This window comes from Crinia signifera, chromosome 2 (assembly GCF_055691185.1).
Source record: "Crinia signifera chromosome 2, ASM5569118v1, whole genome shotgun sequence".
Lineage (NCBI taxonomy): Eukaryota > Metazoa > Chordata > Amphibia > Anura > Myobatrachidae > Crinia > Crinia signifera.
In genome coordinates, this window is record NC_139218.1 from 259,056,631 (window position 1) to 259,200,809 (window position 144,179).

Sequence of the window (144,179 nt, forward strand, 5' to 3'; positions counted from 1 at the left end):
CTATAATCCCGCACAAAAAAAAACAAGTACCCACCGATACCATGGATGAGGAGAAGCGGCAATGTACCAAAAACTCAGGGTAAGCCTGGAAAACTAGCTACATTATTAAGTGTGCCTTGTGTGATAAAAAAAGCTCCCTGAAAATCAGTACCTTTGATGCTTGCAAGGTGCCTCAACATTTGCCCCTTACTCAAATTACAGGACTAGTGGATATGTTAAAAACTGCTTTGGCAGAAACATTTGTGACCAAGGAGGACTTGGTAAAATTAACCACAAAAAGGAGGCATGCGGTGCTATCAGAATCTGAGGCATCAGAAGAAGGGCCCGCGGAAGGGCCATCCATGGGGTTCCAAGATATGGAATTTGATGATGAGCCAATTCAGGACAAATCTGATGCAGATTATAATCCGGTAATGGTGGAAAATTTGCTGGAGCTGATCAATAGATCACAAAAAATTGAACACCAGCAGGAGGCTCTGAACCTGCAGCAGCTTTTGTTCAAGGATAAAAAGAAAAAGGGAAAAAAAATTCCACCGTCTGTGTCCCTAAAAGAGATTATAGACGAAAAATGGAAACACCCTGACAAAAGGGTTACAGTGCCAGTAAGAATAGGCAAGATGTATTCTTTCAACAGAGCTCAGGTATCCACATGGGAGGAAGTGGATGCAGCCATAGCATGCATTTCCAGGAAAACATTGTTGCCTCTCGAGGAGGCGAATGTGTTTAAAGACCCGATGGAGAGACGCATAGAACTGGGCCTCAGAAAGCAACATTTGACAACTGGGGTGGTGTTAAAACCTGCAGCAGCAATGGCAGTGACGTCTAAAGTACTAAGTGGTAGATTTAATATAGCAGCGCCTATCGCGCCGCTATAACAGTTCCTGCTTCGCCTCATTAGCAAGGCGAAGCAGGAGGGGACACCGACAAGATCTATTAAGATCTTGCCGCCGGAGTGGGGAAGCGCTAACTCCCCCCTCCGGCGATGTCCCTCCTGGAGACAGCGCATCAGTTAATACTGATGCGCCATCTCCTTTCCCCCCGGCCGGCTCACTGCGCATGCGCGGGATCTCGCTAGTCTTGCGAGATCCCAGCGCAGCTCAGCGCCAGCAGCAGGGACAGAGCTGTCCCTGCTGTTAGGTATAGGGCATCGCCGCCTGCAGCTGGCGAAGTCGACAGCTGCAGGCGGCGGAACGGTCAGCGATGCTGACCGTTCATAAATCTGGCAGGAGGCAGGGGCACAGGGCAAAATATCACCCCTGCGCTATGCCTCCTGCCCCACACTGCCGGCATTAGAGTAAACGCTCGGCAGGTGTGATAGATCAGGGGATGCGCTATCCCCTGCTATAACGCACGGGGATAGCGCAGATTCACCTGATCGCCTAATCATAAATCTACCCCTCAGAAACTGGTGCCAACAACTGGAAGGAGATATGCTGGATGGCATACGGAGGTCGAACCTGATTAAGTCGGTTCAGGATATAGAATTGGCGGTTGAGTTCCTATGCTAAGTATCGGTAGATGCCGTTAGACTGGCAGCCAGGTATATGGCCACAGCAGCAGTAATAAGAAGGGCCTTATGGTCAAAACCCTGAGCGGCAGACGTACAGTCTAAAAATAAGTTCATGTCTTTACCATTTCACTTATGCAGTAAACAACTGGATGTAATAATATCTAAAATCTCAGGAGGCAAGTCAGTCTGGTTACCGCAGGAAAAGAACACTAAAAAAATACCTCGACAAGGGCTTTCAGATATCAGTCCCAGGAGTTTAAAGAGGCCAGATCATATAGGCCAGGAAGAGGATATAGAAGAGGTCCATACCAATCGCAAGGGAATATTCGTGCACAAAGAGGCAGAGAAGGGAGGTTCCCCTTGCGAAAGAAACAGCAATGACGCCAGGATAGTGTGCGTGGGAGCCAGGCTTTTGCATTATTACCATGCCTGGGAACAAACTGCCACAGACAAATGGGTATTAGAGGTAATACTTTCAGGATACAAGATAGAGTTTATAAAGAGACCAGGGGTTTTCTTCACAGAATCCCCAATCCCAAGCAACAAGGAAGAAAGGTTGGCTGTTCTCAAGTCTAGAAGAGATGAAAAGTCCAGAGAGTCGTGGAGAGGGTTCCAGAGAGTCAAAAAGGAGTAGGAAGGTACTCAAGATTCTTCGTGGTCAGAAAAGCGTCAGGAGGGTTCAGGACCATCCTGGACCTCAGGAAATTAAGAGCTAGAAAGAGAAAGAATTGCACTGTGGACGCACACCAGAAAGATTATTATTGGAGAAGGGTGATTTACCCCCAAAAAAGAAAAAAAAAAATATTTTAAAATATAACTTTTATTAGTATTTATGTTTAAGAAGAAGAGAGACAGACATCCTGTGTCGATTTTTTTAATATATAGAATCACACAGGGTGGTCTCCTTCTAAAACTTGTGAAAATTTCAAGAGATTAAAATGGACTTTAGACGTACATACATGTAACATACATAGGTGACGTGCATTCGCACGAAAGATAGAAAGGGTGATGTTTATAGGGATAAAAAGTTTCCCTTGAGCCGGCTACAAATTATGCTGTGAATTAGTTTTGTAGTATTTTTTATGGGTTAAATTCCCAGTTGAAGCAGTGTTTTGACTCTCTGGGGGAAATTTACTAAAGGAAATTTGTAAAAAATAGGTGTATTTGTATCTAGAAATGCACTTATTTTTGACATTTACTATCCCGAAAATACGGCATTTCGTATACGTATTGATAGCACATCAATACGAATACGAATTGCCGTATTTTTGGGATAGTAAATGTCAAAAATAAGTGTATTTCTGGATACAAATACACCTATTTTTTTACAAATTTCCTTTAGTAAATTTCCCCCTCAGTGTCTTTTTGGGTTTTAATTCCCACTCTGGAGGGATTTATGGTGTATATACCAATATCTGGGTTTAATTCCCAGTCAGAGAGGTGTTTTATCTCTGTGTCCTTTATGGGGTTTTAATTCCCACCTTAAAGGGATTTGTTGTGTCCTTTTGGGTTTTAATTCCCACTCTGGAGGGATTTATGGTGTATACACCAATATCTGGGTTCAATTCCCAGTCAGAGAGATGTTTAATCTCTGTGTCTTTTATGGGGTTTTAATTCACACATTTTATAAGGATTTGTTGTATACCAATATCAGCACTTTATATCATCTTATTTTGAATGGTAAAAAAAAGGGCTGTATAGTCGTGTGCACCTTCTTGGTTAGGTGGCTTCTGGGTATCTGCCTATATCCTTGTATGATAGCTTCCCTGTGTTAGCAATTGTTTGAATACAGATTGCTGGGTATCTTAACCTCTTTCTCATAGTGCTATCTGCACTACTAAGGTTATAGTTTGCAGTTTAAATCCCAGATTTCAATTTACGCAGTCATTTTTCCTGCGTGCCACTTGTGTGTTTAAAATGGTGGATCTCTTGGCTCTCTCACAGAGCTGCAAATGCTGCTTATAAAATATTTTTGCAGTATTTTGATCCTAAGCAGCATTTGCAGCTCTGTGAGAGAGAGCCAAGAGATCCACCATTTTAAACACACAAGTGGCACGCAGGAAAAATGACTGCGTAAATTGAAATCTGGGATATAAACTGCAAACTATAACCAAAGAGGTAAAGATACCCAGCAATCTGTATTCAAACAATTGCTAACACATGGAAGCTATCATACAAGGATATAGGCAGATACCCAGAAGCCACCTAACCAAGAAGGTGCACACAACTATACAGCCCTTTTTTTACCATTCAAAATAAGATGATATAAAGTGCTGATATTGGTATACAACAAATCCTTTTAAAGTGTGAATTAAAACCCCATAAAAGACACAGAGATTAAACATCTCTCTGACTGGGAATTGAACCCAGATATTGGTATATACACCATAAATCCCTCCAGAGTGGGAATTAAAACCCAAAAAGACACTGAGAGTCAAAACACTGCTTCAACTGGGAATTTAACCCATAAAAAATACTACAAAACTAATTCACAGCATAATTTGTAGCCGGCTCAAGGGAAACTTTTTATCCCTATAAACATCACCCTTTCTATCTTTCGTGCGAATGCACGTCACCTATGTATGTTACATGTATGTACATCCAAAGTCCATTTTAATCTCTTGAAATTTTCACAAGTTTTAGAAGGAGACCACCCTGTGTGATTCTATATATTAAAAAAATCGACACAGGATGTCTGTCTGAAGGAAGCCGCTGACGAAAGAGAGGCGGGGAAACGCGTCATCAGCATCAGCCCGTGCTTGTTGTTCACGAGAGACACCGCAGCGTGGGGAGACTCGGAAGCCGGAGAAGTTCCAGATAAAGCTGAAAACTGCATCTACCAGCTGGGAACCCTTACAAGGCGGAAACCAGTCCTTATCCCCCAAGAGTGGATTACAAATAAACCACGCAAGTCGCAGATTATAAGTATACACAACTGCTTTACTTCTGCTTATTCTAACCCATGTGCTAAATATGATACTAAACGTATGGCTGTGTGACTGAATCAATTCTAAAGCTGCTGAAAGCGGAGTATGTGCAGATAGCACAGCACAATAACCTGTCTACTAACAGCCTTTTGGCAAACAGCTTAAACTCATATCTAATCCTGCGTATGAACCAGCAAATTAACCCTGCTTACAAACCAGCAAATTAACCCTGCATATGCTGACCCAGGCTGAGAGAAAGTATTGCTGTTTTTTGCCTTTATTATTGTTATTTTATATATGCTTTTGATTTTTTAAGCGATTGTGTGTATTATATCGTATTCATGGTACCATATTTGTAATGTATGAAACCCCACCGGCCGGTGAATTGTTTTAAAGCTTGATATATCTTTAAAATAAATAAGAGATACATTTTAAATGTATTGAGTGGCTAATTTTGTCCAATCTGCGCTGTCTAAATTGTGTGTGATTTTTGGCCTTTTTTGGTGTAGGAAGGGCTGAGTATACCTTCCAAGACAGCAGCAAGGACAACTATTAGCTGTTTTTCCTGCGCTTGGTTTATAGTCTTTAAACTGGTGGACAGCCTGAGCAGAAAGAAGTGCGGGCCAAGAGAATGGTGTCTCAGCAGGCCACCGCAGAGAACAAGCAGGTGCCAGTGTTTTTTTCCAGGTTCAAGGATCCGCAAGCAGCACAAATAGATGCGCTGATGGCCAGATGGGACATGGAGCTGGCCTATGTTTTTCCACCCTTCCTGGTAATTCCAAAAATTCTGAGGAACATACAAAAGGAAAGAGCATCGGTTATAGCGGTACTTCTATTTTGGCCGCGGAAGGCCTGGGTTTGTGAAACTGCTACAAACACAGTGGATGGGCAGGTTCCCAGAAATACCAGATCTCCTTTCACAAGGCAAAGTAAGTCAACCACAACCACCATGGCATTTTACGGCGTGGCTGCTGAATCCGAATCCCTAAGGTGTAAATTTTTTTCTGAAGCAGTTATAAACAGGCTACTGAAAGCTAGAAAATGATCAATGTCCAATACGTATTACAAAATATGTAAAAAGTTCAGGTTCTGGTGCGAGGAACAGGCCAGTCACCTGCTATGTGCAAAACCAAGTAATCTGAAAAAGGAGAAGTTAAATAAACTGGACTTGGTGAGGGCACTAAAAATGTATGTGCAGTTCTCCAGATGACATGGACAGGAACCCTAAAAAGGGTCACACTCCCATGCTGCAACCACCCAGAGTGACCTCCTGTATCTAAAGTTGAGCCCAAAATGAAGTAACCTACCTGCCTCTAACTAGACAAGGAGACAGGAACAAAAAAAAAAAAAAAAGACACCAGGGAATGGGAGGAGCAGGGATTTATACTAGAGGGGAGGTCCCTGGGAAAAAAGTAATCTAACTACAAGGAATGGGATGAAATCCCAATGTGAAGGCTGCCATGGGATCGTAGAAGAAACAAAGAGTTTGTGCTTACTGAAGGAAAGAAAGCAGGACAGAAGGCCTCCAAGGATACTATTGTGAGGTAGATTAAAAAGGGAATTTTGTAAGAACTTACCGTTAGAACCCCTTTCTCTGAGTCCAGTCCAGAGACACAGCTAACCTTGGGATGTAGGAGGGGTCCGCAGGAGCCAGGCACCTATGCTGAAAGTCTTTGGGAGCTGCATCCCACAATGCGAGCGAAAGGACGGCTTAAAAACTCCAAACTTAGATCCTGTAGATTTAGCTGCAGTTGGCAGAAATGTACTCTTTCCACCCGTAGCCTGTTTTATAATGACTTCCAGTTCTGTCCCAAATAGTAACTCGCACTTAAACGGCAAAGTTTCAAGGGACTTTTTTGATTCGCTATCTGCCTCCCATGCCTTTAACCAAAGTGCACTACTAGCTGTAACTGAGGTAGCGGAAACCCTAGATGCCATCTTAGTGCCGTCCTCACCAGCCTCACAAATGTACTCTGCAGCACATCTCAACTTTTCAGTCAATGTAAAAGCTTCCGAATCATGGTGGAGCTGACTGCTCACGGGGTGGGGGGGTCCATCCCCCAAAATCCCCGTCTAAGCAAGGAGCCGGTTAAGACACCCCCAGAGCCCAGGAAAACCTCTTTTAGGCAGAGGTTAAGCGCTGTGCAGAGGGCGCAGCAGCTTCCCTCTGCACACAGAGAGCTGTCAGGATGCGCTTCTGTCAGCCTCTGCTGCGCTCTCAGTGTGTGTGTGAACTTCAGTATGAAGTAACACACTGGAAAACCTGCTATAACTATTTAGATAAAATAAAGGTGCCCATACACGGTCCGTTAAACGGATCCGTTTGGGTCTTAATTAGCATGCATCGTATCGGATCGCATGCCTAGTGCATGCAATGCGATCCGATACGATACGATGTTTAGCTAGTACAAAAAGTGTACTATGTGATGCGCGGGAGCGCGCATCGCATAGTACAAAACGGACGGTCCGGGAACGGACCGTCTATGGGTACCTTTATAAAAAATCTAGCTAAGCTAGCAAAAAATTCCAAAGAAAAAGTGCAGCTGCAGCACAGCTGCTCAGCATTTCACCCACTCCTGTGGGCACCTAAAACAAACTGAAGCATTGTGGGATGCAGCAGGGAGGAGCCTACTCCCAAAGACTTTCAGCATAGGTGCCTGGCTCTTGCGGACCCCTCCTACATCCCAAGGTCAGCTGTGTCACCATACTGGACGAAAGAGAAAAATTGAATACAGAAAGCTTGTGAGCTGAAAAGGACAAGAGCCCCCAAAGGGGTTAAAAACTCACATAACAAGAGCCATGGCAACATCGTGGGCAGAGAAGGGATCTGCCTCGATGCAAGAGCTATGTAAAGCATCGGCACATACCTTCTTCAAGCATTACAGAGTGGATGTCTGGTCCTCAGCGGATGCGAAATTTGAAAAAAAAAAAAAAAAACAGTAATACTTCACCTAATTTTACTACCTAGAAGTGCATTTCAATGTGCATCACCCCACAGTTTTCTTTCGGGTCTTTGATATTTGGAAAGTTTATTACTATGTCAATGTTTTGTAAGTATTAAAACTATGTAATTCATTTCCTGTACTTTTTTTTTTTTTTTTTTTTTTAAAGTACTGCAGGGCATGTTGACAATCAATAAATCAATACGAATAAATGTTTAACATTTCTTAATTCACAGAATATAAGCTTTGCACACAAGCTTCCTGCTTTTAAAAAGAGCAAGACTAATTGTAAAGGCCCATACACACTAGTTGATTTTCAGCAGAAAATCACTCCAAACCGCTGTTTGGAGCGATTTTCAACTGAAATTCGGCTAGAGTGTATGCCCCACCGACGGCCGACTAGCAATGATGCACAATCCCAAATCATTGCTGGCGAAATGGGTCGTCGGCTGGTTTTACCAGCACATCTAGCGACGATGGCTGTTTTTTCAGCTAGGTGTGTAAGGCTGCCGGGCTGAAAGACGAGAGACTGACTGCCCTGCTCCCTTCCTTGTCTGCCATACTCACCATTTCCACCCATCTGCCCGGTGCCTCCATCCCCACTGGTCTGCCCACCCCTCCAGCCCTGCATCATACGGAGCATTACACTGGTCACCAATGTTTTATTGTTTAAGCCAGAAATATATACATTGCTGGCACGGCCAGCAATGTATATATTACTGTCACCACTGGCCACCAGGTGTTAAAGTGAGCCCAAACGGAGTGGAGCTGCATTCACATGTGTGCATTACACACAAAGCCATAAACCAAACTACACCAACATATATATCTTCTCTTATCTCAAAATATCATCCAACACGACCTCTACGCTCCTCCCAAGATCTGCGTCTCTCACCCACACTCATTACTCGCTCCCATTCCCGACTGCAGGACTTTATACGGGCTGCACCCACTCTGTGGAATGCCCTCCCAAGCACAATAAGACTCTCCTCCAGTCTCCAAACCCATAAGCGTTCCCTAAAAACTCATCTCTTCAGGCAAGCTTATCAAATTCCAGAACCAGTCATAGAACCTTGCGTTCTGGTGGAATCGATACTATAAAGAATACAGTATCTATCATTATGTATCAATGCCTATTTCCCTATAGATTGTAAGCTTGCGAGCAGGGCCCTCCTACATTTTGACTGTCTGTAAATACCCTGTTTTGACTGTCTGTAAATACCCTGTTTTGTTTTATCACTGTCCCCTTTGTAAAGCGCAACGGAATATGCTGCGCTTTATATGAAACTGTTAATAAATAAATAAATAAATAAAAATTAATTCAGTCAGTTCCATTTTGAAGGCAGAACGGTTCCACCTCCTTGTCTCGCTGTCCCTGCATCACTAAAGGAGGGAAACCTGGCCATCAGAGCAGGTCCATCCATCCATGGCACGGCTATTTCAAATGACATGCTGGCTTGTGACAGGGAAAACCAGTTGGAGCTTGTGGCCTGGCAGCCAACCAGGAGCTCACGAGTCTGTGCGTCATTTGAAATAGACGCGCCGCGGACAGAGGACTTGCACAGAGACAGCTGGTTTCCCACCTCTCTGCCTGGTTGTCTCCTTTACCGTAGTGCACATAGTAACTTCCCTTAGCACTGTGCATGTAACCACTGGCAAAGAGCAAGAAAACCATAGCAATAAGCATGGTAAGCAGCAATTATGTGGTATAATATGTAATGGGCATTACTGTGTGTGGCATTATGTATAATAGGCCACAAAGCCATGCGCAGATTGTTCTGTTTTTATTAGGTGTTGGGCTGTCTGTGGGGCATAATTTTAATTAATGGTGGTATTGTGGCCTGCATTATTCTTTTGATGGGTGTGTGGGATAGGCCATAAATTTAAAGCTTGCAGGGGGACACCAAACACACTAGTACCCACCCTGGCTGTGACATATTTGGGGGGGGGGATTTTTTATCGTGGTAATGTAAACATTGCTGGCGCAGGTGAATGGATTGCTCCCTACTTGCATGGCTGCAAATAATAGCTTTGCACATGGGCAGAATTTCCCCGGGTGGGGCGGCGTTTACCTGATTGCTGGGCTCAGAATATACGCAGCTCAACAATCAGTTCTGAATCAGGCCCCAAGAACAGAAATGCATTAAATAAAATAGTCCCTGCTCCCACACTTGGAATTCTAACACCACCCATTATGTATATATCCTTTTATAATGAAAGAGCAAAGTCTTTCACCTCCTGAAAATCTCGTGTGTATGGGCCTTATATCCACTCAGACAGCAGGAAAAATGGGACCTTTTCACCAATAATATGAAATATTTATTTAACCACTTATTTGTGTACAAATCTAAATAGCTCTTAGACCAGGGCTGGGCAACACCGGCCCTCCAGATGTTGATGAACTACACATCCCAGCATGCCTTGCATCAGTTTCAGCATGGCCACATAGCAAAATTAATGCAAAGCATCCTGGGATGTGTAGTTCAACAACATCTGGAGGGCCGGTGTTGCCCAGCCCTGTCTTAGGCATACAGTTCTAATTACAAACTATTTCAATACAGGTTGAGTCTCCCATATCCAATATACGTTTTTTTTGGGTTTTTTTAGTGAAACGGAGATAGTGACAACTTTGGTTTCTGGTGATTTCAATATACACAGATTTTGCTTCATGCACAAATTAAAATATTGTATAAAATTACCTTCAGGCTATGTGTATAGGAAACAAAGGCTTTAAATGTGTAGACCATATCTGGTCAACAGATCTACGAAGTCTAGATTGACCATGTTGTTATGGTCAATCACACTTAGTCAAACCAGTCTAGTTAGATGCCTAAAGATAGTTGACTGCGTCTAGACAGACCGTAACGGAAGTTAGACTCTAACATTAGAGCGACAGGAACATGGTCGACATGAGTTTTTCACGTTGTTTCAGTGCGGAGTGTCACAGGAAGACTTTGTATGCAGAGTGCAGCGAGCCATGCTAGGGGACATACAGTGTCTACGGGGAGAAGTCTCATTATTGTATTCCAAAATATGGAAAATTACAAACGGTCATTTATGGACCATTCCCCAGTTTAATATTGTGCATTTTTCATACTGGGAACAAATGCTCTTCACAGCTATAACCTAAAGCAGGGGTGTCCAAAGTTTTTGCGATGAGGGCCAGATTTGGTGAAGTGTAAATGTGTGGGGGCCGACCATTCAGCCTGACATTCTTTGAATCATTAATCACATCAGAATGGTCCCCCACTCTGCCCCCATTCACTGTATGTCCCCCAGCCTGCCCCTTCACTGTATTTCCCGCAGCCTGTCCCCATTCACTGTATGTCCCCCAGCCTGCTCCTCCTTCAATGTATGTCCCTCATTCACTGTATGTTCCCCACTCTGCACCCATTCACTCTGTCCCCCAGCCTGCCCCCCTTCTCTTAATGTCCATCAGTGCCTCCATTCATTGTATGTCCCCAAGCCTGACCCTAATTTACTGTTTGACTTCCCATTCACTATGTACCCCACGCTGCCCCCACTCACTGTATGTCCCCCAGCCTGCCCCTGCTTCCCCTTCTCTGAATGGCCATCACTGCCTCCATTCACTGTATGTCCCCCAGTATGACCATCCTTCACTGTATATCCCCCACTCTGCCCCCTCCCTTCTTTGTATGTTTCCCAGCCCCTTGTGTGAGCCAGAGGAAGGAGAGGCAAAGCAGGCACTGCAAGGACAGGAGATGCTTGGGCTCCCGCTGCTGCCGTCCTCGGCTCTGCATGTTACGGGAGCAAGCTTCCCCCTTGCTGCCCCCCTCCCCAAACACAGCTGTCACTGTGATTGTGGAGTAGGGTGATATACGATTGCAGCAGCAGGGGTAGGACGCCACACACATCTGACTGTGGCGGCCGGCACCTCCTCACTGCAGCAGACAGCAAGGTAAAGGCGCGTGTCCTGTGCTGTGCTTCCCACATCTGATGCTCTGCCCGCTTGAAATTACAGCACGGGCCGCAATTGGCCCCCGGGCATGACTTTGGACATGCTTGACCTAAAATAATCTGCAATACGGTTTGTAAGGAACCTTGCAATGGAGTATGTGCAAATAAATGGAACACTTGACTTTAGGCCACTAATAGGCACAAACATGAAACACAGTGTGCACAATGCCAGTCTTGCATGTATATAAAAACATTTATAAATAGCTACATAAAAAAAAAAAAAAACACACAACACGTTTCCAAACAAACCAGCTTATTACAACCAATAAAAATGCTTTAATTCCTCTTTTTATATGTTCAGCACAGTACATAATGTTGTAATGATGTTATTTGCTTTACGACTAACTGTAAACAGGAGAAAAAAAAATTCAGCAGTCTTTGGTCAAACTATGTAATAAGTAAACCTATAGTAAGTAGAGTCAGTGAGTTATGAGCATATCCACATAAAAAGGTGTGTAATCTAGGTTATCATTCTCCATCCACAACAATAGAACCTGTTCATCACTGCAATTGCACACATTCCTGAGCTGGATCATAAACAGAACGTAGTCATCACCGGATAACTGAGCTGATCCAACACCACACAACTTCTTCATTACTCTAGGTGTCCGGATTCCTGAGGTGGATCATAAACAGAACGTAGTCATCACTGCAGGTGTCCGGATAACTGAGCTGATCCAACACCACACAACTTCTTCATTACTCTAGGTGTCCGGATTCCTGAGGTGGATCATAAACAGAACTTAGTCATCACTGCAGGTGTCCGGATAACTGAGCTGATCCAACACCACACAACTTCTTCATTACTATAGGTGTCCAGATTCCTGAGGTGGACGTTTTAGACTGTAGTTGTTCCTCACAGGTCTATACAGAATACCTGAGCCAGAGTTCCAGATTCATCTCCACTTGTAAAGTTAGATCTTGCATGGGTAAAAAGTTAGGGTTAAAGTACCAGACCTGAACACAAATGTCTTTTCCTCTCATAAGTGCTTTCTTTGTTGTTTTTCCTCGGAGTCCAGAATACAGGTGAAGAGGAAACTAGTACGTAAACAAAACTAACTGCTATGCTGCACATTTACAGTCTAGCACAACATTTTTTTTTTTAAGTTTTTTTTGCCCAAAGTCTATTTTCACATCCCTCCATCAGTGGACTGAACGCCATTTTTGGTTATCACTTGTGTGTGACACCATGTGTTTTCAACGCTAGTCCTCTATATTACTACTACACCAGACCTTAGGGAAATATGTAACCAGTACCATATGTATGTCCTATCAAAACAGGGCTTCTGTGTTAAAAAATAAAGGATCCAACAGTTTTATAGGCCTGTTATACATGTCTCTTTAAACCAAATGTAACTTCATGGCTTTTATTTATTTTAAAACCCGTACAATTAAAAAAAGTTCTAGCACAGTCCAAAAGTGCCTCAAAGAGCAAAGTTAGTGAGAAATAGTATTTCCAGAATTCTGTGTTTGCTCCCCTGGTATATCCTCACTGCCAGGATCGTCTGTAGAGAAAAAGACAATGTTACAGGATCACCAAAGGTCCACAAGCCTTCTACATAACATCAGAATATGGAACTACAACATGTGTGGTGCTTACAAATAAAGGTGTGTACACATGGTGTGATTCTGGCTCTTGGCAGATTTTGACTATACAATCTTCATTTACAATTTTGGCTATGTGCTTTTTAACCTATGGCCAAATAAAATGTACACGTAGACAGTCAATGTCTTGCCTGCACTCACTCTCTACTTGCGATACCAACCTTGCGGGGCCACGCATCTATATATCATGCAGGGTTAACAGCCAATGTTGGCTAACTTACTATATGATTTTGACTATCACACAACCAAAATCATACCATGTGTACACAGCTTAACTTTAGGCAGGCATTTTTGGAATCACTTAACTGTCGAGTGTGAAGCATCTAAATAGCTTTATTTAGCATATTAGAAACTAAAATTATATGTTTAAGAAATCAATGTTAAACTCTATTATTTTAAAAATAATTATATTTAAATATTGCTGATAACTGCAGTCCAATTTAACAAAAACATAAATTCTATTATAAGAGTTGCTTTGCAAATACAAAATAAAAAATAAAATAAAATAAAAAACAACCTCTCTCCAGAATTGCAATGCATGAAATGGTTATTTATATGGCACCACACGGGTTCCTCAGCGCCAGACAAAACATAGATCAGCAAAAAAACAAGTAAATCGTGATTTACAGGACAAACGCAAATTAGGACAAGTACATGATAAATCAAAAACACAGTTGCAGCAGTGGACACTGACGTAATTATAGAAGTAGCCAAGGTATATTCTTAGAAAACCACAAGAGGAGAGGGCCCTGCTCCTGAGAGCTTACATTCTAAAGGTAAGGGGCAGACAGGAGTGACACAGAAGGGGTAGAAGTGAGCATAAACAGACAGCATGGATGGTGTATTGGTTAGAATTACTGCCTCACAGCACTTAGGTCATTGGTTCGATCCCTACCATGGCTCTAACGGTGCAGAGTTTGTATATTCTCCCGGTGTTTGCGTGGGTTTCCTCCGGGTACTCTGGTTTCCTCCCACAATCCAAAAAATATACAGGTAGGTTAATTGGCTCCCAATAAAATTAACCCTAGACTGTCTGTGTGTGCGTGTACATGTGGTAGGGAATATAGATTGTAAGCTCCACTGGGGCAGGGACCGATGTGAATGTTCAAATATTCTCAGTAAAGTGCTGCAGAATGTGTGCGCTATATAAGAAACTGTTAATAAATAACAAACAGAAGGTTAGGATGAGAAACAGAAAGATTCTTTGTAGCATCCTGGGTGATCTGGTGTCTGGAAATATTTTATGTGGTAACAGGACTGAGAGGGGCTGAATGAGTGGTTTTAAGGATAGAAAAGACTAAAGAATAATGCCATGGCAGCATACTGGTTGGCTAGAGGAGATAGATGTGAAGCCCGCCCGACTTCCCGATTCAAAGCACACGGGACCGCCCATCGGGTCAGACATGATGTCTACATGTGTGATTTGCGCCAATATTACGGCCCGAATCATCAGAATTGGGTGAAATTGTGCCCAAATCGCATAGTGTATGGGGGCCTTTAGACATGTTTAGTTTAAAAAAGCACTGGGACATCCAAGAAGAGATCGTGGAGAGAGTATCATCAGCATAAAGGTGATATTGGAACCCGAATGAGCTCACCTAGAGAGGACATATAGAGAGAAAAGGAGAGGACCAAGAACAGAGCTTTGGGGGACACCTACTGTCCGTTAAGGTGCAGAAGGTGGAGTCAATAGAGGAGACAGGGAAGCAGCATACTTTCCTACTTTTGAAAACAAGTTTCAGGGAGATTATAGTTGGTAGTAGAATTTTGCACAGCACCCCATTGAGGGGGCGTGTCATGCTCCATCCAAAGGGTGTGTCTAGTTCCATATATGGAGAGTATACAACAAATGGTGTCTGTAAATGGCGCTGCAGTCCCTCCTTCAAGAGATGATAAGTTTCTATCACCAAAAGGAAACAATCCACCAATCTTCCGTCCAGTCGTATAATAAGGATATAGGACTGACCTGGGAAAAGTTCCCTATGTGCATGTAGCAGTTTCTTTATACTTCTCCCGATCTATGAATATGAAATGGGCATAATACTAAAACTGTTTTTTTATCTATTTGTTTGTACGTCTTGTATTATACATATGCACGATGAAAATTGAGCGGAACCAAGTTGGCAGTAAAATATGCTTCAGAGATGAGCACAAAGGAAGCTCTCACTTCCGACCTGAAAGCCCTGTGCGTTCCACGAAGCCCACCAATCATCCCCATCCAGCGTGAGATACGTATTATCAACCAGGAAGCATCTTACAACAGCGCGATGCGTTCCAAACGTCACCGGAAGTGACGCATTATGACGCGATATGCGTCTCACACACCCGGAAGCGCGGGTAACAGCGTACTAGTAAACGAGTCAGCTGTGACCCTTTGAGCTAGCGGTAAAACCGCAAATGGACTGTGATCATATTACATATGTAATATCAGTATTTGGGGAACCTGTAAGTCTGTGTTTTATCTGTTTTTCCGCTGGATGTATAACCTTATTATATGTATATGTAATGTATATGTTTTTGGATTGGATTGTTAAATGATTTTAACTTTGTCAAATTTTATTGTTTTTCCATGTTTTGGTAACAGCCCTGTACATGTGATACTTGTAACCGGTATATATACCGGCTAGGTGGTTGTGTCCTCCACACCTTGAAAAAGGGCTTATTCAAAAGAGCCCGAAACGCGTTGGTGGTTGGAGGAGTAAGTGAATATCCCAAAGGTTTGTTGGTAGGTGCTGTGTGTGATCTTCAGCAACTGGGTAGCCTTCTATCCGTATTGGAAGGTACCCAGACCACCACTTACCCTGGGATTCCCTTCCCACTTTTTTACCTGTTTTTATCTATTGTTTTTGGAAATAAATTTGGATTTTTACAAGCACTTTGGAAGTCAGCTGTCCCCCTGTGTCCCGTGAGAGGAAGGGTCGCCCATAAAGAAACCTTTCAGTGCACATAGGGCACTTGATCCTGGTGAGTGCACATCTCTAAGGGTTTCCTGTTGGTGGGATTTTGTCTGAATATTGTGTATGCAGAGATCGGGAGAAGTATAAAGAAACTGCTACATGCACATAGGGAACTTTTCCCAGGTCAGTCCTATATCCTTATTATACGACTGGACGGAAGATTGGTGGATTGTTTCCTTTTGGTGATAGAAACTTATCATCTCTTGAAGGAGGGACTGCAGCGCCATTTACAGACACCATTTGTTGTATATTGTTGTATGGTAGAGATTCAGGAATCTCTAGGTGTTTGGTTAGGCTGCAGCAGTTTAGGCGCTATCAATACTTTCTTTTTGTATCCATATATGGAGAGATCGAGACATTTAAAAAAAAAAAAAATAGAAAACTACTGTAATGGAAAAAAAAAAATATTTATTTCATTCAAACCTGCTACCAAAACAAAGCCTATAATGAAAAGACAGGGCCATGAAATGAGTACAGCACTTGCACAATACTTGGCAGTTCTAGTGAAGTATTATATATACTGTATAGTGACAGAGCCAGACACACTAAGTTTTACTGCTGCCCATTATTAGATGAACAAGATCCATTGTATTAACAGGATTTAGCCTAACAATATACAGTAATAAATGCAAGCACCAACGATGACTTCAAAAGTTACCTGCAAACTAGTAAACAGGAAGACAATGGCACCAAGCAATACACTCACCCAGTAATGCTGTGGTTTCCCCTGCATCTTCCTTGGTACTGTTACACTGATGTAAAGTCTCTCCTGCTGAAGAAGTAGGCAGGTTGTTCATTTCACTTCTGTTTTCCTCTTGGGCAAAACTTAAGGTCCCAACAGATAGGCTGCTGCCAGCGATGGATTCTGGAACAGGAACCTCTAGCGTTTCATCAGGTTCCACCTAAAGATAAGAGAGCTAATGAGGCTGCTTCAGAAATAAGACAACACATTTATACCTAGTGTGTGTGTGTATATCTATCTATCTATATCTATCACATACAAATGCTAAATCTGAAGCTTCAGTTGTACATTAGTGTAAGCCAGAGATCACATTTTAATTGTAAATCTTGCTCACACACACCACAGCTTATTGGAATACTGCATCTCCCCCCTGTACACAGGGGGGAATGGAATCTGGTTTCAATGCACTCTGCATGGATTCACCTTAACTTATCAGAGGCCAAACTGCTCCACAAACACTTCTGCCAGCTTATCTAATATGAAATGGGTGGAGACACTCTGGCACATTCCATGCAGATAAAGTGAACCAGGTACGTGCAGGCAGACAGGGGAGGCAAAGCCTTATGGCTCCAGAGTTTATAGATCAATACGATTCAAATAATACAATGATGCAAATTGTTCGTGTTGACTCTAGAACTCTGCACCACAACCAGTGCAGTTCTTCTTTCCTGCCTGGGGTGCTGATCTCTGATCTGGTGCTGGCCAGTATCTCAGTGTTGAGATGTGTTAATTCTAGCACCCTGCGCCTATTTTAAAACTGGTTCTTGATTATAACATTTATAGCTAAAACTCCAAATCTGCCGAGCCCTCTGGAATTGCAGTAAGAGATGACAGGTGAGGCATCCAGCCTCACCACTGATAGACACTTCTTGCAGAGCTGGGGGTGGGTCCACACCACAGCCAGTAATACTGCACAGAAAGACAAACAAGGCATATGCCTCATTGAGCACTGATGGGACACCTTGGATGCATCATGACCAGGATATGCACTGCTCACAGACTGAGGCACAGTCACTGTCAGCAGCAACAGGGGATAGATGATAAGAAACAGGGATGCAGGTAGGAGACTCCATGGACACTCAGACCCACCCCCATGTCTGCCTCCCCCGTCATAGCTGATGACAAGTAAAAGAAGATTTGGCAAAGCTTTCTATTCATGATTTAGGTGTACCCATTCACACATCTGTTCTATGCAGTTTGAGAAAACTATGTCAAGTGTATTAAGCAGGAAAAAAATAAACATGTAAGACCAACAAATGCTGAAGGGTGTAGCAAATGACTCCTGTTCAGTTCCGGACTTCATACTCTCAGTAATAACATGAGTGAGCAGAATAGGTTTTGAATTGCTGTCTGTGTGCGCCAAGGCAAGGAGCACTCTCATGAACACTAGACAGACACTCTTTGGATAAGAGAGATGAATTTCCTATGCAAGAATTTCCTCATTGCATCTATTTGTGCTTCAAACAGGATGCTTGAACCATAGCAATTTAACCTTATTCAGCAGTGCAGATGGCAGCAACCTGGAAGCACGTTTATCAGGGAGCTTATGGGGAGAAGTACTTTTTTTTTATACTCTCACAAGTTCTGTAAAATGGAACACAGACTGTGCTTTGCTAGAACACGATGATCCAAACATCCCACTGCCGAAGAAGAACTAGATGCCAACGTCTACAGAGACACAAAATGTCTGTGCAATCACTTCATCTATGGACTGCTAGAAATCAGACTTCGCTATGATCTAGAAGTGCAAAGGGACCACACAGAAATGAAACGGTTACCTTGTAAACTTCTATATTGTTCACATGGGTATGTCCTACACTAATTGGGGGGTCCATGAGGATATTGACACCAAAAAGTTGCTTGTGACTACCTCCTCCAGGTCATCCTTTTTGACCTTGTGGGATCAACCGACTGACTGTTGACCTAGACACTGTCCACCGTTTGATCCACACAAATGTGATCCTGACACTCTAGGACCAAAGATTAAAAGACCTACGGTCAAAGAAAGCCTATTTACCATAGATACTTGTGGTACAAGCGTCGGAGCTGCCTGTCACTATTGCAGGATGATGATAGTCAGAGGCCTATAAAAGTAGTGGGGAGATGTGAGGCCTTAGAACATACTTACTACCACTTCACATACGCAAACACACCACAATGCCAGGTCTTTCAGGACACGTTTTGTCCAATCATGGCCCATAACAGAGGTAAGGGAGGAGACTATTTCCCAGCTCCCACCATCAGATATCTGGTTCGATGTACCATGTGACTTCACTGTTAGGTAGCCGACGGGATGATACTGTATACTAGGGGAAAGTTGTGGTGCACTGCCTGTGGAAGCAGGAGAATATACAGCAGGGTACTTAGCGTTACTTTTTGTCCAACCACAAAGCGCTGAATGTCTCTTCTGACACACTAGTGTAGCCAGGGCAGCAACACAGAATCCTGCAACTGCTGTTTCAAACTCCTCCTGTGTGAGAGATGCGCTAGGGATGGCTATCGATGGTCAATTTTTGTTAACCATGTATGTTTTTCTTTTGAGTTTAGTGGTTTTACCATTCTATGGTGTCATTTTGATGCTTGTCATCACTGAATGGTACAGATCCAATGGTTTAGTTTCCCTAATTCCTGAAAGCTGCACTGCCCCTGGCTCCTTTATGTCTGTATGAGTGGCATTTTAGGTTGGTTGGAGGCTGTGTCACAGTCTGCTTCAGACATGACTGCTCTGATACCTCTCTTTACTAGGCTGCTGCAACAGGGTATAAAGTTAGCTCTGATTGAATCTTTGAGCTAGGTTGAACCAAATCAGAGTGCAGCCCTCTGATCTGCAGCAATAGCAAGCTAGCTACACCGCTCACAAGGATTTTATCATTGCGTACTGTTAAGCAACTAGTAAGCACCAGGAATCGGTATTTAAAGACAGTCCTCCTGACTCCTACTAGAATGTAACCAGCCTGTGTACATTGTTGTTGTCCAGTCCAATTCCAGCAGTATTGAGTGAGTGACTTGATTGGATCATTCAGATCAGTGCTGGATGAATGCCGGGGCAGTGGCTGAACCCTCGCTACAGTTTTAAATGAAAGGTCACTCTCTGGACCAGAGGGAAGGGGACAGTGGCAGGGGAACAGCATGTGGCTGTGCAGGGGCAAGGAGGGGGATGTTTTTGTGTTATTGAGGCGGTGTCTGTATTTATGTCTTGTGTACCGGACCCGCCGACGCCACTAAATGGGGAGGGCCTGGGCTGCGGTGCCACTAAATGGGGCGGGCCCGGGCCGCGGCGAAGTCCCTGAGCTGCCGGGTAAGCGCTGGGCATCGCCATCTACGGCGGCACCGGGGGAAAAACCACGGGATAGGCAGCAGGCTCTTTTAGCGGGGCGCATTTTGCCCATGGGTACTAGTGTGTCCTGAAGATGGACATAGTGCCCAAAACACCGTAGACAATTTTTTTTAAAGTGAGACCCGAAGTGACGCCTACTATTGGAGAATATTTGTGGAGGATTTGCATCATCCAGGGGGAAGGCCCACGGGCAGGACCATTTATACCCCTGGAGACTGCTGGACGCAGCATAGAAAAAAAAATAAAAGTGCTGAGAGGTTGCAGTGATACAATGTAGCATTGTAGATAAAGCCTGCATTGAAGCAGACAGTGACACAGCCCACTGGAGTCACACTTGCTGTATTACAACTCATCCATATTCCAGGCCAGGAGGCACTGTAGAACAACTCACTGCAGCCACACTGGTTACAGCTTATCCAGTGGAAGCTAAACAACATTTAAAGACACTATTGCAGCTCATCTAGAGCAGGCATTCCCAACCACGGTAATCAAGGCACACCAACAGTGCAGGTTTTAGTGATATCCTGGCTTCAGCACAGGTGACTTAAATAGTACCTGAGTGATTATTATTAAACTATCTGTGCTGAAGCCTGGATATCACTAAAACCTGCACTGTTGGTGTGCCTTGAGGACCGTGGTTGGGAATGCCTGATCTAGAGGATACTATACTTCTCGTCTGCCTAAATATGTGGAACCAGAAGAAAGGTGGTCTAGGGGTTTCTGGCTGGCTGCTAGACAATGAAAAAAAAAATGAAGGCACATGTCAAACTTTTCCATGTCGTCCCTTTGCATCTGACCTATTGACTATCGACCTAGACATTGTCTGCGAGCTATGAGACAGATGAGGGGACAAGAATATAAAGCCATGGCCTAGGGAAAAATACAGTTAGGAAAATAAGAGTGGCTGACTGATGGAGATGAGCAATAAAGAGTGAGAGGACCAAGAAGTGAGGTGTTACGGCTGAGTGACAGAAGCAGAGAGCGAGTACTGCAGTGAGTAAGAGGAAAGCAGACCCTCAGAAGGTAGCAGGGAGTGATGGGTGAAAGACTGGCCATAGCCCTTACAGTGAAGATTCCCAGCAGGCCAGCACAAGTGACTTACTCTTTGTAAGATGTGGCCCTGCCCAAAGTAGTCACAGAGCAGAGCAAATAGTAATCTAATGCTGCCCATACACTTATGCGATGCGCCATCGCCCAGTGCAGCACCCAATGTTGCATGCCATATGCGATGTACATCGGGTGCTGCGGGGTACTGCCTGGCTGGGGAGCGGCAGCATATGACTTTAAAATACTGGACGACCCTCTGATTAGCCGAGGCCGCAGAGAATGAGGGCTCGCTCAGCCAATCAGCGGCCTCACATTCAGGCGGCCACTGATTGGCTGAGAGAGCTCTCTCTCAGCGGCCTCAGCCAATCAGAGGGCCGTCCAGTTTTTCAAGTCATCTGCTGCCGCCGAGTCCCGCCGCCTTAAAGCTCCACCGCTCCGGTCCCTAGCTCCCGCTAAGGTACCGGCTCCTGCTCCTCGTCCGCTGCCGCCGGCTCCAGTCCCCATCCCTGCCCCGCAGCTGATTGCATTGGAGCAATCGCATGTGGTTAAACAACCACATGCGATTGCTCATGCAATTCGATAAATATTATGTGCAGCTCATAATATTTATCGATGCGACATTCGACGGCATGCCTAAGCATCGCGTTGAATGTCAGCTTAGAAATGCATGCAATCATTCGATTTATCGGCCAGATGTGGCCAAAATCGAATGATTGCATGCAATATCTGACATATGTATGGGCAGCATAAGGTGGTCGACCATCTATATCCATTGTGAAATCTGTTAAAGGGACAAGAGTGGGTGTAACAACCTATTGGGTGTTTTTGGGCTACACTGCGGGAGTATCTGTGGTACTCAGGGGATTATGGTAATAAGGGGTTTGTCTGCTTGATTGAGGTTTTGGGGGTTTTGTTTAGTCTCAGTGGGGGAGATGGGGTATTGTGGCAGATGTATTAAGCCTGGAGAAGAGATAAACTGGAGATAAAGTCGAGATAAGGTAAAAAGGAGATTTAGCACCAGCCAATCAACTCCCAACTGTTATTTTCAAACAGTTCATTGGCTGGTGGTTATCTTCTTTACCTTATCTCCACTCTATCTCCGGTTAATCTCTTCTCCAGGCTTAACACATCTGCCCCATTGTTTGAAATGTGGAGGTTTGTGGCAGTAAGTTAAAGGTCTGGGGGCCACTAAAATGACAAGAATATTGAAACCAATGGCTTCATCTAAAATTAATCTCTGATTTTTAAAATACGTAAAGCTTTTGGGGGCCTGAGGTACCCCCTAAACCAGGGCTGGGCAACACCGGCCCTCCAGATGTTGATGAACTACACATCCCAGCATGCCTTGCATCAGTTTCAGCATGGCCACATAGCAAAACTAATGAAAAGCATCCTGGGATGTGTAGTTCATTAACATCTGGAGGGCCGGTGTTGCCCAACCCTGCTTTATATTCAAATTTTCATACCCAACCTCAATCATAGCTTTTAATATAGATAGCAACAAAGCTCCTTTTATGGCTATTAGCCAATCAGCTGTCTCACCAAGATTTTCTGAATAAATAGGTGTAATAGAAAATATAGGTCATCACTGGGAAATCGTAAATAGGCATTAAGCTGCCCATACACGTACCAATTACCCGGTACTTTTTGTGCTAAAATAGCATCGTTGTGCATATGTTGTGCATGGGATGCGATGCTATTTTAGCACAAAAAGTACCGGATAATTGGTACGTGTATGGGCAGCTTTAGTCTAATACAGTGATTGTCAAACTTGGTTCTCAGGACCTCACACAGTCCACGTTTTCAAGGTCGCCCTACAGGTGCACTCATTACTGACTGACACATTTTAAAAGATCCACAGGTGGAGCTAATTTTTTTTACTTGACTCTCTGAGGAGACCTGCAAAACATGCACTGTGAGGGGTCCAGAGTACAGACTGTGGGAACCTGTGGTCTAATAGAAGACTGCCCCACACACAAAATTTCTCTGTTCACAGTTCCCTGTTCATTTCCAAACTTTCATAACACCTTGTGACACTATAGCACAGCTCTAGAAATTGATCTGAACTGTGAGAAAACAAAACCTGAAGATATTATCAATGCATTCAAAATACATTAACTAAAATTATTATTTATAAAATGTCCTCCACTGCAAGCCGACAGAAAACAGAGGCAACCTTGTCTGCATCACTGGCAGGACCTCAGTTCTGAAAGCAACTAGAAAACCTGGTCTGGGGAGAATTTGAACAAGGAAGTAGTCAAATCTCATACAGCCAAAACAGCAACCCTAATGGGGCGAGTTCAGTGCATTTTCCAAGCAATCTGACCAGATTAGAAATGCCCCTACATCGCTCTGTGTATAGGAGTGATAGGGCCGCGCATCGCTATTGCCCAGCAATTAATATCCAGTATTCTAGTTAAATCGCTGGGCAGGGCCAGAGTTCTCACCGGAGAACACTGGCCCTGACAGATCACACAGCACTGACGCTCAGCAAATCTCCCCAGTGTGTAGACCCTTTAAATGTAGACAGGCATAATGCAGACACTAAAACAAAAAGGAGACACTTATAATACTGATTGCAACAATCTTAAACCAATTAGCAATGAAACAACTTTGTTTTACACATGCTAATATATTACAAATAGCATATGAATGCATTGATAACAACAATGCCAGTACAATTAGAATCAGAAAAGTATCACATCAAGATAATGTTCAACTGATAATTCTGCTGTAGACCTGCACAACCCAGCTTGCCCATGCACAGGTGGCAGGGCAATAGGAGACTGTAGCCGCAGCGCTGTCCCAGAGTCTAGTGCAGGAAAATGGCCACAGCACCATTTTCCTTAGCGTCTGCAATATTGAAAAGATAGGTGCAGGGCGAGCGGTGTGGGCTGCTCTGGACTCTGGGGGAACGTAGGAACCACACACAATGCACAATGTACTACAGACCCTACTTACTTTGGAGCTGCCACTGCCCCTCACTCACCAATAGAGTGACAGTATAGAATTTGAATCTTACATTAAAAGGAGGTGGGACCCACTGGGATTCCCCCTAGATCTCTGTTGGCTAGACTGAACTTGCTTGGTATTCCCTGTCATTTCTGCGCCCCTCCCTCGTAATGCTGCAGCTCCCATTTAGTTTTAGGAAGAGAGTGCACCATACAGCAATGAGGTCACTACTTATCACCGAGTGCTACTGCATCCCTGTGGAAGGCAGTAGGTGGTAACGAGTGCAGGATGGGTACGCGGGTCAAGGGGACGCCACATACCAAATTCTCCTTTTTTTTTAACCAAACTCAAGGCCTGTTAATAAAGATGATCCACTAAATAGTGACTTAACAATATAATATAATCAGAAAAGAAAATGCAGTTGCTAGTGCCAAATCAGATATCCATAAATCAGGTCCACACTAAACTATTTCCACACGAAGGCTGCAGAAGTTTTACATGAATGGAATGAGGCCACAAAAAAAAAAGCAATGCCATAGAACAGCAGGTTTGAGAGAATACAATCTTCTTTCATTTGTTACACAATATATGCAACAATTTAATATACCATTATTATTTTGTTTTGTATATGGCTAAAGCTCTACAGTTATTTTCCCTTCCTCCTTGCAGTTGTTAAGCAAGAGCCATTTACCAATGTTGTAATAAGGTTCTTCCTGCCGCATACCAGTTCCTGTTTCCAAGAGACTGTTTTCTTGAGTATAGCTAGCCATACATCAGGATGACCTACGTATGACCAGGACATAGACAGGTCATGGAGCGGTTGAACAATCGATTGTACGTGCTGAAACAGCACCTACCATGTGCTCACTCCTGCAATGAGAGCACGCCTCATCTGAGGGTTGACCTCACAACCCGTGGGATCGCACAATCGTGTGCACATAATCCGTCGCCTGAGCAGTCGGCATTGGACGTTTGGGTGGTTTCATATTTCAAACTGAATAAAAGTCCTTGTTTGTAAATTCTTGGAATAGCTTCAAGATGTTTTTCTGCTAATCTTATTCAAGCTATATATAACAGATCAGAAAATTCTAGATAACCTTATCAGTTTTTATATGAGACCAGTCAGCTGTTTCCATGCATCTGTACTTTTTTTTTTTTTAAATGGATCTGACCATTCAAGCTGTAAGGCTCCCATATACCAGACCAACATTGGCAGAGTTGGACTGGGACATGAAAGTCCCACCAGGGGAATACAGTGGCAAAGGCCTATGTTTGGGGTTGTGGTCAGTCCCCACATTTGTTTGCCTAAATACTAGAGGGTGCATGCATTGCATTGTAGAGAATACACCCTAGTCCTGTGCAGTAAAAAGGGAGCATATTTATAAATGTATAATTCAAGTACACAGTCTGATACTGGGAGGAGGGACCCCCTGGGAATTCCAAGGGAATCATCTGACCTGAACCTTTGTTTTCATATCCAGCTGTAGAGTGGAATACAGTAACAGACTGAACGTCTGCATCCAAATAAGAAATCACTAATGGTTGAGCTACCTTTAAAGTACTTGTTAATCTGAGTGTTACAGTTTTTGATTACAAGGGGACCTCATTAACATTATGCAGGGCCTAATGCGATTTGTTCTGTATGTTTAGGCCCATTTTATTAAATGTACAACCTTTAATACATAGAACATCTTACTCTAATGCTATGCTGCACATAAATTATGCTGAGTTATGAGACAAAGCCTAATTTACTATTTGGTTAAATTAATAACAAACTCATATTCCTCTCCAGCTAGTAATACCAAACCCTCCAACTGTACCTTTTTGGCAGGTACAGTACAGTTTTTATATGGCCTGTACCTTTTTTTGTTTCTCCAACTGCCCATTGTATGTATAGGAAAGGGGGCGTGGCCACCTCCTTTACCCATGTCACTCCCCTTTCCAAAATTGTACCTTTTTTTCTCTTCAGATGTTGGAGGGTATGGTAATACCATAAAAAAAAAAAAAAAAAAACCATTTAAGCCTGCAGCATAAACACAGCGTTGTATTCAATAGTGACACGGTCTCTTCAGCATTACCTGTAACGTGATCCATACCCTATAGCATAAATTGTAATAAATCTCATTGAGCCTTTTTCAGCCAGGTGGTACTGCTCTTGCAAGAACAGGTCCATGATGGGGCCTAACTCAGACCTGATCAAATTTGTTCCCAAAATGGGCAAAACCATGTGCACTGCAGGTGGGGAAATATGTGACATGTTCCGATAGTTTAGGCGAGTTTTGTTTCTGTGCAGGATATATACTGACTGCTTTACTGTTAAACTGCAATTTATATTTCAGTTTGTACACACCTCACTTGCAGTGCACATGGTTTTGCCCATTTTGATAAATTTGCCCTGTGATCAAGTCTGAATTAGGCCCATGAATTATCCATTGCAAGGTGTAACAGGAACAATTATTGCTGCAAAACCTTAGATACGGCTATAAAATTTATTTGTAGACTAAGATGGGTATTCAATCCTTGCCACTATTCGGTTGAATTTACATTCGACCTATTCAATCTAAGTGCCAATTTTTCCAATTTGGAATAAACCTGGATCAGCGAATTACTCGGCAATCCATGTGTTTTATTGAAAATTGTGTCCATTCTAGACTATTTTCTATCGATTCAGATTCGAGTTTATAATGCTGCTTTCATACCACAAAACCTGCTTAGACCAGGTATTTAAAACATTTTTTTAAAACGGGCCAGAGCAAGTTTAACCCCTTTCACATCGCATGTAAATACCTGGTCTAAAGCAGGTTTGCGGTGTGAAAGCAGCTTTACAGTCCCCCACTGGGGTGGAGAATTGTCACTGTTGCCATACATCTGTCCCAATAAAGTACAAAGCCCTCTGTGCAGCACTACCTATTGGTGCCCACCTGAGAAGCCATACCCACAGAACTGCCACCCCCTTTGCCCCCGGTACCTGGCAGCAGACCCAATGACACCAGGGAGAAGAGTCCCAGCACAGCGAAGATTTTTTCCAGCATCTCGGCAGCTTCAGGGCCCCCGGGCAGCAGGAACGGAGCTGACGTCACGGCAGCTCCGCATTCATACAGCCCCCGGCGCAGTATAGTAGTGTAGCTGCTGTGCCTGACGTCACGCTGAGGCAGAGTTCCCGGTGGTGGTGACGACACGATGCACAGACACAGACACCATGCTCCGGAGAAGAAGCGGAGCTGTGTGTGTGGTTCCCGGGACCAGAAGTCAGCGGGAGCAGGAGCGTGAGGCGCGCCGTGCAGAGAGTGGCGGCGAGCACCTGAACACAGAGCACCGGCAACAGGAGAGAGAGGTCCGCGATGGAAACTGCGGCGGTGAGTGACAGATGAAGAGGACCACGCTCCCAGACCCGCAGCACCCCCCCCCCTGGGAAGCAGCCTTTCCTACCCCCACGGACAGCCCCCACCAGACCAGAGGCGCATTCCCTTCGCTGCGCTGCCCGGGGGGATACCATTTCAGACCCGTTCTAGACACACACAAAAAACGGGTCTGAAACGGGTAGGACCCTCCTTTTTAACCGTTTCCAAAAACCGTTTTTTTTTTGGGAAACGGTAAAACCCCTCTGCACCTTTCAGACCGCACATATTACCGTTTTGAAACTGTAAAAAAAAAAAAATGTATGCGCGGTCTGAAAGGGGCATTACAAAGCTGAACCTGCATCGGCGGAAAAACCGTACAAAATTGTCCGTATTGAATAGGTATGTCTGTAACTATTAAAACCCAAAATTATTATGTGTCAATGGAATTGCACAAACAATAATTGTCATATAATTTGCAAACATACAATATAAATAACCAAACAGGTATTGTGCACATTGTAATTGCCATCTAGTTGGTTGTGTAGGTCATACACAGATTGCCACACTTTAGTTAATTCAAATGGCTTGCACAATGATCAGGCAATAAGTGGCCCTCCAGCTGTTGATGAACTACACATCCCAGCATGCCTTGCATCAGTTTTGCTATTTGGCCATGCTGAAATGGATGCAAAGCATGCTGGGATGTGTAGTTCATCAACAGTTGGAGGACCACTTATTGCCCACCCCTGCGTTAGCCAGAACTGGTGGCTGCCTAGCAGTGGAAGCAAATAAATAATAATACAAACAGGCTGCCTTGTCCTGCTACACACCATCACTCTTACTGACCTACCCAAAATCCAAGAGCTTTAATGACATCCAATTTACACATCGGACATGTTCTGTGTTCAAGCAGCCATGGGTCTATACACTGCCGATGGAAAATATGTCTGAGTAAAAAAAAAAAAAAGGAAAATATATATATATATATATAAAATGTTGTTATTAACATCCTATGTCATAGTGTATTAAAAATAATTCAATAACTTGGTTTGTTCCAAATCCCAATTGGTCACAAATATCAGTGCTGTACCCCAATGTCATTCATTAACATTAATACCTCTGTGTTCAAACAACTCCTGTTTACATTACGATTGGTCAGAGAAATGCACAAGAGAGGAAAGATTTTTTTTTTATGACTCGATCCAGTCAAGGGCTAGCCAACTCTAGTCCTCGAGAGCTACCAACAGTTAACGTTTTCCATGTCTCCTCACAGAAGTGAAGTATTTAGCTCCACCTGTGGTTTTTTTAAAATGTATTAGTAATGAGTGCACCTGCGAGGTAAGCAGGAAAACGTGAACTGTTGGAAGCTCTTGAGGACTGGAGTTGGTTACCCCTGTATTAGAGTATATGGGGCAACTTTAAACACCGATTTGGAATCTTAAGACGCCATGTTGCGGGATTCTGGGTCTAATTCTGGTCTATAATCACACCTAAAGTTATTTTTAACCAGCCAACCCTCCCCCAGACCGGGTGGCAAAGTAATCCAATCCAATCATACTATATTTTAGGTAATTAGTGTAATTATTTCAATACGGTCACTTGCGGGGAAAAATACAACACCAGGGGAAAAATACCCATTGGATACATAGAAGTTACGCACTCTCATCTTCCCATTCTTGACAAAACAAATATATATTAAAGACAAAAAGGAGAACAACTTTTTTTGTTATACCCATATGCAACAAAAAATATCATTTTAAATGTGATACAGAAAATAGACATGGTGTAAGTCAAAAGAAGAAGAAAAACTGATGACGATGCAGATATTGATGGTAGGCTGAAGAGTCAACAAAAGAACCTACTAGCAGTCAATGGAAAACATATGGTCTTCCTGGAGTTCTTAGCAGTGTCTTTAACTGTTCTCTAAATGTATTGTGATATCACCGCATGGATATTCTGCATAAGACATCTGTCATTTCCCATGTGCTAGATGTGACACATGCTCAGTGTGTCACATGCATCATCATGCTGATGATGTGCCTCCCATAGCCCAGCGACCTTGTTGAACCTTCTCACTACCATTTCTGCAAATGCAAAAAGATTTACAGAATCTTTCTGGATGTATGCATCCATTTATCTAGTACACGGAACACATTCTAACCTGGAGTATTTTTTGTCCACAAAATTTGGAACTTTCCACTTACTGCATTTACAGGCAATGCAGGACTAGTTCTTCCAGTTCCCTACTAACCAGGCATTTGAAGCCTCTTTTACTTTCATTTGGTAGCAGGATTAATGCATATACCCAAGTGATTCGATCTGCTTTGTGGTAGTGACTTTTTTGGGCATGAACAGACAAAGATATTAATATAGGAAAGGTAGGTACATACTTGCATGGGAGAATGCGAACCACATCTTTAGGCTTGTAGTTTTCTATGCACACCGCACAATTTTCAGCCTCTATGTCAATTCCCTAGGATGACATGAATATGTTTTTAGCAGGTTTGATAATTACAGGTCAGGTTACTACATACATGGCAGTATCTGAAAGCACCTAATAAGCAGCAGCGAGTCACATCCTGGCAAAATCATATTGCAAATATTTATGAGGACAAGCCCTAAATGACGAAAGCGGAAAGTGGAAACGACTACAGCACTGTCTAATATGTACCAGACAGAGAGGTCTGGACAATAAATGCACAAATACCACAAACCTTATTCTAGGAAAAACAACAATTCTTTCCATTTAAAGTAGTGAGGGTTCTCCTTGGGGAATTGGTGACTCACTGGCTATTGTTTAAAGGTTCTTGTACGTAGTTATACTAATTGCGTTACATTAGATTTTTTATTGTGTAATAAAGAAGCCATTATTTCTATTAACGCTACCTTTGCAATCTTCAAAACCAGGTATTGAGGGTATGTAGTGCAACCCCAGGCTCTAGTTCCCTATTGTTCTGTCTCAACATTACTATAAAATAAAGGGGATTAGATTATCTTCTGTCCTTCCATATGCAGCTAAAAGGTTAAGATCCCTACACACGGAGAGATTTGTGCCAGAGATTCATAATAGGAGATTCAGCATGAGAGATTTCAAATCTCTCACAGAATGTGTTTGGCGACTTCAGGGGAAAAAGAAAAAAATTACATACCACCCCCCCTCCCCCCCTATATTCAAGAAACCAGCACCAGGCTCTTGAGCTTGCCCTGGTTCCCAAAATATGGGGGACAAAACGAATAGGGGTCCCCCATATTTTGGGGACAAGCACCAGGCTCCACTAGCACGGTGTGTAATGCCATAGCCAGGGGACACACTTGACGGGGTCCCGTGGCCAAAGCATTACTCTCCCTAACTTGTTAGCCCAGGACGGGTGTTTTTGGGGAGGTGAGGACCATCCAAATAAAGGGGTCCCCCTCTCCAGGGCACCCCTGGCCTGAAGCTATCCCCTGCACCTCTAGGCGGTGGGTGCAGGGTTGATAGCTGCTTTCAAAAGTAATATTGTCCTTTACAGTGGGACTATAGGTCCAGCGAGCATGCCCAACATGCTGGTACTTGGGAGAACCACAGGTACCAGCATGTGGGGCATTAAAGTCCCGCCAGTACCTATAGCCCCCATGTAAAGAAAATATTAAAATAAATACAAACAATAGTTTTAAAATAATTGTATTAAACAGATTCTTCTTTCTTCACCCAGGGGGTCCCAGTCCCCCCAAGGCTTCTGCGGTGTCTTCACCTGGGGGTGGCGGCCCTCTAAGCTCTTTTGCATGGCCGCTGCCTCCCAGGGCTTCAGCATCTTCATCTGTGTTCTTCACCTGGGGGCAGCAGCCTTTTCAGTTTTTTTTTGCATGGCCACCGCCTCCCAGTACTTTTTCTTCAGGAGCTCAGGTGTGCAGTGAGTGTGGATCAGAAGTGCAGAGAGTGGGGGAGGGCAGGGGTCGGGGAGGGGATCTGGGGTGCCGCATCACCCGATCAAAAGGCCATGCTCATCTGCCTGCGCCACACATGTGGGAGATGAGCAGGAGCTCCTGAGCGACTGCTCTTAATTATCTAACCAGGCCATTCTGAATCTTGGGCAGCTTCAGAATGGTGGGGCCGCGCATTTAAATCGCTTTGTGGCCATGCAGCGTTTTCCGGCATTTTCTGAAAAACGCATTTAGAAAATGCCTGAATGTCGCAGTGTGTGGGGCCCATTAGCTTTAGTTTACAGCTAGCATTTACCTATTCCTTTACAAATAACAAAATGGACTGGTTAAACCAAGCTGACTGTCCTATTTATAGTGTGTTATTTTCCTTAGAATTTGCCTATTTTATATGTGGTGTAAGCATTATACAGAATGCCTGGAGTCCACATGTGTGTGAATATATGTGCACAAAACCAATAACAAGTACAAGTGCAATAACATTAGGCTATCTAAATTGGTGTTTCCCAACTTCAGACCTAAGTATATCTTTTACAGGACTCCTCGCAGAATCACTAGTGAAATCATAAGTCGCATATTTAATAGTAATTAAGTAATTAAAATGTGTAATTTCATAATGAATACATGTGCCACAGCAAGTAGCAAAAACATGCACGTTTTGTGTTCCATGATGACTGGAGTCGGGATACACAATTCATACAAATGGTTTCAGGAATGTGCTGGTACAGGTGAATGCCAGAAGCAGTGCTACTGATTTAAGATGAACCATTTCACCTAGGAATTATCCAGTAGTTTGATATGAGCATATTTTCATCTACTTGATGACAGATGATGCTTTATAAAAGTTAGGTGCAAGGAAAATGCTTAACAATGTACACAGGAGACACCTTTGAGAGGAATGCAGCGTCCGAAAAGGAGGATGTGAAGAAATGGGAGTGTAATTAAGCAGGTGCAGTTGAGTGTGACTCAAGAGGAGAATTAGGCCATTTTGCATTATACTTTATGGGGAAGTATATTTCTGTCTGCAATATGTCTAAAAAGTCCAATTTCCACAGTATTTCCCTTAATTTGGGCGTTAGGCTGGTTCATTGCGGTGGATGGGATGTGTACAAATATACACCAGTGTGAATTACCTCTATATTCATCAATCTTTTTGGAAGTGGTCCCTAAATGTTAAAGGGGTCTTCTAACTATTGTAGCAGTGCTAATGCCATTGGCGTCACTAGGGGGTGTGGCCCACACCTGGGTGTCACTCGTGGGGTGAAACCATACAAAGCTGCACTCACCCCTACTTATACGTATATTCATATAGTGGCATTATCCCGGTTTCGATTTCAATGGGACACAGCAGCCTTTTTTTAAAGGAGTTTTTGTCTCCAATTCTGAGGGGGGACATTTTTCTGATATACAGATGAATATTAAGTTTAAATAGAAACTGGACAGTACTATTAAGCAAAAGCATGTGCACTGATTAGCGCTTGGTGTGCCCAGGCACAATGAAATGTCCAGCACCCCCATCACCAAGACTGGCGCTCTCCCTGCTGCTGTCCTGTTGCTGCCAGCGCAGCGCAGTGAAAGACAGACAGCAGTGCCGGCAGCTAGAGGTTCCTCATACTCTCCTGTGACAGCGGATGTTGAAAAGGGGGTGGATCTACACAGGTCCAGGCTAGGGCAGCTGTACAGTATATCAGAAGGAGATCTGCAGAAGCAGAGGTGGTGAGTACTTCCTTGGACATTATGTATGTGGCACTGATGGGAGGGGGGCACAGGTTATTAGTTATATGGCACTCAGGGGGGGGGGGGGGTGGCGGGCATTGTGTATAGGGCACTGAGAAGGGGGGCATTACGTATAGGGCGGTACATATAGAACAAAGCATGGGGCAGTACGTAAGTGGCACTATGGGTGGGCATTCTGTATATGGCACTGGGAATTCTATATTGCACTATGCGGCTAGGCATTATGTATAATGTATGGCACTACTGGGGGTATTATGTGTAAGCATCACTAAAATGCATTTATTTGAAGAGAAAAGAGTGTCTTTTTATGGTGCACCTGGAGAGAGAAATGTGTTTGTAAAACGTCACTTTTATTTAATTCATTAAAAATGGTTGCGAAATATAAAAGAAAATAAGACAAGACATGAGACAACATATAGTGGTATAAAAAAGGATAAAAATCCTTCACCTAGTGGAAACCCCACTGTCTAGTCTCCCAAATGACTTTAATTATATTGCTGTTCGGCTGTGTTATTGTTAACATAAGGTTGTAACGTGGATCAGGGTTGCTACAATAATCTACAATGTTCTAGTAAACCCTGGGCTCTCTCTAGCAGCCGCTAGCAAACGCCTGAGCACGGACACAGTTCCGTCTCAGCGTTGCTGCTGGCTTGCTGGAGCCAGTGGTGCCACGTCCTGTGTTCTCCCACCGAGCTGTGTCTAAGGGGTGCCTACGTGCACTCCCTTGCTCAGGTAACCCCGAACGCAGCCAACAGTTCAAAAATTACAATTGATAAGTGGGGAGGGGAGAGTGGGGTATTAGACACACTAGGTGTGTAGTTAAGTCACTAGGTGCGCCAGAACCGGTAGTGTCCCTGTTTGTTCTAAACCCACCTGAGCAAGGGAGTGCACGTAGGCACCCCTTAGACACAGCTCGGTGGGAGAACACAGGACGTGGCACCACTGGCTCCAGCAAGCCAGCAGCAACGCTGAGACTGAACTGTGTCCGTGCTCAGGCGTTTGCTAGCGGCTGCTAGAGAGAGCCCAGGGTTTACTAGAACATTGTAGATTATTGTAGCAACCCTGATCCACGTTACAACCTTATGTTAACAATAACACAGCCGAACAGCAATATAATTAAAGTCATTTGGGAGACTAGACAGTGGGGTTTCCACTAGGTGAAGGATTTTTATCCTTTTTTTATACCACTATATGTTGTCTCATGTCTTGTCTTATTTTCTTTTATATTTCGCAACCATTTTTAATGAATTAAATAAAAGTGACGTTTTACAAACACATTTCTCTCTCCAGGTGCACCATAAAAAGACACTCTTTTCTCTTCAAATAAATTTGTCCCTTTCGTGTCTATGGTAGCACACCTTCATACCTACTAATAAATTGATTGTTGACAATACACAATGAGGGTCCATTTTCGAATGCAAATCAATTTAAATCTGTGCGACTGATTACACCTCTTTCAAGCTCCCCATCACTAAAATGCCATGTGGAGGGGGCAGGCGAACACAAAATTTATAGTTACCCCACTGTGTGTATAGTATTACCTGGAAGTGCTAGACACGCTGGCACACCCAGGACAGAAAGCATATTTGATCATGAAACCCTTGACAAGCCGGTCATTGAAAAGTAATTAAAAGCCTAACTGTGGGCCAGAAGTTGTAAGGGGCAATATTGTGTGCAGAACATAAAATTATGTCTGGGGCATACCTGCATGTGGCATAATATGTAATGGGCATTATAGTGTGTGGCATATTGTATAAGGAGCATTACGGTGTGTGGCATATATATGGGGGATTAAGGTGTGTGGCATATTTGTAAGGGGCATTACAGTGTAATCTGTTTGGTGCATTACTGTAAGGAGGAAAATTACAAATAATGGGCCTGATTCAGACCTGATCTCTGCTGTGCAAAGTCACACAGTGTTGGATTATTGAAGGACTGGGTATGCGTACAGTTTGTAGCATTTTCTGGGAGCGTCAGAAAAACTGCAGGCATGCCCAATCGTTTTCAGGAAGGGTCTGTGACATCAGCGACAGCCCTATAAGCCCTTCTGTGTCGCAGAGCTGTGGAATGGCCGAGTTACGTAAACTTGCACAGACTGGGAACATCATTCACTGGAAGCGAGTTGTGTATGGATTTGCAGCTGTACGTTGATCAGAAAATTTTTCGCAAGCTATTTGTAGACTTGTAGGCCGGTATTTCACTCACACAAAATTGCAGTAATTAGGTTTGAATCAGGCCCAATGTATGGTGCATGAATTAGCAATGTTTTTGTTTTATCCTGTGGAGGCCAATGTCTGGGAATGTAGGGTGTAAAACAGGTATAGAGTAGTCTCTCTACAAAGCACAGCCCTTGCATTGAGGCCACACCCCATTTTGGAGCGTGTTCTTTTTTTTTTTTTTTTTACCGGCGGTGCACACCCCAATGTAATGTGCTGTGCAAACCTGTGTATCTATTTAGGAATGTAGCAAGAACAGTACACCTGCCACCCAATGTGCCGATACTAATATATGTACCTACATACGCAATAAGTAATGCAAAGGGCAGCTATCCCTATAACAGCGGCCCTCTGCATGACAGGAGGAGACCCAATGTGGGGTGGGGACACAGTGAGTCACTACTTCGGGTGACACTACCCCTAAAGACGCTTCTTGCCAATGCCTTTCTCCAGCATCTTTTTACTACGGTAGTTTCATTCTGTGCTTTTTTTGACCAAGGAAATGTGTTTCTTTTGATGACTTCTCTGCATTGGTTACAGTTATTTCCAAAAAGCAGCACTGTGTAATATCCAAAAGCAACAGAAATATCTAACAGAGTGATCATCTAAAATATAACCCAATATATTGCATAGAAAAGCAGAAGAAAATAAAGGAAATGCAGTTCTTTAGATAGGAATGATGGTATATACTAGCTGGAATCACCTGAGGCTGGAATACTAGTATTATTTTAAGAACTTACCTTTTCCCCCTTCTTCACCCTGTGCAGCTGAAGTTGGCTGATTGCTTTTTTGGTTTCTTTACGGTTACCCTTTAATGACAAGGATACACACAATATATGGCTTCAGATGAAAAATAGTATCACATGCAGAATGAATAGTCCTTAACACAGTACTGACCACAGCAGTGGGTTATATTTAGGTTAAAGAACTACTACTACTGGGATTTATTGTGCTGTAATTACTGTTTGTAACACTATTAAAAGCATGCATATGGGTACAGCACCTTTCCCATTACTCCCATCCCTCTCAGACTTCTGGACACTGCCTGTTCTATTCACTATGTCTATGTAGGGTCACCCACTGCCATAAGGCGCAAGTTTTATTGCCTGTGCCTTGAATGGCACCATTGGTTGCACCAGCCCTGTGGCATGTGCAATATCTCTATCTGACCCTGTTCTATGCTTGCGGCTGCAGATTATGCCCACTGAATGGTCAATTTGTGCATGCCATGTACTAGTAGCCACCTCCCTCTCACCACCATCTTCCGCTACAGTCTCGCCCGATTGCAACAGCACCTCTGTGGGTACACTAAGTACTGCACTCGACGTAGATTTCTACATTTTTGGTGCATGCACAGTTGCAGTTATCTTTCAACTATGTGAGCATCAGCATTGGGTGTGGATTGTGTGCTACTCAGAATGAGGCCCCAAACGCCATCTTCACATCATTACTAGCTTATCTCAGACATTCTCTTGGACTAGGCTCAGCATGTGCCAGCACAACACAGTTTGCCTATACTGGCTGAGTATCCCTTATCCAAATTATTCCAAAAACTATAGTTTCCAGAATGTACTATTTTTTTTTCAAAAAGACTACTGGATACATCTGTAACTGGCACTACTGGGAACATGATGAAGCCGCTGACCAGAAGGCGGGGAAACGCGTCATCGAGCGTCACTTCCGCAAACAAACCAACACCACGTGAGCTGGGGAGATATCTGCCGGAGCTGTGAGTCCTAGAAAGAAGCTGCAGAATCGGGAAGACCAGCAGCTGGGGACCCGCTTCAGGCTAGCAAACCCTCACCCATCTGTGGGCAACAAAGCGCCGCATTCGCTGAAAAGCCTAAGTATCACATTATCCTTTACTCAAATATGCTGCTTTGCCTGAATGAATGAGCACCCGCAGTTTTTATATGGAGCAATTTTAAAGGCCGTTCTGCATTTGAGCCTTACTGTGTGACTGACTAACACGCTTGCAGTTAACATCTATGCTTATCAAAGTGTTTCAAAAAGTTCTCTGGGACTGTCTAAATATTGAGAGGATTCAAAGTTACCAAGCCTCAAATTCATTATATGCTGCAGCCTAATTGGGCAAACCTAGTTCTAATGGTAATGGAACACTGAGTCTAAGGCATACATCATAGCCTAATGAAAGAAACCTTTTTTTCTTGTCTTTTTTATGGCCAGAAATTACTGTGCACATTTTAATAGCTCTACCGGTCGGTGGTATTGTTTGTATTGTTGTGTATATTTTATTTAATTTTTTTATAAATTTATAAATTTTTCTTGATTACTAATTAGTGTGGTCCATTAGCGCCGTTTACTTGTTGTGAACATGATACATAACTGGCACTACTAGGGGACATCTGTAACTTGTACTAATGGGGGCATAATATGTACCTGGCACTAAAAGAAAATTATTGCTTGGCATTCAAATTCAGTGCCTGAGAGGTTTTAAATTTTTATAACCTTGTTTCATGCACAAATAAAATACATTTGTGTGTATTTCATAAGTTTGATGTGTTTATACAACAATGCAAAATACCTTATTCAAAAAAAATAAAAAATTCCAATATCCATAATAATCTATTATCCGAAATAGTTTTGGTCCCGAGTATTTTAGATAAGGGATACTCAACCTGTATAACCATTTGCTGAAGTACGGGGGAAATCAGTATGTTGGTTTTAGCTAAACTGTTACATTGGGATTGATTTCATTACCAGTCTATAATAAATTTGGATTTTAGGTCCTACCCAGCTTGGGGTGTGGTATAGGGGATCCCGACAGTCATTATGCCGACTGGCCGGACCCAGACAGCATGGCCCCTTGCGGGTTTGCTGCGCTTGCCACACTGTGGTCACGGTGGCTCGCTATGCTACGTGAGCCACCTATTCTATTCTCCCTCTATGGGGGTCGTGGACCCCCACGAGGGAAAATAGCCGGCGGCCGTCGGGAACCCAGCTGTCTGTTTTGACAGTTGGTATCCCGACTTCGGGTGAATGACTGTCAGGACCCCGTCCGGCACCCCCCGGCTTGGCATAAATGATACCAGATAATATAGATCTGAAAGATCATCTACAAAATCTATATTCATACACAGTGTTACACACCTAAAACTATATGTGATGTAAATTAGGGAAAACATACAATAAAAGCAATGACTATTATTGATCAGTTTAGTGGCACTTAAGATTAATGAATAAATTGGTTGCAACATGATTGTATTTGTAAATCAGCCCCAAATTCTTGTACAGCTTTGTATATATGCACATACAAAGCTGTACAAGAATTTGGGGCTGATTTACAAATACAATCCTAAAGCGCACAAACATGTTGCAACCAATTTATGAGCATAAGCTACATACAGTGCAACAAAAAATAACCACATATAGTCTGAGCTAAAAACTAATATAAGTCAATGGCCATATTTACCTGATTGCCATACTTGGCTCCAGTGTACAGGAAGCGCTGCACATAGTAGAATATTAGCCAGGCCAGGGAGATGATCATCATGGTAATAAATGCAATGGCGACAAACACCACCGACTGTCCACTGATGACTTCCTGTACAAGGCGGGTACCTACAGTGATTACCATTTTTACTGGTATGTTTCTTCTTAGAAGCTCCATGATGTCCATTCCTTTTGGATAACTCACCATTATTACCACTGTATTACCAGTTCCTGCAAATGATAAAACAGCCATGATTGGCTTGAATACAGCAATACTATTATGTAGCAACCAAAACGGAATAGCCTCTAAGATGCCACACATGTGCGGGATATTGTGCAAGTCTGTCCATTTTATGAAAAAAGAAATTAACAAGGCAAAAAACAACCCTCCCTGTGTAACACCCCCCCCCCCCCCCCATCCCCTCACCTGACTTTGTACAGGTTAGGCTCATAGATAATACTGTAAATCATATTGTTACACTGATTTTTTTTACATTTCTTTGCACATATTGATAAGTTCATAAAACGCTAATCTTTATTGAGAGCAAATAAAATAAAAACAAACACAAGACTGACTGGATTCAAACAGGTACTTAAAGTGAATAGAGATATTTTCAGTTAGCAGATAAACCACACAGACTTGTTATCTCTGTATTTCAGGCCAAACTACATTCGATGGATCTAACAGACAATGGGAAGCCTGTGAAGATGAGCAACGCAAGAAATAGGAGCTCTGTGTAGTTTTCAGGAAGAGCCATATGAGAAGTTATAAACAGTTCGAACTGTACATATACTGTACTAAAATCTTAGAAATGAAAGAAATATAATTAACTCCTGAAAAGAAAAACAAAATGACTTGATAAACTTCTAAATAAACAGAAACATTTGGGAAGGAACGGTATCTGAAATCTGGTGCACAATGCATAAACCTTGGACAAGTGCTAGAGTAGAGCGCTCCATAAACAGTCACTCCCTTGGCAAAACTATGCCACCTTGGGAAGTATGTTATGCGTAAGAGAAGTGTCCCAAAGCATAGCTTAATCACCACAGAATGTTTACACTATTAAATGCACTAGGAGTATATATTTAGTGTAGTCAAGTGTATGCAAAAAACAACCGCAAAACATCTAAGCATTAAACTAGGATTCCAAGATACCTTTGTACACTCGGTTAGGCAAATGAAAGAGCGAGATTGCACACGATAGATATATAGAGAATATTGATATAATTATATATATATGCAAAAAGTAGACTTCTTTCGTGGATTAAAACTTAGTGAGAGCTCTCAGCCAATCAGAGAATGGCCAGTCATTTGACAGGTATTTTAAAAATCTAGCTATTTAAAGCGTTAGGACCCGCTGCGTCCTACTGATGAGTATCACTGCAGCACCCCGTTACATGTGATAAATCGCAAGCGATTTATCACATGTGAATTGGCTCATCAAGTGCCAAATTGGATGTGGAGCTGGCGGGCGGGTCACAGGAGAATTAGTTCCGACTTGCTCTAAGGACAAGTCGGCCTAATGTATGGGGGCCTTTTTTCTTCACGTGCCGGCAATCTGCTATTTGAATGTTTGTTTAGATTGGAGTTTTATTGCCTGCCTTGTAATTGGGGAGGGGGGGATTGCGCAGCCTTTGATTAGTGGTATTGAGTTCACATGAACAGTATCCATCATTCATAAGGGAACTTCTCTAGGCTGTTGAAGCCTGGGCTTTTGGGTTATATTCAAAGGGTGTTATTTAAAAGGGTGATATAATGAAACAACATATTCAAGACTTAAACAGGATGAAAACAGATGAAACCATCACCAAAACATCTTCACCCTTTTGCAATAACCTCTAAAATTTTACGTATGTACCCAACTTACATTCCAATATACTCACACGGTCACTATGCTGCCTGTTTGTGTATGTGATACAGCAATTATAATAACAATCTGCTTCTATATTGTACTACCTGTGTTTGAAAATGTAGACATTGATGCCTTGCTAATTGGAGCAATATTAGGCTGGTGTCTGCTTCACCAAATACAGGGTAACTCGACAACTTAAAACATTTACTTCACTGCAAACCATAGCATTGTGTGCAATCTATGGTCAGCTAACTAGTCAGAGTGTACATATATGTAGGGTTTAGAAATGACTATCTGAGCAACACCAGTAAGCTGGTATTAACTATCGCAGGGCTCGACAAATTTCTTTAAAATCTATGAGCCAGGATTAAAATGTAGGAGCCAGATAAAAAATAACAGGGACAGTGCTCGCCGAAGGTGTGCCCCAAAAATGTACACACACCATAATGTCCATTACATATACCACACGCCGTAATATTCATTACATAGAATAGCACATGCCAGCATTACATATGCCACATAAGTTTTGCTTACCTACATTCTCGTTGCTTTGGGTTTTATGCTTGGTACCATGGGTTAACATGCTCTTCCAGGGGTAAATGCTTGTTGCTATGTGGTTACCATGCTCTGCCACTGTGGGGTTAACTTGGTGTGCCACTGTGGTGTTAACTAGGTCTTTCTCCTGCAGGCAGGAGATTAGTGTTCCCGCTAGGCTGTTTTAGCGGGGCGCTGCGCCCTGCCCCATTTTTAAAGGGCAAAATGCACCCTGCCCCTCTGGCAGCGCCCCACTAAAACAGCCTCACAGGGAAGTCCCCGGTAGCACAGTGGCTTCGGAGGGTCCGGGCACGCCTCTTTGAGGACGCGGCGGCGGCCCGGGCACGCCTCTTTGTGGACGCGGCGGCCCGGGCACGCCCCCAGCTGTGACCTCGGCGTGCCCGGTCCACCCCCCGGCGCCCTGCCCGCTGTCACTCCTAGAGTGAACACTAGGAGATGCGGGTTGGGCTGAGTGGGGTGATCATGCTGCTGCGCCAGCGGCACTGCCAGGTGGGGGGTGGCCGCAACGGCTTTCAGCGTGGTGACAGCGTAAGCTCCTACACAGAGGCGGCTCCAGCAACCGCAGTGCTGAACATAGACCGCGGCTACTAGTATGACGAGCCCTGTGCAGGGAGCAAGGAGTCGGCACCAGAGTAGTGCACAATGAGGAGCATCAGAGCTGGAGACCAGGGCAGGTGAAGGCCCCCGTATCACAGAAGGCACGGCGCAGCTATGTTAAACCTTGCGCCACATCAGATCCAATCAGGAGCCGAGCTACCACTGCCACTCCTGATTGGCTCCTGAAACGCTCACCGCGACGGACCTGCTTCTTGCCCCTCTCGACCGCACCACAGAGCACAAGCCCACCCGGCCAAGACCAGATTCTGCTTCCTCCCGCAAAAAATCTGGTCACCAGGGAGCAGAATCTGGTCGCCCTGGCGACCGGGGTTTGTCGAGCCGTGAACTATTGCAAGTCTAATATAACTCTCTATGCCTATATAACGCTGTTCAAATACATTATGTACAAACTATTGCTCTGTATTGCTCTCCATGGTCTTCTCTCAAAATCAGCCTCTTCTCTCCCTCTCCCTGAAACTCAGCCCTCTATACACATTTCTGCCTCATGACCCTCTTAGTAACACTCATGAGATTTTTACATCTCTCTACATTAACAATAACATCCACAAACTGTCGCCATAAATAACATTCACAAACCACCTGCAGCTGCACCTATCTTTCTCTACGGCTTCTATTAGCTGGTGAAATTTTACTTAATCCAGGCCCCAGCTGCTTGCCCTGCTCGCAGGCACCTAACTCTCAGGAACGTAGTAATCCAGCTAACCTCATAAACATCAAATGCCTCCCTTCAGCCCCCAAATCACTAAAATGTGCGTTATAGAATGCACGCTCTGTTGGTAACAAATTAACATCCATCCACGGCCTCTTTTTAAACAATTTCAACCTGCTGGCTATAACAGAAACATGGCTCTCAAAATCAGACACAGCCTCCCCTGCAGCCCTGTCACATGGTGGTCTCCACTTCACACACACCCCACAGGCCTGGTGACAATCCCAATCCTTCACATAGACAGTTCTTCCACAGGTTCCATCACTCACATTACCATCATATGAAGTACATTCCATCAGAACTTATACTCCATTCTCACTCCGTGTTGCAGCTATCGCCCACCTGGGCAGCCAACACAATTTCTGGAAGATTTTTCTGCCTGGCTCCCTCATTTACTTATTTTCCTCTGACATCTCAACCATCATCATGGGTGACTTTATTGATAGCCCAATATCTGCTGCTCATGCCTCCAAACTACTCTCTCTAACCTCCTCTCTCGGCCTCTCCCAAAGAGGACCGACTCCTCTACTCATTGGGAGGGCCACTGCCTTGATCTTGTATTCACTAAGCTGTGCTCAGTGTCTGAATTCACCAACATTACTTTCCCTCTCTCAGATCACAACCTTATCACCTGCATGCTGTCCTCTAGTACTTCAAACTCAAAAACACTGAAATCCTTTAATTCACCTCAAGCCCGCAGAAATATTAATGATATTTAGTGTTCCTTCTAGGAACCAAACAGGGCAGGGCGCTGGAGGGGCGGACCGGGCACGCCAACGTCACAATTGGAGGCGTGCCCGGGCCGCCGCGTCACTGAAGGGGGCGTGCCCGGGCTGCCGCATCACTGAAGGGGGTGCGCCCGGGCCGCCGCGTCACTAAAGGGGGCGCGCCGCGTCACTGAAGGGGGCGCGCCCGGGCCGCCGCGTCACTGAAGTGGGCGAGCCCGGGGCGCCGCGACACTGAAGGGGGTGTGCCCGGCCGTAACTAAGTCCCCGAGCTGCCGGGAAAGCACCGTGCACCACAATCTATGGCGGCGCTGGGCTTCACCGGTGCACTCCGGCGGGCAGGCAGCAGGCTGTTTTAGCAGGGCGCTTCTAGAGGGGCAGGGCGCATTCTGCCCTTTAAAAATCGGGCAGGGCGCAGAGCCCCGCTAAAACAGCCTAGCGGGAACACTAATATTAATTTTCAAGTACACTCCTCCTCACTGCAACAACAGCTTGCACCTATTTCTGCATTTACTACTCCTGAGATGGCGGTATCACACCTAAACCTAACTCTTAAAACAGCCCTGGATGAAGTGGCTCCAGTTACCCACCACACTCCACGTAGGCCTAGACGCCGACCATGGCACTCTAAATTAACAAGGCACCTACAAAATCTTGCACGCAAAGTTGAGTGTAAATCTTACAGTCCAATGGATTTCTTTACAGAAAAAATACTTTCAGTCCTATAGTTATGCCCTGGAAACTGACAAACAAACAAACATACATATTTCCAAACTCTCATTTCTGCTCAAGCTTCTAACCCAAAACATCTTTTTAATACATTTAAATACCTTCTCATCCCTCCCTCACCCAAGCCACCAGCCACTATCCATGCATAAGATCTTGCTTCCTACTTCAGCGATAAGATTGACAAGATCAGAGATGAATTGGTATACTCCCAACTCAGTTGGTGATCTGCTCAATTCCATACCTGAGCCCTCTGATGCATTTACTTCATTTGATCCCACGAATGAAGATGAAGTATCTGCACGTTTCTCTTCCTCCAACTCTACTACCTCTCCTTTTGACCCTATACCCTCACAAATAAGTAAATATTGGTCTCCTGTGCTCATCCCAATCTTAACTAAAATCTGTAACCTCTTTCTCTACTGGTGTCTTTCCTTCATTGTTCAAACATGCTATTACTCAGATTCTGAAAAAACAGAATTCTGACCCAAGCGTTCTCTCAAACTACCGTCCCATCTCTCAACTTCCATGCACCTCCAAACTTCTTGAAAGACTTGCCTACACTCTCCTCACACACTTTCTTAACTCGCACAACTTACTGGACCTGCTTCAGTCAGGCTTTCATGCCCAACACTCCACAAAGACAGCACTGACTAAAGTTGTGAATGATCTGGTCACTGCTAAGTCTAAAGGCCACTATTCACTGCTAATTCTTCTAGATCAGTGGTTCCCAACCCTGGTCCTCAAGTACCCCCAACAGTGCACATTTTCCAGGTGCACTCATTCAGGCACATTTGAAAAGATCCGCTAGTGGAGCTAATTATAGCACTTGTGATTCTGTGTGGAGACCTGCAAAACATGTACTCTTGGGGGTACTTGAGGACCAGGGTTGGGAACCACTGTTCTAGATCTCTCTGCTGCTTTTGATACTGTTGACCATACACTTCTCATACAAACACTACAATCCCTAGGTCTTAAAAGAAACAGCCCTCTCTTGATTCTCATCCTACCTATCTAACCACTCCTTTAGTGTTCGTTTCTCTGATTCTACCTCCTCTTTGCTATTTCTTTCAGTTGAGAGTACCTCAGGGTTCAGTTTTAGGTCCTCTGCTTTTCTCAATCTATACATCATCTCTTGGCAAACTAATCAGCTCCTTTGGATTTCAGTATCATCTGTATGAGGATGATACTGCGCTCTACCTATCCTCCCCGCACCTGCCCCATCTGTATTGAGCCACGTGTCTGAATGCCTTGCTGCCGTTTCATCCTGGATGTCATCTCGCCACCTCAAACTTAATATTTCAAAAACAGAATTTGTTATATTTCCGCCAATAAATAGTAGTTGCCAACCTGATATCTCTGTTGCTGTTGAGAATATGATAAATCACTCCTACCTGTCAAGCTCGCTGCCTATGTTATCCTTAACTATGAACTTTGCTTTGTACCTCACATTCAATCAGTCTCAAAATCATGCCACATGCACCTAAAAAAAACATTCAAAATTCACCCTTACTTTACACAAGACACTGCAAAAACTCTAATCCATGCTCTCATCATCTCACGCGTTGATTATTGCAATAGTCTCCTGATTAGCCTTCCCCAATACAGACTCTTACCACTACAGTCCATCATGAATGCAGCTGCGAGACTAATCTTCCTAGCCAGACATTCATTGTCTGCAAAGCTACTCTGTCAGTCACTTCATTGGTAACCTGTATTCTACCGTATCCAATCCAAAATTATTTTACTTACACACAAATCCATAAACCAGATTACACCAACATACAGATCTTCTCTTATATCAAAATATCATCCAACACGTCCTTTACGCTCCTCCCAAGATCTGCATTTCTCATCCACACTCCCATTCCCGATTGCAGGACTTTCTTCTGGCTGCACCCACTCTGTGGAATGCCCTCCCAAGCACAATAGACTCTCCTCTGGTCTCCAAACCTATAAGCGTTCCCTGAAAACTCATCTCTTCAGGCAAGCTTATCAAATTCCAGAACCAGTCACGGAACCCTGCATTCTGGTGGAATCGATGCAATAAAGAATATAGTATCTATCAGGGCTCGACAAATACCGGTCGTCAGGGCGACCAGATTCTGCTTCCTGGCGACCAGATTTTTTAACAGGGAGGGAGGAAGCAGAATCTGGTCGTGGTCAGGAGCATTGCAGGCAGATCCCTCCTGGCAGACAACCGGCAGCGCAGGCACAGGCGCCCGACCCTTTCCCCATTCTGCTGGAAGTCTCCCCACCCTCTCCTAACAGACAACCAGAAGCGCAGGCACCGGTGCCTGACCCCTCTCCACTCCTAAGTGACTTGCGGCACCTGACCCTGCCCTCTCCTCCTCCTAAATGAGCCGCGGTAGCGTAGGCTCCAGTGCCCGACCCCTCTCTCCCTCCTCCTGCTGGAACCTGGATGTCAGCAGCAGCGCCTGACCACCGTCCCTCCTGCTAGAGGTCAGCAGCTCAGGCACCGGCGCCTGACCCCCCCCCCTCCTAAGTGAGCCGTGGCAGCGCAGGCACCAGTGCACGACCCCTCTCTCCCACCCCTGCTAAAACATGGAAGTCAGCAGCGCGGGGCAGTGGTGTCTGACCCTCCTCCCTCCTGCTGGAAGTCAGCAGCACAGGTACCTGCACCTGACCCCCTCTCTTGCTGGAAGTCAACCCCCCGCCTAACTGGCACCAGAACCTGACCCCCCTCCTGCTGGAAGTGGTGCCCAACCCCCTCCCCCTCTCCACTCTCCTCACTCAGTTTGAGGACTGGCAGAACTTTTAAAAGTTCGGTCCTCAGTCCTCTTTCCCCAGAAGCTGCAGGACCAGGTTAATTCCAACCCAAGGCACCAGCATGGAGAAGCGGTGGCCTATGCCGGGGATCAGGCGTGGTGGGCGGCACTGGAGAGCCTGCCACCAGTGAACGGGAGGCCTGCTGGTAAGAAGGATGCCTGCATCCTCTCCCATCTAACCACCTGTCGTCCTCTCATCCTGTCACATTTCAAGTGACCCTTTCAACCACACCCACTCCCATTCCATCACCTTACACCCTTTCGCCACCCTCTCGCTCTCCTCCTAGCGCCCCTCCATCAACTCCTCCTGTCTCCTAACCCCCTTTTGCCCCATCACCTCTCCCGTCACCTGACCCTGTCTCCTCACTCCCTCCTGTTGTCTCACCCACTTTTGCCCACAGTCACCTATCCCCTCTCACCTCACCCCCAACCTCTTTTTGTCACCCATCACCTCATTACCCTCCTCTCACCACCTGTTATTTTCTACTGCCTCCCCGTCACCTCATCCTCTCTCAGCGGTGCAGGACCTGTAATGGCGGTGGCCAACCCCCCTCCCCCCCTTGCTTTTATTTGTGGGCGAGTTATGGGGCCCAATTATACGTTTTGTACTGTTTAAGGTGATGCTTGCTTCTGTATCACACAGTACAGAAAGTATGTGCAGCATGTAGTTTTTGAACTAGATAGAATTGCATCTAGTTTATAACGCATGCTGCTGTAGCACATCACATGCATTTTGAACTAGTTACGATGTGATCTAAATAAAAACACACGGTGTATGGGCACCTTTAGTATGGCTGGCTCCTACACTTTCATCCTCGCTCCTAGAATTATAAAAAAAAATTGTCAAGCCCTGGTATCTATCCTTATGTATTAATGCCTATTTCCCTATAGATTGTAAGCTTGCGAGCAGGGCCCTCCTACCTTTTAACTGTCTGTAAATACCCTTTTTGTTGTATCACGCTATCCTTTTGTAAAGCGCAACAGAATATGCTGCGCTATATAAGAAACTGTTAATAAATAAACTTAGGATTTATTGATTAGAAAATGTTTAAGAATCACTGATCTAATCACGGCACCCCAGAGTATCAGGATTTTTTTTCTTGGCATCCCCTATGTCAAAAATGTGAAATTCAGAAAATAATTAAAAATTGTATTTCTAGGTCATCCTCATGTGGCGAGGGACTTCTGTTTGTCCACATATTTTATGACTGGTTTTGCTTATTACCCTGACCAGAATTTGAACCGATCCCAGACCACCCCTGCAAGTGCTCAGAGGCATTCTATGGTACACACGTTCGCTCAGCCAATAGTCAGACCTATGTGTCGTGACGTATGCTACAACTGTGTCGCCATTTGAACGTATCCACCCAGTTGAAATGTCAGTGTCTGGTGGTTGTCCAGCCAGATGCATTGATATATTGACACATGTATATCACTCATCGGCTGTGCTGTGGGGCTGATGAGATGAGTCGTCACCGATATCGTTCATACCCATATCAAGAGTTCACACACCAAAGGACTTACAATGGCTGATATAGCGCTCAGCGTGTACCCAGCTTTAGACTTCTTACAGTGAACTCTGCCTGTTCATCGGTCACGTGATAAACATGTTAAGCCATTTCTTTTGCATTAGCTGGGCTCCAGTTATACATACATTTTATACACTGTATCTCGACAAGTATGGGATTTTCCCTTTAAAACTCAGTCTTATCACAATTTTTGCATGTATATTTTATAATGTACCGTTCTAAAGAAACTGAACGCACGTTTACACTTATTTTGAACAAACTGCCATGACAAATTTTTTTTTTTTAATTCAATAGTTTTTATTGAAAATTTTGATAATAAGAAACATAGCAACCAGACGTGGTATGTATGACAGTGTGTACATATGGGTTAGAATTATGTTGTTGTTTGATAGTTTCGTATATAGGAACGAATACAGACCAAAAGTGAACATTATGATAGGGTTAACAATATAGCACGGTGTATTACATTCAGGTTGGAAATAAAGCCAATGCCCGAAGGCGCCATTCGGGCAGACAATCTTAAAGAGAATAGAATATAGTGACAGAGTATTATCTAGCATAGTTGGCATATACGACCGTTTCTTAACCAGTTATAATTAAAAAGCATTTGAATATCACAAAAGCCCAAAAGTACAGAAATGAATATTGGACGTCCGGTTGCTAAACATCCTAAAACTAATCTACCCTCTACTTATCTAAATCTACCCAAAACAACCCCCCCAAAAAGCCCTTAAAACAAACCTACCATATAACCCTCCACCCTGTACAACCCACCCCCAACTCAGGCGTACTTGGATCCCGTAAAGAACCTACCCCTAACCTATAAAAGAGAATAAGGTAGTGGCATTTAGCTTCTGTTAGCTAATTGTGCCAGGAAAAAACTAACCTACCCTCCCATGTTCCCCACCTTTAACCCTCCCTCCCCTAACCCCCCTCCCACCCCCCCCACCCCCCCCATGATCGGATAGTAGGCGAATGGGCTGGATGGGGCAATGACCTGGTAATTGCGAATAACACAGGATGTTAAGTAAAGGATATAGCGAGGGCTAGAGACTTATGACCCTAAGCTAGGCCGAACCATGTCTAGCCCTCCCACCTGGATGTACAAATATAATAACCATGGCAATGAGGATATATATATATATAGTGTCATAAGACATAGGGTTATATAGGGAAAGCTAAGTTGACGCAGGATTATAAAATGAAAAAAATATGGGGGTTACCAGAATTTAACTGAAGAATAGCAAAATGGACAGGATATGCAATCAAAGGAACGGATATCTCCATGTACAGTACGGTAATCAGTATTAATCCAGCCATTTTTTATATATAAGAGAATGTATTACTGTGAAAAATAATAAAAGAGGACAAAATTGTAAAGGGCCACTTGTACAGCAACGTGACACCAAACATTAGTCCGGCCAATGTTCAGGACCCAGTTTGGATCGCATCTCAATAATAAAGTCAAGTCCAGGTTCCGGAGGGTAATCAAGGGGACAACCAGGAGGGACAGAGTGTGGTCTCCATAATCGCATAGCTATAGATAGGAAAAATGGATGATTTGCAGAATGAGTCACAGCATCTTCCACATGTATAGCTTCAGGATAGCAAACATTTCCAGAACTGGGTTGGTCCTTCCCGAAGTTCTCACCCGGCAGGAGAGCATTCATGGGTGCTGCAGGGGTATCCGATACCTGGCACCTAGGCAGGATCTTGTTGTCTTCAGTGATAAACTCCCCAGATGCAGTAGAGGCAGGGAAAACATTTCCCCGCAATGCGTCCAATTTGTTAACAAGCCTGTCAGAAGAGGCGTAGATGGCCATCAGGAGTCGTTGGACAGATGTGTCCATTGTGGAGGAGATATACCCACTGGGCCACAGACTGGAGGAGAGCAGGTGAGCTGCCGCTGTTAATATGTGATGGCGGCGGCTAGCACACCGCCAGTCCTAAGTAGGAGGCTGGCAGCAGCAGCAAACTCAGCCGCAGACACAGCAGAGGGCACGCGGACCACAGGAGACACAGACACACAGGATCGGCAGGAGTCAGTCCTGCGGGCACAGCAGCCGCCGCTGGAGGAGTTCACTGCAGGACGAAGCCTCCAAGATGGCGCCCAGTCACGGGTATACAGGAGCCAGAGAGCCAGGCCGGAGATCCCGCTGCGACCACACCAGACACCCCACAGGAGTAAGAATGAGCTCGTCGGCAACCGGAGAGTATCAGGGACAGAGGTGAGTAGAGTAGGGGTGCCCAAATGACCACAAACAGGATAATTACCAGGATGTTTCACGGAGCTCACACACCCTGCCTCCTTCTACTTGCTCGGTCAAGCCACGCCCCCTGCCATGACAAATTTAGTAACAATTTAAACCATTTTCCAATATTGCGTTAGAACCTTATAACCATTTTTGGTGCTAACAAATCTCCATGGAACAGATTGTACTAAAATTCTCTTAAACCAAAAGCCTTTGTGTAACATTTATGAGTTAAGCCCTGCAGCTAAGCTTTCTTCATGTGACTCCCCTCTATAAATTGGCACAACATGTAACAAGAGCAGATTGAAAGAAGCTTATTCTCCATGTTTGTTTACTGTGCATGGATTTTTTTCCATTATACTACACTGAGAGATGTAACATTTTTAGATTTTGTTTTTATCTGTATAGTAAATTACTATTTGCATTTAATTAAGATCAATAAGTAATTTTTTTAAATCAAATTAAATATAGAAACATTAGAGGCGATTCAGTTCAGTGGTGCAGTGAATAGCACCAGGAAGGGGCTTCCAGAGATATTTAAATGCTAAATCCAACTAGAGGTTTTCTGCTTGCACCCTTCCTGGGATATAAATGGAAATCCAACTGAACCAGGCCAAAAACGCCGTTTTGTGCCCTAGTACAGTGCCTGGCAATCTCTAACATAACAGCGTGTTGATCTGAATGGCTCCGGGAGCTCTTTCCCAATGCGCTGAATTGAATCAACCCCAATATTTACTTAAAATGTACAAATAAAGTGCTGATAATTGTAGTTTTACATATCTGTTTTTTGTTTGTTTCTTGTGTTGTGCTGGTTTATCTATTTTTTCAAGGCTTTATTAGCATTTTATTTAAAACACAAGGATATAGTGTGCAAATAAATATACAGGTTTCTTTTTAAAAATTGTAACCTGGTGAGCAGGGCCTTCCTACCGCTTTGACTGTCTAATCATTCAGTAAATGCAATGGAATTTGCTGCACTATAAGAAACATATTAATAAAAAGTAAATTTATTAAAATAGAACACTACGTTAACCAAATACTTTCTAAATAGTTTTAAATTTAATAATTTTTATTCGTTTCTGAAAATAAAGAAAAAAAATATATACCCCAAAACAAACAATACTAAATGTTACGGACACACAGAGCATACACAATATATATATAGGCGAAAAAAGGCTGAGGAGATTCGCATTTTTAGGGGGAGGGGGGTAAGGGGGGACGTTTTGACCTTGCCTTTGTTGACCATAAGCTTGTGTCGACCTAAAGTATGTTGATCCTTTTTAGGTGTGGACCTAGTCAATGTCAGCCATTAGTGGTCGACTTAAACATGGTCTATCATCCATACCGTAATCCCTAAAAAGTGCAATAGACTAATGACCTTTAACAAGGCCGAGCTCAGCTCTTCCACCAGTAACAGACTTCGCCGGTCTTCCACATATAAAATATTTATAATCATATTATAAGAATAAACAGGATATTCGGTACTTATATGTTAGTTGGGCGCCCACTAAGCTATTTGCTTAGTTTTCCATGTCCGCTCGCCTCGCTGTGCTCACCACACTATATAAATTCAACTCCATGCCGACATGGACAGTGGGGGTATGAGCGTACTTACTATAGTGGAACGCCCAACTAACATAAGTACCGGATATTGTAATATACATCAACCACACCAAGTAGCATAAAAAGAAAAATTAAGCACAGTTGGAAAGGGCTTCCTTAGCAATAGAGAGACTGAAATCATTAGCGAATTGAAACATCTTGATAGGATATAAATATAATATCAGTCTCATCCCAAAGCACTCCAGGGTATAGAATCAAACAATTTTGGAGTTTCAAGTGCCAAACCAGTGTAAACACAGCATCCAGACATGAAGTAGAAATAATCCTTTCATTTGGGCAGAACTAATGACAGGATCAAGTCCAGAGTTAACATAGTCTCAGGAGTTGTACTGTAGGAGGAGCAGTGTTACAGCTGACAGATATATCGTCCTCAACTCCATCATCACATTCCTCATGAGTACAAGAGGGGGATAGTGTATCCAAATATACAATCATCAGGATTTGCAGGTATTGTGGGATTACAACAAATAGGCTCAGCTTACTCAACCCCTTCATCACCTTTAGAAAAGGTACAAGAGGGATCAAGTGTATCTGTATAACTGCAGGATTTGTGGAAATTGCAGTATAACAAACAGGCACAGCTTCCTCAACACCTTTGTCACAGTTCTCAGGGCTGCACGAGTGGGAAATTGAGTCCAATTGTACAACTCCAGGATTTGTAGGGTTATAACAGGTAGACACAGCATCTTCAACCCCTCAGTCACATTCCTCAGGGCTATAAGAGGGAACAGAAGTGTATACAACAGAATTGCATCAAATATACAGTATGAAGGAGTCTGAGTAGAGGCATGAATAACCTGATGGAGTTGTAGCGGAAAGGTACAAGAGGAGCAATCAATCCACAGCTCCAGGCACTCTTCACTGCACTCTGTGCAAAGATGCTGAAAAAGGAGGATCCATGATGGCCGCGGTCACACCAAAATGCTGAGACACACTAGCCAGACGCCAAGGAAACAGCCAGGAGGGAGCAGTCCGGTGCACCAGACCGCAAAACCAAGCACTTAAAAAGGACCACAAATATGCTCCAGGATACTGAAGGAGATGTAGGAAAGGATGCACAATCTCTGTAACCTAAGGGGCAGCGCTTCCTTAAAAGGATGATTAGACTAGGATTTTAGGTGGGAGAGCCGGCAGACATGTCCTACACCTAACTACTCCAGGCCACGCCCCCCTCTTTCTAAATAGATTTAAGCAAGAAACATGAATATTTTTTTTCCTTAAAACTTGCTTAATTGTAGAGTGGGTGACCCTAATAAAGAGATCATTGTGATTTTTTTGTTTTATGAGTAAGGGGCCTATGTACTTATAATTGCAGTACAGGAGTTATTATTACGCTATTGTGTATCACAACTGATATTTTAATTCTGAATTAAAATATCCACACTGTGCACTGAATTTAAATTGTAGGGACATTGGTAGCAATTACTACTATATAAGTATCAGGAGATAAAGGCACTCGTATTGGGCTAATAGTATCGCTGCCAATAGATAATCCCCTATTTAGAAATAAGATGCTATTTTAGTGTATTAACTCCTGACAAAGAATTAGAAAGAATCTACAAAATGATTAGATCACAGTCTCCTGAGATCTGTTCATAGTTAAAAGTTAAAATTCCTGCAATGTTGTACCTTTATATACTCAGAGAACACTTAAGTAATTTGTATTAACCTTTATAATATCAGTTTCAAATGTTTAGATTAGTCATTATTAAAAAAAATATCAGGAAGGTCTGACTGGCATTTAAAAGGGTTATGAAATCAAGTGCACAGCCCACATGAATTATTGTAGACTGCTTTTATAAATAAGTGAAGCAGACTGAAGACAATGTGACATAAGATTTCAGAATGAGAAAAAAAAGTTGACACTAATCTGTCAGTTATATAAATATTTTATCAGCAGCATCAGCTGGAGTTCACCTTAGGTGCGTAGGTAAAGGTATCCCTATCACTGATCCAGAAGAGTGGCGCTGTGACGGCCATGATCCCCATATTGTTAGTTAAAGCTGAAACCCAATAACACACAGCAGCATGGGTGTTCACCCAGTCCTCACTAGAATATTAATAGATTCCCATCAGACAGAATAGTTAACCGCAGACCAACACAGACTGATAACTGAAACAATCATACAGAACAACCACCTCCACAAGGTTCCACTGGAGCGGGCAGAAATTAAAAAAAAAAAAAAACGCTTTTCCATCTTAGACTAATGGGTCATATGGTTCAGTTTAGTCAGTAACGCAACTGAACAGAACATAGGAAAACTTTAAGTAGGATGTGGGAAGGTACTGCCTATGTAATTTTAAAAACAAACGCAAGTGTAGACTGAGAATATTAAAACACAAAAACAATCTTTCACTGAATAAACATGTAAAGCAAAACAAATAAAAATTGACTACTATGCATTGGCTGTGCTGGAAGAGGCAGGAGTGTGTGGTACTTGCAGGTAGAGTCAGCCCCATTGCTTGTAGGAGTACTTGGTGTGCACTAGAGCAGATGACACCGCTTATCTTGCATGAAATCACTATATCTATATATTTATCCATCTATACACACACACACACACACACACACACTTCTTTTTGAACAGCTACTCCACAGATTGTTAGAGGGAATTCCATGTGAACAAATAAAATGTTCCACAGTAATGGCAGCTCTGTCATGTCTTTATGGAAGATCTGGGATAAATTAAATAATGAAAGACACCTGGGCGTTTAGTCACAATACCAATTTAGGGCCTCTCTAAAGCCTGCAGGACACTGTACATCTAAAGAATAAAGAGAGTGTATAAAACATATGTGCTAAACAGGACTGCTTTCAACTAACTATACAAGACATGCAAAACACATGTATTAAAGCACTAAAAGCTCTTAAAACAGGTTGAATACTGTCAGGTAGAAATTAATATTAAGACAAACAACCCTTATGCTCTAAAGTAGTAGAACAAATATTTTTGTTAGGAACAATCCTCTATCAACCAGTTTATGTGCATAAAAAGGGTATAAATAAAATAGTCATATTTTATCATGAATATACGGTAATCACCAAACATTCCGTCTAATTCATATTTGCACACACTTAAATATACAACTGCAAATGTTTAAGCTATGGAAGGGTTTAGCATCACAATTGAAGCTGCCGCCCCAAAAGGATTTAGACACCCCCCAAAACCATCAAACTCATTCCTAACTGTGTACACATACATAGACTATATGTAAACAAATGAGAGAAATTGACTGCTAGGGTAGCCTTATTGCAAAAAACAGCTAGGCACTGTAGTAGCGCCTCAGTTATTATGTTTTTGTACATACATTATGCTTGTGGCATATTCACACTCCAAAAATGGCCATTTTTGTAGTGACTCTGAAACTTCCCCCAATGGTCTTTTCCTATAAATCACTCTACGATAAAAGTCTCAGGGCAAGTGTATCTCCTGTGTATCCTCAGCACGTGTGCGGTCTACCAATAATACCTACCTAAAGTGGACATTGGCATAGCATGACTTTGCCCTATTTTTTCTAGCACCACCTGTAAAAATCTCTCTCCATGGCTTCCTATATCTCCACCTTGAGCACTTATGAAGGGACTGGACTAATCTGCCATGGGAGGCTAGGAAATATGCAAGCAGATATTTCTTATGCCTTTATTTGCTTAATGCTATTGTAGCATCACATCCATTGATTTGCGGGATTCAGCAACTTATTTTTGCACTATTGTGAACAGAAGATGGTGAAAAGATGCATACAGTATATACTTGGAAGATCCACATTCTTTTCAGATAGCCAGGTGCAAAGATACCACTGTAGTCTCATATATGGAGCCAGATGTAATGCAGTGCGGGATGCCGGACGAACATTGAGTTTTTTTTAATATGTAGTAATTTACCAAAACCTCCTGCTCGAAACCCCAAAAGTCTGAGGGATTGTGAGGACCCGCTTCATGTGCTATATTCATAAAGATATTTTTACAGGCTGTGCTTGACAAATGAGAGAAGCTGATTGGTTTATACTTTATATCTCTCCAATGCTTAATAATAATCTGCTTTTAGGTAATAATGCAATATAATGCTCCAATATCACAACTGCTAGATTAGATCTAAAGCAGCCCTGACGCGGTAAGAATTTTTTAATTGATATGCCTTTTTTGACCAATCGGTACGACCAATCGTTTAAAAAAACGTGTGGGCATAATCACGATCCATCGCATGCACCCACCGGTCATTCATCGAGTGCTGTAGTGCGCAATCTAGAACATAATTGTTTAGTGTGTAGGCATGATGAACGATGTGGCAATCACTTGGTATATGAGCAGTTGTTAAACTACCCATCTAACCCTATGATCGTGTGTGTGTGTGTGTGTGTGTGTGTATTATATTATTTGGCATGGGGTACCTTTACTTGCAAGGTTTTTCTTCAGCACATGAAATAGGTTGGCATGAAAAAGGTTTCATACTTTGCTATCCAAATGGGTACAGAGTAGAAATATATAATAGTGTGCCGAGTACAGCCCACTTGTGATGTGGGTTTGGACGGATCAGGCAGTGTGAATGGAGAACACGCTGTCTGATCAGTCTGTAGATTTACCTGCAGATCAATTGATTTGCAGATATATCTATTAGTGTGTAGCCAGCTTTAGGGTGCACGGAGAATGAATCATGGAAAGCTTTATTTAAGTATAAAGAAAATGGTTTAATATCTGCTTAATTTTATTTCAATAAAATCTGTCTCCAGTGGCGTACTGTCAGCCTTCACCAAGGTGGCATATCACATACCAAGCCTACATGTGTTATTTTGCCGTTTTTATTCAGACTGTACTGAAATGAAGTCTGAATAAAAACTTTGGTACTGGTTTCCTAGCACGGCGCCCATCGCATACCGTATTTAGTGGTGTGCGATGCGATCTTCCAGTTAAAATAACAGGAATGCTTGTACAATGAAATATCGCAAAGCATTGCATGCCAGCAAATGGCATGCGATGAGATTTTTAATTGTACAAGCACCCTGATGGGTTCTTACAATGTTAAATGCACCCCCATTGTCAGCGCCACCCCCACTATCAACGCCAACCCGAAGTGTGGCGAGCCCGTGAGGGGCGGCGGTACGCGTCCTACGACCTTTTCATACCCCCACTATCCACGTCAGCGTGGAGTTGATCTTAGATAGTGTGGCGAGCGCAGCGAGCCCCGCAAAGGGATGCGGAATACGAGCCCGAAGCGCGGCGAGCGCAGCGATCCACGCGAGGGGACGCGGAATACATATAAAGTAATCCGTGTCTGCTCGCCTCGCTGCGCTCACCACACTATCTAAAATCAACTCCACGCCGATGTGGATAGTGGGGGTATGAAAAGGTCAGAGGACACGTACCACTGTGCTCGCCACGCGTGGTGTTGACAATGGGGGTGCATTTAACATTGTAAGCACCCATTAGGGTGCTTGTACAAAAAAATTGAATCGCATCCCGCTATATTGCATGCGATGCGATTGCATAAGATGCACTTCGATCAAAATCGGGGGCGCTGTGCTAGGAAACAAGTACCAAAACTTTTTTTTTACTTTTAAAATTTCTGCAGTCTATCAACCTTTGTAACTTTTAAAAAATTGTGACTTATTTTCATACATAACAATATTCAGTATTTGTGTTTTTAATGAACTCCAATACCAAATAGTCTTTATTTTAAAAAATACTAAACTTAAATCAAATTGATAAGTTTACATTAGCACTGATTTGGATGTGGATTATATTGACTTCATTCTATCTGCTGCTTTTTACCTATAATTTAAGCAAGACAGAGGAATCACAAGAAGGGAAGGTCAGCTTGTCACAATCGGATTTGGAATACTTCAGACATTACTAGTGGCAGGAATATGGTTTGCTCTGCAAATAAACCTGCTGTCAAGTAGCTATTTGTCTGTATTGTACAATGCAGAGTACTACTACTGCATTGCATGTCAAACATCCCTATTTGAGAACACTTGTGATTAAACTACAACACAATGGGCCAGATGTATTAACACACACCCCCCCCCCCCAGCCGATAAGGCGGCTCCGGCATCCCTGCACACTCACGCTTTCCCTAACCTTCTCTAATGGGCATGCGCGAGTTCTCGCTATTAATGCAAGATCTCAAGGGCAGCCCGGAGCAACAGCAGGGGTAGCGTTGTCCACGCAGTGGGGGATATGACAATGCTAGCCCTGAGCTGGCGAAAGCGGCCGGTGCGATTTAAAGCCTGGGCGGCTGTTAATAAATTGCCCCGGCCGCTAATCACTGGGGGGAATTGCAGGGAACAGCCCCACGGAGGGTAACTCAGCAGGCTGTCACTAGCGCATACATTGGGGAAAACGTAATCCCCCAAATTAACTAGCATAAAGTGCATTTCTGCACTTAATGCTGGTTAGTACATCTGCACCAATGTATTCAAATAAATGTAACAAAATAGAAGCTGTAAGACTAGTGAAATTAACAAAACGTGTAGTATCTTCAATTTAATTTTCTGGGTCAAAATATAAAAATTAGAATACAGATTGACAACACTGATATAAAGGGTAGTGCTGCAATGAACTAAAGAACCAAACCTCTGGTTATTTATTTATCTGTAGTACATGTACTGTGTTTACAAGTAGCAGAACTCTATATATGTTCTTGTAACCCCAGAAATCAAGGACAGAGTGCAATAAGGAACAATCTACTAATGCTTGTGTCTATATTTTGAGGAGGAGGGGGGGGGGGGTTATACGGTCATTGGGTCAACATTGGAAAAGGTGAACATGGTTCTAGGGCGAAAGGTCATTAGTTCGACAATGTTTAGGTCGACAGTCAAAAGGTCGACATGGGGGTTTTCACTGCTTTTTGAACCGACAGGTGGTATTTCATGCCCTACCATCCACTAGGGCGTGGTGATAGAGTAATAAAATAGTGTGCCCGACGCATAGCGAGCGAAGCGAGGGGATGCAGTGCACTTGAAACTGTGTCCATGTCGACTGTGTTGACATTCAGGTAAAAAAACCTGAAAAACCCCATGTCGACCTTTTTGACTGTTAACATAGACATTGTCGAACTAATGACCTTTCAACTTTGAACCATGTTGACCTTTTCCCATGTCGACCTAATGACTGTCGACCATCATGCTGTAGACCAAATGATCCCAACCCTTTGAGAGATACAGAGATAGCTAATTCCACAAATAGACATCAACACTCCAAGTACTTTTTTGTCTAATAACTTATATTATAATCTTTCACAAAAATTCCCTTGGAGTGACGCTGTTTTTTCATGAAAAGTCTGCAATATTGAACCCAAAGTGCACCAGGGTCATTACATATTAAGGAGTGAGTAACAAGCAAAACCTGATTATAGCTATATATAAAAGGTGTGCCCAAATGAAAAGGAGACTTTTGCTGTAGCGGAGTTGTATCTAATCGCAATGGGTTAATGTGCTTGCTGGCAGATGGCATGGCGTATTTCCCAGTTGCGCATGTGTAGTGAATGTCTTTGCCTCAGTTGTACGGAGAGGACACGATTCCGGCTGTGAAGGACCTCATTCGTCAGATTCGTAGGATCATCACAAGTGAAATTGCTGCTACACTGTGGATAAGAAAGGGAACGGTGCATCACACATCAAGCTTAGTAATGGCAAACCGCGCTTTTACCAGTTAATGTGCAGCAGGTGAAAAATAAAAATACATTTATTATAAAAATACACTTATAAAATTCATTTATAAAAACATATATAATTATATGTGGTAGGCTAGTACTGATTGCTAATAATATGGAGCCGTGATAGTCACCCAGATTTTCTCGTTTGAGAGTCCCAGTGTCCGTTCCTATGGATGTCTCCTGAATGTCCCAATAAATGTGCCGATAGGACTGTTGATAATAGGTTCTCCTCCGGCCTAGGGAGCCCCTGTTGGTATCAGGCTCGACCTAGTGGGTAATTTTCCAGCCCAGGGAGCCCCTGCTGGAATAGGGCTCGACCAGCCTACCACATATAATTATATATGTTTTTATAAATGAATTTTATAAGTGTATTTTTATTTTTCACCTGCTGCACATTAACTGGTAAAAGCGCGGTTTCACACCCCCTTTTCTTTCTATATTTTGTGTTTGGGCTTGACACCCTTACTTACGAAACCGCTGCTCTAGCAGAGTCACCCATTTATTGGCACCCTCAAGGGACACTTTGTGCCCACCCTCCTTCTCTTAGTAATGGCAAAGTCTGTGCCCAAGCATCAGTCAGAAAATCAGAAGTTACAAGACATTGGTTCCCCCGGCACACTGAATAGTTTTAGCAACCAATCTTGAACACTACATGATAATAGAATTCAGAGATATTGGTTGGTGGAAAATCAGAAGTTGCAAAGAATGGGTAATGTTCGATCCATCTGTTTTAGTATGCAAAGCAAGGGATGGATTTCAATGCCATTGTAGTGCAGCAGCAATTTCATGTGTGGTGATCCAAAGATACTGGCGCAATGCTCCACAGCCAAAGTCGCGGCAGGGCTGGTGACAACCTGAACCTGCCTGGGCCATGGCAAGTCCCTGATGCTTTTGTGTCCTGCCTCATAACGCTGACACCACCGGAATATTTTGCACCACCTTCATCCTGCAATACGTTTCTGAAGCATGCTCACCTTCTGCGTGAAGAAATTGGATAACGGCTCTTTGTGCTTATCTGGCGGAATCCATCATGCATTCCACTGTGCAAAAAAATTTTTTCCAAAGATGTAGAAACTGGGGGCGAAGCCATTCACTACACATGCGCACCTTGGAAAAACAGCAGTTGCGCATGTGAATTTTCCCAGGTCATAAACACCAATTCACACACGTTTCCCTTAAAACTAGGTAATCTATAGATTTAGCTGTCCAAGCTGGTGGGAACAAAAATCTGGTACTGTACGAGAGCAAAGGACAATTAACCATTTGATCACAAACACTGGAAATCAGACAAATGGTTATTTAGACAAATAGTTTTAATAAATCTGATTGAAAAGATTTGTCAAAATAATGTTTGACCATTTTTTAAGGTTTAGGAGTAACTAATTGATTGTCATATTTATTATTTATTTACAGTTTCTTATATAGCGCAGCAGATTCCGTTGCGCTTTACAATAGTAGACAGTGATAAGACAAACTAGGTAACAACAGACAGACTTGGAGGTAGGAGGGCCCTGCTGCAAGCTTACAATCTATAGGGATATAGGGGGGAAACATAAGGACAGGCACCAGTAATAGCATAGCAGTTACAAGTCCAGAAGGGAAGCTATATAATACATAAGTGCCTCGGAGGGTTATGCATGTAGAACTTAAATATGATAGGCTTGCCTGAAGAGGTGAGTTTTCAGGGAATGCTTGAAAGTTTGGAGACTGGTGTAGAGTCTTAATGTGCGTGGAAGGGCATTCCATAGGATGGGAGCAGCCCGATAAAAGTCCTGTAATAATGAATGGGAGCTAGTGATCCGTGCAGAAGAGAGACGCAGATCTTGTGTAGAGCGTAGTGGTCGAGATGGGAGATATTTTGTGATAAGTGCAGAGATATATGCTGGTGCAGTATGGTTAATAGCTTTATAAGCAAGTAGAAGTGTTTTATATTGAATACGGTAATATACAGGCAACCAATGGAGGAACTGGCAGAGCGGATCAGCAGACGATGAGCGTCTTGCAAGGAAGATCAGCCTAGCAGCAGCATTTAAAATTGACTGCAGTGGTGAGAGTCTGTTCTTGGGAAGACCAGTTAGGAGACTATTGCAATAATCAATGCGGGGTATAATGAGTGCATGGATAAGAGATTTGGTAGTGTCTTGTGTGAGATAGGGTCGTATTTTGGATATGTTTTTTAGATGCATGTAACATGATTTGAAGACAGATTGAATGTGGGGAAGAAAGGACAGTTCAGAGTCGAGGATGACCCCTAAGCAACAAGCTTGTGGGGTAGGGTAGATTATCGAGTTGTCAATAACGATGGAGATGTCAGGATGGTAACTGTTCTTAGTTGGCGGGAATATAAGTAATTCCGTTTTGGAAATATTGAGTTTGAGTTAGCGACAAGACATCCAAGATGAGATGGCAGAGAGACAATCAGAAACTCGACCCAAAACCACTGGTGACAACTCTGGGGTTGATAGATAGATTTGAGTATCATCAGCATACAAGTGATACTGAAATCCGAAAGAGCTGATTAGTTTGCCAAGAGAGGAGGTATAGATTGAGAAGAGCAGAGGACCTTAGACTGAACCTTGCGGAACTCCGACTGACAGAGGTAATGAAGAGGAAGTAGAGTTAGAGAAGCGAACACTGAAAGAATGATCAGATAGGTAAGATGTGAACCAGGAAAGGGCTGTATCATTAAGACCTAGGGAGTGTAGTGTTTGTAAGAGAAGAGAGTGATCGACGGTGTCAAATGCAGCAGAAAGATCAAGAAGAATAAGTAGTGAGTAATGGCCTTTAGACTTAGCCGTTACCAGATCATTCACCACTTTAGTCAGTGCTGTCTCAGTGGAGTGTTGAGAGCGAAAACCTGACTGAAGTGGGTCTAATAGGGTGTTACAGTTAAGAAAGTTTGTGAGGCGAGAGTAGACAAGTCTCTCCAGTAGCTTGGAGAGGCATGGGAGCGGAGATATAGGACGATAGTTAGAGAGAGTTAGGGTCAGAATTCTGTTTTTTTAGAATAGGAGTTATCACTGTGCTTTCATCCATTATCACAGAGGCAAACTTCCATTGGTGCAGCAGGTGCATTACCTAAGGGGCCCACTGCTACCCAGACCAGCAATGAGTTTTCCCGAGCCACGACACAGACATTTTGAACAAAGTCATACGACTGGATCACTAAAAAAAGAGACGGGTTCACCTTGTGTGTGTGCAGCTGCATCAGTTTGCCTTCCGAGCTGGATTGATAGTAGGGATGGCCATCATTGCCAATTCTGCAATTGTCCATCGATAGTGCTAAACTATGCAATGTATGACCATTGATATTTTTACATATCAATGGTCATCCATTGTGTTTGATTGGCCTGTGGGCCAATCAAAACACAGGGGGCTGGGCTTTGCAGGTGTTGGGGGGCGGAGCTATGCTATGTGTTCCGGCACTTTGAAGGAAAAAAAAGCAAAACAAGTTTTGCTGTTCCATCGATGTAGGAAAACCATCTGGTTCTCTCCCATCGATGGCAAAAGTATTTGACATCGGCCATGAACCAATGATGATTTCAAATCACCGATTGTCATCCCTAATTGATAGTAGAGTCCTGTTTCCTGTCAGCACTGGTGATCAGACACTTCCTGTCTCTAATTCTCAAAGCTGTGAAATCAATCTGAATCAGATGTAATTGGTGCTGTCAGAGCCCGATGGACTTGATGCCAAACTGAGAAAAGCACTGGGGACAGGGCCTCCTCTCCCAGACAGGTCAATGGCCACTGTGTCCGCAATGTTGTGAATGATGTATGTGCAGATGTTGATACTGCAGTTTTAAAGAGGCACACACCAGTAGGTGACTCAGACTATGAACAGCCCAGTTAATGAACCAGTGGTGTTGGCTTATTTAAAGCCGTACCCACTGTTACATGTACAATGGTGAAGAAGCAGAGCTGGAGAGGATCAGGGATTCATACAGCTCACCAGATGGTGTTGTAGTGTTCATTCTAGCACTCTGCAACTTGCAAAAGCCGTACAGTTCAACCTCTCTGCAGTGGTACACAACCGCAGAGAGCGACATCCCAGGCAGGGAAGAGGAAATGCATGGTTTTAAAAGATATAGGGCGCTACAATGAACACTAGTGTGGTATATAATGAACCTGGGATGGACCAACCAATAGGTTTGCACCTGGACCCACTACCCAGAAGTTCTGCCAATGCATTACCAGATTGTTTATACTAGACAAATACATTTTTAGGTGTGTACCCAGATCCCTGTATTTGCACATATACTGCAGGACTAACTATAAACAGCAACACACAAAGACATGATCTGGAGAGGAACAGGATATACTACACATACACTTACTAAACTAACTGCTTCCTTAAGCACCAAATAATAGCCATATGCTGGTTCGTAGATGAGCACAGAATTACAAACACTGACTGTATAGTCCATTATCTAAATGCAACTATAGATCAACAAAATATGCAACTCTTCTGTGATATAAATCAATACCATCTAATGGATTTCAAGTACACTGCTACAGAACTACATATTTAGGGTTCCATCTTAAAAGAAAGCACACTGAAAAAGTTTTTTACGTTTGTATGCTTAAATCAAATATCCTTAAATTAAGATTTATATCAGATTTGTGTTTATGTTGTAACATCCAAGATACTTTAAGGCAACAATATTATGCCCCTTTCCCACTGCAGCCTTAAAACGGTATTTTGCCGATTTTTGAGGGCAAAATACCGTTTAAGGCTGCAGTGGGAAAGCGCCAGAGTTGAAATACCGTTTAAAGTTAAACGGTATTTCAACCCGTTTTCAGAGCAGGGTTTTGCACGGTAATCTACCGTTTAAGATGCAATGGGAATGCATCTTTAAACGGTAGAGATGATTGCTGATTTTTTCAGCAATCATCTCCGTGTGTGTACGCTGCCGGGCTAAAAGATTAACCACTTTCAGCCCGGCGGTACGCCCCGCTGCCGCCCGCCCCCTCGCCCCCGTCCTGTTATACCCCTTTTACACCTTTTACACGGGTCCCGTTTAAATGGCGGTGTACATGGTCCCGCTGCGGGTGCAGGCACCCGCAGCGGGTCCACAGCGTGCAGCGCTGGGCAAGATGTGCCCAGGTGCTGCGGGAGGAGGGGGGTCCCTGCTGCTGCTGAGGGGAGAGGGGGTACCTGTCAGCCTGACACGGCGCTGCCGCTGCTGTATCTCCCCCCCGGCGGCCGCTGCCGCTGCTGTATCTCCCCCCCGGCGGCCGGTCCTTGCGGCAGATGTACAGTCAGTATCGGCGGTCCCTCTGGCGCAGGGGAAATAGTACTTATTTCCCCTGCGCCAGAGGGACTGCCGACACTGACTGTACATACGCCGCAAGGACCGGCCGCCGGGGGGGGGAGATACAGCAGCGGCAGCGCCGTGTCAGGCTGACAGGTACCCCCTCTCCCCTCAGCAGCAGCAGGGACCCCCCTCCTCCCGCAGCACATGGGGACAGCTTCCCCCCTCTACCCCCACAGCACCCAGGGACAGCTTCCCCCCTCTACCCCCTCCAAGCTGCCTGTCTATCCTCTATATCTATATCTATCTATCTATATATATATATATATCTCAACAAGGAAAGACAGGCCTGACCCATTGTCACAGGCACTAAACGTTTTGAAGAGCTAAAACGTTTTACCTGCAATGGGAATGGTACTTAAATGGCATTTGAAACTGTAATCTGCTGCAGTGGGAATGCTAAATACCATTTAAGATTACCTGTAAACTAATGCTGCTTTCAGACCGCATAACTGGCTTTGACCCTGTATTTGGAAACGTTTCCAAAAACGGGTCTGCCAGATAAAACCCCTTTCACACCGCAGCACTTAAACGGTATATTACCGTTTAAGTGCCGATTTTTTGACACTGGCAGACCCGTTTTTGGAAACTTTCCAAATACAGGGTCAAAGCCAGTGCAGCCTTCAGCCCTCCCCTCCGTGCAGCTCCCCCCCCCCTCGCGTGTCGACCGAGAGCATGTCGACGCCCCCGCGCATGTCGACGCCCCCCGCGCATGTCGACGCCCCCCGCGCATGTCGACGCCCCCCGCGCGTGTCGACGCCCCCCCCCACCCTGCGTGTCGGCGCCCCCCCCCCCCCGTGTCGACTTACCCCGTGCCGGTACCTCCGTTGTGGACTGCAGCTCAGTATGCTCGGAAAGCACTTATGAAAAAAGTGTCTTCCAGAAAATGGCTGCCCCATAGGAAACCCTGTTTAAAAAAAACTGTCTTCCGTATGGGGGGCAGCCATTTTCTGAAAGACACTTTTTTCATAAGTGCTTTCCGAGCATACTGAGCTGCAGTGCCGGGAACCACAACGGAGATACCGGCACGGGGTAAGTCGACACGGGGGGCGCCGACACGCGCGGGGGGGTCGACACACGGGGGGGCCGTCGACACGCGCGCGGGGGGTGTCGACACGCGCGGGGGGGGGGCTCCAGTGCTGTGAATACTTAATGAGCGCTCATTAAGTATTCACTGTGCTGAATTTAGGACCCAGCTCATTGGCTGGGTCCTAAATACCGTTTCTGAGCCGATTTTTGCGCTAAAATACCGGTTCAGAAACGGGTAGGACCCTGCATTTTAACCGGTTAGAAAAAACGGCATTTTCTAACCGGTTAAGTGGGACTGGACCTTTCAGACCGCACACATTACCGTTTTAAAACGGTAAAAAAACGGCAATTTACCGTTTTAAAAGTGCGGTCTGAAAGGGGCATAAAACGGGTCTGCAGTGGGAAAGCAGCATTATTTAGCAGTTACAAAAATCAAGTGTTCAACACAGAACCATGCCCCTTACTTTCAAATAAAATTAACATATTTTTTTTTAAATTCTCCTTTAAGTATATTACTTCTTCGGGGACCAGTAACTAATAATTAGAAGCAAGCCCTCAGTGAGGTCACTGTTTCTTAGCAACTAGAAAGGCTACATACAAATGCAAGCTACAAAACAGGACACCTTTATTGTGTGCAAGAGACAGATTCACTTTAACCTGCCCAATGGCAAGATCACAAGTAGTATTTAGTAGAAATATGTCCACCTCCCTATAGGTAAAGTATGTACAGCACAGAACAGACCTCGTGCTTAAAATTCAATTAGAATAGATCACCAAAAGGGAAATATCCATAAATAGCAACTCACATAGAGGGTCGTTCAACTTAACACCAAGTTTGTTGAGCTCTGGTTGATGAATGCCCAGAACTATTCAATTGTACGCCATTAAAGTGGGGAGATGCAATTGACTGCAACAAATTCCCAGGGCTCAGTTAAGGAAAACTGTATTTTTCAACTTAAGTGCTGGACGCGAATTTACTAAGATGGGCGTTCTATTGAAGATGACATGTTGCCTATAGCAACCAAACAGAATCTACTTCTTAATATTAGCTCCTTCTAGAACATAAATAGAATCTGATTGGTTGCCCATAGCAACATCACATCTTGGTAAAACCTGTGGGTCTTCAATAGCCGGATAATTGGCCATATTTGTTTGAAAAGAAATGAATTATGGACACTGATAATGTACACTACTTAAATCTGTAACATGTGTACAAGTGTTGGGTACCTTTACCATTTAATTCCTTCATATACGGTCTCACTTTTGGAAAGGATGAATTGACATTAGAAAATAGTCACATACACACTATATAGTTACAGCTGTCAGCCACTTAAAGGAACAGCAAAGTCATAATCCCCTTTCCAGAAGCAGTGCGCAGAACTATGGCACAAGCACATTAGTAAAACTGTAAAGCACTTGTCCACCGCAAATGGTTCTCGTACTGTATCCTTATCCTCCTATAAGACCAAAATAGATTGTCAATAATAGAGTAGAGCGTAAGAATAATTAACACTGAAAATCACAATTTGGGCTAGAACTAGATTCACTTGTGTCTTGACTCAAGAATAGTAAAAATTGTTACAGAACACCTTGTGGAATTTTGACAACATAAGGTATGTACACACTACACACAGCAGGATATGCCGTGAGATGCGAGTCCCGATACGATCAGATCGTATCGGGATTTGCATCACACGGCATGCATGCAGAGGGACAATTTGGACTATATAGTCATAGTCTTGGCTGCCCTCTCTATTTCGCTGCCGATTTGCGCTCACACAGGAGCGCACATCGGGCTCGCAAGCCCTAAAAAAGCATGCGATCTGCCTTCCGATGTTCACTATATCGGCAACATCGGAAGCCATATCGCCCTGTGTGAACACACTATAAGTTTAACTATTAGCAATACACAATCTATAGTAAAAAAGGTACTTATATGTTAGTTGGGTGCCCACTATAGTAAGTACGCTCGTACCCCCACTATCCATGTTGGCACGGAGTTGATTCTATATAGTGTGGCGAGCGCAGCGAGCCACCGAGCCCCACGAGGGGACATGTAAAACTAAGCAAATAGCTTAGTGGGCGCCCAACGAACATATAAGTACCGTAAAAAATAGATTAAAAGGTGCATACAATACTGGGCATTTTTGCCCAGCATGTATGGACAGCAATGATGGGGCAAAATGAAAAAAAAATCTCTAAGTGCATACACACTGAGCGATTTTCACCCATCCAAGAAATTTTACCCAGGCTTGACAGCTTCCCATAGCAGGACGCTATGAAAAGCTGTCCACCACCCCATTGCTCATCTGCTGCCGGGCCATAAACAATGGCAGCTTTTGAAGCAGCTGAAACGGTTCAAGTGAGCTGCTTTCAGCTCAACATCGCCATGGGCCTTTAGTTTAAACCAGATTAAAAAAAAAAAAAAAAACACAGCTTGATATAATGCTAGGTGTATATAACCAGAGCCAGCTTAATGGAGGGGCAACAGAGGCAGTTGACTCAGGGTCCCCACACTGAGGACAGCCACTGTTCCAAATGTTGGGTCAGAAATCATGTGGCTGTCGATACCCAGGTAACATGATTCGGAGGGGAGGGAGGCGTTTCATTGCACAGTGAACAGGGCAATGGGTCATTTTAATTGAGGGGGCACCCCAAAAAAAAATTAACAGCCCTGTATGCGGAGGTTAATTAAAGGATAAAAAAAAAAAAACATTTTACCGACCAAGTGGTTCTTATGTGCTGTTCCAAATCTCCAAGAAAGTCCACTAATACCCCAATTCACACCACCACGGCTCTAAAGTCCCGGCACTCTGACCTTGGACAAGAGCACCACAACACCACATAAAATTCCTGGCTAAAAAAGCTTTAACCAGGCAAAATGACTCGGCACTCAAAAATGCCAGGTGGCTAGTGTGAAATGGGTATTACACAGGGATACTATACTATCTGCCTACTGAAATTCGTCACTCATGGGTGGACAGCAGCACTAATGCAGGGTACACACCAGGACGACCCGCTCACGATGCACATCGTGAGCGGGTCGTCAGTATCTCGTCCGACCCGCTCACGGTGACGCGGGGGGGGGGCACGACCCGCTCACGATGTGCACCGTGAGCGGGTCCGATGGCGACCTGCACCCGGCTGTATGGTCGTCATTGAGATCCTACCTGCAGCAGGTAGGATCTCAATAACGACCGACCGACCCGCGGGACCGCGCATCGGTCCACACCAGGTCAGAAAAGGGCCCAATCAGCACACAATCTACATCCAATTGATCGGAATTGGATCTAGATTGTGGGGATCGGGCCCTAGTCGTCCTGGTGTGTACCCAGCATAAGACTTGTAAATATTATATTTTGATGTCACTCATAAGCCAACATTTCCTTGGCAATGCCCAGCTTTGCATACATCAGCCGCTTACAGTGGTCCCAACATTTGCACCGTGATTCTGGAGGGCACATTTCATTAAACAGCACTTCACCCATGCACATAGAGAAATGCCCACAAACTCATAGATTATACATACATTATATATAGAGAGCAACATACATACAGAGTACAGTATGAAAGGGGAACAGAGCCACAATAAATTACACACGCAATACAAAGTGTGTGGGCACCCGGCAGGTTACCTGTCACTTGCCTACCTAGGTGAGCCATGGGCACCGTGGCATTGCCACTCTTCGCATCGTTGTAAATAACCACAGCTGCTGCCTTCCTGCGGGCCGCGTTCACCACTTTATCCTTGAAGGTGCAGCCTCCCCGGGCTACCAGCGCTATCCAGGGCTCGCCTTCCTCCATTACCTCGGTGCTCATGCCGGGCACTGTATAGTGCGTGTGGGGGTCACAGCCCTCCAGGTGTCCCGGATCCCTCGGGAACCCCACCAGGCCCTGCACGCTCTCCTTGGGGGAGCTGTCCCCATAGCGGCCGCTCTCCGTGGTGCCCTGCACCGTGCTGTTCGTCAGCGGCTCCGTGTACTCCGTGCGGACCAGGGCGGTGAACCATTCCAGCGGGCGGCCGGAGGAGCTGGGACACAGCCCCAACAGCACCGAGCAAACGTACAGCCAGACCGGCATCCTCAGCGCCTGGAGACGGCAGCGGGCATGGACGCCTTCACCGCCGCCGGCAGAACATGCACTGTACCCGTGGGTCAGATGGATGGAGGCTGCTGCAGCTACTGTGCTTCCCCACCTCCAATGCTGCCCCCACACAGCGCTGCTGCTGCTACTGCCGGTGCCCTCCTGTCACTGCTATACTGCTGCTGCTGGTGTAATCACACAGGTACAGCTGCACCCTACACTCCGCCCACCGACCCGCCCCCCTCACACGACAGCTCCTCCCTTTCCTCTTCCATACAGGCAGCGCAGCCGCCGGGCACCGCACAGTGCAGGGGAGGTCAGCGAGCACTAACGGTGACCGTAACTAAGGGCGGAGCTAGCGCCTGGCAGTCATGGACGCACTGTGGGCGGAGGGAGCGAAGGCATCAAACTTGGGGTAGCCTAAATACCGAAAGTGGCGTCACCCGCTGGGCGGGACTGCACTGGCACGTGCTAGTGACGCCTGGCTCGCACGGGGTTGTGTGATTGGCTGCAGCCTAGAGATGGGATGTGAATGCCAACTTCGTTGCTAACTGGTTTTAATCCTAGTTGCCAAATCAATTTATAGCAAGCGGATTTGGGCTTGTTTTTTTCGTGAGTTGCTTTTTTTGTTTGTTTTGGTGGTTGCTTGTTTGTGGGCTTATAATATTTTTTAGTAGCTTGTTTTATTTTGGGCTCGGTGTTGTATTTCTCTGTAATTCAGTTATTCAGCAGAGAGATAAGGGACAAACACGGGTGAGAACTAGGCTTATCGAAATGGTAATGACTCCCAGGTACTCTTTACCTAGCACGGCGCCCATCGCGGGCATTGAATGCACTAAAAAATCGGGTGCGACGCGATTTCCCATAGGGACCAATGTTAAATTTCTCAATTGACCCGATTTTTCTGTTCAGTGCCTCAATTGACACGATTTTTCCATAGGAATCAATGTTAAATGGCCCACAGAGGCCAAATAGCCACCCTGAAGTCTGAAATGGCCCCCACAATTGTTAACGCCACCCCACGATCAACGTGAACCCGAAGCGTGGCGAGCGCAGCGGTACGCGTCCTACGACCTTTTCATACCCCCACTATCCACGTCGGCGTGGAGTTGAGAATAGAATAGTGTGGCGAGCGCAGCGAGCCACCGAGCCCGAAGCGTGGCGAGCGGACGAGGATACCTGTGAAGCCCGCGAAGGGACGCGTTTACCTGTGAAGGTATCCGCGTCCCCTCGCGGGGCTCGCTGCGCTCGCCACACTATTCTATTCTCAACTCCACGCCGACGTGGATAGTGGGGGTATGAAAAGGTCGTAAGACGCGTACCGCCGCCCCTCGCGGGCTCGCTGCGCTCGCCACGCTTCGGGTTGACGTTGATCGTGGGGTGGCGTTAACAATTGTGGGGCCCATTTCAGACTTCAGGGTGCCTATTTGGCCTCTGGGGGCCATTTAACATTGTTTCCTATGGAAAAATCGTGTCAATTGAGGCATTGAACAGTAAAATCGGGTCAATTGAGAAATTTAACATTGTTCCCTATGGGAAATCGCGGGCATCGCGTCGCACCCGATTTTTAGTGCATTCAATGGCCGCGATGCCCACGATTTTTTTACCTGCGATGCCCACGATCAAAATCGTGGGCGCCGTGCTAGGTAAAGAGTACCGACTCCCATTATCCAGGGTTGCTGACCCTCCGCATTTAGTGAGAGTATCCCATTTTCTTGTTCCTTCCTCCCGGGAATGTGTGGGATCCTCCCGGTTTTTTAGCCTGCCTGCCAAAAAAAAAAGTGACTGCGCATGCGCAAGTCACGAAGTGCCGGGGGAGATGTCGCGGCTGTCCGGCCGAGGATCTGTCGGCAGTGGCTACAGCAGCAGCGCAGCAGGGGGCAGCCATAGGAGCAGGAGCAGCAGTTCAAACGCATCTGTGTGTGCGGATGTGCCCGATTGTACAAATGCGCCCGAGCTCACCGACTACAGGAATGCGCCCAAGTGCCCGAACTCCAAAGCACCTGACCGCACTCGGACGTGATCTTCTCTGCGAGAAGTGACAGGGCGGGGATCGGTGGCTTTACGTAAATGGAGAAGTGGCCCCCCTATTTTCTGGGAGTGGCCAGGCCAAGAAGCAGTTACCTTGGTCTTGCAAGACAGTCAGTGTGAGTTAGGTTTTAGACTTACTCAGGTTGGGTATAGGTCATTGGGTCAACCCAAGTTAGGTCGACATGTATTGGGTTGACCACTGAAGGTCAACAGGCCTTAGGTTGACAACTGAAATCGGTCTACATAGCTAAGGTCGACAGGGTTGAAAGGTCGACACAAGCATTAGGTTGACAATGGCAAGGTCGACTGTCAAAATGTCGACATGAGACTTTCATGTTTTTTTGTCCCGAATGTCGACATGGACACCGTCAAAGTGTACCGCATCCCCTCGCATGGCATGCTGCGCTCACTATGCTTTAGGCTCGGTGCCTCGCTGTGCTTGACACACTATTTTATTCTCCCACCTCGCCGTAGTGGATGGTAGGGCATGATACCACCTGTCGGCACATGTCGGCTCAAAGAAATGTGAAAAACTGTTGTTGACTTTTTGACTGTAGATCTTGCCATTATCGATCTAATGCTTGTGTCGACATACCAACCCTGTCAAGGTGGCCATACACTATCTTCAGATCTGGCTGGTTGGAATAACAACCTGGCAATATCTGATTGACAGTTTGTCAGTTTTCCAGCATTTCCAAGCAACTGTCATTTGCTCTCATCCATAACCAGGTTTTTGTTCCAACCAGCCAGATCTGAAGATAAATCTGCATGTGTATGGCCACCTTTAGCCATGTCGACCTATTTCTGGTGTCGACCTAAGGCCTGCGACCTTCAGAGGTCGACCCAATGCATGTCAAACTGAATTGGGTCGACCTAATGACCGTAACACCTCAAGCTGCAGTCACAGAGGGACACTGTGACTAATAGTCGTGATGTTACTCTTAAACTGCAATTGCAGTTTTATGTGATTATGTATGCACCTCCTCCTGCATTGGCATTGATAACGACCGCATATGGGCCCTGATTCTGGTTGACTTAGGAATCTGCGAAGCTCGCAGCTTACCGAGTCGCAGAGGGCCTGCCTCGCCAACCACCACCTAGCAACCATGCAAAGCGATGTGTGACGAAGAGACATCCCCTCGCATGTGCCCGCAGCAGGAGAAATCATTGGATGGTCGCCGACCATCCAATGATTTCTCCAGGGCTCCCAAATATAAGTCAGTGGAGACTGTCTTATATTTGCGGGCTTCTGCCCAAAGACAGGGCGGACGGCTGACATCATGTGACATCAGCCGCCCGCACTCGGCACACCTCCTCCCACCCACAATCCCATGGGAACGCCCATGAAACGCTGGGCATTCCCATGAGTGCGACTCGGGCCTGCCGCCCCCACCCGCACTGCTCTGTGCAAGTCCCTTCGCCAAGAGAGCCTGCACATGCGCACAAACAAAACATCGCAATAAAGCCAGAATGACCCCCATGCTACGCTGCTGCAAACAGCTTATTCTATGCAATCCATGCTGAATGAGGGCCTTTATCTCTTGTATCCCTTGTGATCCCTCTCTCTCTCTTTCTCTCACCCTCTATCCTCTGTCTTTTTTAGCCTTTGCATTCTCTTTTAGCTGGCCCTTCCATTCTCCCTCATATTTCTTTCTCTCATCTTTCAATGAATGTTTATCTATTTTTCCCTGCCTCTCTCCTTTGTGCTCATCCTCTCTTATACTTGTTACAGTATGTCTGTATGTGGTAAATCCCAGCACTTGGCAGCATCTGATGCAGTATGTTCCACTAAATGTTCCAGGGCATGCACAGTGATAAAATACCATCTGCAAACAGGCGTATGTGTAGTTCTGCATCAGGCCCAATATGTGTATTAACATGTATAGCACCAGCATATTGTGGCGATTGTGTACACAAATATAGTCAGAGTGCATGTTCACGCAGTCAAATATTTTGGAGTTTGCGCGTTCGTCCGCGTTGGCATGATTGGGTGTTCGGGTGAATACAGGCGCTCATGATTTAGGGTGTTCGGGTGTGTTTAGGTGCATGGGTATTTGGATGCGCTCAGGTGTTCGGGCGCACGCGGGCATTCAGGCATATTCAGAAATGAAGGTTTGGAGTCATCCATAGTATGGTAAGCCTAGCTACTGTATGATGTAAAAAAAAAGCTACACTACCAGTCCAGTGAATACAGGATGTACCCCCCTTTATTCTTATGTTATGTGATAGATTATATTAACCTTTGAGAACCGTCTTGTCTTAATCATTTTAACAGCTAGCGCTGGCACATCCTTTGAATACAGGATGGTGCCTGAACTTCTTCCTGCTAAGGTATACAGTGAAAGAGGGCACTGCTTCCAAAATCAGAGTACCCCTAGTTTTGCTCTGTATGCAAGTCCAATGCAAACCCTGTGGACATCCTAGGGCCCCTAGGATGCCCATAGGGATTGTATTGGCCCTGCATTCAGAGCAATAGATACATCTACATAGAAGAAAGAGGTAGCAAAGGCATCTAAAGTCTACGCAAAGTACTAGGCTATAGTGATAAAAAAACAACAACTTTACATCCATTTCTAAATAAGTCCCATTGTTTGGCAAAGATTACATTATCATCTGATTTACAGCACATTGCTTTTATGTATCCTACAGTATTCACAGAGGAAGGATTCAGTATAGATGGTGGAGCAGTTGTGTCACAGCCTTCTGTTATGTTTGAAGACCGCATTCAAACTGTGCTCCAATGTGATACACAGGGAACATTGTTCAGACACATCACTTACGTGTGTACTGCACTCAAAAGGCTGTTGTATACATGTAGCTTCTTCCCTAGTCATGCGGTGCAATGTTATGCCTTCTGTGGTCTCTCGATTATTTACTGGGACTTAGAGCTGTAGGCAGATACCTATATGTATTAACAGATCACTATGTATGTACAAGTGGTTATCACTTCAGTTGGGCCAACGGGTTAGGCCGATATACCAACCTATCTAATGATTGGTTAGTACATATACACTTACCAATCACCGGGCCGATGTATTGTGCCTTGTGTCACAATTGGGCGGGCACTGGCTGTCCCTGCAGCACATTTACAGGCAGTCGGCAGACCACTCGTACATACTGTACGTACTTACATACATCCAGATTTGCCGATATATCTGAAGATTGCCCTAGGTCAGTACAGATTCCTTACCCATGGAATTCTAACCAGCAACATAACCATTCTTGCCAAGCTTCTGGCAATTCCATTCTGCAATTACCCAAACTGTTCTCCAGATCACACAGGATGTATGCCAAGGAAACTAACTACCTTTGTCATCGTCAACATTTTTTCCATCTCTAGATTTCCCGCAACGCTGAGAAAGTGGCAGTGGTGGTGTCCTTGGATACTGCAAAGTATTTCTATTCAGTGGCAGTATCTATATGATGTATTTTATCACTTTGGCTTTGGCCAAGGCTTTATAATCCAGATACAGCTGTTCTATCTAATGGCAAGAACTTGTAATTAAAGTTACTCAATGTTCTGGTTTGAACTGGGTAGAGGCACTAGGCAGGGGTGCGCACCATCAAATGCATCACTTGCTCTTGCTATAGAACTGATAGCATGCATAATTTGTATTCAATCTGTTGGAGCATACTTACCTACTTTTGAAACAATGGGGCAGATGTATTAAGGTACAATCAGGAGGATTGCTGTATTTAAAGGTGTCAGGGAGATTGCTACTGTTTCAAGCAGTCTCCTTGACATTCAAGTAGAGTTGGCAGGTAAGACAGTATGTAACATTAGTAAGGAATAGAGGTCTGTTTGAACATAACCTTCTCAGTCAAAACTTAATTGAAGAAAACCACAAAGTTAAGAGGGTCACCTTTTGTGGTTTCCTTCAATTAAGTTTGCAGTCAGGCTGAAGTACCGGTTCCCATCATAGTAGTCAATGTTATTTTTAAAACATTGACTTCTTTGGGACACAGACTGACAATCCCTGACAGAGCTATTCAGGAGTTTGAGGGGGGTTCCCCATCATTTACGCTGAGGAGCAGCAACAGGATTTTTTATTTTTTATTTATTTTTAACCCCTTGGATGCCTACTTTGGACCAAAGAGGATCGATCTACTCTGATTCTTTTCCACAGATCCCTATTGGATTCTACATTAACAAGTGGACCAATCTACGTGTCAACATAGGTAAGTATGTGTGTTTCAGCATGAATGCGTGTGTGCATATATGTTAATAAAAAGGATAGCCGGGGTTCAGCACTGTCCCTTGGGTGGCCTGGGGGACCCATTTTTTGGGGGATCCCCACTCCCCCTGGGAACCCGGCTAGGGATGACCAGTTGAGGGGTAATGGCACAGTGTCGGGCACTTATATAAGAGTGACCCCCGGCTGTGGCATTACCTTACTGACTGGCGGAGCCCGATGCTGGTTATAAAAATACGGGGGACCCCGAAGTCTTTTGTCTCTCTTATGTTTGCAACCAGGACTAGTACCAGAACTCGGTGCTCATTGTTATAATACAGGGGGACCTCAGACATTTTAGCCCTGTATTTTTACAGCCAGGTCCATCTCAAAGAGCTCTGGGCTTGTTACGCTTGGGAGGAGGAGATTTTTAATAATTGAAACACTTTTCCAGACAGAAGATTTACTGATCTTTGTGTGCTTCGGTCAAACTCGCAAGCCAGAAGCCAGTCTAAATTTTCCTTGGAAAAACAATTTGGATGCAAGTTTATGGCCCTTATTCATATCTGATGGCAGTACAAATTTGTTCTCAAAATGGGCAAATCCATGTGCCACCCCATGTCGCCCTTTTGACTGTCGACCGTACCCATGTCGACATAATGCTTGTGTCAACCCAATGATCATGTCAACCTGACCCATGTTGACCTTCAGTCACATCGACATTCCTGCATGTCGACCTTCAGTCATGTTGACCTTCATGCATGTCGACCTAATGCTTGTAGACCTAGTGACTGTATCCCAGTCAGATCTGGGTTCTAAGTTTTGATGTGGTAGTTTAGATCTGGGGTATGTTTTTTAATGAGTAAAAATGATCAGATCAGGGGTATAATATCTAATAGAGAAGGGGTATGATTTTTTTGAGGAAGGATGGAGGATAAGATCTAGGCCATATATATAATAGCAGAAGGGCAACTTTTATGAGTGGACACATTTCTATAATGCGGCTTGTCACATAACAAATTAGAGCAGAATCATTGGTTGCTTTAATACTGATTTATGTGGCTAAATATCTGCCTGCCATTTACAATGCATCACCATTGTGCTCTGGAAAATGTGGTGAACTCTTTCTGTGCACCTGCTGGGTGACCTGGAACATGTGGTCTGGAAACTGTGACAGTTATTTGATGGTACCCACTAAGCAGGAATATTTTGACATACAACTGCAAAGCATGTGAAAATGGTGCAAATATGTAATAGTAAATGGGGCCCACTGTCTTCTAGCTCATGCACTGCAAACAGCGATCAGCATGTCTACCATCAGTACTGTCACACTTATTCCAATGGGTGTCCTGCAGCACACAGGCCCAATGTCATCTACATTCTCCTTCCGTTAAGCTCATCCAAACTAGACAACATCTAAGGATCATACAGTTAAATGATGATTTGTATATATTTATCGGGACTATACATAAGTGCCTTATTTTTGTGTATTTTGTGCTTTGTCCTGTTTATATTAAAAGTTTTGTGATGCCTCCTTATTATACAAGAGACTGCTGTGTAACTAGTGCCCTAGAAGCCTTTCCACATTTTCTATACATGCCACCCCTACAGTATTTGGCCTTTTCACAAATACAGCCCTAATTGTAGAAGTGAGAGCTAAAGGGCAGCAGACAGCCCACTCATACCACACAGAATCTGACTGCATATCATACAGCTTAATGCAACGCAGATGAGAACAACTGTTCCTTTACTAAACAAAAATACAACAATACAGATGGGTAGAATGAGTGCCTGAGATTATAAATATTAATAACCTCATAAATGCTACTTGGTACAGTCTATCCAAATTTTGAGAACTTCTATTCTTCATTATACTATTCTGCACAGCATATATTATTTACATATTTTATTATAATCAAAGTCCCTTAAGAGTTCAAGTACAAGTCACTTGGTAGCGAGGGGCTAACCTGTACAGTTTCCCTTAAAAATTATTAAGTGTAACACACTGTTTTAGTAAAACAAAACACAGTAAAAGCATTTCTAATGCTAAGTACACACCAGGACGACAAGGGTCAGATCATATCAATCTAGATCCAATCCCGACCGATTGGATGTAGATTGTGTGGTGATTGGGCCCTTTTCTGTCCTGTTGTGATCCAATTCCGATCAGATGTGCTGCCCCGCGGGTCAGTCGGTCCTTAATCAGATCCTACCTGCAGCAGGTAGGATCTGGACATGACCATACACCTGGGTGTGGGTCGCGATCGGATTGGTACCGCTCACAGTGCACGTCATGAGCGGGTTGCACGCTCTGTGTCATCGTGAGCGGGTCGGACGATACACTGACGACCCGCTCACAATGTGCATCGTGAGCGGGTCGTCCTGTTGTGTACCCCGCATAACAATTCTAATAATACACTCAAAATGTAAAACAGAAGTGAATCTCAGATATTTTAGGATAACCCCCCCCCAGTAGAAATGCAGGATTGTCAGTGTTTTTCTAAATTGCTTTTTTGGTAACAAGATCACTTATCGCCAAAAACAATTAAGACAATTGTTTTTAATATATACATTTAAAACATATTACATTCATATGCTTAGGTTACAATCATTCATGTTTAAAATCCATGTCAATTCCTTTGGTGGCAGTTTAACCATACATACACTGTATATTATACAGTGATAGTACATAACGTTACAATGTAATAAAGAAAATAACACATGTTGTAATAGGACATGATCACAACTGTTACTGCAATATCACCAATGATGCAAATTATATTTTTTATAATTTATGCTCACATGTAAAATACCAACAATTATACTAGAGCTAAGCTAGGAATACACAGGCTGATCATGCCAGTTTTGGATCTCCATCAGATTAGATCAATGATTCTTAAGGCCCCCATACACTATGCGATTTTCGGCCGATTTCATCTGATTTCGGCCCTTTGGGCCAATAAATCAGGTGAAATCGGCCCAAAATCGCATGTGTTTGGCATCTGATCTGATGCGCGGTCCCGCGCGCATCGGATCGGATCACGGCGTCGGACCTATAGAACATAAGATATCTCGGAATCTGAGCCATCATGGGTTTTAGCACCCACGATGTTCAGATCCGATATATCTTTATATACAGCCCCTTACTAGCAGCAACACCCCCCCCCGCATTGACAGCTCCCGGAGGAGGTAGTGCAGACAGGGACCGCAGGCGTCGCAGAGCAGAGACCATCGGCGCGGCGGGAGAATAGGAAGAAATCCTATTCAAAAGACCGGGCGGCCGCTGATTGGCTGAGCTCTCAGCCAATCAGCGGCCGCCCAGTCTTTTGAATAAGATTTCTTTCTATTCTCCCGCCGCGCCGACAGTCTCTGCTCTGCGATGCCTGCGGTCCCCGCCTGCACTACCTCCGCAGGGAGCCGGGAGCCGTCAATGCGGGGGGGGGGGGGGGCTGCGGGGGACATAGAGTTGGCAGTGACAGAGCCTGGCAGGAAAAGCTGTCAGCGCTGGAAAAAAAAAGCCCATACAATGAATGGGCAGCCTGTGATTGGCTGAGCGCGCTCTCAGCCAGTCAGCAATTGGCTGAGAGAGCGCTCAGCCAATCACAGGCTGCCCATTCATTGTATGGGCTTTTTTTTCCAGCACTGACAGCTCCCACCTCCCCCTGCCCGGCTCTGTCACTGTCCCCCGCAGCGTCCCCTGCACGCTGCCTTAGCAGCGCCCCCCACCAGCAGCCCTGTTCTGCAGCCCCCCCCCCCCTGTTCCTTAGGTTTACATGTGATAAATCGAGATGATTTATCACATGTAAAAAATGGCACATCAAGTGCCAATCTTATCAAGCTCCCCCGGGGAGCTGCCGGGGAAGTCGGGGGCGACTTGTCCTCAGGACAAGTCGCCCTAGTGTATGGGGGCCTTTAAACTCCATCCTCTGGACCCAAAACAGTTTACCTCTTCCATGCCACCTAGGTGGGAACACTGCCACAGGCAACCCAGAAAACATGAACTGCGTAGGGTCACGAGGACTGAATTTGAGAAGCAATGGATTAGACCATACTTATATATCACGGACGTGCAGTCAGGCAAATGGCAAAGGAGGTACTGGTTAGTAATTACCCACAATATATGAGCCAAAGGGTTCATGTGGGCATTATGCACAGGTACTGCAGTGTCACGTCTGAGGAGTGACTTTGGACTGGAGCTGGAGTATAATGGGAGCTGGGTTCTTTGATAAGCTTAGACTGCATATGGGACTGCTAAAGGCAGTAGAGGAACCGCACTGAGGAGTTATGAGGAAGCCTCTGAAGAGTAGGAGTCATGGAATACCTGGTAAGTACGGATTGGGTCTGACTAATGTTGACCATCATTGAAGACTGCTTGAAGAAGTCACTGCAGGTAAGTATGCTCTGGCAAAAATCACTAGTGTAGCCACTGAAGAAGTTCACTGATGATGATAATGGCAACAGCAGATATCTACCTACAATGGTATTGATGTTGCCTCTCTGAATGGTGACTGGTAACTGTGGTGGGAAGAATAAGGAGCAGATAGCAACCACTTGCAGGTAGACTGGATAGCAGGTATTGTAGACAATCAGGAGAAAACAGATACACTGTAATGGAGGATGCAATATCCTAATTTGGACACTGGAGGGAGTCAGACTGCAGCAGAGTGGGAAGCCACATATACTTGTAAATAGCAGAAGTACTCCGAGAGCTAGGACTGCTGCTTCTCTAAGGACAACATTGCACTGACTAATTTCCCAGTCCGGCGCCCACGCTGCAGGCTGGTGTTCACACGGGGAGACCTGAGGCCTATACTGGAGCAGGGAGCCAGCGCTACATTCTGCACTGACCAGGTCACAGATGCAACCCAGCCGCACCCCCTAAGATGACAGTGCCACAGGATGTCAGAAGTCTCTGTGCAAGCCTGGAGAAGCATCTGGATGGTAAATAAGTATTTCTCAAACCTTGAACCGTGACACTGCAGTATATACTTCTTTACATTGGATGAGTATTGATTAGAAATGTGAAGAAAAGTAGGGACAACCTCTACCTGGGAAAGAATCAAACCTTGAATAGGGGGTTTAGTAAACGCACCCACTTTTCTTCCTAAACTAACCTCAGCTCCCACTTTTTACTTAAAGATCAAAAGAAAATCAAGGGCCAAATGCAGATTCTTAACAGCGCCTTGTTTAATGTGACCCTTAACTGGCAAAAAAATAACAGCAGAAAAACCATACTTCGAAAATTCTGCATCTGCTCGCAATGGGTATTTTTCTAACCGTGCCTGTCTCGGGGACCCGAAGGAGATCCTGACAGTCCTCTAAGTCCAGTCTCTCATACTGAATACTTTATTATTTGTCAATCACGATACAGCAATGTACTGTCAATGAAAATTATATACAAGCACTTGCACAATAAAAAAAAAAATGTGAAGAAAAGTTAGGTTGGGGAGGAACCTGTCATAGACATTTTACTCTTACTCTTTACGCGTATGGTTAGAATAAAGCAAAATATATTTATAATATATTCTTGGTATTTTTCATATATTTTATATAGACAGCCCATCCACTAGGGCGAGGTGTCTCATGCAGTACCTCACATGCGATACCCCACCAACTCTCTACCAGGTGGCAGGATCGCATATGATACATTACGCCAGATGCACTAAGCTTCAAAAGTAATAAAATAGAGCGTGATAAACAACCAACCAATCAGCTCCTGCTTGACATTTTTCAAACAGAGTCTGTGACATGGCAGGTAGGAGCTGATTGGCTGGCAGTTTATCACTCTCCATTTTATCACTTTTGAAGCTTAGTGCATCTGGCCCATTGTATGCAGTCCAATGTAATATGCCATCTTAGCCAGGGCTATGGGCTGCGACAAGTATTCATGGCCCGTAGGATCTGCGTCTGCACTGCAAGTCACATGGGGACACCCTTACATCACAATTACATGAAAATGACATGCTATGTGTCACTTTTCATGCGATCCATCACAGAAATGCGTTGACATCACATAAAAAGTAGCTATATCGCACTAGTTGATGGGGGCCTTTATACTGGAGTATACCCCACCGCATGTCACTACTATACATATGGGATCTAACAGAGATTGGTTGGAGAATGACCACATATACGGCAAGATGTAGTTATTGTTTAACCTCATCTACCATTGGCCCATTTGACAACTGAAGGCTCCTGATAAACTGGATTTGTGGACTATCTGGAATTTGTAGCCAATTAGTTCTAAAAGACCCTATTTCCCTTTCTTACTTATGATGTATAACCAGCATTTTTGCAGAAAAAACTAGTTTGCATGAAGACACACTGTTAGCATCTATATGCTTTCAGGAGGGGGGTGGCATTAGTACCAGCGTCCCCCCCACCCCCTCTAAGTGCCACTGACTTCCCATAGAAAGTGCTCCTTTAGATACTTTATTTCATCCATCTTCAAAGACATGAAAAAATAATGCAGGCTTTTTGATGGTAAAAAGGCTTTCCCCTTGGGGATTAGGGATGCAGGTTTAGAGGATCCCGAATCTTCACATAATTAATCACAAAATGTTCTTTCTGCATTTATGTACATACGGCCTGCTTCATATTTGTATGTAAGGCAAAAAAGAAACCTCAGGGCAAATCCATGTATAGCTGGGTACACTCTGGACAGTTTTCGAATGACATATTGGGCTCACTAGCAACATTATCAGATTTGATGTGTCCTGTAGTATGCTAATGAAGGACGGAACAATCAAGTATGCTACTGTAGGATGGAACATGACCATCCTTCATTATCATTATTCCCGTATGTACATATAGTGACAGGCATTCTCTCTGACATTGGAACGAATGGGATCGTTCAAGTGTGCGTCCAGCTTAACGTGCAGAATTTCGATTTTAGGTGGGGTGAGTTCAAACTTAAATATAAATTGCAGTGTAAAAATAAAGTAATCTAAAATCACATTCAGCAAGGAAAGTACCGATGTTCTGTAGCCCCACTCCTCAGCAAAAGCAAGCTTTTTGCACTGCTGCAGTTCTTTTTCTGACCTGCAAATCAAAAGCAGTTACCCACAATAGATGATATTACGTTATGTAACTGCAGGTGTGCTACCAATTTGCTGTTCTGCAGCTTGTTAAATTACCCCTCAAATCTCTGTCTGACATTACTGTTTAATAAGGTAAGGTTTCTTCCTACAATTTCCAGGGCACCTCTTAAAAGTGCTGAGAAAAATGGGGAGGACCAGACTGCGACTACACCTAACTTAAAGGACAATGATGCATCTGTAAATGGTGATGAAACAGACATAAGTAGAACAGCTCAGTCACCCCTGTCTAACTGGCATGTATAGGCTCGTGTCCTATTTATATCATGAGGAATTATGCGTCTCCATCTCATTTTAATACTGTGGTTTTCTTTCAATGTAATTTAATAACATCCATTTTAAAGTGCACAGCAATATGAACAGTACCTGAGTGCTTACCCAATTTATAACATATTATATTAGTGGTTACTGTATTTCACACAGACTGTAATTGGTTCATCATCAACAAACACCTTGTAGGTAATCAATAATTTGTTGGTCATTAATATGTTTTACATGAAACTTAAAAGTATTCAGTACTGTATATGGTCACTGGATGTTTCCCATGCAGTGTCATAGTGAAGAAAACATGTTTGGCAGATCAGTTTGGGCTTACGCTATAATAATCTTCCAGCGAGAGGCTGTACACTCCCCCATAGCAGTCTGTTACATAGATATGCTCTGTATTCATCTTCATTAGCAGGCAGTTGTAGTTCTGGGACCATTTCCTCATACCAGGATGCCTGTGAGAGACACAAGAGAGAACTGATATTTGTCCTGTATTGGTTAGGGATGATATCCAAGGTTATCCACTTAATTAATACAATAATTTCGGTACTTGTTTCCTAGCACGGCGCCCATCGGGGTTGATCGCAGCGAGCCCGCGAGGGGCGGCGGTATGCGTCCTCCGACCTTTTCATACCCCCACTATCCACGTCGGCATGGAGTTGATTTTATAAAGTGTGGCGAGCCCGAAGCATGGCGAGCGGACGCGTATATCTGTGAAGTTATGCGCGTCCCCTTGCGGGGCTCGATGCGCTTGCCACGCTTCGGGCTCGGTGGCTCGCTGCGCTTGCCACACTTTATAAAATCAACTCCACGCTGACGTGGATAGTGGGGGTATGAAAAGGTCGGAGAACGCGTACCGCTGCGCTCGCCACGCTTCAGGTTGGCGTCAATAGTGGGGTGGCGTTAACAATTTCACCTAGTAATACTAGCGGGCACTTGCTGAGGTAAACTGGGTGTAAAATACAGTACTTACTGTGTTAAAACACAGCATATATCCTCACGCGTCCTCATAAGTTTCCATGACTTCCGGGACGTGGAACGCACGCCCGGAAGCACAGTGGATGGTGCTTGACCCGCATAGGTCTGATGCGATCTACGTTGTGTGGAACGCACTCCCGGAAACGGAGTCTTTCAATGCCCTTCCGCCTAGTGGAACGTAGTGGCGGGGAGGGAGCACCCATCATTATTACAAGCAATGAGGCCCATAATATTTATACGGACAAATAAACAAGTTTTGTTATGCTTTATCCAATGGTAATTTAGTAATTTATAAGGTCTGTGTATATCTATAGATATATTGACCAGTGGTGTATAGGGTGCATCTAATAAACATGTCCCCCTATTAAGGGCAGGCTATATATGGTTCCTCCATTCACAGAATAAAAATACATCATACATTAAAATACAATAATAAAAACAGTTAAAGTTATAGGAACACTTCAATTCAAATTCATGATTCAGACCGTGGGGAGCCAAGGTGGACAGGTTAAAAATCCACCTCATTTCCGTTTGGGCCAGGCGGATGTCTCGATTATTATGTCACCAATCACATTTGACCACTTCTATCCCCCAAAAACCCGTAATTGATTTAGTGGAGCTATTATGTATTTCTGCAAAATGGAGGGAAAAAGGGTGATCTTTAAAACCTCTCTTAATGTTCCGTATATGCTCGGCGAGGCGAACCTTTAAATTCCTCTTTGTCTTGCCCACAAACAATTTTTCGCAAGAACAGCGAATGGCATACACCACGTAATTAGAATTACAGGTGATAAATTGTTTAGGTTTGATATTAAGATGATTCAATTTAATCTCTGTAAACTTTCTAATGGCAGATGGATATGATTTGCACATGGCGCAGTTGCCACATCGATGGAATCCATTGTTCCATGTTAGCATACCCCCTTTATCCATAAATGCGCTATTAACTAATTTATCTTTCAAATTGGCGGCTCACCTATAAATGAAGTTTGGGGTTTGGGGTAAGATCTTGGTTAGAACAGGGTCTTCAAGTAATAATTTCCAATTTTTCTTGAAAATATGTTCTATCGATCTGTGATAAGCGTTATATTGTGTGCTGAACGCTATAGTATAGCCCGTATTCCCTGAGGTTTTGGCTTCTTTGTCTTTGAGTAAATCTTCTCTTTGGAGTGCCCTTGTCTCTTCCAAGGCTCCTTCCAATAATGTGGTCCCATAACCTTTATTGACAAATTTATCTTTCATTCTGCTAGCACTGCTCTCAAAATTAGCATCAGTGGAGCAGTTGCGTTTTAACCGCACAATCTGTCCTTTGGGGACATTCGAGATCCAGCTCTTAACATGGTTGCTAGAGGGATTAATATATGAATTCGAATCGGATGGTTTGTGGTACACTGTTGTTTCGATTCTACTATTCTCAATGTAAATTCTTAAGTCAAGGAAATTAACCTCCATCTTACTTATATTAAATGTGAGCTGGATGTTAAAGCAATTCTGGTTTAAATATTCACAGAATTTGTTCAATTGTATCTCATCTCCCCTCCACACGAACAGCACATCATCAATATAGCGCCTCCATACTACTATTTAAACCCTGTTAGTTTAACTCACTGTTTATCCTTGAAAAAGGCGGCTGGGACCGCTGAAACATGTTGGATTACAAGTGAGTTTGTTGTTCTTATTATTGTTTTTATTGCTGCAGTTGTGGCTTATGGCCATTGGGCCACTTTGCAGTTTTATAAATACATTTTTGTTACTGAGACCAGTCCTCCTCTTTGCTTTTTGGTACACCATCTCCCATATGGGTGATTTGGAGAGCTGATTGGAATTAAGGACTATACCCAGAAAGATACCTTTATATGCGTTGAATACCTACATCTGTAGTGAGTACGGTACGCAGTTACCACTTCATAGTGATTGGTGATCGGGTGACTTGTCATTAAAGATACCTTGATATGCATTGAATCTCCTGTATAATCAGTGAGTACGGTACGCACAACAGATTGCCTACAATTTGGTACTTATTTCATCTATATCACAGTGGTGAACCCATAATAAAGAAACCGTTATACACTTTGAGCACATCACTGCATTGTAAGTTTCGGTACGGTTCATTCCTGGGGAATTATCCAAACCCAATACTATTGTCCATTTTGTGTTACTTATACACATATTTTGTCTGTTTCCTTTTTATCTAAGAAACATTTTGAACACACCAGTCAAGCGCCATTGATTCGAGTGCTTGGCAACCCAATGGCAAATGCCGGATTTTTATAGGGGGTTTCAGTGTAAGTGTAATCCAAAATCTCCCACTCTGCAGCACATTGGAGTAAATATGGGAGTCTGGGGGGGGGGGGGGTGTTACAGCCTTGAAAATTGGTCGTTTTATACACTGGATACTGTATGGATTACAGTATTAATATATAACAGTACAGATGGTCTATAGTATCGGCTGTTTCAAACATTTAAATGTAATAATTGGTCAGGAAAAGGCTAAACATAATAAACACAAAAACATATTAGAACCAGTACTGCACTTTCTAAGCTCACAAACTCCCAGTACATGGTAAGGCTCCTGTCTCTTCCTCCTGGCAGCTACTCTCTGGCCCATTGTAATGTTTGAGGGCTCAGATCCACACATACAGTAAATGTGGTAGAAGAAGCCGGTACACTAGGCATGTGCAGCAGCTCTGCTCTGTTACACTGCATGATGTGGTGGCAGCTATACTGATCATACTATATACCAATGCTATTGTCATAATTAAAGGCACTTGCCAAGAGGAGGGGGGTTTCCAGGCAACCAGAAATTTGCCCCCCCGCATTTGCCTATACAACCCCCAAAAATGATGAAAATAGGGGTTGCGGCAATAGGCCACATACCTCTACCCTAGGTCATCTACCCTCAGCTCCACCCCCTTTTTGGACCAGCTGCACCTTTGGCACGGCAGAATGCAGGAGGGTAGGCAACTATGAATGTATGATTGCCATCACCTGTGGTGAAACGCCATTTTTTATCAATTACTTAGCTCACCACGGGTGATGGCAATCATACATTACCAGGGAAGTCCAGGATTAGAGTATTTTCCCCCTGAACAAGAGGGTCAGGTAGGCAAGTATGAGTTACATGCTGTTTTTGATTTATTTACAAATCTGAATCAATCTCTTTGTACACATATTCGGACTGTTTCGAACAGATATACATAAGCTGCACAACGGAATATGCTGCGCTATATAAGAAACTGTTAATAAATAAATAAACTGATCAGTAAAATGTAGCATAGTAGTTTTGTCACTCCCCGTTGCACATATTGAGCGAGAAAGGTGATTGGTGCAGCTGAGAAGCCTGGGATAAAATGCTGTTTAGCAGCCACAGTGTATGAGCACACATCTGTATCAGATTCATATGCATTCTGAACGCATCTACATGTGTGAAAATGCAATACCGGGGTATTAAGAGCTTTCCCAAGTTGGAAAAATTCCCTGTGTGCATGATTATGAAACTGTGTCTTATTTAGACCTGGGTGAAATTTTATTTTTATGCATATCTTGTGTACCCAGTGTAGGCCAGGTGCAATAGCATGGTGATGAAGAGGTCTAGTAGAAAACCTGGTGCATCTGCTACATACACAGAGGCGGGTGTATAGTACACATTTCTAGATATGCCCGGCTCTGCGTACTATATGTAGCATATGCACCAGGTTTTCTACTAGACCTCTTCATCACCATGCTATCGCACCTGCCCTATACTGGGTATGAATAAACATTTTCTTTGCATGCTTCATTTAGGCATCCAATTTACTTCCACCTCTGCACCGGCCTCAGTAGTTCACAATAGTACAATATTATAGTAAATAATAAGGCTGCAGGAAACTGACACACTATAATATACAATAACAGAACCAATCATTACATTGCTCCATCAGATGTACACACATGCTACAAAACATTGGCTGCATATGGCATACTACCTGGAAAACAGTGCTTTCTTGGCAAAATCTGCTGTCACTGGCAGCACATTAACCATCTGACCTGCCAGTGTTAGTGCCGCACATTGTGGATCTTCTGGGTTTGTTATACTCTTTCTGTAAGCAAACAAATAAAAATATATATTTGTAAATCATCTTTTGTCACCTTCCATTTAAGTGTGTATGGGGCCCATTTATCAAGGATCAGGGCGGAATTTTACTGCCCATTGACGCACAGGGACAGGGATCTGGAAGGAGCCCTTCCCTATGATATGCTGAGCCGGGCCCAGTTAGCGCTGAAACCCCGCTGACTGCACTGCCCCGGTGGCAGTGCGATCCGTAGCCCATAGGCTACAATGGGATCTCACCATCAGTGCTGCTGAAACCCATGGGGGAAGCGCCCATTAGTGGTGCAGGAGGGATCGGAGAGTCCAGCTGTGGTCCCTCCTACATACATTTGTATGATACATAATATTTATGGCTAACCCGATTTAGCCACAAATATTGAATGATAAATGGGCCACTTATACCCCGTTCTCACTGCCGCAAAAACCCGGGTATTTCCAGGGCAAGCAGTCATTTCCCGTGTCCTGTCTCAGTGTGAACGGGTGTGAGTGAAATTCCCGGGTGTAATGCCCCAGGAATTACACAGTGTTTTTGCAGGGTTATTCCTGGGTAATACACGGGTGTATGGCATTGTGAACAGGCTAGACACGGCTTTTTCTCACAAGATGCAAAAAAGCAAGCTCATTGCTCAAAGCTGCTTTTTAAACAGCCAATCAAGGATACTTTTTAAACATTCAATTAAAGCTGCTCTCAGATTCCACACACTTGTTGGCAGGCATACTAGGGGAAGCAGTGTGAACGGGGCAGACACAGGAATTTCCCGGGTCTTAGGTGCATTATGAATGGGGTCTTTAGAGCTGAGATGCTCTGTGCCCCGCCAAAAACCCATCAACCAAAACATGGGTTTTTGCAGGGGCAGCAATGAGAACGTGGTATTAGTATTATGCACAATTGCATTTGCACGGCATGTAATGTCTCACCATGCACCAATATTTTGAGCTGCGTACAAAGCTATTTTGAGTCATTTTCTAAGTGATCTAGGGCGGGATGTATTAATATACATCACCGCCCTTCGCCTGACAGCCGCCGCGATGCTACCGCATATGTACTAACATATGCAGCTAGCATCGGGTTGCGGTGACGAAGACCCCCGCGATACCTGTTATATGGTCTGCGGGGGTCTCCGTCACATCCCGGCGGCTGCCAGTGTCCCCCTGTGTCTCCTCCTCCACCCTACAGCTTGATGTCCTCCCGGCTGTGACACCTGCTGGGGGAGGAGGAGATCAAAGGAGGACGGGAAAGGGGGGGGCGCGGACGGCGGGCGGCGATAGAAGCCCATAGGCTTCTATAGGGTATCGCCACCCTCTGGTGGCGATACCCTGCCAGGCGAAGACGGGGCGGATGGGTATTGGTACATAGGAAAATGCGGTAAAACCCCCGTTTTACCGCATTTTTCCTTTAGTACATCCCGCCGCTAGTCAGATCATTTAGAAAATGACCCAACATCACTCCTTGTTAATGCCCCATTACTTGTTTTAAAGCCCTTCAGTCTACCTGGTACAACCACACATTTCTGGAAGGCTTGTCTATCATTCCAGAAGTGCAGAAGCCCTCCCCAAAATGTACCGTATGTGTTTTCCAAATGTTCAATTAGCAAAGGCAAGTATTAATAAAACAGAACTACAGAAAGCTAAAAGGCAAAAATGCCTGCTACGCAGATTCAGGGATCTCACATCCCATTGGCCAAGCTCACATAACAATCTTTGGTACTTGTGTAGTTTCACGCCGCCAGCATTGCCGTGCGCCTGAGTCCCCTTGCGGGGCTCGCTGTGCTCGTCCACGCTATGGGCTCGCCACTCTATCTAAAATCAACTCCATGCCAACGTGGATAGTGAGGGTATGAACAATCCATGTTGGCATGGAGTTTATTTAGTTTATTTTAGAAAGTTTGGTGCACGCCATGAAACTACACAAGTACCCAATCTTTTGTTAATACAACTAAACATACTGTAATAAGCTGGGAACAAAAACATTTTACTGGAACTGCAAATATAACAATTTGTTAGAGAAATACACAAGAAACGACAGTTTCCAATTTGCAGAACCAGACGCTTAGCGGGAAGGGTAGTGGTGGAACACAAAGAGTTCATAGATACAGGCAGACAAACGGGAGCCCCCAGGTGCAGTGTGTTTTGCAATGAAAAATTGGTAATTTGAAATCAGAATGTTCCTATTAGCAGACCCAGCAGCAGTCTCTTCACCCTTTTATATTCCCATAGTCATTTTGATTGCCCCTTTAGTTCCTATATTTTAGCCAAAGTCCATTGATTATTTGAGCAACTTTAGGTAAATCTGATTTTTTTCCCTTGTCTGCTGTTCACAATAAAATGTTTTCATTTCACTGTTTTCCTAATCCGTCACATCTGTCTAACCAGCCAATAAATCATTGGTCCTATAACTGAGAAACATGTATTTCTCTTTTCCCTATTCAACCTCTGTGGGATGGATTCATTGTGCAAACAAGGATGCATATTTAATTTAGTATCATGGTGATATTATTGATCATGCAGTGGGTATTTAACATTACTTACCTCTCTGATGTGGTCCTGCGGCTTTCCCCTCCCCAGTGGCTTGCATGCTCTGCTCTGTGCTGGCAGCCTACCAATGCCAGTGTGTGGCTGCTGTGTAATGCGCATCTACGATGTTCATCTGTACATGTAAGCTTGCAGCAGGGCCCTCTAACCTCCAAGTCTGTCTGTTGTTACCCAGTTTGTTTTATCACTGTCTACCATTGTAAAGTGCAACGGAATCTGCTGCGCTATATAAGAAACTGTAAATAAATAAATAAATGTGCATTGTATTTTCTCTTGGCAGGGACCTGCCAAAGGGGTTATTTCTTATTGTTAAATGGAGAAGATGGAACAAGCAATAGCATTAGCCTTAAGCCCCGTACACACTCGATGAGTATCAATGACCTTAGGGAGTCCCAATAAAGTAATTGAATGATATCGTTAACCGATATCGCTCAGTGTGTATGTACTATATCGCTTGACCAACTGTGTCGCTAATCAGCTAGTGTGTATGGAGTTTAGCAACACTTTAGCAATCCCTTAGACAGGTGTGGTATAAAAGGTCTACAGTGAACAGGGTGGACAATGGCGTAACTATTACATTTCCGCCCCTCTGCCGCAAATTCAGGCAGTGCCCTCCCCCCCTTTTTGGGTTAACAACCCCCCCTCCAACCCCTAAGGTTTCAGTTTGAACACAGCCCACCCAAATGTAACTCTCTCTCTCTGCACATGTTACATCTGCCCCACCTGAAGTGCACATGGTTTTGACCATTAAAGAATGAGATTGATTGTGCAAACCAACAAGAATTACCCCCAATAAGCATAAGACCCTCTGACTTCTGACTTCCCCTTTTCCCTAAGATATATCTGCATTTCTAGGGGAAATCCTCAATTTGCAATGGAGATTTGTATTGTACTGAATTATCTGAAGTCTGTCTGGATTCCTGTCATTATCTTACTTTGCTGGACATGCATAACATAATGGTATTGTTAATTATGCTCTATTTACAAGTATTGCTGTATTACCTACAAATGTCACCATCTGGATCTGCAAAGGTAAAAGATGCAACTGGATTCTTCATTAAATCTACAATAAAGTTGGACTTCGGAGAAACACAAAAGAATGGAATGCCGGTACTGTTATCCGGAGGACCATCGCTTGTTAACAAAACCTGACCAAATGGCATTTCTTGGATCTGCCAAAGTAAAGGACATAGATAATTAGGAATTTGACATACATTTATAGATTAATCCTTTAGAAATATAGATCAGGAAGAAAATATGAAAAATCGATTTACAAAATACAGTGAGAAAAATCTGAAGTGACGCTGAACAAATGCATCTTTAATACAGAAATACCGGTACTCTTTACCTAGAAGGGCGCCAGCGATTGAAATCGCGGTCGTCGGGGGTAAAAATCGCGGTGATCGCGGGCATCGCGGGTAAATCGGGATGGCCGCGATGCCCGCGATCACCGCGATTTTCCCATAGGGAACAATGTTAAAACGGCAGATTGACCGCGATTTTACTGTTAAATGCCTCAATGGACCCGATTTGGGGCCAAATAGGCCAAATTAACCCTTAAATGTCCCCCCAAATTTTTAACGCCACCCCACGATCCACGCCAACCCGAAGCGTGGCAAGCGCAGCGAGCCCGCGAGGGGCGGCGGTACGCGTCCTCCGACCTTTTCATGCCCTATTATCCACTAGGGCGTGGTGTGAGAATATAATAGTGTGGCGAGCGCAGCGAGCCACCGAGCCCGAAGCGTGGCGAGGGGACGCGGATACCTTCACAGGTAGACGCGTCCCCTCGCGGGCTTCACAGGTGTCCGCCTCGCCACGGACACCTGTGAAGCCCGCGAGGGGACGCGCATAACTGTGAAGGTATCCGCGTCCCCTCGCGGGGCTCGCTGCGCTCGCCACGCTTCGGGCTCGGTGGCTCGCTGCGCTCGCCACACTATTATATTCTCACGCCCTAGTGGATAGTAGGGCATGAAAAGGTCGGAGGACGCGTACCGCCGCCCCTCGCGGGCTCGCTGCGCTCGCCAGGCTTCGGGTTGGCGTGGATCGTGGGGTGGCGTTAAAAATTTGGGGGGACATTTAAGGGTTAATGGGCTCTGTGGCCCATTTAACATTGATTCCTATGGCCAAATCGGGTGGATTGAGCCATTTAACAGTAAAATCGGGTCCATCGCGCCTTTTAACATTGATTCCTATGGGAAATCGGGAGCATCGCGTCGCGGGCATCGCGGGTACATTTATGGCCGGCCGCGACGCGACCGACACGATTTCCATGTTTAACATTGGTTTCAATGGGAAATCGCGGGCATCGCGTCGGTCGCGTCGCGGCCATACATAAATGTACCCGCGATGCCCGCGACGGGCGCCCTTCTAGGTAAAGAGTACCGAAATACCTTTTGCCAACCCCTATAATCTTCAATGATGGCTATTATAGACCATCAAACGTGTGCCATTTTGTTTAGAGCCATCTTCTAGTAAATCGTTGGGCAATTTGAGAACATTAGTACAGGGTAAGTACAAGATGTAAGCCATTGGGGATTATTCAGACTTTAAATCCTCAGTCCAGCGACCAGGTAGCTGCCTCCCCTCATGAGTGAAATCCCGCCCCTGTGCACAGCTGCAAATGCGATCGCAGACATGCGAAGAGGGGGAATTAATTCAGAAAAATGCTGACGTATCGCCCACAAATGGCCGCCAACTGTCAATCAGCCAACGTACAGCCTGTGTTCAAGCATGCTGTACTGGCTGCAAACCTGAACGTTATTTTAGGAATGGTTTTGTCTTGATAATCATGGTTTATTTTTATGTACTGTAAATTCTTTCAGACATTTACTGCTATTGATTTTAATGGAACATTATTACAAGTGAATAATTAATGAGCAGTTCTCTTCAGGCATTAATTAATGTTTTCAGATTACAAAACCTTCCAACAGGACACATTTCTTTCTATGCAGTTCCTGGAAAATGTGGCCTGCTACTATTAATGAATCAGTAACTGTCCTCTTTTGTTATAATTATGTTATTGTTGATTTTAAAATGTGACTATGCCTTTGACTGTTTCCAGCTCTGACTCAGGCTTAACACTTTAGATACCAATCTGAATGTCGGCTTTGGTTCTATATTTCCCATAGCCTCCAACAATTCCTGAAATAGATCCCTGCAGCACACTTCCTGGAGCTCTTGGTGACAGGAGGGAGTTGGCTACAGGTCAGGTTTTCAAAACAGTTGCAGGTTTGGTAGTCTAACCTGACATGGGGCCTGATTCAGACCCCCGCCACCGTTTATCCTCACATCCATGCAAGGCATCATGAAGACCCATCCCCTTGCATGTGCCCGCAGCCATAAAAATCAATCCATGATCGGAGACCATCAAATAATTTCTCCGGGGCTCGCAAATGTAAGTCAGTGGAGTCTGACTTATATTTGCGAGCTTCCGGCCGAAGACAAGGCGGGCGGCTGACGTCATGTGATGTCAGCCACTGGTCCCCGGCACACCTTGTGCCACAATCTCATGGAAACGCCCACCATTTTCATGGGGACGCCCATGAAACGCTGGGCGTTCCTATGGGCTACCCCATGCCCCTGGCCCGCATCGATCCATGCGAATGGCTTGGCGAGTCCGTTCGCCCAGCGACCCTGCACATGAATCGTTATGCGCATACGCAGAAAAAAAAACAATTGAATAGGAATGTCCCCATAAAAGGTGTTTCTTCAATTGCATATAAATGAATCAAACGGAGCAGACTGTGCTTTCTCTAAGGGTCGAATAAAGGAATTTTCTTTTATTATACCTCGCTGGTGGATGATGACTCTCTTTTCCACGTTGCATACTACCAGGGATGTTTAATGCAGCCATTATATGGGGTCTATTTATTCTTAAATATTTGCAAGATATTACCTGAAAACAGCATTTTTGTGGGGTACCTGCAGCTATTTAGTATCCCCACGATGTACTATGCGAGGATAGCAGCATATATTGGATAGACGTCTATTTCCACAGCATCTTCTGCCAGATGTACCCAGCTTTGTAACGTAAAACCTTCTAGAACAGAACCACGGCAGGATAATCATGGGCTACTAATTTGCACGATTTTTGTAATTCCTCTCTGTCTACTCTCAGCGAAGAATCCACCAGCTGCTGGAGACCCAAGCCTGGAAGAGGTGAAAGCCTGTCTCCTGGCAAGAGCGTTTACTATATTCACATGAAAGTACTCTCACTTTATGAATGTGAGAAACATATATTTAGCACATGTATATTAAAAAAAAAAAAAAGATTGTGATAAATATAATGCTATAATATGGGGGAAATTTACTAAGATGGGAGTTCTATTTCAAATGGAATGTTGCTATGGGCAACCAATCAGATACTGGGGGTTATTTTGGTTCACTCACAAAGGCAAATTCCTTCTTAAATGGACAAAACTATGGGCCTGATTCTAGTTCACTCTTTCTGACAAAATCCTTCTTAGATGGGCAAAACCAATGTGCACTGCAGGGGGGCAGATGTAACTTGTGCAGAGAGAGTTAGATTTGGGTGGGGTTTTACTACAAAGTGAGATCTATATTGCAGTGTAAAAATAAAACAGTCAGTATTTTCCCTGCACAGAAACAAAATAACACCCAAATCTAATTCTGCACAAGTTACATCTGCCCCACCTGCAGTATACATGGATTTGTCTATTTGAGAAGGAATTTGCCTTTGCGAGTGAACTAGAATAAGGGCCACTGTCTGTTATCTTCTAGAAGGTACTACATAAGTAGATTCTGATTGGTTGCCCATCGCAACATCCCATTTGAAATAAATCTCCCATCTTTAGTCCCCCTTGACATGGAGCACTTTTAGTCCCCCTTGGCAACAATTTTAGTCCCCCTAGGCAACAAGCAACTTTAGCCCCCCTTGGCAACGAGCAACTTTAACCCCCCCTTGGCAACAAGCAATTTTAGTCCCCCTTGGCAACGAGCATGAAGCTCCTTGGCATCGAGCATGAAGCCCCCAGAATCTAGCAGGAAGTTCCTAGCAATGAGCATGTAGGTAAGTGGCACTTATGTGTCAGATTTGTAATAGGCATTATGGTTTGTTATAAATGTAATGGGTATCATGTGTGACCTTATGCGTAATTGGCATTACAGCATGTGGCTTTATGTGCAATGGGCATTACGGTGTGTGGTATAATGTTAGGCCACATCCCCTTTTCGCCATGCAAGAGCCCCGCCTACTACAAATGAGGGGGGGGGCGCGAAACATGCCCTTGCTCCGGGCACCGTGGCACCTAGCTACACCGCTGTCCGGGGATGTAGTAAAAAAACCATATGGAGAGGCTGCAATATCTCCCTCCCCATCTCCCAGTTGACCCCCGGACAAGCATAGCCCTGGACTGGACACAATTTATACGATACATTAAAACATACCTTTTATTAGAAATGTATTAAAATTGAGAAATATGACATACTACGTGAAACATAGACAAAGTGAAAATGTGCAAGTTAAAATGACACGTACAGGGTCTCCATGTGTTTGTTACCTCCTAAATAATAATAGGTTTACTCACAATGTATTCTCTTTATTGTTATCCAATTGATGGCTGCGTGGCCAATATTATATCAGGGGGAAGATATACTATATGTGAGTACCGTATTGTGCTTTTTCATAGGCTTGAATTGGCGTATGGGCCTGTGCAAATTAGTCTGATATTTTGCTATTATCTATGTTTCCTGTCCGTGGTAGCACACCCCTGCCATATCTATAGCGACAAATTCGCCATTTACATTTCACAGGGGGCCTCTCTTATACAATCCAAGAATTATCTCTATGAAGTTCGGTGCGACTGACCCCCAAACACTCCCCTTTTACAGCATCCAAACAGATTCTAGCTGTCATTTATATATAATATATAATAATGATTGCTAGAATCTGATAGGTTGCTATGGGCACCTTCTCCAATTTTCCTGTTTAGGTTTAATACACCTGCCTATATTATGGAATGACCATGAGCAGTGCGCATGTGCGAGCCGTCCGTATGAAGACTAGTGTTCCCTCTAGGAATTTTGGGGGGCAGGGCGCTGCTGCATGGGGGCAGAGTCATGGGGGCAGACCGGGCCCGCGCTGACGTCATCATTGTAGGCGGTCCCGGGCCACAATGTCACTAAAGGGGGCGTGCCCGGGCCGCCGCGTCACTAAAGGGGGCATGCCCGGCCCGCCGCATCACTAAAGGGGGTGGGCCTGGGCTGCTGCATCACTAAAGGGGGCGTGCCCAGGCCGCCACCGTTTTGCAAGGGGGGCAGACCTGGCCCCGCTGAAGTCCCTGAGCTTCCGCCGAGATTGCAATGCCTGGAGCTTCCCCGGGCACACCAGCAAGACAGGCAGCAGGCTTTTTTAGCAGGGCTGCTGGAGGGGCAGGGCGCATTTTGCCCTTTAAAAATCGGGCATGGCGCAGCGCCCCGCTAAAACAGCCTAGCGGGAACACTATGAAGTCAGCAAGTGAAGGTTAGCCTTCGCTGGCTGCTCGCAGAGTGATTTATACCATGTGACCATGTGGTCGCAGTGTTTATAGATAGTGCTCCAGAAAATGAAAGCATTCCCTGGTCATTTGGAGGAGGGCCACTGACGCCATCAGCCGGCTGCTTCTCCCCGCAGCCTTCACAGCGCCGAGTGAGTCTAGTCTTACTCAGTGCTATGAACAGAAGGGAAAACCATAAGCAGTGTGTGATTCCAAATGGTTTCCCCTCATGTGCACAGCTGCAAACTGAGATAGATAGATAGATAGATAGATAGATAGATAGATAGATAGATAGATAGATAGATAGATAGATAGATAGATAGATAGATAGATGAATGGAGAGAGATAGAAGTGTGTAGTGGGTACTTACCATCTCCTGGTTGGAAATCGTTGCCAGGATGCCCCACTTGCTTTTATGGGCTAATATTCGAGCATATGTGGCCAGCTTTTGCTGAAGGGCAGCTGCAGGAGAAGGGGGACTCTCAGTTACTGTACTGCTTTCTCTTCTGTATGAGAACATCCTTGATGCTGAGGAGATCTGTTTATTCATGTCAGGCCCTGGCCTGGTCTTTGTTTCTCTGCCCTCCTTGTAAGCTGATTCTGGGTAGCTCTGCTTCCACATGCTAATTGTATCTTCTAGCAGTGCTGGCAAAGGATCCTCAGTGGAGGAGCTGTCCAATTCTTCTTCTACTTCATTTGTAACTGACCATGACACCGAGTTTAAAATCACATAACCTTGAGCATATGACAGCAGCGTGCATCCAAACATCCATAATAGGCAGGATGCATGAGCTGTTGTTTTGCAACTGAAGCAAGACACAGACATTTTCAGGCAGGCAAATGATGCTGGTGGAATGTACATTTGCCTTTCTACCGTAGCTACAAGGCTGTGAGTGCCATCTGCTGGACAATTTTATGATGCTTGAACAATACTGTTTCTGAACATTTAAAAAGATTTGCACTAGCCCAGGGGTAGCCAACTCCAGTCCTCGAGAGCTACCAACAGTTAATATTTTCCAGGTCTCCTCACAGAATCACAAGTTAGGTAATTATGTCTACCTGAGTATCTTTTGTAATTTGGCAGTGAGTAAAGAGTGTACCTGCTAGGTGGTCTGGAAAACATGAACTGTTGGTAGCTCTCGAGGACTGGAGTTGGCTATCCCCTGCACTAGCCCATAACAAAGATTATACTGTATATGTGTGTCGTATAATGCTCACAGTCGCAGCTAACATGTCTTTCGTACACTACCGTTCAAACGTTTGGGGTCACACAGACAATTTTGTGTTTTCCTTGAAAACTCACTTTTATTTATCAAATGAGTCAAAATAATAGAACATATAGTTAAGACATTGGCATGGTTAGAAATAATGTTTTTTATTTGAATAATAAATTTGTCCTTCAACCATTGCTTTCGACAAAGAATGCTACCTTTTCAGCAATTACAGCATTGCAGACCTTTGGCATTCTAGCTGTTAATTTGTTGAGGTAATCTGAAGAAATTTCATCCCACGCTTCCTGAAGCACCTCCCACAAGTTGGATTGGCTTGAAGGCACACTGCCTTACTCCCCCCCCCCCCCCCCCCCCCCAAACACACACAAATTCATAACATGACACAAAATACATTTTGCGCGCCGGAGACGCGCAACGAAATAGGGAGTGTGGTTTAATTTTAAAGGGGGTGTGGTTTAATATAAGGGCGTGGTCTAGCAGGACAACAATTACCTTAAATCACACTTTTGCAACCTGCATGATCATACATTGGTTACCGCAAGAATTGTCATTGTCCTCCCGCACTTAAGTTGGCAGGCTGAAGGCCACACAGTGGCCTAGTACGCCTCACCGATCAAGGCCAAACAATGACAGGCTACTTAAATCATTATACACTCTTTATCCGTGATGACAATTACACATTACGCCGCACACTGTGATGATAATTACACATTATGTTGCACACCGTGATGCCCATTGGAACCCACACTGTAATGGCAATTACACAATACTCTCTACACCGTAATGCCCATTACACATTATGCCCCACGCACCGCTGCCGCACAACTGATGCCGTTTACTAATATGCCCCCACAGTGCCAGATATGCCTCCACAGCGCCACACATATATGCCCCCACAGTGACAGCTATGCCCCCACAGTGCCACACATATATGCCCCCACAGTGCCATATATATGCCCCCACAGTGCCAGATATGCCCCCACACTGTCACATATATATGCCCCCACAGTGACAGCTATGCCCCCACAGTGTCACACATATGCCTCCACAGTGCCAAATATTCCCCCACAGTGCAACAGATATGCCCCCACAGTGCCACACATATATGCCCCCACAGTGCCACACATATATGCCCCCGCAGTGACAGCTATGCCCCCACAGTGCCACACATATATGCCCCCACAGTGCCACATATATGCCCCCACAGTGACAGCTATGCCCCCACAGTGCCAGACATATGCCCCCACAGTGCCAGACATATGCCCCCACAGTGCCAAACTCACTGTCTCTGGCTCTCCCCCTTGGCCCCTGCTGCCATCGCCTGTGCTGCTGTGCTGCTGCTGCTTCCTTGGGGAGGGGAAGAGAGTGCATTGCGCGTCTCTCCTTCCCCTTCACTGTGTTCCTGAGCCGTCAGCCATTCATACCTCGCGGGCTGGCTTCTGATTGGCTGCCGGCCCGCGAGCTGTGATTAGCTGACAACCCAGGGACACAGTGAGCGAGGGGAAGGAGAGACGTGCGATGCGCTCCCCTCCCCTCTCCTGGGAAATCAGCCTCTGCCCAGTGACTGTGGACGGACGGGGAGAGGAGGAAGGGAGGCGGTGGCGGCGTTGGGGGGAGCTGCGGGGCGCCCCAACTGTTTAACAGAGGCGGACAAGCCATGCGGCACCCTGGGCTGCTGCACGGCTTGTCCGCCTCTAGAAACGGCCCTGTTCTATACTGTAACAAATGCGCTCCCTTACCCTGCGCTCTATTACACCGACACAATCCCTCACCCTGCGGCCTGCATTCTATCACCTTGACGTGCTCCTCCACCCCAAGGCTTGCGCTCTCTACCACACTAATGCATTAGCTCACCCTGTGGCTAGCGCTATATCACACTGACACATTCCCTCACACTGCGGCCTGTGCTCTATCACACTGATGAACTCACCTCAACCCATACCTTCCAACTTTTTCAATTGAAGAATAGGGACACTCAGGGGTGGGCAGCAGGCTCAGCATGAGCGTCTCACTGACAGCGTGAGAGTTCATGCTGAGCCTGCTGTCAGCACACTAGCACAGCACATGCTGCAGGTGTGTGCTAATGCTGCTGCTGAGAGGGGGGGACAATAACACCCCCCTTAACTTTAGAGTGTTGTTTCACCCCCTCTCTAAACATTTTGGGGGCATGGCCTAATCACAGCAGGTGGCTGCGCCTCCCGCGATAAGGCCAAGCCTATAAAAAAATTACCTCTCGGTAGCCCTGTCTGTCCTCCTATAAATTTGGTGGTTTTTGAGCAGCAACTGGGTAGTGACAGTAAGATCACATGTAACACCCCCTGACTTGTGAAAGTGTCATGGGAGCATAGGTGCTGGACTAGGGGGAGCAAACACATAAAAAAAAATATTTTAAAGGCACCAGGCAAAGTACTGGGTTGTGGGGAACAGTGTGGCTGCCATCTATAGCTAATACAGGCAGTGCCAGGAGAGATACAAAAGTTGTAGAAAAAAGTAGAAAAAAAAAGAAGAAAAAGCGCTCATTACTCTTACATAAAATGAGTCCGTCTTATCTTTACTTCCAGAGTTTCTTCCTTTCCTGGATGATAAATTTTCTTACAGAACAGTTTGTGGTTATATGTAATTAAAAAAATATATAGTGCAGACTGCTTGGACGAAAAAGTCTGTAGAGTGTCAGCAATTGGACCACTATAGTCATCAAAAGGGTTCTTTGGCTGCTCTGCAGAGAAGTTGGTGATCTCTGACTTCTCCAACCTGCCTCCCCTACCCACTGGACACTGCAGGGGAGGAGAGTGTTCAATTAGCGGGACTGTCCTGCTGTAATTGGGACAGTTGGGGGTATGTGATCCATAGGATTACATAGTTGTGTATGCTCCTGTGAACAGGATGCACATTGATGCAGCTAGCTGCAATTAAGATGCTTCAGCACATGTGACCCATATGTGGGAAGATGATGTTGGTGGCATTTGTAGATTTGTGACATTAGGTAGGTGGTGTGTTCCCAAAATTAAATTATATCTTGCCGCCAAACCAAAATAGTTGTGGTGCCCCTACTTGGGAGTTATGTGCACATGTTGCAAAAGCTCTGTACTATTCTAGTGTCTAGGGATGGCCATTGGTATGGTTGCCATCAAAGATTTCTATCAATTTATTTGAATCAATTTCAATCAATCTATTTCACCAATCGATGATCATCTCTGGTCTTTGAGCGATTGACCGTGGGAATCACAAGTATTCGGGCGGGGCTGCGCTCAGTGTCTCCACACTTGTAAAATAATAATTAAAAAAATATTCAGTTATTCATATGTTCCCTCCCGATTGATGAAGAAAACATTCACCATAAACAATCGATGATTATAAATCATCAGTCGATGACCATCCCTAGTCATGTGTGAGAAAGCCTGTTTCTGATGGATCGCTTGCACCTAGAATACATTCTTCAATTTTACAGATCAGTTTCCACAAAACCTCTTATGTGTAAGAGAATTGTGACATGTTCCCAAGACCCCAGCTGCCAGTTCTATTTATTTTAAACTTAAAGTGTACTTCCTCCATGTGGCAATGTGCCAGGAACTCTCTCTTCAGGGATCATTAATATAAAAGTGAGGAGGATAAGGCATATATATTTTACTGTCCAACTACTGAACCCAAAGAGCATGGCAGATATCATGGCTAAGAAGGAACTATTGCGGTTAATGTCTTCTATGAATATAGTACTGCATATTGAAAATACTGTAATGTTCTACACAATTGGCCCAATTTAGTCCTGATCTGCAAAGTTGCAGATGTCTACAGGTAGTTGGGCGCTGCCCAGACAGAAAGAAAACACGCCACCTGTAAATTTGCGAGTGAATTGCGAATGGAACGCTATTCACTATCCACTTGCAAATCCATACTCAATTCACAGGCCATTTAATGATTTTTACAAGTCTTGCTGTGTGGCTTGAGAAAGAGGTGTAAGCCCCGAAATGTTGCTAATAAATTCCACAGTTACTTTTTATACCGTATTGATGGTCTCTGAGTGCCGCCTTCTATCCGGAATTCTACATGTGTTTGGACCTTGGCTCATTCAAGGTTTGAGCAAGGTAAATTACCTTTGTGGTTTCACCCTGCAGTTGTTTGGAATTTATATATATATAAACATATATTAGTGCTGGGCAATGATTACAATTTTTTTTTTTTTGTAAAACAATTTTTTTTTATTTTGCATAATAAAATAAACAGTATACAGTTTTGATGAGCATATGTTGCATATAGTATACTTTTCTTAAACAACATTGGCGTGTTCTTCATAGGGTTTGAGAGATCGATCACTATCTGAGTCTCTATCACTTCTTTTACATATAGCTAATTAGTATTTCTCTAATATCTGACCACAATAATATAAACGATTACAGAGAAACTATATTTGTATTAAAAGGATAACATGAATTGAAAAATAAAGAGCCTGGTATTATATTCATTACTTGTCTGAGATTCTGTGTTGTCTTATCTATTCCTATAAATCTAGTCAGTCAGTATTTGTGGTATTCAGGTTGGGGTTCAGAGTTCTACCTCGAAAAGAGTATTCCTCCAGACATAGGTATCTCAGTTACAGAACTCAAGTGGCTGTACTATTGAATTCAACAACAACAACCAAAAAATTAACTATTACATTTATACATAAACTCATCTCACTAGACAACAAGGAGGAAAAAAGGGGGGGTGGGAAGATGTAGGGGGTGGGGGAACCAGATATTCAATATTTGGGTTTCGTTACTCTGTGTCGCATGTCTCTTCACCAACTCTCTTGCAGAGACTCTCCAGTTTTCTCCATTATCCGGCAATTTGCCACAAGAGGTACCAGGAGGTAGATTCAAAGAGCTTTTGTATGCGCTCCTGTGTAGTCTGGTCAAGACTTTTGATATATAGTTCCCACTTCTTGTAAAATCGTGGGGCTCCCTTTTCCAGATCTGGTATCGTGCTCTGTCTTTGAAATGATTACAATTTTTAATCACGCTTAATCACATGAAATTTTGGTGAACATCCCAGATGACAAATGGGTTCAGCAGCAAACTATCAGCAAGGTCCTCCACCACCAGGACATGTTCCACCCTCTTGAATCATTCCGGGTAAGGTTTCATGAGGAGTACAGATTCATCAACAGACATTCCATCGGCTTTTAAACTTGCTTTTATGTAATTTTATTGGATTGTTGTTCGTGACCAACAAATACCTATTGGAGTTTGTGGAACCGGTGTTTTGGAACATAGGGACCCTTATTTGGGTGAGTGTTATTCATACATTCATTGTCTGGTAGAAGTGTTGCCCAGCTATTCACGGTACCATAGACAAAGAAACCTTTATGGGAACGTCACCCACTTATGTGAGGTGAGTGTTATTCCGTTTTGTCCCAGTGTTGGTCAACTTAATATTTAATATTAACTTGAACCATCTTTTCTTTGTGGGCACCGTGCCTGGAGTAGAGAGACTGGACACTTATTTAATTGTATCGCTATGAAACCCAGTATGGATATTCTAGTCAACTTCTGGTGATATATATTGCCCCTGATGAAGTCGGACATTGAAAATACTCATGTGAATATTATACCTGGAATGTTGTTGAATAAAGTTATCTGATTTTATCATTGTTTTATCATTTAGAAGTATTCAATATCTAAATATTGGTGAGCTGGTCTACAGCAAGATTCTATACTTTCTATAACCATATATACAGTATATTGCCCTGGATGTATGCTCCTAAATGTGCTTTGATAAATGGTATTTTTCCTTGAAGTGAGTGTCATGCCATTTGGCCTAGGGTTTAGTCAGTGGCGTAACTATTAATAAGCTCCCCCCCACCACACATTTTGGCAGCGTCCACCCCCCCTCCCTCTCCCTTACCGCTCCCCCCCCCCTTTACACCTCTACCGGTACCTGCCGCTGTGCCGCATCAGTCTGCTGTCCTGGGTCTCCCTGCTCTCCCGGCTACTGCTAATGAAAACTGCATGTTTTTTTTTATTTTTATTTGAACTCATTGAATATGACTAAAATATTGTAGGGAGAAAATGTGAGACAAGACCAGACAGACAAGCATACCAAAAAGGCAACATGTATTTTCGGTACTTATGTATTATCTGGGCTCCCATGTTAAATCCACCCCTTTTTTCATACCCCTACTATCCAACTACGCATGGAGTTGATTTTATATGGTGTGGCGAGCGCAGCGAGCCACCATGCCCGAAGCGTGGCGAGCGGACGCGGTCTCATAAGAAAAACGGGAGCCCAGATATTACATAAGTACCGTATTTTCTTTATTTGGCATATTCCCATGAACTCACAGCATTCATGAGTCATGTGTTCCCATCCAGTGTATGAGTTAAACATCACTGATTTGTGTTTTTAGTAACTGGAAAAAGTTAATAAAAATTCTATATAGCAAAATAGCTATAGGAGCTTACTCATAAATCAAATCTTTACAGCCTTTGGTGGTGTTATTGGTACTATGGACCCGATTCAGGCTTGAACGTAGGGCTGCAAATTCCCAGCCCTGACGATTATCGGGCAACCGTGCATGCGTAAGGTACAATGTATGTATGTATGTATGCGTGTCCTGTCTGTACGATGAAAGGATCTAGTGAAGGCTAGCTTTTGCTGTCCGTACTCGAGGTGATTGCATTCCCCGGTCGTTGAGAGGGAGGGAGGGAGGGACGCTAACGTCATCAGTGTCCTTCTTCTGCCTATGGCCTGAGTAAGTCTAGTCTAGTGTTGGTGTGATTCCCCCTGTACGCTCGCAGCCGTGGGCATGGGTGGGTTTTTACTGGAGCGGGGTGGAATGGGCCGGCGTTTACCTGTACACTGGACTCCAAAATTTCTCAGTCTAGCATGCAGGTCCGAATTGGGCTCTATGTACCTTATGGAAGAAGCAAGGTTCCTGTAAATCTTATTAATAGATGACGTTATATTTAGGGCTTTGACATATGGGTACTTTCGCAGGTGATTTATGGCGCATCTAAAGGCTGATTTCCCACTAGGCCCATGAGGCACCTCCTGGGTGCGTCAAGGCATCCCCCTTTCACGCGTCATGGGGATTTTGCCAGAGGGGAATGAATCTCTCTACTTTCACTCTCTCTGCTCTGCTTCTCTCCCCCTCTATCTCTGAGCTCCCACTGTATCTGCACACCCCTTGCACTCTATCTCTGCACTCACTCCCTCTCTCTCTCTGAGATCCCTCTTTCTCTACACTCCCTCGCTCAGCACTCCCTCTCTCTCTCTCTCTGTGCTCCCGCTCTCTCTGCACTCCTTTTATCTTTCCTCGCGATCCCTCTCTGCATCCCTCTCTCTCTCTCTCTGCTCCCTCTCTCTCTGTGCTCCCTCTCTCTCTGCTCCCTCTTTCTCTATGCTCCTATCTTTCTCTGCGCTCCCTCTCTGCAATCCCTTTCTCTCTGAGCTCCCTCTCTCCCTCTCTCTGCTTTCTCTCTGCACTCCCTCTCGCTGCAATCCCACTCTTTCCAATATCCTTTTCTCTCTCTCCTCCCTTTCTCTCTTCCTCCTTTTCTCTCTCTATCTCTCTCCCTCACTCTTCCTTCCTTTCTCTCTCTACCTACCATTTTCTCTGCACTCTCTCTCAAAAATGTAATGCCTAGGGGCAGCCTGACACTTCAATCTGTCACTGGGTGCACTTGGCATCTAAATGCAGGTAGATGGATGCAGAGCAGTAGCTAGGTGACATGCAACCCGGTATTAGTATGTTTTGGCACCTCCCCCACCTCCGTAATAATTTCCTTCTTATACAGGTTGAGTATCCCTTATCCAAATTATTCCAGAAACCATACATTACAGAAAGTGAATTTTTTTTTTTTTTACTTAAAGCACTACTACGAACATCTGTAACAGCACTACTGAGGACATCTGTAACAGCACTACTGAGGACATGTAATGTCCTCAGTATGTAACTGGTACTAAATATGTGCAAGGACATGATTGCTTGACATTTAAATTCAGTATCTGAAATAGTATACAAACTTTGTTTAATGTTTTGAAACCTTGTTTTATGCACAAATAAAATATATGTGTGTGTATTTCATGTGTTTGTACAACATAAATGCGAGATACCTCAAAATACATCATTGAAATATAAAAATATTCTGAAATACGGAATAATCCATTATCCAAAATTCTGAATTTTGAATAAGGGATACTCAACCTGTAGTAATGCCTTTTGACACACAAAATATAATGCCCCTTATACATTATGCCGCACACCGTAATACCCATTACCCATAATGCCACACAATCCTTAAGGCCCATTAAACCTAATGCTAAACAATCTGTAAAATGCCTATTACACATTATGTCACACACTGTAATGCCTGTTTCACAATATGTCACACACCATAATGCTTATTTTTTTTTTTGTAACATTAAATTTTTATTTCAAAGTTTTTGGCCATAAACAGATTAGGGGGTACAGAAGGGAGAAAAAGGGGAAGGGGGAACAAAGGAAGATAGCAACAACAACAAAAAAACAATTATCTCAAGTTTTACAACAAACCAGAGAGAATGCCCATATTACTGTCTGAAGCTACACCTAACAATGAAAACAGTGAACAGCGAAAAGGAATATATTCATTAAGAGGCTAGAATATTTAGTTCGGGATGGTTGCTATAAATGGTTGAATGGCCCGTCTTATCAATATAAAGATACCAGCCAAACTATTTCATGACTGTCAAGTTAGGAGAAGGGGAATATTTGGCACCGTAGGTCTCGTAAATAAAATGGCTTTGTATTTTGTTGTGGATAGACTCTATGGCAGGGATTGTATCTGACTTCCACAATTTAGCAATAATAGATTTAGTGGCAATAAGGACATGTCTAACGATGTACCCGTCAGGAACCGAGAAAGATGTCGGGAGAATATGGAGGGCTGGGTCGGGGAGAATGGATTGGTTCAAAATCGAGCTCAACATCTTAAATACCTCTGTCCAGAGGGGTTGCAAAAATGGGCACACCCAAAATATGTGGTAAATATTCCCAACATGTCCACAAACATAAGTTAGAGGTTGATGGCCAAATCCTATGCAACCTATCTGGGGTAAAATAGGCTCTGTGAATAAGTTTAAAAAACATTTAAGAGTACCATAGATGCTTATTTATCTTTATGCCATGCACCGTAATGCCCATTGCACATACCACATACTGTAATGCTTAAACCACTTAATGCCATACACTGCAATGACATTACACTTATGTTGCACACCGTATTTATGCCACACATCGTAATGCCTATTATATATTGTGCTACTCACAGTTAAGCCGCTGCATCATTTTATGTCCCACACACAAAATTGCTCCTTGCAGTAGATGCCCCACAGTAAGGTTTCTAATTTCTCATTGCCAGGGGTTTTATGACAACAGATGCAGCTTTCTGCATCTGCTCTTGGCAGCACCAGGATTCCCAGCACTAGAGGAGAACTTTATACATGCAATGGAGTAAATATAAATTTTCCCAATAGTTAATGCCCCCCCTGTAGTGTCGTGTACACACATAATGCCCCCCTGTAGTGCCATTTACACACATAATGCCCCCACTAGTGTTGCTTACACACATAATGCCCCCTGAATTGCTGCTTACACACATAAGGCCTGCTCTTTGCCAGGGGGGTTACACAGGGCCGGCTCTACCACTAGGCAGCTGCAGGCGCCACCAAGTCTGCAAATCAAAAAATCAAGGATGTCTATGAGTATCCTTGTTGTACTTAATGCAGGTGGCGGCTGTGGAACTTCTAAGACCTCACCTCTATACTTTCTCTTGAGTCATACCTCCTATATTGCTGCCCCCTCCTCCTTGTACTCTGTTGTGGGGGGGTTGAAGTTTTGCCTAGGGTGCTGAGATACCTTGCACCAGCTCTGGGGTAACATGCTCCTTGCCAGCCAAGGTTACATGCTCATTGAAAGAGGGGTTACGTGCTCGATTCCAGGGGGGTACATGCATGCTGCCAGGGAGGGTTACATGCATGTTGCAATTGAAGGTTACATGCTTGTTGCCTGGGAGATACATGCTTGTTGCCAGGGAGGGTTACATACTCGTTGCCAGGAGGGTTACATACTCATTGCATGGGGGTTACATGCTTTTTGCCAGGGACGGTTAAGGTAGTTCAAACAGCATTTTATCTACAGAACAATGGGCCTGATTCAGACCTGCTCAATAAGCAGCGTTCTTTCACTGCCTAGCAAGCGGGTAAACACTGCCCACCAGGGGAGCGAAGGTGGATGTGGCCGTACGGGCAAAAAAATCATTTGATGGTCACCAACCATCAAATTATTTTTTTTACCCGTTCGCAAATAAAAGTCAGTCTAGGCTGACTTTTATTTGCCTCGGAGATGTCTGAATTCCGGACAGTTGCTGATGTGATGTCAGCCGCCCGCCCCGTGCAGGCTTCGACACGCCTGCATTCGCATGGGGACGCCCAGCATTTTCTAGGTGCACCCACTATTTTTGTGTGCACACCCAGGAAACGCTGGATGTGGGACAGCCCACTAAATGCCCCCTCTCTGCAAACGCCTTGGTGAGTGTGATAGAACTACAAGAACCAGCAGGCCCATTAATGCCCAGTATCCTGGGGAGGCTTGCTGGGACTTGTAGTTCCACAACATAATGTAATAGTTTTCTTTTCTTTTTTTTTTACAATTTTACAACATCAGCCCGGTGCTCACTGCCCAGGGGCTGTCATGTTTTGGCCGAGGGAGCTTGTGTCAAAAATCTCCCCAGGCTGTGACATGACACCGCTGGTTTACAAAATACGGAGGACCCCTACTCATTTTGTCCCCTGTATTTTGGGAACCAGGACAGGGCCAAGAGCCTGGTGCTGGTTATACATATAAAGGGGGAACCCCAGATTTCCTCCCCCTGCATTTCTGCAACCAGGACCAGCTCAATGAGCCCGGGGCTGGTAATTGCCAGGCAGGGGGACTGCACGCCTTTTTTTATTTATCTATTTATTTCTTCTATTTTTTACACAGGGAAGCATCACACAGATCTGACTGATCCGTGCGATGCTGCCACATCTTACTTATTTGGTTGCCGGTAAATACAACAGCAAAATACGAGTCTCATCGCCACAGAAAAATACGAATCCAGAGAATACGGCAGCTTAGTGAATTCGCCATATTCTCCAATCATATTTTTGACCAATTACGGCTGCTTGTACCGCTGATTGGCCGTAATCAGCAAGCTTAGTAAATTTCCACCAACATCTTTAAATGAAAATGGGAATTTTACTCATGTTAACACACCACCCCACAGAGAAACAATGAAAAACAAATGGATCAATTGCATATTACAAGGCTCACCATGTTGCAAAGAGATTTGCTGTACTCAAGGGTACAGAATTGACTAATTTAATCTCAAGATATTATGTGCTGCACATAAATGTATGTGTTTACCTTGAAATCCAGTAGTCCCGCCATCCGGTCCTAGTGCAGTATGCTACGGTAGGACCTGGCGGCTGCGGCCCCGCCACAGCCGTGTGGGCGGCCGCATAGGAGCCTTTGTGCAGGCTCCTTGCAGCGCAGCAGGTTCTGCACCACTTTATGTGGACCCAGCCTTGAGTGTAGCACAGTTATTGAAAAAAGAACTATGTTATGATATGCTGATAGCAACCGTAACTGCCAATCAGGAGTCACAGCTGCAGTGTTTTCTGATTGGCTGTTTGTAAGCTCCAGTGAACTTGCAGCCTGTGCTAAATTCAAAATGCAACTGTCTCCAAGGCTGTCTGCTAGCACAACAGCTGCGACCAGCTGCCGGCCTGGGAATCAAGCAATTAGAGCTAATGTAGGATCCCAAAGAGTTGTGTTGGCAAGGGTCAGTTTCTGAGGGATAGCAACTTATATAATTCAGATAAGTGGTTTCTCGCCAAGCAAGAATGTTCTGTACCAGTGAGGAGGCTCTCTCTGCTTGTCTGTATGGTTTGAGGTACAGTAGTTAATTATTTTTGAATCTTTTACGAGGATATACAATGTGAGGTTTGTAATTATTTCTGTTGGAGGCCTAATTTCTGAAGTAAAAAGTCAGCTTCTCCACACTCAGTCCAATGGGTTAACTTGTTTAGGGCAGAAGCTCCCCTCTGGTGAACCCGATTCCCATGGGAACTTCAGAACATTTCCATCTAAAACAAATAGAGGGGGCGCTTCATAGTGTAATACAGTTTATTTGAAACAGGTGGACAATGTTAACAGCAAATCTCCTATTATGAAGGTAGAACCCGTACCAAGGTGTTCCTCCAGTGTGGGCTGGCTACCACAAGATATATATCAAATAACCACTGGCACAAACTGCAGGCACTTGTAGTTCACTCACGGGACCTCTCACTGCTCCAAGAGCACGATGTCAATTCCGGAACCCAGCGCCTCAGCGTCTTTGAGCGAGAGCAGCCACACAGCTCGATCTCCAGCGGTACACATTGCGTCGCACAGGCCACGCTCCTACACGTTTCGTCATAGGACTTCCTGTATATATATATATATATATATATATATATATATATATATATATATATATATATTTTGAATCCCAGTGTTCAGTATATATTTTATTTTTTAATGGAGGTGCTTCTATAATATATCACCTGTATAGATATGATTAACTATTGTGAGTGTTCTTACTATGCTTACACTGACAGTAGTGACAAAGCAGCCTCTATTCCTGCATATGCATGAAATGTGGCTATGATATAAGATGTGTATTAGATTTTCAACCATAACACAATATATGGATAAAAAGATCTAACATAAATTTTCAGCAAATCTTCTGTAGAGCTTTCATTTGTTGAAATAGATTTTTGCCCAGTTTTGGTTTCTTGCATCAAGTATTACATTTCTTCCCATGCATTAGAAGAACCTTTAATTATTTAAAGCATTGCAATTGTAGTGGCTAATATGTGCCAAGCCAAGCATGTTGCAGCTGAACAGCAGAACATTGTAGTCGGTGAATGTAGCCTCCATTCAGGCATCATTATTGCCAACCCTGCTTTATCTCTCTACTTTGTCAATGATTTGAGGCATGTACCCGTTCATTTATCAAAGGACTGCTTGTTATTTCCTTTCTGAAATCTGTGATCGCAATATGCACCCATACACACTGCTCAGCAACCATGCACAGAATTCTAACAATTCTGAAACTATTAACACACAGCAAGAGATCACAAAGATCTAAATGATTGGATTAGCAAGTTTTTTTAGCGAAGCATTTTTATTTGCACTAATACCCCTTTTTACATTGCAAATGGTGGGTCGCACCCGGGATTTGGAAATGGGCATTTGCGAGGTGAGCCCCCCACAGCAACTAGGCAATAAGCCGGGTTGCTGACGTCAGAAGGGTCAGAGCGTATTTGGCATTACGTCATTGGTGGGCAGGGGAGGAGGCAACGTTTGGGGCTGACGCTGCTGCCTTCCCATAGGCCCTTATTCAGATCTGTTTGGAAAATGGGCAAAACCACGTCCACTGCAGGTGGGGCAGATGTAACATGTTACATCTGCAGTGCACATGGTTTTGCCCATATTCCAAACAAAGTTGTACTGCGATCAGATCTGAATAAAGGCCATAGTTTGAATGGGAATTATACTATTACACTGCACAGCAACACTTCTCCAACCCGGGTTCAACCGTTCTTTCAACCCAGGTTGGAATGCCGAGTTGCAGGACCCAGGTATTTTGAAAAGGCCCTTTCACAAGGCACTTCGACCTGGTAACAACTCGGGTTGGACCCGGGGGATTTTTTAGCGATGTGAAAGGGGTATAAGTTTTAAGCCTATATAGCTATACGCTATTAGAATTTGAAACATCAGACCTTGAAACAATAGTTCTAAATATTGAAATATATACAAATATTACTGCTAAAATGAATGTTTAATTCCCCCATTTTAATTGTCCCGCAATTTACTTACTTCTATATAAAAATATATGGAGTAACCCTAACCCTCCCTGTTTGCAGCCAAACGTTACCCCCCCCCCCCCCCAACCACCACCGCCTAACCTTAACCGTCCCCACTAGTGCCTAGCTCTAACCCGTGTACCCTGCTGGCTAAACATAATACCCCGCAGCCTAACACCCTCCCCCCCAGTTGTAAGTTCCTAAAAGTTAACCTCCCTCCCCAAAGATTAACTCTAACCCTTCCCCCAAGGGGCAAATGCAGGGTTCAGGCCGCCTTTACCTCCGTTCGTGGATAAAAGTATAAAAAGTAAGTCTATACTACTCAGCATTTTTATGGGAATGCTCTTATAACACTTGGCATTAACCCTGCCTCCTCCCCCTCACCGCCCCCCTGCAGCCACTATTGAAAAAAGCTAAGTGATTGAGTTGGGGATCAAGATATGGGAAAGGTATATTGGGATGCTTTATTATTGGGTCAAGTGTTTTTAAGCTCTGAGGTAGAGTAGGAGTAATTTGTCATGATTCAAGGTTTGAGAAATACTTATTTACCATCTAGATCAGAGCTAGGCAACAACGGCCCTCCAGATGTTGATGAACTACCCATCCCAGCATGCCTTGCATCAGTTTCAGCATGGCCACATAGCAAAACTAATGCAAAGCATCCTGGGATGTGTAGTTCATTAACATCTGGAGGGCCGGTGTTGCCCAGCCCTGATCTAGATGCTTCTCCAGATTGTCACATTCTATCATTCTGCAGCGTTCCGGTACCTGACCAGTGCTGAGTGTGCGCGACTAGTGCCTCCTGCAAAGTCATCTCAGTGGGTGGGGCTGGATCGCATCTGCGGCCTGGTCAGTTCGGCATCTGGCACTGGCTCCCTGCTTCAGTACAGGCCATAGGCCTCTCCATGTGGACGCCAGTCTCCAGCATGAGGGCACCATCATATTGGACCCAGGGCCGGCGCAACCACTAGGCAGCTTTAGGCATTTGCCTATGGGCGCCAGCCACTGAAGGGCGACACAGAGGTGAGCCCTTTGGAAGCGACTAGGAGCCCTCACACTACCCATCACAGCACCCCTTTTATGTAGTGGGATAGTGGCCTCTTGAAGCCCCCCCCCCCAGCTTAGTCATATAGTGGACACTGGTAGCACCCCTCTAGTAAGATAGTGGCCGCGTAAAACACTCTCCCCATAGTAGGATAGCCGTCACTGGTAGCAAACACCCCCCTCCTGGTAGGATAGCAGCCGTGGATTGCACTCCTGTGTGTAGTAGGAAATCCCCAGCGTACGACCGAGGGTAGTAGGAGGATGCAGCGCTGTCACACAGGCACCACAGAGTGAGAGGGACAGAGCACATCCAAGTACCCTGCAGATGTCATTGCACATGTGCAGAAGTTGTACTCGGCCGGCGATATTGGCTCCAAGTCCAAGTTCTTTCCACCACCATCAGCCTGGATACTGCCAGGCAAACCGCACCTGACCGGAGCCACCCGCGCAGTGCAGGAGTCGAGGCGCAGAGGAGAAAGTAATTACAGATGAGGAGAGACTTTCACCCGGCATGTTCAAGGCTGGATGACAGTGCAGTTAAGTATCCTGTATGCACCCAGTTCAGTATCCTGGATACGCCCTCGTGTACTCCCCCTCCAGTCCTAAGGTGATGTGTCCCTCATTTCCCCATCCCCTTCATGTCCCCAGGCCATGTGTCTCTCCTCTCCCCCCCTCCATTTCATGTTCCCAGGTCCTGTCCCCCCTCCTGCCTTCAGGTCCTGTGTCCCTTATCACCCTCCCCCACCTACCTTATGTCTTCAGGTCATGTGGCCCTCCTCACCATCTCATTCCCAGGTCCTATGTCCCCCCTCTCCCTCCCCCTCATGTCTCTAGGTCCTGTGTTGCACTTCTCCATCCCCCCTCATGTCCCACTCCCTAGTTCCTGTGTCCCTCCCCCTCCTGTCCCCATGTCCATCATCTTCCTCTACCCTCCTATCCCCAGTGTCCCTCATTTCCTTCCTACTCATATTCCGCAGGTACTGTGTCCCTCATCTCCACACCCCCTCCTGTCCCCAAGTCTTGTGTACCTCCCCCCTCATGTCTCCAGAACCTGTGATCCAACTCTCCCCCCTCCTATCCTCAGTTCCTGTGTCACTCATCTCCCCCCCCCCCCCATATTCCCAGGTCCTGTGTACCTCCTTTCTCTCTCCCCCTTATTTCCCCAGGTACTGTGCCCCTTCTCTCCCTCTCTACACCCTCCTGTGTCCGTCCTCTTGCCCCCTCATTTACACAGGTCCTGTGTCCTTTATCTCCCTCCCCTCTGATATCCTCATCATCTCCACCTCATGTCTTAAAGTCCTGTGTCCCCCAGAGGCAGCATTCTCTGAGTACTTCCACTATTCAGCATCTGTGGCTTAAAACTCTGCTGCAGCCTGACTCCCTCCAGTGTCCAGATTGGGATATTGCATCCTCCATCACAGTGTACCTGTTTTTACCTGATCATCTACAATACCTGCATCAGTCTATCTGCAATAGGTTCCTGTCTCTTCATTATCACTACAGATTGCCAGTCCCCATTATGGGGTTTATTCTAGTTCATTCTTTCTGACAAAATCCTTCTTAGATGGACAAAACCATGTGCACTGCAGGGGGGGGGGGGGGGGGGCAGATGTAACATGTGCAGAGAGAATTAGATTTGGGTGAGTTATTTTGTTTCTGTGCAGGGAAAATACTGACTGCATGATTTTACACTGCAATATAGATCTCACTTTGAAGAAAAACCCCACCCAAATCGAATTCTCTCTGCACAAGTTACATCTGCCCCACCCGCAGTGCAAATGGTTTTGTCCATCTAAGAAGGATTTTGTCAAAAAGAATGAACTAGAATAACCCCCTTAGAGAGATGACATCAATTTGTCCACCACAGGTGGGTATCTGCTGTTGCCATTATCCTCATTGGCAAGCTTCTCCAGTATCTGTACTAGTGATACCTACCAAAGCATACTTACCTGCAGCGACTTCTTCAATTAGACTCCATTGATGGCCAGCCTTAATTAGAGCCAGTCCATACTTACCAGTGATCCCCTGGCTCCTACTCTCCCATGTGGGATTCCTCTACTATCCCTAGTGGTTCACTATGCAGTCTAAGCTCATTAAAGAACCCAGCTTCCGTTACTCTCCAGCAACTTTAAGTACCTTAAAATTATATATATATATATATATATATATATATATATATATATATATATATATATATATATATATATAATGTCCAAGCCTGCCGGCACTCAGCGTAATCAGCAACGGTCCCCGGTGCCCAAAGAAGCTAATACAAACACTCCAAACGAAATGATGGCACTCATGCAAATAAAAGCATATATATATATATATGCAAAAAAGAGTTCAGAGGGTGCTCTCCAATAAAACAACAGTTTTAAAAACATAAATTTTATAACATTTTGATCAGAATTAAATAATCCAGTGGATCAATACAATGAAGTACTTTGTTCACAGTTGTTAGATGTTAAGGTCAACAAAAGAACACATGCGTCCCACATGCTTCCCAACGCGTTTCGTCACACACATGACTTTATCAGGGGCAATATGAACAGTAGACACTGCAAATTACAATAAGCCATAATAAATCATAAATGTATAAAATCACAATATTTACATGGTATTATATGGAGTGAGAATACACCACTGACGATGAGTGAACTTGGAGGCGGAGGTGAAAAAGAGAGAAACCATCTATTATACTCCCAAAACAGCTCGCCTCTTCCCAACCGCAACTTGCGGCCACGCCCCCTTCCCACTCCCCGGCTGGTGGGACATTGAATCCTGCCTGCATGTTCTCGGTCGAGCTGACCGAGAATGGGACTGGGTCACGGCGGTCGAGCAAGCTTGACTGCCATGACCCTCACATTGAATACCCCCAAAGAGGTAAGTGACCAATAAAGGAGAAGTATAAATGAGGAAGAGGCCAGTTATTTTTTAGCAGCACTTGCTGGCAAGCTTTCCACAGTTTAACAACATGAAAAAACACAAACAGTGAATATTGCAACGAATAGCAGCATTGCAACACACTTATCTATCACTTCATGTTCAGGATAACATGCAATTGAATAGATACATTTTAAATGTTATTAAAGGTGTCATTACCACACAACGTTTTAGAACATCTAACAATAACTTTTCTTTTACAGGTATATTTATCAATATGTTGCAATAACATAGCTTTCTATCACCTACAGCAATGGTTCCCAAACTGGGTGTATTCCGCAGACCACTTGGGGGTACTTGAAAATAATATTGGTAACAGTGGAAGAAGGGCAAGAAGTCTCCTGATGGTTGAAGAAGTCTCCCGTTGCTGTATAGATGAACCATGTCACTTCACTTCGGTTCCATCTGCAGCGTCATCAGCATCTCCTTGTCCTTGTGCCAGACCAGAAATCCACTTGGTGCTACCAGCGCTGCCCTCAGACATCATTATTCACCTGCCCTGCACTGACATGGGTGGAGGAAGCAGCAGCATTAATCCTACAGCCGTTAGCTGGAACCCCAGAAACCCTACAGAGCCAGTGGCAGACACAGAGGGACCTAGTTCCTGACTGCACACTACTCCTTAAAAGACACGCATACACTTTGGCCCCTTTCACACCGGGCTTCGGATATTGCCGGGTTGCTAAGGTAGCCACCCAGCTTGAGGTACAGTATGAAACCCCAAACCTTATAACCTGGGTCGAACAACCCAGCAATTCGACCCTGTTTATAAGACCCGGGTCGCCCACTGTTATGATCTGGGGAGTAACTGAGATAACTGAACGTCTCCTAGACTGTATGGTGGTGCTGCCTCTATCCTCACTCTATTGGCCCTCCCTGACAGGTGGTCATGGACTGCGGGATGCTAGGCTTCGCCTGTAGCCGCCACGGCGAGTTAGGCTCACCCAAGCTCCGGTGCAGCCAGGTGTTAGGTGGTGACAAGCCCACGACGACCGCCAAGGATAGGTCCAAGAGGACAATCTGACTAAACTAATAACCCCGACTAAAGAGGATAATGCAGAAGTACAAGTCCCTGAAGTGACACAAGTATGGAAAATAATAATGAAAATACTGCGACTCCATCGCAACCAAAACAACAGTCAAGCGACCCTGTCGCAACCAAACACAGGGCGACCTCGTCGCACACAGACAAGTTGTTCCTAGTACAACTTAAAGGGGAACAACCCCACATAAATAAACTGGAGGAATAATGCCTAACCTCCTCTTGGGCAACTGACATGCACCACAGTGCTACCTAACCGTAGCCTCAGACTACTCACGACACCGAGCATAAGATGGAAGGTAGTGGTTCCCAGATGCTTGAGAGTCAGCCGGCTCACGCAGGAAAGGTAGCAGCAGCACGTCCCAGGAAGAATCCTGCATAAAGCACAGGATGACTGGACCCAGACTGCAGCAGGACAAGAGACTTGACAGAACAAGACAATCCAGACCAGGAAATGACAAACCAGGAAACAGGAAGCTATCACTGGCTCTGCATTGCTGAGGAGAATGCCTTAAGAAGGACTCAGGTGATTAGCACACTTGTGACATCTACAGCCAACCTGCCAGCAGGAATAATGAGCTCATTATCAATCAGCCTTGTGAATAAATCAAGTCTCCAGAATATTTGAGCTGCAATGGCACAGACTGACCACCGGAGGCCACCAAAGAGTCAAATGCCAAACACAAACTAAACAGAACACAAAACAGAAGTGAACCACACTAATGGTTCCTAACACCCACTGTATAATGGGCGACTCAGGTTTAATGTGAATGCGCCGATCCCGAGTCTGACTCGGATTTGCGTTTGTAAAAGTGGCACACATGTTCCCATATACACAGATATACAGACACACTTTTGTACATCTATTGTACACACACACAGCATACTTACAATAACATCATACATACACACACACACACACACACACACACACACACACACAGCATACATACACTGGCATTAGCCATGTTAAGCTGCAGCTCCTAGGCTAAGGGAGTTATTCTAATTGGTTTGCATTCACTCAGCTCATGTGCAGACGCTTGGTGCAAGCGGGCACGGTGAACTGCCTGTTCGCCAACCGGTTCGCATCTAGCAGTGCGGACTAAAGGGATGTTGAGTTGGCACTGCTGCCCTGTACTTCCTGCACAGGGCACCTAAGACACCACAGAGGTGACTTGTCACTTTGTATGTCCTGAAGACAAGACATGTAGTCTCGAAACGCCGTAGACACATTAAAGTGGGCTTTCTACTTATTCACAAGACCTGGAGTGACGCCTGTTTGTTGCATGTATAGATATATATATATATATATATATATATATATATATATATATATATATCAGAATTCGGTTTGCTGTGCAGCAGCCAGGTGGGTAGCAAGTTAACAGCATACATTATAAACAATATAAACATGTGGGGGAACATGTACATACATGTCATACAGAAAGTTATTTCGAGGGGACACCATGTTAGATTATGTGCAAAGGGTTATGGCGTAATTAGACAGTGAGGTGTTCATGAGTTCAGGGGTGACATTTAATGAGATGCGAAGATGTGATTTGTGAGATTTTTAGTCAAAAAACGTCCGAAATCGCACTTTTTCCCAAATTCGCATATTTAATGAGATGCGAAAAACGGCAAAAAATTGTTTTTTTTGCCGCAAAATCACACATTCTGGAGGTTGCGATTTTTAGTAACGCTGGAACACGCATCCAGATTTTTTCCCATTGAAAAGTATACAAATCGCATATTTAATGAGATGCGAATTCAGGAAAATGTGTCTAAAAATCGCCACACATGCAGACCAGGTTCTGACAGGCGAATTAGCCAGAACCCTGCACAGATCATTGACATCTGTGCATGGTCCTGTCTTAAAAAATGTGTCAAAGTAAAAAAAAAAATGGCGTGGGGGTCCCCCCTCCTGAGCATAACCAGCCCCGGGCTCATTGAGGCGGACCTGGTTCCAAAAATACGGGGAACAAAAAGCATAGGGGTCCCCCGTATTTCTGAAACCAGCCCCAGGCTCTTGGACCGGTCCTGGTTCACAAAATCTGGGGGACAAAAAATCTGGGGGTCCCCCGTATTGTGAAACCAGCACCGGGCTCCAACAGCTCATGGTGTCATGCCACAGCCATGGGACACTTTATACATAAGGTCCCCAGGCCAAACCATGAGCACCGTGGCTGGTCAGCCTTGGAAGGGGTACCTGGAGGAGTGGGGGGTCCGCCCAGGCTTCACCCATCCATGTCACTGGCATCCCAGGGCTTTGGGCGCCGGCCTGATAGAGTTAAAACAGTCATTCATAACATTGCTTTATACAGGTGAAGTATAAGTGCCAGCAGGCCTCCTCCGCATGCTGGGATTTGCTGAATAACAAGTGCCAGCATGCAGGGCATTAATGGGCCCACTGGGACTTGTAGTCCACCAGTAAAAAGAGTGTTAAAATAAGACAAACACAAAGAATGTTAAAATAAAAGACACACACGCTACAGAAGCTGTGATCTGTGCCGGAGGAAGCCGTCTCACCCGGCTGTCAGTTCGGGGGTGAGCTGGCTCTGGAGGAGGGAGGCCAGCGCTGGACCCTGGGTTGGTAAGTATATTGTTGTAAAAGTGAGTGTGTGTGTTTGTGTGTGTAATAAAGTTCTATCTTTCTGTGTGTGTCTTTTATTTTAACATTCTTTTTACAGGTGGACAACAAGTCCCAGTGGGCCCATTAATGCCCCGCATGCTGGGACTTGTGGTTTGCCAAGTCCCAGCATGCGGGGGAGGCCTGCTGTCACTTGTACTTCACCTGTATAAAGCAATGTTATGAATGACTGTTTTAACCCTATCAGGCTGGCGTCTGATAGGATGGGTGAAGCCTGGGAGGGGAGGACCACTTTATCCTCCAGGTACCCCGTCCAAGGCAGACCAGCCACGGTGCTCAAGGTTCGGCCGGCTGTGGCATGACACCGCGGGCAGTTGGGATGCTGGTTTCAAAATACGGGGGGAGTGGACCCCAGATTTTTTGTCCCCCGTATTTTTGGAACCAGGACCAGTCCAAGAGTCTGGGCTGAATTCAGAAATATGGGGGACTCCTATGCTTTTTGTCCCTGGTATTTTTGGAACCAGGTCCGGCTCAATGAGCCCGGGGCTGGTTATGCTCAGGGGGACCTCACACCATTTAAAAAAAAACAAAAAAACATTTTAACACAAATTCGCACATTTCCTCAAATTCGCACATTTTCATGACTAAAAATCGCCCATTATCGCACCATATCACACTTTTTTGCCCGGAATACGTAGCTCATTAAATATGCGAATTCGCAGCAAAAAAATGCGATTTTAAAAAGTGCGATAATGGGTGATTTTGAAAAGTTACTAAAACTCTTATCCTATTAAATGTCACCCCATGTGTCAACAGGTGAACCGCTTGAGGGAAGAAACTTTTTAGGCTTCTGGTGGACCTGGTGGGAATAGCCCTGTAGCGTCTGCCTGATGGCAGCAGGTTAAACAAGCCATGGCCAGTATGTAGTTCGTCCTTGTCTATCTTTGTTACCCGCTTTTTTGCTCTGGACAGGTACAGGTCCTGGACAGAGGGAAGGTCCGTCCCGGTTATCTTCTCCGCTGTTCTGACTACCTTTTGGAGTCTGCATTCGTCTCTCTCGCTGGCGGAGCCATACCAGACCAGCATTGAGGAGCACAGTACAGACTCCTCAATTGCGGAGTAGAAGAGGAGCAGAAGCTTCTGTGGGATGTTGAACTTCCTCAGTTGCCTAAGGAAGAATAGCCTCTGCTGTGCTTTTCAACAAAATAATCAGTGTTGGGCCCCCATTTAAGATCTTGGGAGATTGTGGTTGCTAGGAACTTGAAGGAGTCCACCAGGGGCAAACGCAGGATTTTCAGAAGGGGGTTTCCAGAGGAGCGGAGCAAAGCAGGGAGATGGACACTTAGGTGACCCAGTATATGCCGGGTCAGTTAAAGTATTATAGATAGACCAAATGTATATAAGTAATAATATATATATATATATGTATACATAGAATGGTGGGTTTGCAGGACGGCACTCCACGAAAATACGTACTTGCCGGTGCCAGGTCTGTATTGTAGAAATGCAGTACACTTACCCCCCCGCAGAAGGATGAAGACCAGCACTCAGGCGAATTTCAGGTGAAGAAAATAAGAAGTTTATTCCATGTGCAGGTAAATAGCAATCATCAGGGGATGATAACTGGCTAAAGCCCAGTTGAAACGGCTGTCGGGACAGCCATTGTTGCTATTTACCTGCACATGGAATAAACTTCTTATTTTCTTCACCTAAAATTCGCCTGAGTGCTGGTCTTCATCCTTCTGCGGGGGGGTAAGTGTACTATATGTATACGAAACGGGGTGGTGATCGCTCCAGACTTCTATTACAGTGCGAGGCTAACTGGATACAGAGGTTGGGTACTCTTACTCCCGGAGGGCTCAATGAGCAGAGAGGTCTAGGAGCTTTCCTTTGATATAGGTCACGTAAATCTATTGCTTTATTACAAAAATTATTGCTTTATTACGGGTATTTTCCTACCATGTTTGAAAAAAAGTTGACATTTTCTGTCGACTACATAGGTTGCACTGATTTTGTGATATTTGAGAATTTAATTCCTATTTTTGTATGTATGGTAGTCATCACTTGTTTTTATGAAATACATTTCGCTAATCTTTACATTAAACTTGATATATTTTGAATAGATGTATTATATACTCTATTTATGTATTGTATATTCCAATGCTTCCTTTAAATCCTTGTCATTGCTATTATGTGTGTTGTTATGTCTTTTGTAACAATCTGATTGTAAAATGTATCACATGCATACTGGCTATTTTGTTATTTCTATAGCCGTAATGATCTCCGATGTCGATCTATTTGGCAGCAGCTTTGAGTGTTTTTGTTTCATTTTGTTTTTTGTATCTATGGCTACTGATTACCTGGCAACATGCACCTGGATAGTGTGACGCAGGGTGGAGGAGGCGTGCACTTCCGGTCATGGCTGCATCAGGTAAGAGGCGGGGACACTTGTATTAGAGGGTTTATAAGGTGAAACTGTATGTTATGTCTTTGTACCCTGATGACGAAAAATTAAAGGTTTTTCGAAACGTTGGAATTCACGTTGCTGTCAGCCTGATTTTATTGCCGTGAGTGCCGCCTAAGTGGACGCATGAATAGTAACTTCCAGAGTGGAGGTATCATGGAGGGCACCGGCCTGATTGACTGAAGTTAATACGAGAGTGCCATCCACTACAGATCCCTATATATATATATACACACACACACATATATACATACATATATATATACATACAGGGGCTTCAACAGCAGTGTAGACCCCTGGGCATAGCAATGTATCCGATCCTCCAGCGGTAGGGGTGGGGGAAGCTTTGATGTCCCGCGGGTAGGGGGTATTATATCAACCACTTAGCATGTAGGGCTTGGATCAGTAATTTCCACTAATTACCCCTTTACTGCACAGATGGTGCGAGATGGGGTGGGAGAAGGTGGCATTGGGCTGAATGAAGGGGCCCTGATACATAACTTCCAGGGTGGTAGAGGATGTTTAATACGCAGAGGAGGGGTGTATAGTGGAGTGGGCTTATTATTCATAATTTTCTGGTGGGAGGACAGCTTGCTTGACTGCAGATATCTCCAGTTCCCGGAAATAGATTTCTTAGATTTTAATGGAATTAAAAACTAGAGAATCCCACCTACCAAATGTTATTGGGGACTAGGGGATCAGAGTTCAGGAGGCAGAGCAATCTGCCAACGAGTCAGGGACGTGCAGGCAGGGGAGGCAGTGCCTCCCCTGTCATTAATGATTAAAATAATACAAAGAAGATACTTATGACACATATTCTGTGTAATAAGTATCTTCTTTATATTAATCTAATCATTCTCATTGTTTTAATTGTTGAAAATTGGTTTTGGAGGCACCAAAAGCGGTGCCTCCATCTGCCCCTTGCAAAAAGCTGGAAGCAGGGGGCTGGCACGGGGCGGGGACATACAGACGGCTGTAATAGCCCATTTAAAATACCAGTGAAAGCGGCACCTTTACAAGTGCCTCTGTGACAGGGGCGTGCTTTCACCCACTGAAAGCATGCCCCTGTCACTGAAGTAATTGGAAAGGCGAATCCGCCCCCCCTCCCTGCTGTCGGCGCCCGCCCTGCACCCTAACTCAACTTTAGCAGCCGGCACCCGAGTCCCAGACGGAAGGGGGAGCGGACCGCTACCAGCGGGCACGGAGGGACCTCACGATCACTCCTGTGTGCCGGGAAGCTGCAGCAGGTGCAGGTGCTGGAGCCGAGTCCCAGACGAAAGGGGGAGCGGACCGGTACCAGCGGGCACAGAGGGACCTCACGATCGCCGTGCTCCTGTGTGCCGGGAAGCTGCGGCAGGTGCTGGAGAAGTGCGTCCTCAAGGAGTCCTGGCTGGGGCACAACAGCCTGCAGAGAGGCTGCTGAAGTGCACGCGGAGCTCCCGGCGAGGGGAGGAGGAGAGGAGTTTGAGGACCGGCAGCAGCGTTGTCCTGAAGCACTCCCCTCAACTGTCCTCAGTTCTGCATGGCTGCCCTGAGGGACATTATGTAGAGGTCGCATTCCGGGCTCATTAGGAAGGTCTTTTATCAAGCTGTCAGCGCCATGTCGGAGGAGCTGCAGGCTGAGAAGGACAGGGTAAGTAAGCACCCATGCCCCTTGTCATCTTACTCTACTCAGCCAGCCATAACCTCCATGGCAAAAAGCATGTAAACCCCATGGCAATGATCACGTAAACCCCATGGCAATGAGCATATAACCCCCATGGCAATGTGCGGGTAAACCCCATGGCAATGTGCATGTAACCCCCATAGCGATGTGCAGGTAACCACCATGACATTTAGCATGTAATCCCCATGGCATCAAGCATGTAACCCCCATGGCAATGAGCATATAACCCCCCACTGCAACAAGCATGTAGAATGGTAATTCCTACTAGAGGCATTCTTTTTAACCAACACTAGCGGGTTCATTATGCGACTACGCCACACTGCTGGGGGGCATTATGCTTTTAAGCGACACAAAAATTCCAGGAAGGAAAATGTATTATTACACCAGTGCGTGTATAGCGATACTCGGAAGTTCCGGGAAGTTGGAGCCACCGCTGGGAGAAGATGCACAAAGCTGCCTCTTTTGCCAAGAAACCCCTGGCAGTGAGTAATTAGAAGCCTATTGTGGGGGTGTTCGCCGCACGCACGCACCCAGGATTGCGGATCGGAGGACGTGCGGCGACGTTCCCATGCATATCGCCCAGTGACGCAGGTGGGGGGGCGGCTGACATTATTGTATGTCAGCTGCCCGCCCACTTCCTCCCGAGGGTGCACGCATATCTAAGTGACCTGAGAGTCACTTAGATATGCATTCACCTTCCCCATCATTCGATGGTTGGCGACCATCGAATGATGGGGATGGTTCCCCATAGCCTGTGAATGGATGTTTATGTTAAACATCTATTTGCAGACAGTGCTGGCGAAGGGGCGGCGGCCCGGCATCCGCCGGACGGGGATTGGTGGACTCGCAAAGCCTTGCAAATCAACCAGAATAACCCTCCATATGTAATGGACATTATGGTGTATAGCATAATGTAACCATGCCTCAATTGTTATGTAGCCACTCCCCAAGATGCATGTGACCACACCAACTCATGGCACTTGACCACGACCATTTTTGGTACCACATAAGAATTTTTTTTTTGCTTGCACCACTGCTTACACACCAGTGCCTCACCAGCCACTGACCTCACCGCACGTCACTGCAACGAGTATATAAAACTACATGCCAGGTGTGTGTGGAGCTGGAGCAGTAGCCAGCTGCTGGAAGGCTGATATCTCTGGTTATGGGAAAAGTGGAGACAAGCTACTAGTGTCCTTCAAAGGGGGAGAGTCCCAACTTTTGGAATATATCCTCAGAAAATCTCTAAGTCAGACAGAACCTGAAATATCTGACTGGGAAGAGCAATTAACAGGCTTGGATGGGGACCACTGCTTTGAAGAAAGATATCTCCGGTTCCCAAGGGCCGATTTTTAAAATTCTTGTACCCATGGAAAGAGGGGACCCTCAGCTTTCAGTCTAGGACCCTTAGACTCCTGGGGGGGGGGTTCTGGGTACTCAGAAACCCCCCTGCGTGCGCTACTGGAGTCCACTAGCGACACCACACTGTCAGCAATTGTTAGCGGAGGAACACCAACAGCCTTCTTCCTAAAGTCCTGACCTGGGTAGAACACGGCTAGGACCTGGGTAGAGGGTGGTGTAAATGGGTACGCCGGGCCATCTGACCCGGCTCCCATTTACATCAATGGGGGACGTACAACCTGCGCTGCTGTCTGCTATACTCTGCAGACAGCAGCAGAGGAGGTAAATGGATGCCTGTGGATCCATTCACCTCCCGGACAAGGGCTGGGGGTGCACGGGGGCTGGGGGCAGCCCAGCAGATTACCTTAGTACTGGGCTTGCCCCCAGCGCAGCGGTCCGGGTCCCGAAGGCGGTGGCTCAGGAACCGCCTGCGCCGGGAGGGGGCACCGGTCTAAAAGGGACCAAACGCCAGGTGCAACCCGGACTTTTGCTATAAAGGGGGTAGTCTCATTTCTGAAAACAAACTTTGTGTGTCCTTATTTTAATGATTTGCTGTATTTAGAACCTAAAACCATAACATGCTACATAAAATGAATTCAGCTATTACAAGATTGTATAGCTCAGCACAGTCAGACTCATTGGTAATGCATTGTAAATCCCTAGGCAAGATTCAGTCTATTGTCTTGTGCCCCACCCATGGTGATAATGATTATTATGAAGACATCCATTTGAAATCATTGCATGGGACAAACTACAGTCCATTTTGTCATCATTACACGGGACATCTTCAGTGTGAATAACATAAACAGGGGTTTAACATTTAATCAGCAAGGAAGGGAAGGAGAGCTCAGCTGTGTCTGTTTCACACACTTGTGCTTTGGAAATGACACATCTTCTTATGCCCTCCTCTCTGTCATTGTGTTACTCCCTCTTAGAGCTGGAGGGTTGCAATGTGTGGAGAGTTTCAGGAATGAAACCAGTCTGGCAAGTGTGTGGGAACCAGCATCTTGATGACAATTCTGCCACAACGTAACTGGGTGATTGTTTTCATGTGCAATGCATGGTACCTTAAATATAACAACCAGGCTTTGGGCCTCATTTATCATTGATCGGAATATTACCGCCCAGGATCGCATTGTAAAATGTGATCATATCACCCCAATGTATGACCTGCCAGGGCGCAGGGACACGGCTCCAAAAGGAGCCCATCCCTGCGATGCACGAAGCCGGAAACCGGGGGGGGTTTGCGCATGCGCGGTTAAGCGCTGACCCCCCCGCGACCCCGCTGACCACACTGCCGCTCAGGCAGTGCGATGTGTAGCCATTGGCTACAATGGGCTATCGCCATATCAGAATGGTGATAGCCCAGGGATGCGAAGCTGCCCGATGTTGATACATCGGGCAGCTTTGCATCCCCCATAGAAACCTATGGGGGATGCGGCCGGCGGCGCTGCAGGGGGGAATCGCAGCAGGGATTGGAGATTCCTGCTGCGGTCCCCTGTGATACATTAGGGGGATACTTAATATTTGCGGTTAACCCCCGAAAACGGGTGTTTTTGGGGATTTAGCCGCAAATATTACTTGATAAATGCGGCCCTTAAGCCTTTGCAAAAAGTAAATTAGCATTATTATTTAAAATAATCAATTATTAACGGAGTGCACAATAAAGTCCTGGTACTTGTTTCCTAGCACGGCCACACCGATTTACATCGGGGTGTTCGTGTCGGAAAAATCGGGTCGATCGCATCGCATGCGATTTGGTCGCATGCGATGCGATCGACGCGACCGACACGATTTTTTGATTGAATGAAATGTAAATCGGGTCCCTGGGACCCGATTTTCCATTGGATTCAATGTAAAATATTCCCTAGACCCCCAAATTTAACGACGTAAACCCCACCCCACGATAGACGCCAACCCGAAGCGTGGCGAGCACAGCGAGCCCGCGAGGGGCGGCGGTGCGCGTCCTCCGACCTTTTCATTCCCCTACTATCCACGTCGGCGTGGAGTTGAGAATAGAATAGTGTGGCGAGCGCAGCGAGCCACCGAGCCCGAAGCGTGGCGAGCGCAGCGAGCCCCGCGAGGGGACGCGTATACCTGTGAAGTTATACGCGTCCCCTCGCGGGGCCCGCTGCGCTCGCCACGCTTCGGGCTCGGTGGCTCGCTGCGCTCGCCACACTATTCTATTCTCAACTCCACGCCGACGTGGATAGTAGGGGAATGAAAAGGTCGGAGGACGCGCACCGCCGCCCCTCGCGGGCTCGCTGCGCTCGCCACGCTTCGGGTTGGCGTCTATCGTGGGGTGTCGACGGGGACATCTATAATGTGAAATGGGTCATATTGGCCCATTTCACATTTTTCACATTTTTTTAAAGGTGAGATGGACTTAATCAAGTCCATCTCATCTTGTGCCATTATAATGGCACAAGACCGACGCGATCCTCACGATTTCAATGTTAAAAAATATTTTAACATTGAAGCCTATGGGGAAATCGGGGGCATCGCGTCGGTCGCGTCGGGACCAATGTTAATGGTCCCGACCGACGCGATGCCCCCGATTTTGTACCTTTGCCGGCAAAATGGACCTGATTTCAAAGGAAATCGGGTCCATCGTGTGGATCGTGTACCTTAACTTAAAGGTACACGATCCACAAGATTGTGGCCGTGCTAGGAAACAAGTACCAAAGTCCTTAATACATAGGGGTCTATTAAGTATAGAATGCACTATGGCCCTTATTCTTGTTCACCCGCAAAGGCAAATTCCCTCTCAAATGGACAAAACCATGTGCACTGCACAGGGGGGGGGGAATGTAACTTGTGCAGAGAGAATATGTGCAGAGAGATTTAGGATTTAGTTTCGGGTGAGTTATTCTGTGCAGGGAAAATACTGACTGCTTTATTGTTAAGGGGTGTACACCATACTTGCCTACCTGACCCTCTCCATGAGGGAGAAAATGCTCTGTTCCAGGACTTCCCTGTAAAATGTATGATTGCCATCACCTTTCTTGGTACTTGTGTATTATCTGGGCGCCGGATTTTTTCATCGCATGCCACTACTTAAGGCATGCGATGCCATGCGATTTTTCATTGTAAAGACCCGATTTTTAATTGTATAGTTTCATACCCCCACTATCCAACTACGCATGGAGTTGATTTTATATAGTGTGGCGAGCGCAGAGTGCTCCGCGAGTGGATGCGGATTACTTTACATGTATTCTGCGTCCGCTCGCCACACTTCGGGCTCGGTGGCTCGCCACACTATATAAAATCAACTCCACGCGTAGTTGGATAGTGGGGGTATGAAATCACCCATGGGTGACTATACAATAAAAAATCGGGTCTTTACAATGTATGCCACTATATTGCATGCGATGCGATGCAATACAATGAAAAAATCAGGCGCCCAGATATTACACAAGTACCTCTTTCTAGTACCCCTTTCTTATCTCTAGTCCAGGAAGTCCAGGAACAGAGCATTTTCTCCATCATGGAGAGGGTCAGGTAGGCAAGTATGGTGTACACACGGAGCAATATTTGCTAGTGAGCGACTTTAACTAATGCTGCTTTCCCACTGCCTACACGGGTTTTTTTAAACGGGTCTTTAAACGGGTAAGAGCCATAAAGACCCTTTCCCACTGCAGCTTTTAAAAGGTAAATTAACGTTTAAAAGCCGTTTTTGTCCCATTCCCACTTACCCGTTTAAAGACCTGTTTAAAATAGTAAAGATGGAGGGGGGGGGGGGTTTAAATAAAAAACGACGTGGGGTCCCCCCCCCCACTGCAGTAACCAGCACCAGGCTGAAAGAGCCGGGCTGGTATTAAAAAATCAGGAAACCCGACAAATAGGGCTTCGCTGATTTTTTAAAACCAGCCCCAGGCTCCAGGGCTGGTTCCCAAAATACGGGGGGACAAAATCACTAGGGGTCCCCTGTATTTTAAGAACCCGCCCCAGGCCAAACCAGTCAGCAGGGTAATGCCACAGCCGGGGGGAGACTTTTTATACAAGTCCCCCCCGGCCAAAGCATTCAGCCCTCTGACCGGTCAGCCTGGCCAGGGGCCCTTGGGGAGTGGGGACCCCCCCAATTAAGGGGTCCCCCCCTCCAGGACTTACCTGACCAGGCTGAAGCCTGGTGCTGTCCCCGGTGACCAGTGCCGGTGCATGGCACCGGAGCGCCCCAGGCGGGGGGGCTCCGGTGCGCTCACCCAGGTCCTCTGGCGAAGATCCCGTCATCTTCTCCGTAGTCCACCGCATCAGCCGCCGGTACCCAATTGGAATTTTGAGAGGCACAGAGATGTTTCATCTTCCGCGCCTCTCATCCGAATGATTCTATTGGCCGCCTAGCAGCCAATCAGGAGCCGACTTTCTCGGCTCCTGATTGGGCGCCGAGAAGTCGGCTCCTGATTGGCCGTTAGGCGGCCAATAGAATCATTCGGATGAGAGGCGTGGAAGATGAAACATCTCTGCGCCTCTCATTCCAATCGGGTACCGGCGGCTGATGCGGTGGACTACGGCGGAGACGGAGAAGATGACGGGATTTTCGCCAGAGGACCTGGTGAGTAGGATTTCCTTCCACAGGTCCCCCATGGATTTCTTTGGATCCAGGACCCGGACTCTTCAGCCCTGAAGCCCCGGACCAGCCCCGGAACCAAGGCCCCGGAACCAAGCCACCGGACCGGACCCAGGGACCTACCTCAAGATAGGTAAGTATCAGTATGTATGGGCTTTGGATGTATTCAAGTTTTATTTTTATTGTGTGTCAGTGTGTTTATTTAACTATTTATTTTACTGTAGAACTACAAGTGCCAGCGGGCCCTTTAATGCACCGCATGCTGGGACTTTTGGTTCCCTATGCCGTTTTTTTTAACTGGTAAAAGGGGTACCCCTTTCCCACTGCCGAAAAAACGGCTTTTAAACGGGTAAAAACTCTGCTTTTTACCCGTTTAAAAAACCCGGTATTTTTAACCGGGTAAAGCAACCTGGAGCTTTCCCACTGCAGCTCTACCCATGTAAAAAGCCAAAAAAACCGACAAATTACCGTTTAAGAGCTGCAGTGGGAAAGGGGTCTAAGCGATTTTGTGTAATATCACTTTCACACTGCCTAAACGTTTTAAAAACTGGTATTTTGAAATTTAGATTACCGTTTTAAATACCGTTTAAATACCATTCACATCAGTCAACCCGTTTAATCCCCTGAACACGTTTCAAGGCAGAATGCAGGGGACAGCCTATCACAGGTCTGTAGTCTGTTATTTTTACTAAATACCGTTTCAGAGCCATTCTCACTACATAAAAAACGGTTCTGAAATGTGTAGGACTGCTTTTTAAACGTTTTGAAATACCGGTTATCTTTAACTGGTAAATTAACTCTGGTGCTTTCCCACTGCAGCCTTAAAAGTTTTAAAATGGAAAAAAAAAGGCAATATACCGTTTAACAAGTGCGGTGTGAAAGGGGTATAAGCGATTTGACTAGATACAACAGCGATTTTGACTAAGCGATTTGACTAAATACACCAGCGATTTTGACTATGCGATGCAATTTTTAATTGTACAAGCACCCTGATGGGTGGTTTCAATGTTAAATGCACCCCCATTGGCAACGCCACCCCCACTATCAACGCCAACCCGAAGTGTGCTAACGTAGCGAGCCCGCAAGGGACGGCGGTACACATCCTCCGTCCTTTTCATACCCCCACTATCCACGTCAGTGTGTAGTTGATTTTAGATAGTGTGGCGAGCGCAGCGAGCCCAAAGCGTGGCGAGCGGACACGGATTACTTTGTATGTATTCCGCGGCCCCTCGTGGGGCTCGCTGCGCTCGCCACGCTTCGGGCTCATATTTGGCGTCCCCTCGCGGGGCACGCTGCGCACGCCACACGTCGGGCTCGGAGGCTCGCTGCACTCGCCACACTATCTAAAATCAACTCCACGCCGACGTGGATAATGTGGAAAAGTGGGCACCCGTAGTGGCCGAATGTATTAACCTCCCAGCGCCGATAAGGAGAGCCGTTATGCCCAGCGTTAACCATACTTGCCTACTTTTGAAAACTAGTTTCAGGGAGATTATAGTTGGTAGTAGAATTTTGGAAAGTGCCCCATTGAGGGGAGTGTCATGCTCCACCCAAAGAGCGTGTCTAGTTCCATATATGGAGAGATTGTGAAAGTGGCACCTAGAATTGTGGGTGTGTACTGGTACATCTGAGAGGAATCTTTTAAAATGACATATCCAAATGTGGATGAGCCCCAAAGCAGTTAGTAAGAGCAACTATACTTGGTAAAGTGCTGGGAAATGGTGCTGATGATTCGGTACTTGTGTATTATCACGGCGCCCATCGCATCCCATACCATAAGGCATACGATGGTATGCGATGTGATATCGTGCGATGTTGTACAATGTCATACAATTTTAAAATTGTATGACATTGTATATGGCATACAATGTCATACAATGCGATGGGATGCGATTAAAAATTGTATAAGCACCCTAATGGGTGCTTACAATGTTAAATGCACCCTAATGGGTGCTTACAATGTTAAATGCACCCCCACGCCACCCCCCCACTATAAATGTGAACCTGAAGCGTGGCGAGCGCAGCGATCCCGCGAGGGGCGGCGGTAAGCGTCCTACGACCTTTTCATACCCCCACTATCCATGTCGGCGTGGAGTTAATTTTATATAGTGTGGCGAGCGCAGCGAGCCACCGAGCCCGAATCGTGGCCAGCGCAGCTTCACAGGTATAACTTCACAGGTATACGTGTCCCCTCGCAGGGCTCGCTGCGCTCACCACGCTTCGGGCTCGTGGTTCGCTGCGCTCGCCACACTATATAAAATCAACTCCACGCTGATGTGGTTAGTGGGGGAAATGAGGGAGATTGCTAGACTAATGAATAAGAGAGGGAGATTGCTGTTATTTCAGGGAGTCTCATGCAGAATGCAGGAGGGTAGGCAACTATGGCGTTAACGGCTCTCCTTATCGGCGCCCCCGGCTTCCCTACGCATGCGCAAACCTACTTTCCCCCCGGTGGGTTGTAATGGGCATGTGCTAGATCTCACTATTACCTTGAGATTTCGCTATTACCGCGAGATCTCAAGCGCAGCCCAGAGCCAGCAGCAGGGCTAGCGTTGTCCCCACAGTGGGGATAGGACAACACTAGCCATAGCTGGCATTGCGGCTGTGGCGATTTAATTCATCGCTGCTAAATACTGGGGGGGATAATAGGGGACAGCCCTGCCGAGCATTACTCAGCGGGCTGTTCCTAGCGCACATTTGGTGCGCTGTTCATACATTAGTAAAAACGTAACCCCCCCCCCCAGTTAACCAGTGTTAAAGGCAGAAATGCTCTTAACGCTGGTCAATACATCTGCCCTATTGGGAGCAGACAGAAAGCATGCTCTGCCATCTTCCAAGCCATCAGACATGTCCATGCGTAGGGTCACCATCACTGTTATACAAGCTGGGTCAGAGTACTAGGCCCTGTTGCTAGTTTGCCGATTGATACATGGCACAATAGAGGGATGTCTCCAAACACTGATCGGAGGATGGCTGGAGTTATCCACCAATCAGAGTGCGGATGACAGCACTGCTGCCTGTGTGATGATGAAGACCTACAGGTGGTGTTAATTAGGTCATGGTCATCCTAATCAACACCTCATCACATAGATCTGAGGTCTTAATGGTAAGTTAGTATGTGTTTTTGTGTATGGGGGAGTGGTTTTTCTGTTTATAGGTACAATTTTCAATGAGAAAGGATAGGAAGATGACTTGACATTAGTCTCGATTCGGAACTGATTGTTGCTGTGCAAAATCGCACAGCGGCGGATAATCGATATACGGCGCATGCATATAGGCTGCATGTGTCTTATTTTTGAGTGAAATATGGGGACCTGTTTGTCAATGAGGGATCTAGGGAAGATCAAGTTAAGCTGGCCGTACACCTAAAGATCTATTATGCGAATTGGTTGGTTTTATAATATATATAAAATTAATTATAAACCCCCCCTGCAGTTACCCATTGACCAAGTTTATACTTCCATTACTCTGTGTTTTGACAGTGTAATACTCTCCTGTGCAGTTTGCGGACAGTAATGACAAGTGGGAGGGGGCCCCCCTGTCTAAAAAGGCCCGGGCCCCCCAAAGCCTTAATCCAGCACTGGCTGCAGGACCTATATGATATGTGTCATTCAGAGAAATATACAGTGTACAAGTACACACCTGCTGATCTGCAAATTATATATTGTCCATCTGTTCTGGAAATAAGTTGTCCCCCATGGTCTCTAATACTACTAGCAGAAGCAGTGAAAGTTAGCAATGCCAAGTCTGACTACTTCATGCATGCACATAAAGATCAAATATGTCTGGCAAAGGGATCTGAACAGGGGTGGAGGTTTTGGAAAAGTTTTCAATCCTGCTTTCCTTCCTTGTACGAGTAGCTATCCCCCCTCCAGCTCACTGGAATCGCATGCACACCCCCCCCCCCCCCCATAAAACTTGCAGGTAGAGCGGGAAGACTGCTGCTGCCAGAGGTGGAAATAGCAAGTTGTGGGCCCAGGTGCAAAAAAATTATTTGGCCCCCCATACTAAAATAGGAACATTGTGCGCCAAAGGCGGGCACCAAATAATAGTGTCCGTTATTCACATTACACCACATAGTAGTGCCACTTGTATACATTGCGCCAGGTAGAGCCCCTTATACCCCTTTCAGATTGCATTTATAACCTGGGTCGAGGTGCGATGTCAAAGCACCAACTAAATAGCCAGGGTCAACCAACCCAGGTTATAAGAGGGTTAAACCCATGTTGTATAATGGGCAAAGTAGGTTTAGTGTGAAAGGGTCAGACATGGGTTCAAAATAGCGGTGTCCGACCCGGTATATCATACCTTAATGCCCATTACACTTTGTCATACACTGTATTGCCAATTACACGTTACTGCAGTAACAATTACACATTATGCCGCACACTGTAGTGCCCATTACACATTATTCCGCACACCGAAATGCCCCTTACACATTATGCCACAAATCTTAATGACTTTTAGGTACTTATGTAATAACTGGGCTCCCGTTTTTCTTATGAGACCGTGTCCCCTCGCAGGGCTCGCTGCGCTCGCCACGCTTCGGGAACGGTGGCTCGCTGCGCTCGCCACACTATATAGAATCAACTCCATGCATAGTTGGATAGTAGGGGTATGAAAAAATGGGGTGCATTTAACATGGGAGCCCAGATAATACATGTTAGGTTTCGGGTGTGACCCCACAGCCGGGACTGCTGTTTAGGACAGCCACGGCAAAAACCCTACACTGCCTCTGTTGTACCCCCCAGGCTGGGTGACCGACTCCTGCAGATGTTCTAGGCTTCGCCTGTAGCCGCCACGTTTGAATGGGCGAGTTACGCCCGCCCAAGCTCCGGTGCAGCCAGGAGTTACGGAAGGACAAGGAGCCGGGGACCCCCCTAGGGTACGGCCAAGAGGAAAGCTAGCTAAGGGGCCTAACTAAAATTAACAAACGGCGACTTGCCGAACCCTGGCTAACGCAACTAAGCGCCAGCGACCTGGTCGCCACAACCCGCGACAACAGTCGCCCAGGGAACAAAAAGAGTACAAGGCAAAATACAAAAGAACAAAATAGAACGGGAAGGACTGGGAACCCCAGGTGGACTGGGAAGCAAGGGGAGGAAAAGGATGGGAGCTAAATAGATGCCCCAACGTAAAGGACCTGCCAAACCGGCAGACAGAAAAAAGAAATACAAGGCAAGGAACAATAATGAAAAAAGGCAAAAGGAAACTACCCCAAGTGGGGCAACTCACGACGCTGGGAGCACCCTGAAGATGAGAAGTCCACGAGGGTGCCACTGGGAACAGCTGAGAAGCAGACCGGAGAGAAGCAGACAGATAGGTCCAAACAGGAGCTATCACCGGCGAGGACTGCTGGGCTGGCTCCCTAGATAAGGAAGCCAGGAGCCAATGAAATTGAGGCCTGAGCCCCGCCTGTCCTGATCAGCCCCCTGAGACACCTGCGGTCTGCTTATTTAGCCTATTAGAGGCTACCCTTCCTCTCTGCCCGGCAGCGTCTGCCGTTGCTAGGCAACGGCGCTGCCGTGGGCAGGAAGTCTCCCCTGCGTCCTGCCGCGTCCCTGGTGCTGGGAGACGCGGGGTTGGAGGACGGGCGTCACGTCCTGACGCTGCGTCCTCCGGCGTCCCTGGTTGCTTAGCAACCGGACGTCAGAGCCGGAAGGACAGGCGGCTGAACGAACATGCCGCTCTGTCCTTCCTGGAGCGCTCCTGCGGCGCTTAACAATACATAAGTACCGACTTTTATATACGGGATGCGGTCAGTAAGGATGTTGGAGTTCAGTATACCGATACCAGCATACTGACTGTTGTCAGAACACTGGAGGCAAAATGTCAAAACAAATCAGGATGCCGATGCCGGAATACTGACAGACGATAGGCACCCGTGGGGGGACTTAGGCTGTGGATGGGGGCTCTAGAGTACACACACGTATACTCCCCACCACCGCAGCCTAGCTAACTATGCATCCCCCACCCTAACTATACGACCCTCACCCCCCGCTCCCCAACTATACACCCCACCCCCACAGCCTAATTTTACACACCCCAGCAGCCTAACTATACACCCCACAACCCCCTCTGGCAGGGGATGGCAGCTGGCGTCGCCATCCCCTGCCAAGATGGGACCTGCCCCATCTGTACATAGAAGCCTAATGTACGGCACGATCATGATCATGACAAGATTGTGAGATCATACGATGGTCGCAACCCCCTCAGCCTAACTATACACCCCCACTCCTGCAGCCTACCTTCAAAGCCCCCCCTGCCCCCACAGTCTAACTATACACCCCCCAACCCCCACAGACTTAGTATACATCCGCCACCCCCTTCGGCTACCTATACACCCCCCCAGCCTATTTATATACCACAACCCCCGCAGCCTACATCACTCTCAATGGAGTTTAATAAATGGTTGTACTCTGGGTAATTTTTCAAATCATTTTCAAACTATAACAATGCAAAACAACTTCTACATTTTTACCCTTTCAGAATACACCCAGTTTTAAAATGTCCTCAGAGTGCACCGATTTATTATACTCCATTTATCTGTCTTCACTTCACATGGGCACCGGAGTCGCTGGTTTACATAGAAGTTGCATAAGTGGCCCTGTAAATTTAGTCCTTTGTATGTCCTAACAAAAATTCATAATACTTGTAATAATTGTAATTGCATTATTAGGACAGAGATGAGCACACAATAGATACACTTTGCTAGCTGTGAGTACAATCAATGTATCAAAATATCACATTGGACCAAGGGGGTTATTGTGGTTGATTTTCTTGGACGCAAACTCATACCTCCGAACTGGAGGGACAGGGGACTGCGCGCCGGGGTGTGGGCTAATTTTGGGGGCATGGTCTATACTCCTGGCTCACCCGTGAGGCCACGCCCCCATTTTGACGCTATGGGGGCATGACCCAGAGGCTCTGTGAGCCTCTATCCATGCCCCCAGCCTGCGGGAATAGACGCTGTGCGCATGCTCACATCGTTTATTCACCGCTGCTCCCCAGCCGACAGGGGAGCCCCCCCTCACCGCGGGACACTGCTGGCCGCGGGAATGTCCCCGAAAACCGGGACATTCCCTCGGTTTTCGGGACTGTTGGGAGGTATGGCAAATTTGCGATTCAACCAGAACCTGGCTGCCCTGTGAATGGTGGCAGGCCAGCCCCCCTCGCAGGGCCGGCGCCACCACTAGGCAAATCTAGGCATTTGCCTAGGGCGCCGGCATTCCCCCCCGCGGGGGTACCTGTCCTGCGGCTGTGTATATAAAGCTTGCGGCGGCGGCAGCGGGGGGTCCCTGCAGTCAAGAAATAACGAGCGATATCCGCCTGGCTACGCGGAAGCGCTTCCGTTGTGGAAACACTGGCCGCACGCTGATTGGCTGAGATTCAGCCAATCAGCATGCGCCGTGCGGCCAGTGTTTTCACAACAGAAGCGCTTCCGCGTAGCCAGACGGATAGCGCTCGTTATTTCTTGACTGCAGGGACCCCCGCTGCCGCCACAAGCTTTATATACACAGCCGCAGGACAGGTACACCCCCCCCCCCCGCACCGGCCTGGGGCGCTCCGGTGCCTTGCACCGGCCCTGCCCCCTCGCAGTGTGTGTTCGCACGCAGGGCCTGCGAAAGGATGTTTAACTTAGACATCCATTCGCAGCCATTCCCTCGGTTTTCGGGACTGTTGGGAGGTATGGCAAATTTGCGATTCAACCAGAACCTGGCTGCCCTGTGAATGGTGGCAGGCCAGCCCCCCTCGCAGGGCCGGCGCCACCACTAGGCAAATCTAGGCATTTGCCTAGGGCGCCGGCATTCCCCCCCGCGGGGGTAACTGTCCTGCGGCTGTGTATATAAAGCTTGCGGCGGCGGCAGCGGGGGGTCCCTGCAGTCAAGAAATAACGAGCGCTATCCGCCTGGCTACGCGGAAGCGCTTCCGTTGTGGAAACACTGGCCGCACGCTGATTGGCTGAGATTCAGCCAATCAGCATGCGCCGTGCGGCCAGTGTTTTCACAACAGAAGCGCTTCCGCGTAGCCAGACGGATAGCGCTCGTTATTTCTTGACTGCAGGGACCCCCGCTGCCGCCACAAGCTTTATATACACAGCCGCAGGACAGGTACACCCCCCCCCCCCGCACCGGCCTGGGGCGCTCCGGTGCCTTGCACCGGCCCTGCCCCCTCGCAGTGTGTGTTCGCACGCAGGGCCTGCGAAAGGATGTTTAACTTAGACATCCATTCGCAGCCTGTGGGTGAACACCCACATCAATCGATAGTTGCTGGGCGTTCCCATGGGCGCGACTATCCGCTGCCACCCCATTCCGACCGCAGCCTTGGGTGCGCGCACCCAGCAAACAGTCTGTTCGTCGTGGCCGCACGCACCCGGCTTATGCACATGCACAGAAATGCAGCTGCGCATTTACATGCGCATACGCCAAACATCGGTCCTCATGCGAATGAACGCTGGCTGCAAACAGGCCAGAATAAGGTCCCAAAGCTCCTATTGACACCTGGATGAATAAAAAATGAATGAGAACATACCCCCCGGTGTGTGCTGGGGGATAACACCACCGGCAGTAACGATGCCCCGTGTCCCAGTCACCATCAGTGTGACTCGGGTAATGGGTGGGTACAGGGGAGGAGGAGAGGAGATCTCCGGGCGCCTGGATTGGTGCACCCGGCACCAGTGGCTGCTGTGCTGGCTGAGGATTTCTCCTCCCCACCCCCTCCGTCTCCTCTCGTTGCATGTCTGTGTGTCCGAGGGGAGGAAGAAAGGAAGAAAAGAGGGAGGGAGGGAAGAGAGAGAGAGCCCGGATCACTTTGCAGGGAGCTGCTGCCACCTCAACATGGTGTGAGTCGCCATCCTGCAGCCACTCCACACCAGCGACGGCGGCGGGGAGACCGGAGAGCAGGGGCCGCTGCACCCCAATGAGCAGAACGTGAGGGAGAAGGGGATCTCGCCCTGCTGTGTCTGGATCCTGGGCGGAGAGGAGGGGGTCGCAGTGTGCCGGGGACACTAGAGAAGAGAGGGGGCGACCATGGCCAACGACTCGCCTGCGAAAAGCCTGGTGGACATAGACCTCTCCTCATTGCGGGTGAGTGTAGGGCAGGGTTGGCAGCACTGTCAGCCTTCTTTGGGTGTGTGTGCTACACAAAGGAGAGCTGAGTTAGGCGCTGCTGTTGCTGTGTGCAGTCTGTTCTGTACTCCTTTGGATTTGTGCAATTATAATCAGACCTCGATGGATGCATCAGCCGCCCCCCACCCCTAGAATGGAAGCAGGGCTGGGCCCCTCCAGTGCAGCCATTATGCTGCAAGAGGCCGATGGGGGCAGCTTTCTTGTCTCTCCTCTCCGCTCCCCCTTGTTTGTGTCATCTGCCTCCCCCTCCCCAACCTTCAGTGTTTTATTTGTGTGCGGGGACATGGACTCTGTGTGCAGGGGACATGGGAGAGTCACACTGGCTTCCTTTGTCTGCATGTATTGGCATGTGCCTCAAGTGGAGAGAAAATTAGGGAGCAACAGCTGCAGCCACCCCTCACCCCACTTATCCCCACCTTCCTGAGCCACTGTCTATAAATAATGCTTATGCTGTCTTTTCTCTCTTCAGGATCCAGCTGGTATATTTGAGCTGGTGGAAGTGGTGGGCAATGGCACCTATGGACAAGTGTATAAGGTGTGTACAAACCCCCCCCCCCCCCAATGTATTGTACTTAGTCAAATGTATGTAGAATACATCTGTGCACATGCATGTGAGTAATGTCACACACATTTAACCCCTCACAGGCAGCTTTGTTATTGTTCTCTGTTAATATGCTGTCTGCCCATCTGTATGCAAGTAAAACTACTGCTAGAAGGTAATCTAGTACCCATATCCAATATGTTGCCTCTCTTGTGTGGGAAATACAAATAGATTATTATTCCCTTGCTTTAAAACTGCTTGTTGGAGATTTGTTATTATGACACTTTGTTTCTTTAACCTGCTTAGCCAAGTGAACAAACTGGGTGATATCACATGGGTGGCACACAAGTAAACACAACTGTAAAGCTACACAAATGACATTATGTATTAACATTCTTATTAGCAGCCTAGTGTTGAACCTGGGTCTTGTACTGAACTCTTTGGGACGTCATGTGTTGGGCATGCCCATGTGTGCTATGGTTCACCATAGATATAGTGCAGTGAGTTCTCCCTGGATACTGCATAAGCTCTTCCTAATGTGACCTTTAGATGATAGTAGTAAGCTAGCCTGTATCGCTCCTTGCCTCATGTGCATGGTTTCTTCCTTGGGGGGAGGTAGAAGAGAGCTTCTTAACTACGGTAAATGAAAGGAGGATCTCTTGGGGTTGCATGACTGTGCAGTGAGTTGTTTTACAGATGTGACTAATAGACTGTGATGAGATTATAATGATAAGAAGTGATCTCAGATTACACTTGGAATGAGATATATTGTACTGTGGCATCTCTACAGGCGTCAAGCAGTTAGTGCTAATCATGTTTTATTCTAGACAACAGGATACACATGATGGATTATAATGTTTATAAGTTGCCTCATATCTTCATTTACTTGGTGTGCAGTTGATTGCTCAAAATAATTTTGTACATTCCTATTGTATCACTTTCAGTCATTCCTTATTTTACTAGCATTTTAGAGGTCTTCTTAGGCTTTTCTATGCATTTATATTAGACAAAGTCAAGAAACTGAGAACTAAATTCCCCCACATAAATTCTACAACAATAAAATACCACTGTAAATGGTCAGTTGATATGGCAATACTATAAGTAATACGTTTACACACAAAAATAGAAGAAAAAAAAAGTAAAAACCGCAGTCACCCCCGCCCCTCCTTTTGTTGGAGTGTATTTATCTTTTTAACTTGATATTTTCCACTGTGGTACTAGGATATGTTCCTGGCCTTTTACTTCCATGTGATTCTATGCCATGCATATATTTGTACTTGGCAGCCTACATTGTTATTGGTTGGAACGTATGTTGATTTTTACCAGTACTTGTTACTTGTATAACTGTGCCTTGATATTTCTGTTTGACTCTTTCAATAAACAAATTTAATATAAAAAAAAAAACCAATAAAACCTTGTAATCCCGGATGGCTCACAGACCATGTTTAGGTCAACATGCACTGGGCTGACACTGACAAAAGGTCAACACAAGTAAAAAGGGAAAGGTCAATGTGGCAATGGTAGACATGAAAAAAATTGATTCCACCGCCCCCATTTTTTTGTTTATTTTTGTGCCTTACCACATAGGCTCCAATTGGGAACCATAAAGTGCGCTTGGTGCCTAGCAGGAAATAGAGTTTGAATCAAGTCATGCAAGGGTATGTGCTGCACTTATTGGGAGGGGGAGGGGGAGGGGGGGGGTCCAAATGCTCAAGTGTTGACATTGACGCAAAAACCCTGAAGAATTTAAATGGACTTTTTCATATGTCAACCTTTTTCAATATCTATGTGTCCTTTTAGTCTGCCGACCTAGTGCATGTCTACCTATTGGCTGTTGATCTATACGAAGACACTGTTTACTGTGAAGGGGGGTATTTATAAAGCTTTTCAACAGTTAAAATTGTGAGATAGAAACTAACAACAAATCAACTATCATTTTTCTAACATGGCCTGTGAAGTGTGAGTTTCTAGCAGATTGGTTAGTACTTGAGCCGTCCCAGTTATCTCTTGCCTTTGATAAATTCCCCCCTTATACCCCTTTCACACCAGCCTAATATCCCGGGTTGGGCCTGGGAACAACCAGCAACTAGCACTGTTGTGTAAGGTTCTTGGGCCAAAATCCCTGCAAAAATTGCTGGGATTCCAACCCTGCTATGGAGCAGAGTTGTTCCCGGGGACCTAGCCGATGTGAAAGGGATATGGGTACTTACCTGGGTTGCTGGTCCTCGTGTGCTGTCAGGTCAGGGATCCACACATGTGGCAGGCGCAAATGACAGGAAAGGCGGCAGATGAAGATGATGTAGCTCTCCGGTGCCCTTACTGCCGCTGGAGAGCTGCGTCATCTGCGCCGGCCGCCTGTGTGGATCGAGGACCAGCAACAGGGGTGAGTACTCGCTGCCTGCGCGCCTCCTGACGTCCTCTTCCCCGCCCCCTTCACACACCAGAAAATGCTGGGCCTTTTCTGCTGTGAAAGGGGCCAACCCAGGAATGGCCCAGCATGATGCCTGGGCCATATTCCCGGGTGGGTCCCTGCATTTTCTGGTGTTGAAAAGGGTATTATATTTCTGATAAATGATGGATACAATGTGGTATTACCCAGAGCAACTGCCTTGATTTTCATTGTATATCCTTCCTCCTAAAAATAACCCACTCTAGCTGCCTTTATCACCTCTTTTCATAATTGCCCCACCACTTCTCACTAATCTGGTATTTAATTAGTGGATAAATGTCTTTCAATCATATCTGTACAGTTTACAAGGTAATTTGTGATTAGAAATGTTCTAATCTTTTTGATAAGCACTAGTTTTATTTCTCCTGTACATTTTTATATTGAGCAAATTTTGCTGTAAACAAACATGGTCTGGAACAATAAACAAATATGCGGATTCTTTGCATTTTTTCAGCGATCTGGAAAGCATCATGGCTGTCTCGTGCCAGAGGTGTATACATCTTTTCTGCAATTCTCTTTATCACTGTCATTTTGTTTTAACTACTATGTCCTTTACAAGCAAATCTATCACACCTAAAAAATGTTGGGCCAAATGTACTAAACCTTTTAATTGGAGGGTGCTTATCTACAAGCCAGTTCCTAGCTGTATTTTTCAAACCCTACCCTATCATGGGTGTTAGGAGCTGATTGGCTGGTACTTTATCACTCTCCACTTTATCAATACGCAAGGCTTAGTACATCTGGCCTACAGTGTAGCAGAAAGAGAGAAAAGTTCCATTCAGAACCTGATCATTTAAATTCTGTTACTCATTGCTTCAACCCATTGAGGTGTATTTAATACCCTATGGCCAGCTATGAGGGAAAGCAGTGCCGATAGCTCGCCGTCACACGACAGTATTCAACTGACCCCTCTGCATTTGCCGTTTCCACCTTTGTTGGGTTTTCCAAGCGAGGTGCAAACGGCGAGTGCGGCTGTCAAAATGGCAAGGGTCGCTGCTATATGCAGCGGGCTCGCTGCATTAGTGGGAAGCCTTGCAGTTCGGGGGGGATGATGATTATCCCGGAAATTCTGTAGAATAGGGTGAGCGGCCAACAAAGGGGTTAGATAGAGAGGATGGCTTGTTTTCCTTGCCAAAAACAAGCCACCCTTGCCGCAGAAACCCCCTCGCCGGCAGAATTGAATACCGCCTATGGTATTTCTATGAATGCAGCCGCAGCACCACATGTATCCCCCCCCCCCCCCCCCCCCTGCACATCATCATATAACCCCCCTTCATCCTGCAGCACATCACATCACCCCCCCTGCAGCAGCATCATCACAGCGCGGGGTCCACCCTCCAGGCAGCGGGGGCTGGCAGTGCAGGGGGTCCATCCAGCATATAGGAAGTAACCCGCGGGGTCCCTGTGCGGATGGAAACTAGTAGCG

At 45.2% G+C, this 144,179-nt stretch overlaps 3 protein-coding genes across 7 annotated transcripts in view; 1 reads left to right on the forward strand and 2 right to left on the reverse strand.

The window, feature by feature from the left end:
• Window positions 1–11,609: 11,609 nt before the first annotated feature.
• On the reverse strand, window positions 11,610–70,521 carry RNF149 (ring finger protein 149). 2 transcript variants are annotated; one of them, XM_083174377.1, is made up of 7 exons: window positions 69,673–70,521; window positions 38,643–38,893; window positions 35,950–36,018; window positions 29,729–29,811; window positions 28,189–28,285; window positions 16,626–16,821; window positions 11,610–12,862 (listed from the first exon to the last, which is right to left on the reverse strand). In XM_083174377.1, exons 1-7 carry the CDS (start codon window positions 70,115–70,117, stop codon window positions 12,795–12,797), a joined length of 1,209 nt encoding a protein of 402 aa, XP_083030503.1. In that variant the 5' UTR covers window positions 70,118–70,521; the 3' UTR covers window positions 11,610–12,794. The 2 variants fall into 2 exon arrangements, with proteins under 2 accessions (XP_083030503.1, XP_083030504.1); XM_083174378.1 differs by having other exon boundaries at window positions 69,688–70,514.
• An 11,588-nt stretch (window positions 70,522–82,109) lies between these two features.
• Window positions 82,110–98,649, reverse strand: CREG2 (cellular repressor of E1A stimulated genes 2). The gene is made up of 4 exons (XM_083174379.1): window positions 98,152–98,649; window positions 92,290–92,459; window positions 88,631–88,744; window positions 82,110–84,142 (listed from the first exon to the last, which is right to left on the reverse strand). The coding sequence occupies exons 1-4, from the start codon at window positions 98,641–98,643 to the stop codon at window positions 84,001–84,003; spliced, it is 918 nt and encodes a 305-aa protein (XP_083030505.1). The 5' UTR covers window positions 98,644–98,649; the 3' UTR covers window positions 82,110–84,000.
• A 40,683-nt stretch (window positions 98,650–139,332) lies between these two features.
• The window catches only part of MAP4K4 (mitogen-activated protein kinase kinase kinase kinase 4), a 177,680-nt gene continuing 172,833 nt past the window's right edge, over window positions 139,333–144,179 (forward strand). Inside the window, exons 1-2 of one of the 4 annotated variants that reach the window (XM_083174380.1) lie at window positions 139,333–139,721; window positions 140,233–140,298. In XM_083174380.1, coding sequence (XP_083030506.1) covers window positions 139,665–139,721; window positions 140,233–140,298 — 123 coding nt within the window. In that variant the 5' untranslated portion in view covers window positions 139,333–139,664. The remainder of the gene's footprint in view (window positions 139,722–140,232; window positions 140,299–144,179) is intronic. The other 3 variants (XM_083174381.1, XM_083174382.1, XM_083174383.1) reach the window with 3 other exon arrangements.

Excerpts from the sequence above, each read along its gene's own strand:
- CREG2 (XM_083174379.1), bottom strand. The coding sequence starts at position 98,643 with ATGTACATTCCACCAGCATCATTTGCCTGCCTGAAAATGTCTGTGTCT. Across the intron at positions 88,745-92,289 it reads CCAGATGGTGACATTTGTAG|AAAGAGTATAACAAACCCAG; the intron begins GTAATACAGCAA and ends GTTTGCTTACAG. Across the intron at positions 84,143-88,630 it reads AAGAAAGCACTGTTTTCCAG|GCATCCTGGTATGAGGAAAT; the intron begins GTAGTATGCCAT and ends TGTCTCTCACAG.
- RNF149 (XM_083174377.1), bottom strand. The coding sequence starts at position 70,117 with ATGCCGGTCTGGCTGTACGTTTGCTCGGTGCTGTTGGGGCTGTGTCCC. Across the intron at positions 38,894-69,672 it reads CCTAGGTAGGCAAGTGACAG|GAACTGGTAATACAGTGGTA; the intron begins GTAACCTGCCGG and ends TATCATTTGCAG. Across the intron at positions 29,812-35,949 it reads GGGTGAAGAAGGGGGAAAAG|GGAATTGACATAGAGGCTGA; the intron begins GTAAGTTCTTAA and ends ATGTCATCCTAG.